Below are 144,179 nucleotides of genomic sequence, written 5' to 3'. Positions count from 1 at the left end.
AGAGGAATCCCAAACAGAAAGTACTGCCCTATAATGTAGGTCATGGGTATCTCATATTTCTGCATCTCAGGACCTTTGCACTAAACTGTGCCACATTACAAGCAATTTGTCTCCCTGCCTTGTAAAGAAAAAACAAACAAGAAATGCAAAGTTACTGATGACCTATGTCTTGATATTTCTCCCCCCTCAGTCAATATTTGAGAATGTCTTTAGGCTTTATCAGAGGACATTTAAAAACTGAACAACTCATTGTGAGAACCCTCTCAATTCATCTTAAAGTTTAATAGTAAAGGTTTTACTGTCATAGATCATGTTTTTCTTCACACAGTGCATACATCATGACTTGGCATTTCTCACAGAGCATCTAGTATTGCCTCTGGAAAACTAAATACCTTCTATTCATTTCAGCAAAGTTCTAGGCTTTTAGTGATATAAAATAATCCAGTGACACACAACAGAACTATATTAGGCACTGTGAAGTGTATTCTGTTTGAGCTATATCATGACATGAAAATGGCCTCTGGAGGCATTTCTCCTAATGAATGCAAGATGCTTGCTGAAGCTGAAAAAAATATCAACAACTGTTTGTGGAAGATATTGTTCAGCTGCTACCCTGACAACAAAGCGAAGCATATCACTGACCTAAGGGACTGCAGAGTCATCCATTGTTACTTAGCACCTAAAGTAACTAAAAGGTACCAAGCATCATGCAAATGAGAAGAGAGCAACCATTGTTCTTTTGTTAGCATGAATTTAGATTGGGAATCCAGCTCTCTGAACAGGTGTGTGATACCTAAGACAAGATAATAATATACAGTCTTTCTAATTATATGCTAAAAGTCCAACAGAGGAGAAACTCAGACATGAAAATATAGGAAAAAGACCTCTGTATTATATATAGTTTATTCTTATTGTTTTAATATTACTAGGGCTCAAACCCAGAGCCTTGCCCATTCCAGTCAAACATTCTATGCCTGGGCTACACACTCTAGTCCATATATAATAGTTTTGATACAAAACTTTTCACTTTCACGTTAGGTAGAAATCTGCTTGCCAGAAAAACTGAGTATTTTAAATTGAAAATTAAGTAAGGAATGTTAAGTAAGACGGAGTCATTCATGTGTCTTGTTACTTTTCTTCTCACTAATGTGTTGTTATTTGCATGGCACACTTTACAAAGCTTGCATGATTATGCTAAATTGAGAACATGAAATGTTTTACTACTGCTAAATAATCTAATTTTCAGGTAGTGTTCTTCCCCACATTTCTAACTCTTGATACATACCCAGACCCCCTTCTTTAATACCCCCCAGGATCTTGCATTTTTAGTTTTCTGTAGTTTCCATATATACTTCCAACCTTTGGTTCAAAATAAAATACTTATTCAAATCAAGCAACTCCTTTAAAACACAGATGAGAGCAATGTTATGCTATTGTGCTATTTGCAAGGATTCATGAATAATTACTCTCAGAAAGCCTTTGACATCCAAAGACAGACTTTTTCAAGCAGGCAATCATTCTATGTCCTGGAGTCTAGGAGGCCCATCACAAGTTTCTCCTGGTTTGTTAAACTGCTGTGTAGGATGCCCCCTGTTGAGAAGAACATCATTGAGTTCTGTGTGATTTAAAATCTCTCCCTCTCAACTGTTTCATAATCAACTAATTAATGGTGAAAGCATACCTTTGGCACTATTGATAGTATTCCATCACTTTTTCAGAGTTATAAACATTAAGGCTTTATGTGAAGTAATCAATGTGTTACAATGCTAAAAATAAATCCAGGAGTCAGTGTTTGAAGTACCTGAATTGACTGATGGGTGGTCCTTCTCTAGACCTATCCTTCATATGCTACAGATTGAAGGGGCCAGATGCAGCCTGATTCAGTGCAAGGATAATGGAGTCACAAGGACATGGAAAAGGATGAACATTTTAAAAACTTAGGTAAGGTATTCAAACAGAATCCCTGGCCTCCAGCTAACCCAAATCTCATAATTTGAATCTATATAGCGAATTCATAACTTTTCACAAACATTCAACATGGACTAAGCCTTCCACTTCATCAAGTTGATGGGGACATAACCTAAGCACAAACTCATAGACAAGATACTTCTAACTTCTAAACTGGTCGTCTGTGACTCTCAGGAAGCATGACAAGGAGTAATCAATCATGAGGCACAGTAAGTGAGCAATATCTCACCTTTTTCTGTGTGTAATTGTTTATTGATTGCCATATGGATTGTTTCCTACAAACCAATAATGAAAAGACATTCAATATGTACACGTGAAAAGTAGCTGCTTAATAGCTTATATGTGCCCTTCAAGCTCAGCAAGATATAATTTTTTATCTATTTTACCACCCTGATTGTCAATAGTTAGTGTTAGAAATGGTAAATACCATCCATTTCTTGGAGACTCAAAGATTCAGTTACCATCTTTAAATAGTCCTATGGCTTGTTCTCTAAATCATCACAGAGATATTCATTTTGGTTCTTTATTAGTCCATCTCTTTTCTGAACTGTCATTGCTGTTTCCCAGTCTCTAGATTTCCAATCACATTTTCTTATGGACATTGGATATACTTTGCCGTCAGAGTGGCAGCTAAAAATGTCAACCATGACACTTCTGTATTTAAAAGTCAGCAGTGGTGTTCTCAGAGAGTATGGGACTAACTACAAAGGACTTACATTTGTGAACTTGGCCTAATTCCCAGCTATGCACTCCCACCAGCCTATCCAAAACCCTGGATCCTGAATTGTAGGCTTTTCCCCAGAGGGGATTCATGGTTATCTTTCAAGATATCATCCATGATTTCTTCATTTTAAGTCTCCAAAGGAATTTCTCTCACAACAACTCTGGCAGTTTCTCAAAAAACTGGAAATTAATCTACATCAAGACCCAACTATGGCACACCTGGGCATATACCCAAACACTCCATCTTACCATAAGGACACTTTCTCAAGCATGTTCATAGTAGCTTTATTCATAATATCCAGAAACCAGAAACAACCTAAATGTCCCTCAATCAAAGAATGGATGAAGAAAGTATGGTGCATTTACACAATGGAGTATTATTCAGCTTAAAAAAAATAACATCATGAAATTTGCAGGCAAATGCAAGGAACTAGAAAAAAACCCTGAGTGAGATAACCCAGGCTCATAAAGACAGACATGATGTGTACTCACAAGTATATATTAACTGCAAAGTAAAGGATAATCATACTACAATCTACAGACCTAGAGAGGCTAAGGCTCATGGGAGAGATGCATAAATCTCTCTGGGAAGGGAAAATAGAATAGATTTCACTGGTGGACTAGGGATGGATGGAGATGGGAACAGGAGGGATTGTGTGTGGGGTGGAGGGAGTACTGAGAGAGATAACTAGATCTGGGGGCATTTCAGAGGCAAGATAGAAACACAGTGCAATGGAAACTTCCAAGAATCCATGGGGGTGACTCTAGCAGAGACTCCTAGTAATGGAGGATATGGAGCCTGAACTGGTCATCTCCCATGACTAGACAAGACTTCCAGTGGAGGGACTGGGACACCAACCCAGCCACACAACCTTTGACCTATAGTCTGTCCTGCCTGCAAGATGTGCTGAGGTAAAGGTGACTCAGAACTTATAGGGATGGTCAATCAATGACTGGTCTAACTTGAGACCCATGCTCCAGAGGAAGCCCACACCTGATATTGCCTGGATGGCCAGGAATCAGAGGCTCAATAGCCCAGAGGCCTAGGGGCAGAACAAAATATGACTGAAAAAAAGAAGTCAATGAAATGATTCCTAAAGATATTTTGTTATATTCATAAACTGGAGCCTAGCATAATTATCATCAGGAAGGCTTCATCCAGCAATTGAGGAGCCAAACATTAGGTGGAGCTCCAGGAATCCTGCAGAAGAAGTTGAGGAAGGATTGTAGGAGCCAGAGGGGTCAAGGACACCATATGTACATGGGTCACAGAATCTCTAATTAGGGCTCATAAGAGATCACAGATACTGAACTCAGGGAGTCTTCCTGGGACTGACCTAGGTCCTCTGCATATATGTTATGGTTGCTGTTTTTGTAGGATTCCTAACAGTGGGAGCAGGGTCTGTATCTGCTTCTGCCTGCTTTGGGACCCCTTTCCTCCTACTGGGTTGCTTCATCCATCCTTAATATGAGTGGTTGTTCCTAGCCTTATTATAACTTGATATGCAATTTTGATTGATATCCCTGGGAGGTCTGCCCTTTTCTGAAAGGAAAGGACGAGTGGATCTGGGACAGAGCAGGGTTAGGATGGAGGGAATGGGAGGAAAGGAGAGGAGAGCAGAGCAGAGGAGAGGAGGGAGGGGAAACTGTGGCTGGGATGTTACATATGAGAGAAGAATAAAAAACAAGAGGAAAAAAGAGGAAACCAGAATAACAATAACAACAACAAAAAAACCCAACCCTGCCTTCTCTTCATCCTGTAGGCATCTCATGCAACCTTAAATTACATGATGACATGACACAAAATGCCTGGTCAATACACTCCTATTAGTTTATCTCTCTCTCTAGTTCTTATTTCATAAAGAAAGGAATATAAAAATGAGAAGTAATCCAATGCAAAAGCCCCTAATGAAAGGAAGAAGTCACACAATTCAGAAATTCCTCTTTACTTTTTATTTTTAATTATTTTCTATATAATTTCAATTTGCTGCAATTTCTGCATTGAGTCAGCTATTTTATTTGTGTTCTGAGAAAATTCTCACCATCTCCTAACTTAAGAATATTAAAAAAGTTACTTCTAATATCAGAAAAAGTTAGATGTTACCAATAGTTCAGAGTAGAACACCATCTGTATATGACAAATTAGGACTTAATATTATGAAAAACTGTGCAGACAACTGGGACAGTACAATGTTTAAGCCAATGGTGGCCATATTTATGGAATATTTAAAGGCTGACATGGTAGGACATGACAATAATCCCAGCTCTTGGGAAGCTGATATGGGGAACAGAAGGTTTGAGGTTAGTTTGTGTTGCATATATATGAGTATATATATGAAAGAGAAACTTTTAAATGACATGACAAGTCTGCTTTGCCTCTCAGTCAAGAGCTTTTCTATTCTCAGATTTTGGCTTTTCATCTGCTCCATAAACTAAACCATCACTGCTTATAAAACCCTTTAACAAATCATAGTTTCACCTGCAGCACTTGTAAGTTCCTTTGCAGTATAAAGTATGATGCATTCTATCTCTTTTCTAGATATAAAATGCAAGGGAATGAGTTGATATTGTTATATAAACAGATTAGCAGGTAGGCTTTCCTCTGGCTATATCACTTCAATCATCAGGGCTATCAGATTTACCAGCCTCCTGCCACTGTGCTCTGCTTGGTCCTAGGAAAGGAAGCATTGCTGCAGCTGACTCAGAAGACACAGTAAAGGCAGATTTCAGTCTACACCTCCATGCCTGATACACTCAGAATATATACATTAGATCATATAGGGAGGTGTTTTGTTTAGAAGAAAGGGATAGCTGTGTATGAGGGTATGCCTTAGGAAATCACAAATAAAACAGTTTAAATGACAGTTACTTTCAGCAATTTATTCATCATCTTCTGTGATGTCAAACTGAGCTGTCCGGAACTTGTCTTAAATGAAGGCATACAACTATATTTTATGAGTACACTTTTTAACATGCTGGGGTTGTCTATTATTCCAAATTGGCAAACATATTCTCTGTTAGTCATTTTCCAAGCGTTTGTTGATGGGCACTGGGAGGGAAAAATAAAAGGTTATACATTCCAGAAAGAAACTGTAAGTGCCTGTGTTACCTCTCCAGGGGGTTAGCATCAAGTACACTAACATGAGAAGACTAAATATTTTTTAATAGTGACATTTCTTTATAGCTAAAAAAATTGAAACATTATTTTTAAGGAGTTTGGAATTAGTTGGAATGCTAACTAATTTGTATTTGACACACTTCTATTTTATAATTAAATATTTAAGATATGCATTTCTAGCTTTTAAAAAGTCTAATTTTTTGGACACAAAGGTTTTCAGGGTAAGCACTTAACAAAATGACTTGGAATATGCAGTGTTGAAAACATTAAGAGCAATAAAGCAGATCTTAGTGTGGTGGTATGCCCTTAGTGTTCTAGCACATGGGAGACAAAAGCAAGAGGACCAGTAGTTTAATATCAGCCTCAGCTACATAATGTTTGAGGGCAACCCAGGCTATGTGAGGCCCTATCTTAGAACACAACACAAAACAAAATAAAGAAATAATTCAAAGCAAAAGTCCACGTTAGCATGGGGATGAACAAGTTGGAAGCTTTTCCTTTGTGATTTTTTTTTTAAATCAAGACACAAATGCTTTTACTTTAGAGTTCACAGAAAACCATCAACTGTATGATTTTTCATGACAATCAGCTTTCAGAAGCTGAACTGAGGTACTGAAAAAAAATGATACACATCAGAGGCAAAAACATGTTCCTTTTAGATGGAGCACATGGCCTGCACTGCTGCGATATCTGATATCTGCATGACTCTCTTCCAAAGGGCTGATGCATATTTCATCACTTTGTCTAATGGATGTGATTTCTCAAGTCATAGCTCCCCATTAGGAATGCTCTTGCCCTGCTTCAGCTGAGCACTCTCATTACATTTCCTGACCCGGTGGTTTCAGAGAAGCTGCCCCGGTGGAGAATTCCCTGGCTGATCCATCTATCTCTGCTACGGACAAGAGAAGACGAGATGATGGGACGTTTTAGGATTGGGGCTTGGCTAGGAATATTCTGTGAATTCACCGTGTCTAAACCTTCAAAGGTGCCCTTATGCAAAATTTAATTACCAAAGAACAGACATTTAATGGCTTATCATTCTTGATTAGAGCTCAACACACATAGGGATGTAAATATCTTTCCAATACATTGTTTCCCATGGATGTGTAACTGCAGTGGATTTGCTGCCTCACATGTGCAAGGTATGATTTAACTACTAAGTGAGTTTCAAAAAAAAATCAAACTTGGTGACAAATTAATGGTGGTAATTATTTGAGAGCAATGTGAGCCTACTTAAAAACAGATTGCAGGGCTTGGTAGGATTACCCAATGGTTAAGAGCACAGGTTAAATTCCCATAACCCATATAGAGGCTAACTGTCCATAACTCCACCTCCAAGAGATCTAATGCCCTGTTCTGTCCTCATCTGGTACTGCACATATATTGTACATAGACATACATGCAGATAAAATACAAATACACATAATAAAATAATTTATAAAAGCATGTTTTTGTGAGTGAGACTGGGATCTTTTCATAACTTTAGATGCTGTTTATGTTTCTCTATTTGTGCACTATGTGTAACTTTATATATTTACTATAAGGTTTAGAAAGCTTGCCATAGTAATAAAATTACCATCCCTCTGTTATAAAAGAACCACATTTTTACATCTGTTCTTGTTTCTTTTGGTTAATGGTGAATTTTGCTTGTATAATGTATTCCATTAGTTAAACTGCTGAAACAAAAATTTCCCCATGGCTACTGGGCTTTGCACCACCACCACTGGAATCATTATTATTTTTAGATTCTGAAAACATCTTGACATATCTTCTTTTAGTATTTTTATGGTTTATATTTTATCTTAAAATTTTCAGAAGAACAAACATAAGGATATCAATTTTTTCTGAGCCAGGACCTTAATGTGTATGCTATAGCATGGAAGTATCTTTAGGAATACATATATGTGTATATGGATTTTAAATGAGAAAAATGTATCATACTTTAATTAAATGTATTTTCATTAAAAGTTCACTAGCTAATTAAATCCCCTCATTTAATCTTGTTAATTTTTTATCTATTTACAACATACTCTAGAATATCTCCTTTAAAGTGGGTCTAGGTACTGTTCTTCATACCTGGAATATCTTGAACAATTACAATAGGACATTGAGTCATACTAATTCAACTATTTTTAATGATAATGATGAATTCCAGATCACAGGTTGTTTCAGGAATAAGGGCACTTCCCAAGAAAACACTGTGGCTTCCTCTCTCCTGCACTCTGTACTTTCAATTGAATTTTCCTCCTTTAGCTACTCTTGCAGAAAATATGCATTTCAGTGGCTCACATCAGCTGTTACTCCAGTTCCAGAGGATCTGACATCCTCTTTTGGCTTCCATGGGCATCAACACACATATGGTACACAAATAAACATTAACAAAAGCCTCATATACATAAAATAAAGGATATAACAGATCTTTGAAACCAATGATAACCTGGAAATACCTCTGTATTAATAAGTACAGGACCATTTCTTATTACAGAAGCATCATATCCTTTTGCTGTGTAAATATATTGAAAGTTGGTAGCTTGTCTTTCACTATAGAACACTTAAGCTTCTTCCCATTACTGCATTGCCTTCTCTTGAATATTTTTTACTACATGGTATGGCATTTGTAAGACAAAAGACCAAGGATGGAACTGTGGAGTCAAAATTGTATTTGAATTTTAATTTTGACAAAGCAAACATTACCAGATCTCATCTACCAATTAATGCCTTCCAGGAACAACCTGTTTGTGCACGCCTTTAGCAGAGTGGCATATAGCTTTTGCTATTTTGAAATACACATTGGAATAACTAGTGAGGTAGTGAACAGAATGGATTTGTAATCACATGCCACCAGTATGTCTCAATAATAATATTAGCTAATATTCCATCCTACATTATGAATTACTATCTTTGTAATTGCCATATATGTTGACTTCTTGACATTGTAATTTTTAATGAGATACCTACTAGATAAGTCTTATCCACTATTATGCTGTTTCATCAAGTGATTGAATATTCAATGGGATTATTTATATCAGATGTTGTCATTGCTCTGTGTATCTTTTCTAGCTAGTTAGTGTCTTGAATTATAAAAATACCTTATCATAATATGAAAATTGAGTTTAGTTAGCTACCAAGATAGAGACTGTAATGTCAAGAACCATCTATAAGTTAAACATAATAATCACCTTTTAAGTAATTAATAATTTTATTTGAATATGTTCCCAATTATTGACATTTTTCTTCATAATTATTAATGCATGCACTTATCTATCAAATAAACTCTTTAAATGAGTACTATTTATCAGAAATGGTTAATTTCAGGGATGACAAACATCACCTTTTATAGTTTAAAGTAAGTTTTTAAGGTTCAGGGAACATTGTGGAGGAGGGGGTGGGAAGATTGTAGGAGCCAGTGGATCAGGGAGTTTACTGTGAGACATTATCCTCTTAGTAACATCAGAATCTACACCCATAAACTCTCACCAGCATATCTGCTGGAATGTGAGCTGAACAAAGATGACATCAATAGACATGCCAAAGTGGAGGTCAAAGGTCCAGGAGAAGAAAACATCTTATCCTCCTCACACATTATGATTTTATTGAACTATAAACTTTAATTTAGTGACTAACTTTTCTTTAGCTACCTTTTTTTTTTCATTTACTAATAGTCCCCAAATGTGAAGTTGATGGCTGCAGAATTTAAGCTCCACAAAGACCAGCAGGTAAGAAATATGTGGGTGTAAATTCTAACCTTCAGGTTTTAGTTCTTAGTAAGAATTTTTTTCTGAAAGTTATTTTGAAGTTAATGGAAGGGAAATAGTGACTACCCACAAGATCTTCAAGATTTGGGCAGCCACAGGATACCCCAGAGGAGCTCTGGTGAGGATCCAGTGAGGATGGTGTACCAAAAACCAGAGGCCTTGAAGCAGACCAGTGACTCAAGGCAATGAATATTTGCCAGTCAAGCTCACAGGGCAAAGGGGTATACTGAAGACTCCAATGTCACCAGAACAGATGAAGTGATGGAGAGGCACAAGAGAAGGAGACGCAGAGATTTTTCAGTTCCTGGTGTGGTTTTGTTCTGTTTTGGTTTACTGGGTTTTTTTTGTTGTTGTTCTTGCTTTTGTTTGTTTGCTTGCTTACCTTGTTTTGTTTTCTTTCATGTGGGGCATGCAGTAGGGATGAGAAGGGATATTGGGGACCGGGAATGTGAGCAGAATTGGGGTGCATGATGTGAAACTCCCAAAGATTCAATAAAGAAGTTAAACAAATAAAATAATTAAGAGAACCACAGAAAGAAATAATTTGATTTGATTTTCTTAAAATGAACATAATATTAGGTCCTCCAATATCAACTAAAAATGAAGAAAATGCCTGAATAGACATGATTACGTACCTATAAAGTCTGATCAAGGCAATGCTTCAATAGAAGTTCTCTCTTCCCAATGTATCTGGGCAACAATCAAGAGTGTCTATCACATAATGAATTGCTGAAGATTCTACATGGTAGACATCTCTGACTTTCTTCCCATTTAAAGAACAAGACAGTATTTCTTTTGCATTGATTTGCTATGCATGTATAAATGAAAGTCAATTTTTTTGCAAAGCCTTTTGCTATGGTTCATGGAGATTATAATTATAGTGAGACAGAACACAGGCTTCATTATTATTTATCATAACCCTTCTTGGTTTAGAGTAGAAAATAGATTGTCTGCCATTTAACTACTTAGACAAAGGATGATGAACTTTTGTCTTACTTAGGAAAGGACCACAATAATCCTAAGCAAATACAACAAAGCTAGAGGGACTATCATTCCAGATATCAAGACACATTATAGAGCGATAATAATAAAAACAGTATGGCACTGGCACAAAAATAGAGATGTAGACAAATGGAACAAAATTGAGGAAACAAACAATCTAATATTCTACAAAGACATACACCACGGAAAACAAAATCTTCAGCAAATGGTGCTGGGAGAACTAGATGTCCACATTATAGAAGAATGAAATTAGACATGCATCTATCATCTTGCACATAAAGGAACTGCAATTGGATCAAAAACCTAAATGTGAAACTTGAAACATTGAAACTGCTAGGGGGGACATTAGAAGTATCCTACAGGTTGTAGGTGTGAAAAAGGACTTTCTGACTAAGACTCCATTTGCCTAGGAATTGAGGCCAACAATTGACAAATGGATCATCATAAAACTGGAAAGCTTCTGCACAGCTACAGACACAATCAATTAAATGAAGAGGAACCACAGTACAGGGAAGAATCTTTGCCAGCTATACATCTGAAAGAGGATTAATATACAGATTATGTAAAGAACTCAATAATGAGTCAAATCACACACACACACACACACACACACACACACACACACCATCACCACCACCACCACTACCAACAACAACAAAAACTGATCAATTCAGAAAATGGGCTCAGGATCCAATCAGAGAGTTCTCAAAAGAAGAAATAAAAATGTGCAAGATATATCTCAAAAAAAGAGCCACCATTCCTAGCAAATAGGGAAATGCAAATCAGTATTTGTTTTCCTGTATGAAACCTGTCCTAATATTTGTAAAGAAGAGAAGTCATTAGGATTCTAAAGGCACTCCTGGGGAGACAGCAGGGCATTTTCTTGGTTTATTTCTTGGAAGCATTCTTTCATGGGAATATTGAACAATAGACATAAAAATCACTCAAAAGATGCAAAGCATTACCTTACTCTCATATTGTTTTAGGGTCTGCAATATGAAACTCAAAGCTACCCACAATGCCCTTCCCTTTTCTCACATTAACTTATTTCTCCCCAAACAGAAAACAGAACCTTTTTTTTTTCTTTTTTTGGTTTTCGAGACAGGGTTTCTCTGTGTAGCTTTGGAGCCTATCCTGGCACTCGCTCTGGAGACCAGGCTGGCCTCAAACTCACAGAGATCCGCCTGCCTCTGCCTCCTGAGTGCTGGGATTAAAGGCATGTGCCACCAACGCCCGGTTTAGAAAACAGAACTTTCATGAACTCAATTCATTACAGGTAGGAAGAGAATATGAAATATTTTTTGTACAATGGACCAAGTGGCAAAGGACAACTTTTCATGAGAATTAAGGGTTTCTCAGCATTTATTCTCATTGTGTTATGTATCTCTAGAAAATGATTGAGTTAAAATGAGGCACAGTCCCTCTGTTCCTCAAGTTTGTCCCTTGAAGGTCACTGTCACATTGACTTGCCACACAGACCTTTAGGCATGGGTAATAATCTCAAACCAAAAAAGCTATTGAGTACTATTTTTGGCATGGCTTTCTGACCAACTTAGCAATTGCTTCCTTCCTTCACATCTCCCTGTCCTGTGTTACATTTCTCTATATTATTTCTTATAATACGATGTTGGGGAATGGGGGTATTTATTATATTTCTCACAACTAACATTACACCTTCATGTTCTGCTCAGGCAGTCTACAGTGTTTGCAGTAATACCAGAGTAGCTTCTCAACACAGACATCCTCAAGGAAGAAATGGGAGTTAAAAATGGAAGAGAGCAAAGGACTACCTCAAACTCCAAATGCTGAGAACAGATATGAGGCTTCTGAAAGCTAGCCAGAGGCGCCTGGGCATACCCTCTTTAGCCCTTTGGGATCCTGCCAGGGCTTCTCTTCCCACAAACCTCAGTGGCACCAGCACCAGCCTGGATGCCAAGTCCTGTCCTGCACATTCGGGAGACTTGCCAAATGGTCATTAATGATTGATCACTAGCCCTAAGAGATTTCAGCTGTCTCTCTCATCCAAAGCTCATCTTTTCAGTGTCTTTTGGCCTGTGTTTCACTTTTAGGAAAAGATTGGCATTTTAGCATTTTTAAATTTTTTTAATGTATCAACTTTATTATATGTTAAAATATGTGCACTCAGTCATCCAATGAAGGCTGAATACTAGGGTGCTGGACTGGGGACTACAATTGTAGATAAACGGAGCAGAAAGTCCTATGCTTTCTTGAGTGTGGAGCAGTCACTGGGTAGTAGAGCTAATTTCAAAATACAGCTTACAGAAGAAGAGTTTGAATGCAATTGCCTTGCTTGGGTGGATAATCTCACTCCCAACAGACACGGGTTATTAAATGAAAACCACAGTACAAGTTAAGGACACCTATCCCCCTGTGAGTTTTTGGGAGGGATCTAGAGAGCTCCTAAACAACACAGGGTATTGCCATTGGCCTTTGTTACCCACCATAACTATAGTAAGTTTCTAATTGTTTTTTTTTGTGGCTGTGATAAACACCATGATTAAAAGCAAACTGGTGAGGAAAGGATTTGTTTCACTTTACAAAGTACAGTCTATTACTGAAGAAAGCCACCATAGGAGCTCAAACAGAAATATGGAGGTAGGAACTGAAGCAGAGACCTTGCAAGAACACAAATTCCTGGCTTGCTTCCAGGCTCATGTCAGCGACCTTTATTATATAGACCAGGCCTAACTGCCTAGGATTGGTACTGTCCTCCATGAGCTAGGCCCTACTACATCAATTAGCAATCAAGAAAATGCCCTATAAACATGCTTACAGGTCAAAGTGATTAAGGCAATTCATTAATAGAGGTTTCATCTTCCCAGGTATGTTAGGCAAGGACTAGCCATCACATTCTAAATTCCTGAAGACATCACACACCTTGGCTGCTGAACATAAAGAAGTTAATCTCAAAACAGTTAGGAAAGTTCCTTGCTGTGGGCTAGATTCCATAGCATAGGGAGATGTGATGAGGGCTGCTAGGGTGGAGGTTGGGCGGGGGGAGACATCAGTGATCTTATTTGGCACTGATCCTACATACTGCAACACCAACGTGCCATACAAGATGTGCCTACTAGCAAAAGAGTAACACTACTGCTATGGGGTAACTAGCTTCTTTTTTGTTGAATCTGAAGCCAACTCCCCTGGCCTACTAATCCTAATCAAAAGCCCATGGTAGAGGTCTTAGGCCTCAGGGTAGACCCTGTATTTACTTACAGATTTACATACACTTGACATCTTTTTAACCTTGGTCAATAAAATTTTTGTTTTTCAGTGAATGACAATCCATGCAAAGATGTGTAGTTGGACAAACTAGTGAGAATAAAGGGCTGATATCTGTGTTAAAACCCTCTCCACCAAGGCTCAGGGAACATTGAAGAAGAAGGGTCGGGGGCAACAAAAGTGTCAGAGTATGAGGATTACTTCTGTAAAATGCTGTCTCCTGGATATTGAGGTCATGATCTCATAACAGCTGTGGTTATCTACACAAGTCTATAAAAGATAAAGTGTGATAAAAATCCTAACATCAGTGATGTAGATGATCTTTGGGTTCCACCAGTTACTGAGGAGATATTGACAATGAATTGCTGTTGGGCAGGGGAGAGTTGTTCTTTCCTAAGGATATGGCACTGGTAAATTTCCCACAATCTAGCTGATGGCTCCACACCCCATGAAAAAAGGGTACTTCTAACTGGATGTAATGGATTGTCAAAAAATAGAATTGTGAGCAGACAGGTTAGGGGAGATTTAGAGGGAGTTTGGAGAGGAAAAAGGGTTAGATATCATATATTGCATTGTACACAAGTATGAAATTCTCAAGAAAGAGCTTACAAGAAACATGACTCTGTTTGAGGAGACACAGGCCACAGTTTACTTGCAGAGGCCAGAGTAAGACTGTCATGGGAGTCAGTTCTATGCTTCCAACACATGGGTCCAGGGGATCTAGCTGAGGTCTATACTTCAGGCCTGGTGGTAAGCCCCTTTACCTCTTGAACAATTGCCTGTCCTATGACTTAATTTTTCAGAAAGTTAAAACAAAAATAATCTAAGAATGGGTACCAAGTTGTCAACTTATTCTCTCATTCTTAATAATTTTTATTGGAAAAAAACACATTTTAAATGAAAGTTGAATATATTGCTGTATAACGAATATTTATCACTTATTTAACACACCTTTGAGGAACAACCACCATATATATGACCTAATGAGTAACATTTTTAGGAATAAAATTTGATCTAATTTTTATAGATAAATTAAATTGCATTTTTGGTGTTTCAAGACAGGGTTTCTCTGCATTGTTTTGGAGGCTGTCCCAGAACTTGCTCTGTAGACCAGGCTGGCCTCAGACTCACAGAGATTTGCCTGCCTCTATGTCCTGAGTGCTGGGATTAAAGGCGTGTGCCTTTTCTTTTCATTTCCTTGATTTTCCATTCTTCTTTCTTTTTCTGGTGTGAATCTAACTTCTCAATGATTATATTATATTATATTATATTGTATTGTATTGTATTTTATTTGTGTGTGTGTGGTAGAATCTTACTGTGATCTTCAATCTGTTCTCCTATTCAGAATCATAAGCCATCCTCCTACCTTAGACTCCTTAACAGCTTATCATATGTGTTCTAGCATAATCTTCTGGAAGTATTTTCAGGGTGTGCTTGTTGTTTGTTTCAGAACTGTAGAACAAATTCAAGGACTTACAGATGTTACATAAGAACTACTGCCACATTCCGTTGCAGAACCTGTAGCCATTCTTAAGTGTGTAACACTATATTGTTAAATACACATACTGCATTGTGTGGCAGATAATCAGATAGTTAGAACTTATCCAGCATGTAGAAGTATCTTCAAACCTACAGAAAACAGCTCACAATTTCCCCTCCACTCACACTCACTCTACCACTCCCTAGTTTATTTCCTACTAAGTCTAATCATTCAGATAAGTCCTGTGAATGGAGTGATGCAGAGTTAACCCCTCCCAGCTTATTTTAGTTAACATGTCTTCAAGGTTTATCCATGCCGACAGAAGTGGGAGGATTTCTTTCCTCTAGGCTAAATATACCAAATTTCCTTTATGAAATCATGCGGATGACTTTTCCAGCACTTCACTACTTAAATAATCTCCATGAATATAGGGAAGTGATATCTCCCTATATTGAGGTTCCAATTTCAATTCCTTTGATAGAAATCCAGTATTGGACTGATACATAATGGTAACTATATTTTTATTGAAAAGTATTTTTCTCTCATAAAAAAGATCCCAGCACATTTATTTCCCATTCTTCTACTACTTCCAATTCTGCCCCTACCTCAGCTCTCCTACAGACCTACTTCCACCATTTCCCTTCAGAAAAAAGCAGGCCTCCGGAGACAACAGCCAAACACAACAAGACAAGGCAAAAACCCTCACATCTCGACTGGATGAGGAGACCCAAGAGGAGGAAAAGAGTCCTAAGAGCAGGCAAAAGAGTCAAAGACATATTTTAAGGAGGCCATATTATTTTCAATAGTTGTTACACCATTTCAACATTCCTGCAAAGATCATACAAGCCATTTTAACAACATTGAAGTGATATCTTATTACAGTTTTGATAAACTTTAGCAATCTAGTGAACAAGGTACAAGTCCATGGTCATTTTAGAGGTCAAGCTATGTCACAGAATTAAGAGGTCAGACTCTCTTTTGTCTTTTGAGACAAGTTCTCACTATGTGGCCCAGCCTGGCTCGAATGCTATTAATAAGAAATGCTAAAAAATAACTTGCAAACACAATTATTAGGACCACAAAGTAAAATGAATTCATCGTTTAAAAATATTTTTAAATATCATAAGGGTAATCTTCTTGAATTACTAATGCTAAAGAAACTAACTTACCAGGGTCATTGACTATGACTGTAAGAATACGTACTATAATTTAGGCAACATTTGAGTATTGCAATTTTTAGTGTTAGAAATATTCATATTCCATTAAATAAAAATATCTTCTCAAGCTACAAAATTTCTTCAAATAAACACTATCCTCATCTTTCTTTGTCCTTTATAAGGTCATTTTATTTCCTCTACTTTCTGATCTCCTAACATCCAGAATATCACACGTTTCATTAAAGTTCTTTTATTTTTAGATAAACTTTGCCAGACATTTCAAGATACAATGGTTCTTAATTCAACTCATGCCTACCTTGGAAAGACTCCTTTTTCTCTTGCACATTAAACAACATATTACAATAGTAATTCGATCACTCCACACCAACAGTTGCTTGACTTCTAAAGTAACATGGCATTTCATATATAGCTACTCTTTCCAAATTTCAACCCAAGTTTCAACTTCAGTTTAAGTCAAAGGCATTCCCCCGGCCTAGGCCCTGCCCAGGATGATATGACCTACTTTGGGGAACCTCCATAGAGGGCCTTACCCTCCCTGGGGAGCAGAGAGGGGATGAGGTAGAGGGCTGGTTGGGGAGGAGGAGGGGAGGAGACGGGATTGCCATGTGAAACAGTCTTGATTCTAATTTGAACTAATAAAAAATAATCTCCTGGAAAAAGGCACTCCCCAAGTGTAAGATGAACATTACACATTTTCCATCTCCGCATTTATCCTTTTTGTTTAATATTGTAGTTATGTGGTTTGATCTATTTAATTACAGATGTAGATTATTTTAGCCACATTATGTGTTTAAAAGCTTTTATTCAATAATTAGTTTAACTACCAGATGTTTCTATGTTTTTGTGTTGAATAAATCCAAATATATATATATATGACTATCCATTATATATAAATATATATATCCCACATATATATATATATATATATATATATATATATATATATACACATGCATATGGGGAAGAGTGTTTATGTGTTGATGTGTGTGAGCAGCATTTGTGTGTGTATATATGTCCATATGTACAAATGTATGTCAATGTGTTTGTAAGTGTGTTTGTGCATAGGATAAAGACTAGGATAAAACTTTGGGTGTTGTTTATTAGGTGCTCTGTATCTTTTACAAGATTGGGTTTTTTCTTTATTTAATTTATTTTTTTTATTTGTGACAGAGTCTTTCACTGGACTGGAACTTACCACATAGTTGGATTTTCAGTATACCCCAGGATCCTCATGTTTCTAACAATGAAATTTAAAATACAGGCCGATACTGCCATATCACTTTAAATAGGGTCTAGGGGTCAAATTCAGGTCATCATGGAAAACAACTTTTCATCTACTGAATTACCTTTCTAGACACACACATATTTTTTAACATTAAAAATGTTCCCATCACTAAAATTTAGAAGTCACTGAACTGTTGGAAACATGAATAATTTCTACATCTTAATATCCTTACCTGAAAGAGTGACTAAGGCCATTCAAAGGGGACAACTGCAAATTCTTGATGTTCTGCTCAGTATAAATGATATCTTCATAAGTAAGACTACTAAACTAATACACTTACTATCAGTAATTCCAGCCACATGTAAATATTGTCACCCATGTTGTCCCTAACAGCTAAGTTCCTATTATCTATTTGCTTTCTAATATCTTTATAGTAGTGTTAGCCAATTTCCTGCAGCATATGGATCATCATTTTGTGTAACTGAAGAATTGTGGGTTTCTGTGGAAAACACTAAATAAAATCTGTTAAACTATTAACCTTATTTAATGATTACATTACAAAGTTCTGAATTTTATTAGTATGTCACAAGAACGGAGATTGTGACAAATGTTTATCTCCATGTTCAGAAATTTTGTTTGCTTCTTTGAAAGCTCCGAGTTACATTTTGGGGAGAAATTATTAGAGTAAGTTGAATAGCATCTATAGGTGAGAAATTTCCATGCATATACTTTCCAAAATTTTACTTAGAAGTATTATAGGTAGAGAGATGTCTCAGCAGATATAGGCACTTGTCATACAAGCCTAATGACATGAGTTCAATCCCTGCAACCCATGGTGGATGGAGAAAATTGGCTTCTGAAATTTGTTCTTTGACTTCCATATATACACAATGATACACCTATAACTACACACAAACTTATACATCATAACATATGTTTCTTTTTGATTAAAATGTAGTTATAACAGTTTGGGAGATGGCTCAATCTATAAAGTGTCTGCTATGTAAACATGAGGACATGAGTTCAGATACCGCGTAACCATATAAAAGCCTGGTGTGGTGACAGTCTACAACCTCAGGATGAACAGGACAGAAGCAAGCAGATTCTTAGAGCTTGTTGACCAGCCAGCTCACCTGAAACCATAAGTTCTAGGTTCAGTGAGATAAACTGTTGTAAATAAATAAGCCAAGAGTGTTGAAAGAAGACACCCAAAGTGAGCTCTGACCTCTGCAGACATGTGAACACATGTTCAATACATTCACACTGACAATTATATACAGTACACACACACACACACACACACACACACACACACACACACACACACACACACACACTTTAACACTCACACAAACAGAGACAAGTGAGCCCATGGGGGGCAGATTATGAGTTACACAGTGAGACCATATTGTGACAAACAACAGCAATACCAATAGGTAACTGTTGATTACAGGTACACTATCAGAACATCTGGCAGATAATTTCCTTCATTGCATGTTCTAAAGTAATGAAATAAAAAGAGGCACTTATCAAGTTATTTTAAATATTCACCCACATTTTCCCATTTAAATTTGGATACTTGATATAATGTTAGCAATGACCTTTACCCAAACATTTAACTAACTGAATGTTAAACATGTTCAAAATGAAATGGCACTAACTTAGAAATGAAAAGTGGCAATTGCCTTTAAAAATGGCTAGAGAAAAACCTCATCAATAATCATGGGAATCTATTTAAAAGTAAAATTATTTGCTGTATTATCATTTATATTTAAAATACAGTCATACATTCTTATCATAAGACACTAGCTTACCAAATCCATAACCATTGTTATTGAATGCCCACTTATCATGTGTGCACAGCAAAGTCTATATACTTTAGCCATAAACATACATATACAACCAGTTTCTTTAGCAGTCCTTAAAAATAGATACTGATTACTTATCAGAGATTGAAACTGAATTTGAGACACCAGATTTAACTGCAACGCAAAGAAAGTAACACAAAAATCTAGAAAAAAAAGCCTGTCACTTAAGTAAACACAAATATATGTTGTGTGATTTTAGCATAGTATAAAATAATTTACAATGACTCTGGAATATAATATGGATATAATAGGAATTTTCAGAGTCACTTTGCATAGCCATTCCATTAAATTTTATTTTTGAAATTCTGTTAAATGATACGACAAGATCATAAGGACTTTGATCCCAATTGATCCCTGAAAATGCCACTTCCCTTCTCTCTACATGAACTACCAGGAGCTGAGAAGTTTACACAGAGTAACAAGGCAAAGTTTATGTATCTAGGTGTGGTAGCATATGCTAGTTTCCCGCCAACCAGGAAGTGCAGGTAAGAGAGGAGGGTCTTGAGGTCTAGGTCCCTCGGGGCTTTCAAAGCAATACCCTGTTGTTAAAATATGAATTATGCTGAGTGGAAAACAAATTTTTTACTTTGAAATATTTTATTCTTTACAAGGATTGTTTGTAGAAACTGGAAATTCATTATATTTATCTAGAAGGAATGTTAAATTGTATTACCAGAGAAAGTAAAAGCATAATTTGTCAGCAAAGCATTGTATTTATCCTATTTACAAAATATTTTTATGCCATGTTCTTTAGTAAGTTGTATCCAGTAGTCTTGAAAGGATAATTACTTAATAGGATTTAAATCAAAGCATGAAATATGGTAAACATTTATCAGATTTACTTGTTGATATTTAATTGAATATGTACATTTATTTCATTTTGACTCCCCAAAATATTGACCCTCAAAACACAATATATCTTATCACAATTACTTTGGGTTTAATAATGTATGTTTTATGAGCAACTAGAAATATTGTTAAGAAATATAATGAGTAAAATTATCCCAGGTTTTCAAAAGCTACTAAGTAGCCACCATGGAGTCTAGTTTGGCATGTGATAAAGACAAAATTTTATCAAAATGTCGTAGTGGAAATGCCCTGGTATGTATATATTACGGCACCTGTCTCCTATTACTAATCTTCATTTGAAAACTCAATTTTCTTTTTGTTTATATTATTTGACCTGAAAGTGCAGTATGTAGTGGCATGTATGTCAAATGTTCACAAAAGAGATATGTGGAGGACAGAGGACAAAAGAGGAAAAAGAATTAGATGAGACATTGCCTTACTGCAGAGTGGGGTGCTAGAAAATGCACTATTTCTTCTAAATATATAAGTGAAAAATGATAGGTACATTTGATTTTTATTGTATTTTTGATGGATGAGTCAGAAAGCTTTGTTCAAAAAAACAGTTATTTTAAAGGGATTTATGAGCAATCACAGAGCTCTCAACCTTGACACATAAAGTAACTAGCAATGAACCTGCAATGATAGATTTTTAACAATATATGGCAGTTTGTCTCTGTTACATCACTTTTAAAATCCAAAAAGTTCAATTTTCTGCACTAAATAAGCAATGACAGTGTGTTTAATTTATCATAAATTATTATTTATTTATTTTAAATAAAAAACAAGAAAGGGCCATTTTCTCAATGGGACTAAACGATCAGAAAGGAACTCCACTCTATATATTATGCCAATCCACATTTATCTGTCAGAGTGTTTTTTGGCACTACTCAAGGTCTTCCCTTTCCTTCCCTCTTTATTATGGTCTGGCATTTCTCCTTTCCACCCACAAGGATTTCAACCATCCAAATTTCATTACATTTTTTAGCCGCCAAGGGCTGATGGCTTTCCTTGTTGCTGAAGGCCATTTCCTCACAGTAATGCAAAGAGCAAAGAGTACATAAAATCCTCAATGAAGAACTTCCATTCTGTAGGCTAGCAACACATCAAAATTGATGTCTGAGATACCATAAAAGCATTTTGTACATATTTTGAAGCTCTCTCACGAATCTTTATATATATTTTATGATATTATATAAAGTCCATTTTCTGGTAGCCTTGCCATGTCCATTGTTGATCTGACTGTATGTAGTTCTGATAATGCCAGGCATTCCTATATAAGAATGAGCTCCCTCATTTGTGGTCTATAAGTTGGAAGCCCTTCTTCAGTTAGTACACAGATACACTATAACCCTCAACTACGACAGTGTGTCTCCTTAATGACAAATTTCACAACATACCTGGTGAAAATTCACAGATCGCTTTAATATAAAACATTGCCAAAATTTTAACAGAGTAAAAGAAAATGCAAACCAAATGGACTTGCACCACTCACATGTGCACACACACACACACACACACACACACACACACACACACACACACACACCAAAGCTCATCAGTCAACCAAAACTTAAATTCACAACAAAGTACTAACACCAAAATTACCTGTTTATTATAAAAAAGGTTTACTTTTGTTTTCTATATAAGAGTGTTTTACCTGTAAAGTGTGCTTTCAGTACCCTCAAATGCCAGAACAGGGCATCAGATCCTCTAGAACTGGAGTTATGGAATTCTGGGAGCCATCTATGTTCTAGGAACTGTGCAAGAACAGCAAGTGGTCATAAGCACTGAGCAATCTCGCCAGTCCTTATTTACTTAATGCTTTTTGTATTTGTTTATTTTTGTTTTTATATCCTGACTGAAGTTTCCCCTCTCTCCTCTACTTCCAGTACTAGATTAGTCCCTTGCAGGCTCCCTGGTTATCTGTTCACTCTCCATGATCCTCTATTAGCGCATGTTAGTTGATTCTGTGAGTTTTCTTGAGGTGTCCTTGACTCCTCTGGTTCTTACAATCCTTCCTCCCCCTCTTCTTCATGATTCACCAAGCTCTTCCTAATGTTTGACTGTGGGTCTTAAGGGGAGTCTTGAGTTTGAAAATGAAGGCAATAGAGAGGCCTTGTTTATATTCAGAATGTTGGGATAGGGATAAAATTTTCTATATATGATATTACCATTAACCAGGTTCAGTATTGAAGTCCCTATCTTCATCCCGGTATTACTGATGCATCTTCATGGACCCTCACCTGCTAAATAACAACTTTATAATTGTAATATAATTTCATCAGTTACCTAGAGCAAACACTAAGATCATAAGGAACCTTCAGGGTCATTCCAGCCAGCAGACTTCCATGCCCTGAGTTCACTCAGGTCTCTGAACTTATTAAAACTGGTGTTTTAATACCTTAAATAGTGATTTCAGTGATTATCAAATCTTTAATACTTAGTCTAACAGTGTCATGAGACTGTTGATTTGTGTCCACTCAAAGATAAATTATATTAGTTCACATATTCCAAATTTTCTCTAATATATATTTTAATACATTTATTGTCACTGCCTTCCTAAACATACATTATAATCTACCTATCTTTGAACACGCTATTGCATGTACTGATGAAAATGGGATTGTACCTCAGAATATTTTAATTTTACCTCTTCAAAGTCATAATACATCATTTGTCTTAGATATTGCTTTCAGAGTTCCAGGTATTAAAATACCAGCATGAAAGGAACAACACACAGACAGACCCCCCCCCATACACACACACATGCACCATCGAATGAAGGGGGCAGAGGGAGGGAGACAGGGAAGAAGGGAGGAAGGGAGAAGCTGGGTTCTGTAGAGGTCTGTAGAGGTTAGACAGTAGAAACTAATCAGATTGGTTAGAAAGTAAGCAGGATGCTAGAAGGCGTTTGCTTTTGCTGTTACTAGTCTTGGTGTTTCCATAATTTTAATTTTTTCTTGGCAGATACGAAGCAGTGAAAAATTTAAAGAATAAACATGGTGATATTGCTTTGAATGAAGAATGCATTAAAGAGAAACAAATCATTGAATTGAAGAGAGAAGTGTTCAGTCTGAAGTATGATTCCATGTAACCTATAAGGCTGAACTGAACTAATTTGTAGACAGAAATTCAGGGGGATGAGATCCATTGGAGAAGTACTTTGGAATAGAGATATGTTTGGGAGGGAAGACTGGTAGATCTTTCTAGAGGTGGTCAGGAGCAAATGGGGTCATGAGGGAGAGTGGACAATCAAAGACAACTTTGACACTGAGTGAAATGTGAGTTACCTACTCAGATTATAAACATTTGGAAATACATTAGCAATCTAAGACAGAGATTTAGGCAAAATCAAATATTAGCATTGGGATACCTAGCCTGGTTCATTTACATTAATAAACTTTAGCTCCTTTATAAGAGTAACAAGTTATAGAAAAATACCACATAAACCTTTCTCATACTTTGTAGCCATGTGCACATATAATGCAGATCAATCATTGTGTTTATTGTCTATGAAAACACTCAGAATTATTTTCCCTTGCTATAGACAAAGTGAGCGAATGTGTTAAACAAAGGGAGTAAAATGCACTGATTCCTCCTCTGAAGTTCTTTGCAGCCAAATCACCTCAGCAACAAGTAGCAGAAACCACAGAAGCCTTATGACTAGATGGCTCCCATGATTACCTGCGGCTCCCCCAGGGGCTGGGGGGAGGATAAGGAGGTGCAGGATGCTTTTGGCAGACATCCAAACCTGACTCAGCTCTCTCCAGGACCAGCATCAGGTATACACTGAAAGCTCAGCTCTAAAACACCAGACGTCCAGTGATAATGTGCCACCCAACCTGTGCCAGCTACACAATGGTTCCCTAATAAACGGAAACCCTCTTTTAAACAACTGTAGTTGGGTTTTGTTTTTTTAGTACCATAAACAAAATTGGCATCCATGATCTAAACAGCTGGTAATATCTTCCATTACATCAAACATCATATTTTGTCTGGCATCTTGTAGTGAATGAGTTACTATAACAATCTTGATAATGTCTTATGTGGAAATCAGATAAAAGTGGCTTTTAAACTATATTTTTAAAGAGAAACCCTGTTTACTTTATATTGTAAAAATTAAAACCCTGGTTTAAACATGTGAAAATGACCAAAACAGAAAGAAAAGGATGTCTTTTTCCAGTGCCCAGGGAAAGGAGTTAGAAAAGAATATGTTTCTAGGCAGAAGAGACCCTGCAACACCCACTCACATTCAGAAATTCCCACCATTTGTGTAAAAGCACATCTTAATTTGATCATTATCTTCTCTAAATTGGCTTTGAGAAAAAATTCCCAAGCTTTGTTCTGAAGAAAATTGCCTTGCCTTTGAGTTCAGATCATTTACTATGTATGCAAAAATCTTCAAAATAAAACAAAACAAAATACCCAGTAAAACTTTGTTATCACAAAAGCTGGCATTAGTTTTCTTGTTTGATAATCTTGTTTGGACTTCACATAATAGGCAGAGAAAAAACTCACCCTGTTTTCACAACATTCAGTTGTACTACATACATAGTCAAAATGAAATGTAACATATCTATCTAAGTTTCACTATACAGTGCGCATTGTCCTGAAAAACTAAGCTGCTGAGAGAAGGACTGGTTCATTATCTGTGTGCGAGTGCTTTTCCAGGATCCATAGGTCTTCTAATCTTTCCCAGGTAAATCAGCTTATCTGCTTCTTCGTGCTCATCTTTGCAGATACAGCTATAAGGCACATGCTTTTTTTTTTTTGTTGTTGCAAGTCAAGAAGTGTGAGCTGGCCCTGGTCCTGAGACCCATGTAACAACTCTGCTGGAGTAGTAGCCGGACAGAAAAGATTTTAAGCATCTCTACCTTTTCTTTGCACATTGCCGGAACCAGTAGGATGAGAAACCACAGAGGTGTGCTTGTGTACGTGTGTGTGTGTGTGTGTGTGTGTGTGTGTGTGTGTGTGTGTGTGTGTGTGTGTGTTGGGGAGGACAGCTTTCCGGTTGAAATAGTTGAATCTCTTTCTCCGCGGACTACCCACCCTCTTTCAAACCCTCTGTGCTCCTTAGCGCAATAATTGGTGGCCAAATCCTAGTTATGTGAAAATGGACACAGGTGGGTGTGGCAGTTGAAGGGAGCACTGGGAAGACCCGTAGGTCCCCTTTCTGCCACACCCGAGGGAGGATCAAGAGGGAAAAGAAAATCAAGAGTTTCACTGACCTGCGACCTGGCCCCACGGATCATGCCCACCCGATGTGTGCACCTGCAGAATCTGATCCAAAGGGAACTCTTCCTCTCTCCCCAGACTTCTTTCTTTCCACTGCTTCTTTCTTTGAAATCCTGTTGCTCAGAGCGCCTGCTACTACCAGCCACGGATAACGGGGCTAGCCCAGGCCAGCCTGCGCCGCCAGGATTGGAAAGCCTTCAGTTGAAACTGGAGCGTGGGGGAGGCCTGCATCGAGTCTGCTCTCAAACTGCCCTAGATGAAGAGACCCCGCCCTCGGGCAGCCAGCTGCGTCGCCGGGCCTCTTCAAAGCTCCCTGGGCTCTCAGGTCCCCACCCCTCGCTCCCTCCTCCCAGCCCTGCAGACAGCGCAGGGCGGAGACCTAGCGATTGGGCGCGGTGCGGTGATGCTGGGAATGAAGCAGCCTCTGTACTGTGCGCTAGAAGAAGGGGCAGGAAGGGGTAGCACAGTCTAGCATCCACGGCCACCTCGCTGGCTGGGGTGTGTGCCAGTGTGGGCCTGTGTGGCCCACAGCTAAAAGAGCCCTTCCCTACCCTCGTCCCTCCTACTCCCAGGCCTTTCCTTCCTACAGTTCACCGCAATCTGCTAATGTTTCTGAGAAGCCACTTTGTGTGGCTTGATGGCTGAGCCTGAAGGGCTGGAGCTCATCTCAACCTTGGAGAGGATACAAGGAAGCATGGTCCTCCAGGTGCTTCCCTGACTCCAGGGTGAGGGCAGGAACTTTTTCTTCCTATGGGGCTTGGCTTAGGTAGAGCTAGGTAGTGGTTTTGTCCTTTACCTGCTTCTTTACCCATCTAGACAACGCATGAGGTCTTCTAGATAGGTAAAGAATGTATATCTCTTTTTGAAGGTGGACTGCAAAATATTGGATATTGGTCTAGGTAGGGAGGAAAACGAGTCAAGGAAATTTAACCCAGATTTCAGAACCCTCATTTGGATACACAATCTACCCCAAGGACTGTGAATTTCAGCGACTCTCTCTCTCTCTCTCTCTCTCTCTCTCTCTCTCTCTCTCTCTCTGTGTGTGTGTGTGTGTGTGTGTGTGTGTGTGTGTGCATGTGCTTGTGTTCCACAGAAACTTGACAGGGAAAGCAATGAATTATATCCCTTAAAGAGTTGCAATGAGAAATCCCCCAAGGGAAGTAATCAGAGGATGGTAGGTTCTGGGATGTGGTGGATCCAGGTTTAAGAAAGTGCAGGGTAGGTTAGATGAGCTAATGTAGGTAAGCTTTTTTTTTTTTTTTCTGGAGTACCTTGCTTTGCTCTTACACCTCCTTCTGCAGAAGTGAAGCTGAAGTTCCATACCCACATTTTGAAGCTCCAGAGGTACATGGCCTTCTGCTTTGGAAGAGGGTTGAAGGTGGGAGGGGGCTTGAACACTCCATTCTTGAAAGGCAAATTTTGAGTTTGTTCTCTGGAGAAGTAATTCATTTGTCGGTGATTATCAGAACCATATGTTGGACAAGTCAGCTCTTCCTTAGTTGATTTTAGATGTAGGAAGAGTTTGATTATAATAGAAATGACAACGTCACCCTCCTAGACTTTTGCAATCTAATTGTAGAGCAATTTTAGGTCCACAGCGACACTGATCAGAACTCACAGAGATTTCCTATGGATCTCTTGTTTCCAAACATGCACAGAATCATTTCATTATCAACATATTTGCCAATGTGCTGCACCTGTGAAAATGGATGAAGCTACATCTCTTAAAGGATCACTTCTTTAGAGCTCTGAAGAGCATTCCATATGACTCCATCAAAGCTTATTAATTCACCTCTCCATTGCTGCCAAGAGTTGGCAATTTTGAGTAAAGCATCTATAAATACAAGAAAACTATTTTTGAGTGTGGAGAGACATAAGATTTCAAGTCCTTTCAGTAAATACCAAAGAATACTATCACTAAATTTTATGGTAAGAGAGATTAATTTGGCAAAAAGGACAAACATTTCCAATGCTGCCATATCTTTTGTAATCCTACCAGCCAAGTTTGAGAGTTCCTGCCAACATCCTGCTGGTGTTGGTGGTGTCACTGTTTCAGATTTCAGCCATCCCAACATATGTGCAGTTTCCTCTTACACATACTGTTGACAACAGAGATATTATTTGATTTGCATCTCCCAAGTTATGGTGCTATGCATCTTTTCTTATGCTTACGTGTAATTACTATATCCTTGGAGTGGTGTCTGCAAATTTCCTGACCCATTTGGAAATCAGCTTGCTGTGTTCTTGTACATTGTAGCTAATGTTCCCTTATCAGATATGTCTTTTGCAAGTATTTTGTTCAGGCTGTTGTTTTGTTTTATTGTATATACTAACATTTGCTTTTGCAGAGTAAGAAAAACCTAGGAAAACAAGATGTAATTTATCAATTCCTTCTTTCATGTTTTTATGTCTTTTTCTTATAGCTAAAATATGGTCACATAGGTTGGCTTACCTATTCTTTCTCTTGTTTTGTATTTAAAGCATCCATTCCCAGCAGATATTCTTCCCAGGACACCTCAGGTCTCTGAGAATTCTTTGAACACAAAATCTTCTTTTGTTTGTCTAATGGATATTTGATGGAGTTTTGTTGTTGAGTTCCCTGAAAAGGCATGATGAATGTAATTCATTATTTTTCTTAATTATTTTCATCTTTCAACTGCTTATATCCATTATAATTATTTAATTTAACATTTTCTGTTTCTCAAATAGTCTGTAATATGTTGCTATTACACTATATTTTGTGCTTCTTACTTTTTTGTCATAAGATTTTTGTCTGTTTAAACATATAGACCATCTCTCCTCCTTGAGTATATTTTGAATATTACAGCATTTGCTGAGAATTCACCCCATTTTAAGGGGTGGTGCCACATGCAAACACTGTGGAGAGCACCTTGGAGAAATTCTGGGTTAAGTTTGAATTTTTAAAGGGAGAGAATACCAATGACCATTACTTTCCTAAGAATTCTAGAAACTGATCTTCTGTAATTCTGTCAGAAAAGTGATATATTTATGTATATATATTAATAGTTATATGCATATATATTAGCCCTTGCAAAAATTAGAAAGCAAATGTACTTTTATAATAATACTGTTGTGTTTTATATAGAAATTACAGACAGTACTATTAAAATTAAAACAGCAGTATTGAGTTTTCTTCTAATTAAAGGTCCATCTTAATATTTGTACATGGCTCTGTGTGTGTGTGTGTGTGTGTGTGTGTGTGTGTGTGTGTGTGAGAGAGAGAGAGAGAGAGAGAGAGAGAGAGAGAGAGAGAGGGATGATGATGATGATGATGATGATGATGATGATGATGATGATGATGCACTAAGATTGAACATAGGGGAGTCATGCAGATGCTAGACAAGTACTCTAACACTAACTATTCCAGACTGGCAACATTCCTAATTAACAATACAGGTAAGAGGGGCATTTGATACTATGGAAGTAAAAAAACTGCAATTACTCTTTTGTTGCTGAGTGTACATATGCAAAGCAAAAGCCAGTGTTCTAAAGTAGAACATGGTGATTTCACCCAGTAGTTTATACGGAATTCATTGATGAATATCAAGCATAAATTGAGGTGTTATATCAGACAAATAATACAAAATGAAATAACTGAGAAAAGTAGGCTCCCAGTTGTGTCAGCATCTAATTCTTCTGGTCTAGTTGGGTGTGCTGTACATTTTGTGCCAGAACACTCCTGTGAGTAAAATAAACATGCTTTTGATTTTCATGCAGTTGATGTTTAGACAGTATAAAAAATGTTTAATTGTTCAGGAAGAATTCTTCCTTATTGCCAACCAGTCATGGATGGGTTCTTCCTGCATGCTTTTGTTAACCATGATGTGCTTCCAGTAGAGTATCTTTGGATGAAAAATGCTATTATTGATGCCCAATTTTGCTGAAAGAAGACTTAAGGTAAATAATAAGAGGAATTATATGAACCATTAGTTTTCAGACATCATAAAACATGACACTTTAGATTGATCCCTGTAGAAGAGAACTAAGGTGAGTCTGTGGTTGGATCCACTCATTCCATGAAGGTAGTTTCTAAACCACACCTCAGAACTATGGAACCATCAATTGAATGAGGCAGGTAGCAAGCTGAGCTTGTCTTAACAACAGAATAGAAGTGGTGTTTCAGAATACCAGTGAGGAGGAAGTCTACAGGGCACACCAGAGATCAGGAGTCCAATACCCCTGAGGTTCTGGTTGGTATAGAATTACATGAGAACAAAAAACTCAAGGCAAGAGATAGAACTATCATCAAGCAGCAAGTTAAAAGCTGGGAAGTGGTGGCACACACCTTTAATTCCAGCACTTAGGAGGAAGAGAAAGGAGAATATCTGAGTTCAATGGCAGCCTGGTCTACAGAGTGGAGTTCTAAGGCAGTCAGGGTTACACATAAACAAATTGCCTTAAAGAACAGCAAAACAAAACAACCAAACAAAAATTCAGAAGGTTAATAAAGTCCTATACCTAACAAAGCTCTCTCTGGTGATGTTTTATGTTCTTCCTCTCCAAAGGAGAAAGAAAGGTCTCTTTACAAGAGAAAGGCTGGGCCAAATCCCAAAAAGGGTCTTACCTTAGTAGTGAAACTAGATACAAGGTAGTGTTCAGACCTCTAAAACCAAGCCTTAAATGGAACCAACTCATTTTATTTGCTTACATGGTAGTTAGGATAATATCCAACAATGAAAATTCATCTAACAACATACTATTCATATTGAATAGCATCCAATAATGTACAAAATAGTCATGTGTGCAGAGAAGTAAATATGAGCTCAGGACATTACAAACTTCAATTGCTAGGAGTATACTATTTAGAAATAACAAAAAAATGATTACCAAACTAAGGACAAAAAATTCTGTAATAAGTTGCCTTTCTGTGATAAAATAAAATATGAACATGGGAATAGGAGAACAAGAAAACGGGAAAAACAAAAGCAGAACAATGGTATAGGCCAGGTAGTAAATTGTTTGCTATGCATGTACAAAACTGTGGGTTCAACCCTTAACGTAACAGAATTTAGGCATGGTAGAACACATCCATAATTCCAGTATTTGGCAGATAGAAGTAGGAAGATCAGAAGTTTAAGGTTATCATTAGGTTATGTAATGAGCTTCAGGCCAATCTCCGATCTCCATGATACTATCTAAAAACAAAGGATGTTTGAGAAGAAGATACAATTTTCTCAATATTTCTATGTTTCCAGTATATGTTTCAAGAGTTTTAGGAGCTTTGGGACTTAAGTGAAGCTGAGGATACTAATACAAACCCACTGATACAATTTTTAGATGTATAAATGTTGGCTTATTTGAGAATTCTTAGTAAGTTTTAAATTTACTTATTTTATTTTTAAATATCATATTTTGAGCATGTTCTCTCCTATTCTCCAATACCTCACAGATCACTCCCATCCGCCTACCCATCCAACCATATGTTTTTTACTGTCTTTCTCTCTTTCAAAAAACAAATATAAACAATATAAAAGAAAACCAAAGCAAATAACCACAAAAAAACAATAACACAAAACAAACAACATCAGCAAAATGAAGCAAAAGTCCACCGGAAAGGAATACATGGAGTTTTTTTTTTGGTCAATCACACCTATATGTGGGGCCTGCTCTGAAGTAGTTGGTATATCCAGTGATTTTTCTCTTTGCCATTGGGTATCAGTTGCAAATGGCTTCTTGGTTAGGTGTGGGACCCCAAGTCCAATTCCAATTTTCAGTACTGGTACCTCATCTGGCTTGCACCTATACAGACATTGTGCATGCTGTCATATTCTCTGTGAGTTCATATGTGTATCAGTCTCTTGTCTGGAAGGCACTGTTTTCTGGGAGTCATCCATCACTTCTGGCTCTTATAATATTTCTACATCCTCTTCCAGGTGGCTCACTGAGTCTTGAGGGGAGGAGTTTTATGACAATATTCCATCTAGGATAGAGTGTTCCAATGTCTGTCATACTCTGCACATTTTCTAGTAACGGGTCTTTGAGTTAATTACCATCTACTGCAAGCAGATATTGCTCTGATGTAGGTTGAGTGAGTTGCTGATTTATGGGTATAGAAGAATGTAATTAGGAGTAATTTTATTGGTAAATATTAAGTTTATCATTATAAAGATCCTTACACCACAGTTTTCTATGATGTAAATAGCAACTGTGACATTCCTAATATCATGGATTTTTCAAATTCTTAGGTCTTTGTGATTGTAGCTTTTGATTTAGGTATGTATTTACTTTTGATGGATCTTTAAAAATATTATTTACTTTCAGTCCTGCATTTTCAGTCCTTACTTAAAAAGCTGTAAGAAAGAATTAAAAATAAGCACAGTCTCTCTCTCTCTCTCTCTCTCTCTCTCTCTCTCTCTCTCTCTCTCTCTCTCTCTCTCTCCCCATCCATCTCTCTTCAGTACTCCCTACAGGACTGGGATCAAATCCAGGAGTAAATACTCTATCACCATATCAGGTTTCTTTAAAGCAGAGTGTACTTATAATTTTGTATAGAGTGCCACACATGGGTGATGTTTAAATAAACTTATTTGCCATTAAACTATTCTATATGATTTTCATATGACATAATAGAGGTTAGGATGTTTTCAGAAAAATGGGGTTGTTGAGATGGATCAGCACATACAGCTGGTTTCTGCCGAGCCTGGGTACTTGAGTTATGTCCCCTCCAACTTGCGGCAAAGGAAAGAACTGAGTCCCAAACTTTGTCCTCTGACCTTCACATACACACTGTGAAACATATGTGTTTGCACTCAGGCACACACTATTGTATGCACACAATAAATAAGTACAAAGTACTGTTTATTTCAGAAAATGAAGCATTTAGCTTTTTAAATTGCTCTTAGGTTTGTTCACTGAGATTAATGATAAAAGCACTGGACTTTATGATCCTAAAGGATCCCTTGTGAGCTTAAGCTGATGCTGTTGTTTTTGTATCCTGAAAAGGTAATTACTATATCATATGTGGGATATTCCACATGATAGCCTTTATGTACACCTTACAGGTGAGCTAAAAGTTCCATCAAAATATCCTTCTGTTGGTGAATTCTATCAGATAGCTGCTAGTCAGGAAGATCCAACATTTCTTCCAAGACTCTAGTGCCCTAGCTAGAAGCACAAATATGTCTTCTTCTTTGAACTGTGATTTCCTATCACATATTTTTTTTATTAGAGACATACTACAAATTGTCACAGTCAAGGTATATCTGAATTACAAATTAGGAAACAACTGCACTTTTCAAAATTTCTTATACTAAACTGATTGAAATAAAATCCTTCATTAGGCTCCTCACTGACATTCGGTCCTGTCCCCTTTTGAGACTCAACCCTTCTGTCAAAGAAGGTGGAACATGACGCCCAACAGAACATGGATTGGTTGAAACAGTTTCAGCAAAGGTCAAAGAGAAGTGAGGTACCCAGAGAGTGAACCATGACCACCAGGTAATTTCCTAAGCAGAAAAGCATAGAGAAAGAGAGAAGTAGATGACTCTAATGAGAAGTTAAATCTGGGGAGATTCATGGGGGAGGGGGAATAAAATACCCTTCATATTCTTTTTGAACCTTTCATATCCACAGAAACCATCAACTGAAAAATCAGTTTGAGGCCTGAAGAAAAGAAAGAGTTTATTTGCAACAAAGGGAAGTGGCCACCTGAAAATCACAGATTCTGTTTATGTATGTAGAATACATCCTTTGGACTGAAGTGATCATGTAGTTATATGAACAAGGCATGGAAGAAGATGGGAAGGAGAAGGGCAATGGGGGTTAACAGCTGTAAAATAGTAGTCAAAATTGCATTGATCAACACAAGTGACATGGCTGTTTGGATCATTTTTGTTCCAGAGTTATGAGGAGGAAGAAGGCATTCTCTAAGATATTTATTCTCTAATGGCATTGGTATATTTTATAGGGAACTAAGCTGAAGCAATTGAAGGTTCAATTAACCAAATAATGAGACACTGGTATCTAGGAAGCCAGAACCACTATGTGGCAACTGAAGTGCATCAGGTATGACAGGAGTCATAGCCCCTCTATGATTCTATCCCCCAGTGTTGTAACAGTTTAGTTTAACACTGTAGTGTCAGTTAACGTAAGTGATCTCATTTTCCTCATAAGGCAATGCCAGAGAGCAGAATGATGGACAAAACGAGACAAATACACCAAGGATTGGTTAAAATATTGCTATTTCATGATCCATTCAGAGTGAAATTAACTATTGTGCCATTTGAAATTGGTCTGTTTGGCAATTTTGATAGTTCTTTCTCAGAAGTCACACAAACAGCAGAGCTTCTCCTGGGAAAACTTCACTGTAGCTAACTTCATTTTGATTCTCAGTATCTGGAATTATATTGTAAATGTTGTTCAACTCATTTCTTCCACACAGTAGATCTTGCTGACACCTCCTACCTATCCTCACCCCCTCTCTACCCCAGGTAGAACTCTTAAGACTGAAGAGGCTAGATTTTCAATCTCTCTTGAAGGCACAGTTAAGAAGGAACAGAGCTATTGATTTAGATTTCTTGACTCAAGAGTATGCACTTAGTACAAGGCTATGTTTTTCCTATAGAGAAGTTTGGTACAATATATTCAGTCAGAAAATATTATCTGAGTTGAAAATAAAATTTGATATCTGTAGAAGAGCAAAATAAACCCTAAGTACATAAAACTGTCTTCAGCTCATTTATTCACAAATAAACCTGAGAAGGAAGTCAAATATGTAAAGAAGATAACACATAGCAGTGTGGTGAACAGAGTATTAAAACCATTTCCTGGTTGGTCAATTGTCTTCAACAGGTCATCTAATGTCCATTTATTTTAGTTCTTTCCTATATACATAGGAACTTGTGTTAAATTATATCAAGGCATTTTATTTGTTAGCCCTTTTATTTCCTTTTATTAATTTAGGCAACACTCAGAAGTAGAGTAAAACAAAGTATAATTTCAGTGAATCATGTGACTTGATAGAAGTTAAAAGACACCATCAAAGGATACTTAGTTGGATGGAGGCATAGAAATGAATATTACCTTGACCTTAGAGCACGCAAGCAGAAATATTTTTTCCTGATGTAAATTCTAGCATTCTGTAGATTATATATATATTTTGAATTCAAGATGTTCAAACTTCCTCATTTGATGAATGTTGCGCTTACTGCCACCTGGTGTTCAAAAGAAGTAGACTAGTGTAGGTTGAATTTGCAGCCTAGATAGAAATGCTTGGCTATTTCCCTGACGGCTAAAGATGATGAATACTTTCTTATGTGTCTTTCAGCCACTTTAGATTCATCTATTGAGAATTGTCTATTTAGTTCTGTATACCACTCTTTAGTTGGATTATTTGGTGTTTTGGAAACTAGCTTCTGGAGTTCTTTGTAATTTTTGGAGATCAGCCCTCTGTTGAATGTGGGCTTGGTAAATATCTTTTCCCATTCTGTGGACTGCCATTTTGTCTTGCTGACTGTGTTCTATGCCTTACAGAAGCTTTTTAGTTTCGGAAGGTCCCATTTATTAATTGTCGATCTCAGTGTCTGTGCTACTGGTGTAATTTTCAGGAAGTGGTTTCCTGTACCAATTTGTTCAAGGGTATTTCCCACTTTCTCTTCTAAGAGGTTCAGTGTGTCTGGATTTATTTGAGGTCTTTGATCCATTTGGACTTAAGTTTTGTGCATGGCGATAGACATGGATCTATCTGCAGTCAAATCAAAACAACTCTGAGATACAATCTTACTCCTGTCAGAATGGCTAAAATCAAAACACCAAAGACAGTTTATGCTGGAGAGGATGTGGAAAAAGGAGGGAACACTCCTCTACTGCTGGTGGGAGTGCTAACTCATACAGCCACTTTGGAAATAAGTATGGTGATTCCTCAGGAAAATGGAAATCAGTCTACCACAAGATTCAGCAATTCCACTCCTAGGCATATACTCAAAAGGAGCAACGATGTTCATAGCAGCATTATTTGTAATAGTCAGAACCTAGAAGCAACCTAGATGCACCTAAACCAAAGAATGGTTAGAGAAAATATGGTACATTTACACAATGGACTACTACTCAGCAGAAAAAAACAAAACAATGGAATCTTGAAATTCACAGGCAAATTGATGGAACTAGAAGAAACCATCCTGAGCGAGGTAACCTAGTTATAAAAAAGACAAATATGGTATGCACTCACTCATATATGGATTCTAGACATAGAGCAAAGGATTGCCAGCCTACAATCACACTGCCAGAGAAGCAGGAAACAAGGAGGACTTGAAGAGAGACATACATGGTCCCCTGGAGAAGGGGATAGAGACAAGCTTTCCTTGGCAAATTGGGAGTATAGGCAGAGAGGGTGTTAGGAGAATGAGAAGGGGAGAAGAGGAGGGGTGAGGAGGACACTAGGGAACAGGAAGGTTGAATTGGGGGAAGAATAGAGGAGAGCATGATAAGAGATTCCATAATAGAGGGAGCCCATATAAGTTTAAAGACATATAGGGAAATGTCTGGAGATCTACAAGGATGACACCAACTAACTATCTAGGCAAAAGAGGAGAGGCTACCTTAAATGCCCTCCCCTGATAATGACATTGCTGCCTAAGTTATATGCCAACCTATAGCCTTTATCCAGCAGCTGATGGAAGTAGAAGCAGATACCCACAGTTAAACACTGAACCGAACTGGAATCCAGTTGCAGAGATGAAGGACTGATGAGCAAAGGGGTCAAGACCAGGCTGGTGAAACCAAAAGAAACAGCTGACCTGAACAAGGGGGAGCTCTTGGTCCCCAGACTGATAGCTGGGAAACCAACATGGGACTAGTCCAGAAACTATGAACGTTAGTGTCAGTGAGGAGACTTGGGAAATCTGTGGCGCCTCTTGTAGTAGATCAGTACATATGCCTAGCATAGGAATGGACTTTGGGAACCCATTCCACATGGAGGAGTACTCCATGAGCCTATACACACGGAGGTTGGCCTAGGCCCTATCCCAAAGGATATGACAGAATCTGAAGATCCCCATGGAAGGACTCATCCTCCATTGGGCGCAGAAAGGGCATGGGATAGCTAGGGTGTTAGTTGGGGAGTGCAGAGGAGGAGGGGAGAGAGAGAGGAAACTGGGATTGACATGTAAAACAATCCTGTTTCTAATTTAAATAAAAATGGGGAAAATGCTTGGCTATTCAGACTTAGATGAGTCCTTACCAAACCGAAGACAAGAACATATAAAACAAGAAGTCCTTTTTCTGTTGGTCATTACTCCTGTCATGGGGTCTGTTCTGGAGTGTGGTTGATATATCTAGCATCATTCCATTAGGGAAAACTGTTTTTCTCTTTCCCAACACTGTGGGAAGGGGAATGAGAAAATGTGGGAGGAGGTAAAGAAAGGGAACAATTATCATCAAAATAAATTGCACAAAAAAATTAATCAAAAAATACAAAAATCCATCCTCAATTACATAAAAGCAATATTTCTGATTGTATATAAGAGCAATGTTTCAAGATGTTAGTTTCAGCTTATATATTTCATATATCTGATTTGAATACCAATTTCTCCCTTTTAAACAGGTTTTAAATAGTTTGTGATTATTGTATATTTATTATATAGAATCTTTTAGCACTGTCAAACTTTTTCTAATCATTTCCATATAATCAGGGGTGAGACACACAGGAGACACAGAAAAACCTTCCTTGAGTTGTAAAGTCACTAATCGCAGGATTATCTTTGTCTCTCTCTATTTAAGAGAAAACAAGGAACATACAAAACTTAACAATATATACAAGTACAAAAGAGAATGAGAACAGGGGGAAGCATTAGAATAAACCTAGGGATTTGATATGTTTCTTTTGAAATATTCATTCACTGGAAGTTCTTGTCATACAGTACTTGTGAAGCTCTAAATGCAGTTGAAAATTCCAAGAAGTATCAATTAGTTTTCTAGTAACGAAGCTCACATAAAAATTCTTAATTCCTGGAGACTTCTTTCCTTCCTCTGCTACAACAAAAGAGTAGAGAAAACTAAAAATTATGTTGGGCAGGCATGAGGTAGAATCAGCGGGCAGATAGGTTGATACAGAACACAGTGGATGCCCAGGATAGAATCACTGTTGGAGGAGTGTGAGATGAGGATGGCAGGCAGCATCCATGGGGGAGGATCATTCTTTGGAGAGGTGCCCTCACTCTCTGAGATAGGCTGCCTAAGGGAGGCCTTTGCAACTTTCTGAGCCAGTCTTTGAAGATTATTGCCAAGTGTGACAACATTTAAACTGTTAATTCCTCTGCTTCAAACTATCGCTAAGTTTGCACATGCTGGATATTGCTCTTGTATGACAGGGGAAAACAACAAAGAAGCTAAGTCCAAAGTAAAGGCAGAGAAGTGAGGAACATTTGAGGAGAATCTCCTTGTCTTTGATGAACTATATAAGTTAGCAATGAGTGCTGGAGCAAAGATTTGTATCTTCCATTTTTGCTCAACTTTAGTTATCATTACAAGGAAATGAAAAAATAACATGCATGGCACACACAGACAAAAGTAAAATGCATGGATGGATGGAATGATGTATGTATGTACGTATGTATGTATGTATGTATGTATGTATGTATGTATGTATGGCAAACAACTGAAGTCAGTGGTTTCTATTTAAGCAAACAGAAAGGAAAGCTGCTCAGAAATTTTTTCTGAAATTTTAATCTCTCTCCTCCTCTTTCCTTCTATTCATCTCCCTCCTTTTCTCCCTCTTTCATTCTGTTGAAATATTTACACTAAAGTCTATCTCATATATTACTCATATATCCCTTTTCTATTGTCTTAGTCCCAGTGGTTTAGATTTTTGTCAGGGCCATAGTAACAGCTTCCACATTGGTCAGTTTGCTCTTGCACATTCCAGGGATGGTGCACTTTGCCTTATGATCCACATATGACCATTTCATCCTCAAGATCTTATATACCACACTTTCTAAATCTTCCTTCACCTAGAGAGGATGTCCGAGATTTCTATCCTTCGAGTTTCCATTATGCCTGAACTTCCCCTTATTGAACAGTGTGTCATAATTTATTGTAATTGCAAATTGAGTGCCAACAAAGATTTCTCAGAAAAAGTGATGCTTAATCTGGACCGGAGAGGTTGTTTAAGAATTTGTTGGATGGACTGGAGAGGAAATTCCAGGCAGAGAGAATATAGTGCACAATGACAAAGTCTTTTGTCAATTTTCAGAACACTTTAGTTCTGTGCATAAGGCAGGATGCACTTAGAAATATGAGACAGGATGAAGCAGTATTGTAACAAAAGGTTTTGAATATTCCCAGATTTTTAGTATTTTTTCAAAAAGGCAGATAAGTTAAATGTTTCAAAAGCGTACCTTGTCATGGTCAGATTTTAGTTTCAGAAGCATTATTCCCATAAGAAAAGAAAACACAGACATGCATGGTAGGTTGTGCATGCTATTGTAATCCTCAGGAAGTGGGGGTAGGAAAGTCTATGAGTTTTAAGACTCGTCTTAGTTGCATTGTTTCCCAGTCCTCACTCAATTGAGACTTTGCCTAAAATAAAATGAAACTAGTTTGTGAGAATACTGTGAAGGAAACCAAAGACAAAGAAATTAATGATGTGAAGATTAAACAGGATAATAAGATCCATAGGTTGTTTAAGCATACTCAAGAGGAAAACGGTAGACTTCACATAGGAGAGTGCACAGTGGTAACTAGTATAAGCTGGTGTCCAAGTGGTGATGAGAGTTTCAGTAACAAATCTTCCCTTATCCAAAATAAAGTAAGATTGTCAGGGAATCAGGCTTATTGGAGGAAAATGGCATAAGTTTTGTACATAATGAGTTTGAGTTGCTATTTGACAGCCAAGTTAAAAAAATGTATATGTTGCACTGAAGTTAGTGCAAATTATATTTTAAGTTTGAATTGCATACTATACAATATAAAATTTTAACACAAATGAGTATGCAGAAGACAGTCTCAGAATAAAATGACTATATATATATTCCTTGATCTGAAATTGTTAGTTTGGAGACTTCCATTTAATAGATTCATAGAGCGGAAAGAAAACATCCAGTATATGCTGGGATCTGGTACATCTCAGTGACAGAGAGAAAACAGCTATTCTGTACTTCCCCATGAGGAACAATGGAATAATTAAGTTAGAAGCATGGCTATTGAAGGCTTGTACAAGGGATCCTGTTTGGGAAGTACCCTAGATTGAAGGTAGCTGTCACAATAAGATTGTAGTCCCTCAGCAGAGGCAGCCCACCTCTAGTGAACAATTAACACAAGCGGTGAATGTCCTAATGTTTTCTTGGACCTTATGAGTTCCTGAAGGAAGGTATTCAACTTCTCTACTATTCAGGCTAGAGAGTATTTCCCAGTGAAATACTACAGCAACCCTTTGGCTTGACATCTCTGTAACAGAAGCAAGTCTGCACTGCAAAGCAATGCTGAGTAAATGGGGTCAATTTCCTTATGTTAAATCATTACGGGAAAACTGCAGGCATTTTGTGGAAAACAGTCTTCAAGTCTCTAGAGTTTGGCATTATTTCTGACTCTTCAATTAAAGGAAGAAAATAAAGGAGTGGAAGCCAAAGAATGAAGTGGCTAATTGATAGAATCCTAGGAGCCACAGGAAGGAGACAGAAGAGCTGTCCAAGCAATGGAGCTGGTTGTTTGTAGTAAAGCTCTAGACTATTGATCTCCACTGAAGGGAAGTCTGAAGTTGAGAACCAGAGAAAACACCTCATCAGAATGGTACACATCCTGGGCCAGCACTGGCAGCCCAATATCTGGAGGCCAAGTTTCTGTTTATGCTATACTTCAATTCATCATGTGATTAAAATTTGGGGTGTATTATAAGTTAATACAGATCATCAGAGACATGGAGAATGAGACCTAATAGACACAATTGTTTTTACTAACCTCTTTCAGCTGTTGCCACATGTTAAAGGGTCAATACCCTGCTTGGGGACCTGAGGAGGAGTGGAGAAATGAGAGAATAGTGATGGAAGGCAGAAATGAAGAACACTGGCTCACCAAACTTTTGCTGACCTACATCGAAGACTTTCATATCGTACATTTCCAGGAAATGAGCCACATTATCACTATGTTGAGAAGGATATTTAGGTGTCAAATCAAAATGTCTCAATTTTGACTATTTATGTTCTTTAGCATTTTTCTCAGTCATTTAGCTTTCTTAGTAAATTGATGTATGTAACTGATAACAAACCTCAAAATAATGTGATATTATTTTGTTTCTTCTCAGCACATAATTCCAAATCATATGTACACAAAGGGAAATACATTTATAGTTGATACTGAAGAATGTTTTTCATTATTTGTTATTATTATTATAGAAATATTAGGAACCAAAGTTGGGGCCCTTAAATAAAAGGTAAATGCTATACCGCTGAGGCAAATCCCAGCCCAAGTAATGCAAATCTCAAAAGTACAGTGAATGAAGTGGTCTCTGTTCTAGAGTCATGGAAAGCTTATCAAAAGTATGCTCAGGAGACTTATTTAAATATTCTGGGCTCTAGTTCTCTCATAATGAGAACAGTGACTCTGTCTTGTAAAAGTCTATGAGGTTTAAGTATAACCACATCTATGTAAGTACCTGGGAATGTCAAGTAGAACCAATAATTAATGGTAAATACACACAAATATGTAGCTATGTCCTTTTGAATGTTTATAGCTTGCCAGACATTGGCACACAATCTCTTTAATCCTCATTACAATGTAGTTGATATGGATTTGTATCATCCTTTGAACATCTTAGATAAGGGCTTATCTTAAATAAATGCAAAATGTGTGAAAGGTTGAAAAATACTGTGCTGCACAAATCATAGGTCTTAGAGCTGAGGTTTTAATGTGGGCTATTACTTCTGAGACTATATTCTTAGAAGATGCTTTGTATCACTTTTGAGCAGAAGGTAACCAAAGTTAACCATAGAGAAAGAAAGTGGGTGAGAAATAGGATAGAAGGGAGGGAGAATTAAAGGCCAGGGAAGAATATAGAAAAGAGGCACAGAAATAAACAAATAAACAAACACCAAACCAACCAACCAACAAAGCAGTTATACAACATGAAGAAAATTTGTCTAAGAAATATTTCTTTTCATTTCTAGGACTTTGCCCACACAATGAATCCCACTTAGAAAGCCACTCCTCTCTTTGTCTACATGGTCTTTTCATCAGCTATTTCTCAGTTTAAGCACTCTTAGCTCAAAAGACCAGGACCAGCTTTTTCCACTTGACATTATCCTAACATTTTGAACTTTGCTTCTATCACACTTGACATACTTTAAGATTAATTGTCTGTATAATTATCTTTTAGCAAAGACAGATAAACTTAATTTCTGTAAAAAGATAAGCTGTCTACTTTGTTTATACTCTTCCCTAGTGTTAAAGACATCTTGAAAGTTTTTTGGATTAATACAAACAAAAGGTTAAATATTAGATCTAAAAACAATCTGCTTCAAGACATTCCAATATTTTCAGTGATAACATACACACTTTTTGATCCTAGGAACTAAATCTAATAAAGGACCATGAGAAAATATTTTTTACTGGCCGTTATTCAATGGGTGCATGGATTCAGAAATCTTGATCAGATTTCTAGCCAATGAAATCTACACTAAATTCAACAGCATGTTAAAAGGATCATGTGTCATGATCAAACATAATCTATCCTGAGGATGTGAGGATGTTCTACGTACATCAATAACTTACTGTGATACTCTAATAGAATGAATGATGTAAACTGTAAGAACCTCTCTGTAGAAGCAGGAAAAAAAACAATTCACAAAATACAAACTACTTTAATGACAGATTCTCAGTGGTAAAGAGGGAATGCATCTAACTGTAACTCAGCTGCCTCTCAATACCCAATCTAACATTATCTTTGGTGGCAGTGACCATGAGCCTTTACAGTAATATTTATGACAGTAGGAGTGCAAGTTTTTGTCATTTCTACTTGGTAATGGGATTCTAAATCACAATATGTATCACTAGGAACTATAATTATACACATAAGAAAAGAAAAATTCTGTTTGCAGATGACATGAATAAAGAAAATCATTTAAGGAAACATTTAATTAATTTCAGTCTTTTCAAAAATGTGTCCATACTTGTTTTGTGATGTTACACACTGCATTTCAGTGCCGACTTCAACTAGGTTTGGAAAGGACACTGTTCTAACCCCAATTTAGTTCTCACATTCAGTGTCATTTCTTTTCTTTGTGCGTCTATGATACATTGTACTTATTTTGTTTTTGTGTGTGTTGGGCAGATTCTTTTTTCCAAAAGAATATGTTTATTTTTAGTTTTTTATTGATTCATTGTGGATTTCACATCATGCATCCTGATTACATTCATTTCTCTGTCCCTTTGCCTCTGTTGTCTGTCCCTGCAACCTCTTTCCTCAAAAAAAAAAAATGATAAAATTTAAAAGAAAAAACAAACTTTATCAAGGAAGCCTCAATGTGACCAAGTGAGTCACACACAGTGTACTCCTCAGTCCTCACTTCTTTACTTGCAAGTGTTCACTGCAATGAGTCATCCGTCTGGTTGGAGGCCTCTGAGCTCTGCTGCTACCTTATTGACTGGGACACCTCTTGGACATTCTGCGGTTGCCCTGAGTCATGGAGACTCGGAAGCTTTGGATCTTCAGGGCCGGGCCTTTCATGTCCTCCAGCATATCATGGGGAGGATGTTGGGGCTGGGTAACTCCTAACTCTGGTTCTGGGCCTGGGTGGTAGCTGAGTTGGTCAGCACACCAGCTCTTCCTCATCGTCATCACCAGGGGGAGCCCTCCAGCCTGAGCTGGCTACCTCAGCCTATGCAGTAAACTGCAAGGGGCAGGGCAGGCTTACCTGTTCCCAGGCCATTAGGCCCCTCACCCACATCTAAATTACCAGGGCCAGATCTACTGTGTTGCCCAGGTGAGCTGCAGAGGATGCTCAGCTCTCAACAGCTGCAACTGGTGAGGGGCGGGGCCAGCTCTCTACTCTTCTAAACAGGGCAGATCTCCCACCATGCACAGGTGGTGAGCGGTAGAGAGAGATATGGTACTCCCCTTATCACATCCTTGGGTGGCTCATCTGACCCTCCCTCAACAAGGTCAGCTAAATAGGTGAGGTGAAGGACCTGTTCTTCCAAGTGTTGCAGCTGGTGAGGGGCTAGGAATGCTCTCCCACTCTTTTGATGCAGGCTCCAACTTTCCCGAGTACATTAGGTGGTGTGAGGCAAGGAGCAAGGGAGGGGCATTGGAGTAACCCAATTGGGGAGGGGGGGCTTTTGTCTAGTCCTGCCAGATAGTCTGTTCAGTCTGTGCTTGGAATGAGTGTAGAAAAATTAAAGATACAAAAGAAAAGACAGAGGCACAGGATAGAGTCAGGAGGACATTCAGTGAATACTGAATGGCCCATGTTTATTGTTTAAAGCCTTGTTATACCCCCATTGAAAGAGGGGGAGAAGGCAAAAGACTTTTTTTTAGCAAGATACAAAGGACAAGCAAGTGTAATTACCTTATTAATATCCAAAACACCAAGTAACTGTATCCTGAGTAAAGCATTCTGTTGTTTAGGAAAGACATGCGGTGACCATACCTTAGGCCAAGTATTCTGTTGTATTTACATTTTAGGCCAGACATCCTTGCTTTTTCACCTTGGAAAAGTAATAATAGGGTAGAAAGCTCTGACCTTATGTTAAGATAGAATGGAATCAATTCTGTGGATTCCCACAGGGCATCTCTTCCCTTCCCCATGTCACTGCATGACAGAAGAATAATAGTGGGTCCAGCTCTCCCATGCTCAATGTTCTTGGGGCTGGCTCACCAGAGCACCTGCATCCCATAGACAGGGTCAGATCTACAGTGCTGCCCAGGCAAGTTTCAAGGCCAGTTCTCCCTAGTGCTGTAGCCAGTGAGGGGTGGACCAACTCTGTAGTCCTATCCTCTGGCCTTCTGTGGTACCAGGAGGCAAGTGCATTAACACAGAATGAGGTCATGAGACCATTTTTGAAAGCATCTTCCCATAAGACACACTGCAAAATCTTTTTGATGTTTCACAGATACTGCTTGCTTCCCTCTGTGTACCCCCTACTCCCCGTGTTAGGAATACAGCACAAGGTGGGATCCCATGACAGCAGAAAAACATGCCATCAGGCAGAACTTACATGGGAAGGAAGTTTTATTGGGAAGGAGAGTGGGGGAGAGAGAGAGAGAGAGAGAGAGAGAGAGAGAGAGAGAGAGAGAGAGAGAGAGAGAGGAAGAGAGAAAGACACAGAGAGGGCAAGACAGAGAACAAAGATCTATCTGGCTCCTCAAAGAGATGGGAGAAAGAAAGAGAGATGTGGGAGGAGTTTGTCTTTTAAAGAAACCTTTGAACCTGCATGCAGACTAAGTAGTGACTTAGTAGCTATAGGACCCTGGGCTGGCCAAGACACTGCCTGAGTGCATCCTGCCAGGTGACAGGGGACAGGGCAGCATAATGCCTGAATCCTAATACTTCGCATCGGCTCCATGGTCCTGAGGGTGCTGGCCTTGCCACCATCTTGGATCCTTCTTCATTTTGGATTGTTCTTCTAGTCTTGTTCAGTAGTGGAGGAGGAGTGTAAAGACTGATAGGACTGGAATATATATATATATATATATATATATATATATATATATATATATATGAAATATATATATATATATGAAATATATATCTAAATATAGACATATATTTCTTGTTATTTTTTTTTTCAAATAGTGACTAGCCCTGTAGTTCCAGGATGGTCTTAAACTCACAATATTCTTGTATCTTCCTTCCAAGTGTAGGGATTACAGGCATTTAACCCCACATTACCATACCTGCCTATATCATTGTATTTTAAATATAAGATTTGGATCACTTGCACTTAATTTAATTATTGTTCTTTTAAATTAATGTATAATATGCCATTAAATCTACATCTTGCTATTTTTTCATTTCTCATGTTAATGTTGTCAAGTGTCTTCTTTTTAAAAATTAGTTTATTGACAGGAGTCTATCATATCCATTATGTTGGCATATCTAATATATTTTTAGTTGCTATGCTACAAATCCATATATTTCTTTGATTTGTGACAGGTTGACATTAAATGATATTGTGCTACTTCAAGTACAATGTATAAATCTTATTTTAATAGTTCCCATGTCATCCATCTCTCTTTGTGCTATCCTGTGAACATCTCCATACATGTATGTGCCTTACAAACATAAGCAGCACTGTCCAATGATATATTTTCAGTTTGAGATGTATTTTTATTTTTATATGATTGTTTTCTTTCTTTTATGTGTGTGCACCACCTGCACACCTGGTACTTGTGGAGGCCAGAGAGATTATTAGATCCCATGGAACTGGAGTTACAGATTGTTTTAAGCTGCCACATGGGTGCTGGGAACCAAATTTAGGTCCTCTGCAAAAATCATCAAGTGCACTTACCTACTGTACTGTCTGTCTAGTCCCCAATGATAAATTTTAAAATTATTACTTTCTACATATCTACAAAAGAAGTCTTTTGTATGTATACATGTGCTCATAATTTTAGCACTCCTGTCATTGGTTTACATTCAGTTTCAGTCTGGCATCTTGTGCTTTCCATTTGAAGAACGTTCTCTGACCCACCCTGTAACACAGCACTGCTGGGAATTAATTCAGTTACTGTTTGTTTGTGTGTAAAGTTATTATCCTCATTTTGATAATGTCATCACATTGTTTAATATTGGTGAAGAGGTCACTGAGGGGTTTTTTGTTGTTTATTGTCTTTCTCTGTTAAATTTCTATGTTTTCCTCTCTTCAGTAGCATCTAACTTTGAAAGCTATGCAGTACACTTCCCATGTTGAATAAAATTTATCTCTAAGATGTTTCAGGGCTTGAAAAATATTTTCTATTTTTCTTCTTATATCCCAGCGTCCTCTAATTCATGCCCATAATTATATAATATTTAGTATTTAATTTTATGTTATAATTGGCTTATTCTGTCATTTATGTTTTGACTGAAATTGTTATGGGTAAGCGCCACATTACTGAATCTTTTCTACTTTGAAGACAGTTTTAATAATAATGCTGGACCCAGGCTTGTGAGATCACTCTGCTGGTAGATTGCTTGCCATGCAAGCTCGAGGACCTGAATTTGATCTCTATCTCACAAATAAAAAGAAACCTGCATGTGGTTGTCTGAAAGAAAATGGCCCCCAAAGGGAGTGGCACTATTAGGAGGGGTGGCATCACTGGAGTAGGTGTGGTCTTGTTGGAGGAAGTGTGTCACTTTAGAGGTGGGCTTTGAGGTTTCCTATATGCTCAAGCCGTGTTCAGTGAGATAGACAACTTCCTGTTGCCTGTGAGTAAAGATGTAAGAAATCTCAGCTCCTTCTCTAGCATCATGTCTGCCTGCATGATGCCTTAATTACTGCCTGGATAATAATAGACTAAAGTTCTGAACTGTAAGCAAACCACTTCAATTAAATATTTTTCTTTATAAAGGTTGCTGTGCTCATGGTGTCTCTTCACAGCAACAGAAACCCCAACTAAAGTTGGTACCAGGGACTGGGGAATGGCTATGACAGCATGACCATGCTTTCATCTGAAGGAATATAGACCTTGGTTCTGTGTGTTAGAAAAGCAGTTGAACACTTTTAGTGATGCTTAATGGGCTATACTAGTAGGGGGATGGAAGACAGTGGTACTGAGTGTGATTTGAACTGTGGGTGCTTGTATTAAGAGATTTTAGAGGAGAAGAATGTTAATACATGGACTAGAGACCAGTCACAATATTTTGATGCAGAATATGGCTGCTTTTTGTCCTTGTCCAGAGAGTCGGCCTGGGGCTGCTAAAGTGAACAGTTTTGGATTAAATCTATTGACAGAGGAACTCTCAAAGCAGCCTAGTATTGACTTTTGTGTGGTTACTAGTCATCTTATACAGATTTATAATGAAAAGGATCAACAAAATATACAATTTGAGGAAAATAGAGCACTAGTAAGTGGGATGGAGCTAAATCCTATGTTCAAGGAGATAAACAGATTAAGAAATGGAATAATCAGACGGGTGACCTCAGGGCAATATCCCATGCAACTAAATTTCAAATTTGTGTAAAAGAATAAAAGGAAAGCTTAGAGCCTGGTGTGGTGGTGCATGCCTTTAATTTCAGCACTCTAAAAGTAGAGGCTGGCAGATTTCTGAGTTTGAGGCCAGCCTGCTCCAGAAAACAAGTTCCAGAACAGAAAAGTTTAAGAAGTGAAAGTAACCATGAAAAATAGAAAGCTTGTGAAGAGGTATTTGAAAGATCTTTGAGTTCAAGGCCAGCTTGGTCTACAGATCCAGTCTAGGACAACCAAGCTTAGGTACTGAAGGAAACTATTAAAAACAGAAAGTTGATGAAGATGTGATTGAACTAAGGGACCATGCATCAGTGCCAGTAAGCAGCAAAACCTGGCATCTTTGGCCATGTGGCTCTGGCTTTGGAATTAAGGTTAGAAGAAAGGGGTTGTAGAGTATTTCTCTGAGAATAAGGAAAGCCATCGAGGTCAGGTATATATCATGTATATTGCTGACTGGACAACTAGTCTACAAAAACTGTTGATCTCCATTTCAAACATAAGAGGGAAGTCCCTTGATGTGGCCCAGTGGGTAAAGGCACTAACAAGTTGCCAAACTGGACAATCTGAGTTCAATCCTCAGGACCCACATGGTGGAAGGAGAGAACTGACTCCTGCAATGTATCTTCAGACAGCCACATGTGTGCTGCCGTATGTGTGTGTCCCTATATGTATGCACACATATGCAAATATAAATAAATATAATTTAAAAGTAAAACAAAAATGAAAAGCAATTCAGGAAGACACTATCTTGACAACTCCACCAACCATTCTCAAAAATGTGTTTGTGCACACATATGCATATACACACATACAAAAACATAGTACACTGAATGCTGGACTATGTGAAATATATATATATATATATGTATATTTCATATACATATACATATATATACATATATATATATATATTTTATTTCATCCTTAAATATTGTATGCTATTGTGATTTGAAGAGCCTTCTTTTGGAACATGGTATAGAGATATATTTAAGTAAAATCAATAGTACTTTTTAATGCAGGGCTGAGAATCTTTGCTTTCTCTAGCTTGCTTTTCCCATTTAATATTTTTGTGTGGTCTACTATTTAATGTCTAAATAAAATTTCTTCTATTCATTTTTATTCTCTCTTCTGCTGAGATAGCAATGCCAATTTTAGTTAATCCTTCATAAATTGTCTCCAAGTCTCAGACTCTATCACTAAGTAAACCAATCCATTGTGATTATTCCCCGCACTATGACAGTTGAGCGTTTGGGATTTTTTGTCTTTTCACATTAGCATATTTATTGTTTAAGCAAAAAACCAAAAAATTGAGCAGTAAATATTGGAGAATACAAATCTAACAGTAATTATAGAAAATTCTTCAGCAAGGTAGGAACAGAGTTTCTAAATGAAGCATTTTCTCTGAAAGAGAAAATAATAAGCACAGAGTTAATATTGTATAGGAAACATTAACAAAAATTGTTATCAAATACAGTCGTTATTAAAATACAAAAGTAAACAACAAAATGAAAAACACAGACAACAGTGAAATCAGACAAATACCTGTAAGTACTATTTAATAATTCATAGTATGGTTAAGACACTATGTCACATTTCCATTTCTTGTTGAATATTCTTGGAAAGGGTCAAGAACTTTGTGCCTGCTGTGTGTGACCTAATCACAGGAGCATCTGCTTTCATCCTAATGAATAGTAGCAAAAGTTTAGATAATGATGCTGACAAGCTGATTGGGCTGATGGGTGTGTACCCACAAAAGATGTGATATTTAAAATCCAGTACACATTTTCTGATTGGAAAAGTAATGCTCTCTATTTTCATTTTCAATAATTTCAATTCAATAATAAAAAGATAATATAATTATACTGAAGGCTAATGATAGTTATTCCAGGAAGGTGTTTAGAGTCATTTGATGCTTCTTGTCATTGGTGTTAAGAAAATAAATGAGAAAGGATTGACAGTCTCCAAAGCTGTTTCATTAGACACACATCAGGATTGAATCTAGCTTCAGAATCTCTTACCCAGTTATAAAGTAGGTTCATTTTAGCTGCCTTGTCTTCTCATATTCTCTGGAGAATTACCCTGCATTTTGATTCCTGCAACTTCAAATGTTTCCATATCTTGGTTTAGTGTTGCATTTTTGATCATTGCTCCAATATACAGCAGCTTTCTGAAGAATACAATGCAGGTCAACGCAAACTAATGCACATGCCATCAATGCTTTCCTTGCAAAGCTTTTAATCACACCTTCTTCCTGTGTAGATCAAAGCTAATGAAGGTATCCAGTTACTTTCCCCAGAATGTATTTGGGAATAGCATTAAGTGAAGAGAGCATGAAATGGCCACCTGTTTATAACTATACATTATTTATGAGACAATTTCTGTGTGCATCAATGCTGCTGCAGTGGAAAGCCACACAGATGCTTGCTTAATGTACTTGGGGGCACATTTCAATAAAATCTTTGCATGAATTTACTAAACCCAGAGCTTTCTTCAGCAGAAAGTGAAGTGAGAACATTGCAATATGTTTAACAATTAAGTAGAGAAGAAAAACAGAATCTTAGAGACAAATCTTTGCAACTTCTGGTGACTTAAAACAACAAACCTCCTTTAACTAATCTATCATTCCTGTTAAGGAATCTTACTTGTCCTAAATAGTTCAGAGTTTGCCTTAATTTGAATACATATCACTCAGTTGAAAGAACAAATACTTTTCTTGACTTGAACTACCAAATATTATTAAAAGAACAACTAAAAAATGATTATTTGCCAAATCCTAGTAGTTCTTTCACATATGGACATGATGTTGTGTATTCAGGGATCAAGAGATACTATTGCAGGGGTAGACAGGGATTCGTATGCCTTTAATCCCGGCACTTGGAAAGCAGACATAGGAAAACAACCTTGAGTTCAAGGCCTTTCTTGGCTGGGTACTATATTCTATGCCACTCTAAACTGCAAAGGAAGAACATATCTTAAACATAACAAACAAAATAAATTGAACACCAACAAAGCCAACTATGGGGTAGGATGTCCACTCCTTTGGGCATATTACAATCAGTGATATACCTTTGTAGATTTATTTTTGGCTTAAAAAATCTACACTAATTTTCAAAGTTGCCATAGCAGTTTGTATTGCAACTAGCTGTGAACTGGAGTCCTCACCAGCCAGAATTTGATTCTCCTTGTTTTGTTGGACTTGGTCATTTTGTGATGAAATATAAAAGTTGTTTTAATTGCATTTCCCTAATAGTTAAGGGTGATGAAAACTTTAAGATATTTCTTAGCCATATTATCTTCAAATGAGAATTCTGTTCAGTCCCATAGCCCATTTTTTAACTTTAAGGTTATATTTTATTTATTCTCTAAATTTTAATTAAAATGTACTCACATCACTTCTTCCCTCCTTTTCATCCCTTCAACTTCTCCCATTTCACTCTCAACTCCCTCTCAAATTATTTTTTAGTTAGTATTGTTACATACATATGTAGCAATAATAATAATTATACAAATAAATGTATTAATACAACCTACTGAGTCCACTTAGTCTTGCTTGAATTTACATGTTTTTAGAACTGACCACTTGGTACTGGACAACAGTTAGTAGGATCATCTCTGTGGAAGGTTAATTTCCCTCCCTCAGTAATTGTTAATTGCCTATGGGTCTTTATATAAGGTTGAGACCTTGTGGGATTTCCCCCATTTATGTTGACATGTCAGTTGATGTTGCAATTGTGCAGCCAGATTGTTGAGATTTCATGGGTATAGTTTTTCTATCATATCTGGAAAACACAATCTCACAGAAGACTTCTAGTCTTCTGCCTCTTACAGCCATTCCATCCCTTCTTCTGCAATGTTCCCTAAGCCTTAAGTGTAGAGGTTGTTAGACATATCAACTGGGTCTGTGAACCCCACAGTCTTTTGCATTTTGTTCACTTGTAATTTCTGTAAACTATTTGACATAGAAAGAAGAGATTTTGTCTGGGTTGATTTTGCATAGGACTTGTGCATTCCATGCCATCACTGTGAGTTCATATGTGCAACTAGCCTGTGTATCTGAAAATAGTTTTCTTGTAGTCTTGCTCTATATCTGGCTCTTACAGGCTTTATGTTCCTCTATCTTCCTAAATGACCCCTGAGCCTTTTGAGGAAAGATTTGATGTAGATGTTTTGCTTAGGGTGGAGTGCTCTGAAGTTTCTTATTCTGTGTAGGTTGACCAATTGTGAGTATTTGTGTTAATAGTCATCTACTGCAAGAAGCAGCTTCTTTAATGAGGGTTGAGAAACACATTGACCTATGAATATAATGTTATGCCATTAGGATTCTGTTCAATCTTATTTTCATTTGGGAGAATAATAGTAGCAGATTTTCCCTAGGGCGTATGCTCTATCTAGGCATGCATTCTTAGTACCAATAAGAATGTCCATTTCTCAGAGAGGTCCATACATCCAGTGAGAAAGCATTTGGTTACCTCTATAACATTCACATCATCCTTATTGCAGCAGAAGGCATATCTTGCCAAGAGAGTCATTATTGTAGTTTGAAAGGGTTTGTTGCTTCTAGCATCATGAAAGCTATCTTGTAGAAATGAAGTACTCATTTGGTTAATAATGTTGCATGACTCAAGTGTGTGGTGTCATCAGTGATTTTATGGGCAAGGACCAGAGGGTAACCAAAAGCAATGGCAATAATGAACTATGTTTGGAGATCTATGGATCTCTACTGGTCAACAAAATAAAAAATTGGAATAGGTGCCTACCTCAGTTTTCAATTATTTCCCTTTTAATTTTTACCTAGATTTCATCATGGTCAGATAAAATGACCTATGTGACACCCATACTCTGAAATTCATGAAGATATATCTTATGGACCATAAGAAGGTCAGTTTTGGTAAATTATGCACAGTTTCAAAAAGAAAGCATGTTCCAAACTTATTGGATGATATCATATGAAACACAAAATCAAACTTGTTTTTTACATTTTTGTATGTCTCTAAAAAGAAGATATAAAATTGAATGAAAACAAACACACAACACATTAGAATGATAGGGAGTAGCTAAATATAGATTTTTTTGGTTAAGGCATATTAGTCATGAAAAAGTATGCAAATAAACAACTTACTCTTCTACTGAACAAAAATAATTTAAAGTGAGCAGGAAGAAGAAAATCCCAGTAATAGCAGAAATCAATAAAACTGAGAAAAGGAAACAGAAAAATCAATAAGATAAAAATTATTTTCTAGGAAGGCCTTACTTTTGATAATCCTCTAGCTAAAACTAAAATACACCCTGTATTAGTGGAACAGAAGTCTAAATGCAGAAATTATACCAAATGAATCTGAAATTCAATGTGAGTCTTATTAATATCCTAGCTTGCTCTTTCACAGATTTGATAGCTGATCATACATACATAATATGTCAAGCATCAGATCCACAGGCAGCCTAGGGCGTTTCATTCTTAGTTATGGGAATGAACAAATGAATAAGTCATGTTGTAAATATTATTGTTAGATAATATTTACTAATAAATAAATTTAATAATCAAATTTGCCAATCTCCCAATCTCGCTTCCAAAATCATAATATAAAAACCAACAAATCTGAGTGTGCTTAACAGAGGACGTTTATTATTTTCTGCAGTAGCTCAAAAGTAAAACATATGGAAGCAGTCTTTCAGAAATGAAACTTCCAGACATTTGGGATGGTTATTGCTTACAATTCTTTATAAGTAATGGCAAAATGATCTTCAAACTCATATCAGTGTGTTGTCTTCATGAGATTTATAGAAGCAAATTACAATTCAGTTTTAGTATCTGGAACAATTTCTATATTAAGGCATTCCCAGGAATTGGAAAACTGAGAAGTTGAGGTAACCCAGAAGGCTGTTACCATGTCACCAGTTAAAACTCCCATGCCTCTTCTGTCTCCATCACATGACAGAGAGTGAACAGTGAAAGAGAAATAATTTCATAATAATAATAATAAAAACAACTCACCAGACACTAATTTACTTAGGTGATTTTTCAAGGCATGTTGGTAAAGTTACAAAGTTTTTGAGGAGCAGAAGTAGATACAGGAGTTAAGGCTCAAGATCATGCATTCATTACAAAATACAATCTCTAGGACATAAGGGCATTGAGTGTCATAAAACACACTTAAACTTGTTATGTAAGTCAACAGAATATGCATTGTTTTCTAATTCTGGAGGACTTCATAGGCACAGTGAAATCAGTTTTCATACAAATGGAGTAAATTATCAGACTCTCAAATTACATGGAGGCAAGTAAACAATCTTATGAATAAACCATAATCAACTATGTATATTAGTAATAATGTCAGTAGTGAAAAATTAATGTCAGTTATTTTACAGATTCCCAAATATAAAACATTTACATGAGCATTTATATGCATTGCAAGCTATAAGACAAATAAGAAGGGAAAAGATAAATGAGCAACTAAAATTAATTTGCATATAATGATGCTATAAAATAGCAATTTACTTTTGCCTGTTAATTCATAGTCCTTATTGTTTTAAGGATTCCTTTACTTTTTAAGACAAAAGAAATACAAAGTGCAAAGAAAACTTTCAAGTGACCAGTTTCCTAATTAAGGGTCAGGGCACTGAAAATCCTTACACATGCTAGTTGCCTTCAATTCTTCTAATTTATATGATAACATGCATCCGCTATGGATAAATGGTAAAAAATACATCAGCTTTTTATAATAAGTTGAAGCTTTAGCCCATTAACATTTATTTCTACTATATCCATTTAGTAAATATGTACTTTTAAAAAAGTATAAATGTGAAGAAAATACAGAAAATGTAGGCTCAAAGTGTGGTTTTTCTATGCTTTCTTGCTCTCTGGTTCTAATCTGCTGCTGAGCTGGACCTCATGCAGAGCTTGCTAGAGTGATGAGAAGCCAGGAACCTAGGAGCAAGGAAGCAAAGTCGACATCCACTATCCAAAACTAAATAATGTCAACATCCATTATCCTAAATTAAGCAATGGCTGTGAAAACCACCACCACCACCACCACCACCACCACCACCACCACCACCACCACCACCAAACAAACAAGCATATAAAAGTCAAGAAGAAAAAAAAACAAAAAAAGTGTTCAGCCAAACCATTTAAGAAATATATGTCATAAATTAGCCCTAAAGTCTCTATGACTGATCTCAAAGGCACTTTCCGAAGAACTGTATTTTCCCCTAACTGGCAGCAGCATTTATTTATGCATATTTGTGATTTAATCCAGTGCTTCCCTCCTTCTGAAGACAGTCTCACGTTAAGGAAATATCACATTTACAACTAAGCCCCAGGAATGGTGACCTAGTCTGTAATATTACATATAAACTACAAAAGGAAAAGCATTTTAGCTGCTGAAATTTTACTGCCGTCTCTTCCCATCTCCTCCCACTCATCTTTCACTAGAGGCAACACTAGACAAGCCATGTAGGAAAAACTAAATAGCCAAGTGACAATAGTAACCTACTTTAGATGCATTGGGCAGACTGAACATGAACATGAGTTTGGCATGGAGATGTGTGGACAAACATACAAACATGTAACCATTTTCTCCACTCTCTGATCAGTGCTCAAACCTAGTTAAATTTTGTGTTTGGGTGATAGGTGAAGAAAGAAGAAGTGTGAAGTGAAATTAGATCTGGGTTTGAACAGATGTCTTTTGCTCTATTTTGTCAGAGAGGACAAAGTGGGATCATCTCTGTCATCATCTATTATAGGGATATCTGACGTGTTTTTGTCACTCTGCCTTAAGCGGTAACTCTTGTAAGCCCGCTGGATGATGGTTGCTGAAACTGCCTCTTGTTTGCGTTTCAAAGTGGTTGTAATTGGTTCATACGTGATTTTGAAAGGGTTTGCCAAAATAAACCCAGATTCTATCTCTGAAAGGATTTTCTCCACTCTCTCATCTTTTCCCATCACTCTTTTAGTAAAGGCAAGTAAGATGTCAAGGCAATGAATCCTGTCTCCCGCAGCCATGGGGAGATCCATGGCCACAAGCTGGCCCTTGTTCGGTTTTGCCATGAAAAGAGGAGGATCAAGAGCAGCTGCAAAATCTGAAAGCTTGCTAGAGTCTATGTACTGGGTCCTATCAGGGTCAAACCTGTTCCATACCTGGAAGAATTTCTTAAAGTCATCTTCACTCAAGGACCTGTTTTTTTTCTTAAAAGGGATGCTAAGAAACTCCGTGATCAACACAATGTACATGTTAACAATGATCAGCCATGTTATGAGGATATAACTGACAAAATAAAAAATCCCAACAGAAGGGCTCCCACAATCTCCCCTGACCTGAGTGCCAGGATTAATTTTATCAGGATCACAGTCAGACCATTGACTGATGAAAATTGCATTTAGCATGCCATCCCAACCAGAAAATATTGTAACTTGAAAGAGACAGAGCATACTGCTTCCAAAGGTCTCAAAGTTGGATACATCATTAATTCCAGCTTCTTTCTTAACGTAGGCAAAGTTGTACATTCCAAAGATGGCGTAGATGAACATGACCAGGAAGATGAGAAGACCAATGTTCAGCAATGCAGGAAGGGACAACATCAAAGGAAGCATCAGATCATGGAACACTTTCGGTCCTTTCCCAGGACGCAGAATGTGGATGACCCGAGACAGAAGTATCAGTTGCACAAGTGAAGTAGGCACAAAGTATTGTCCTATTGTCATAGGCAGCAACAATCCTTAGTGTAAAAAGAGATAAAAGTATGCAACAAATTTACCCAAATGCAACCATATAGAGAAAACCTAATTTATTTTGCAAGTAATCTAGTTTTCTATGGCTCATGAATCTGCTGTCAGTCCATCATTTAAGCTACATCATATAACATCATATTTAACACTGGGTTAGCTGAATATTAACTGTGACAATGACTAGTCTACGTAGCAAATTCAGAAGACTTTTTTTTTTTTTTTTTTTGGTTTTTCGAGACAGGGTTTCTCTGTGTAGCTTTGGAGCTATCCTGGAACTCGCTCTTGTAGATCAGGCTGGTCTCGAACTCACAGAGATCCGCCTGCCTCTGCCTCTGCCTCCCAAGTGCTGGGATTAAAGGCGTGCACCACCAACGCCCGGCCAGAAGACATTTCTTTAGACTGCCATCATAAGATACTTCTGAAATAACAGATGGCCAGATGTCAGTAGTCAAAAATTTTCTCAACATTGTTGGATTAAAGAATTTTCCTCAGTCTCATATCAAAGTCCTTAAAATATAGCATGTAAATATGGGGATATGTATAATATAATTTCTCTGAAAGATTTTCTAATCCATTAATTTATGATAGTTACTGAAGTTATGTAGAATGCAAGTTAGGAAGACATTATTGATAATTACAGGTATAAAATTGTATAACATTCAGTGAATCATAGATTGCAATCTAATTTGTTTCTTTTGTAAGTAGTATTTCAAGACAAAGAACTTTAAATGTGAATAGAAGCTGTACGTATTTCCTTATAACTTCCTGTTAGATTTTGATTGAGAAGTGTCATGAGGATTTGCTCACACTTTTGTTAACATACCCACTCCATACATAGCATGACATTTTTGGTGGGATTCTGCTATGTCTATATTCCCTCTGAAGTATGTTAATGAGTCTTTCACTCTAGCCAATGTCCCATCTCTCCCCAGTCTCCTGGGCTCTTCCATTATTCAGGAGGCATCCTCATTTTCAGTGCATAAGTTTATCAACATGCTCACTACCAGGAAATGAAAACCCATATCTAAAATCTGTTCTCCTGATGACATTATGTTCCACAAAACACTGTCAAGTGTAGAAAGCATATTCTCCTCCACTCTATATTTCCCATGCAAAGAGAGAGAAATAAGAATCTTTATACTTTCCCAGTGTTACTTCTGAGCATATTTTGTCCAATCATTTTTATTAAGAGGCAAGATAGATTTCTGACTCTCTGTGGATAATGCTGTTCCACTCAGTCCTTTCTTATCATACCCTGGCTGTGTGAACCATGTAGACCTCACCACTTACACTCAGCTGAAGGTTTTATTAAATGATTCATGGCCTCCCTGTTTACCTCAGCCTCTTGCTCAATAAGGATTCTCTTCAGTCTTCCACCATCTCAACTCAATAATATTCATTATTTGACTTCGGTTACCAACATCAGCGCTTGGGTCAGAAGACTGATCCAGAAGAGTGCAGCTTCAAGGTTAGATACTTTCTCTATTGCTGATTTCCCCTTCCTGCTCATTCTTTAACTCCTACCTCAGTCACTGTCATTCTGTAATTCATTTGTTTTCTTCCTGTTGCCTCCCCAACTTTATGTATTTTTCTATCATTCTTCTTATATTTTTCTCTCAGTAGTTAGTGGCATGGATTCAGTATTCTACTGAAAGAACTGAAAATTCTGGAAGCACTATTTTGCTTTCAGGCTAGTAGTTTATTTATATTTTCTTTATGGATGTCTTGGTTAGTATAATTATTCCTTTAATTTTTTGTTTTTACTTTTTGAGATTATAAGAGAATTACACCAGTTTCCATTCTGTTCCCATCCCTTCATCTAAACCCTCCCATATAGCTTTCAACCCTCTCTTTCAAATCCATGGCCTCTTTTTACACTAATTGTTGCTAAAAACACACACCCACCCCACATGCTTCTGAATAATACATAAATATAACATTCTCAGTCTGTTTAATGTTACCTTATATACATTTATGGGGCTGACTATTTGGTATTGGGTAACCTTTGGTGTGCTCTTCCCTGGGGAAAACTATTTTTCCTACTCTCAGCAGTCATTTGTTTTCTGTAGTTTTTTTTATTGTAGGATAAAGATCTTCCTGCCTTTTTCACATAGTGTGTCTATCATCCTTGTTCAGCTCATGCTTAGGCAGTCACAGTGGTAAGACTTTATGTGCGTAGATTCTGACAATCCTTGGATACACAGTCTCACAGCAAACTCCTTGATTCTCTGGCTCTTAGAACCTTCCTGCTCTTCTTGTGCAATGATCCCTGAGCCTTAGGTATAAGAATTCATGTCATTCAATCTAAGCAACAGAGTAGAGGTTACCTTAAATGCCCTCCCCTGATAATGAGATTGATGACTGACTTATATGCTACCTGATATCCCTCATCCAGCATCTGGTGGAAGTAGCAGCAGACACCCACAACTAATCACTGAACTGAACTGGAATCCAGATGCAGAGAAGGATGAGTGAAGAGCAAAGGGGTCCATACCAGGCTGGTGAAACCCACAGAAATAGGTGACCTAAACAAGGAGAACTCTTGGTTCACAGACTGATTGCTGGGAAACCAGCATGGGACTGATCCAGAACCCCTGAGTGTGGGTGTCAGTGAGGAGACCTTGGAAATCTATGGGGCCCTTGTAGTGGATCAGTACTTATTCCTAGCATAGGAATGGACTTTGGGAACCCATCCCACATGGAGGAATACTCCCTGAGCCAAGACACACAGGGGTGGGCCTAGGCCCTATCCCAAAAGATACGATAGACTCTGATGACACCCTATGGAAGGCTTCACCATCCAGGTGGAGCAGAAAGGATATGTGATAGGTAGAGTTTTAGTTGGGGGTGGTGGTGGTAGGGAAGGACGGGAGGGACAAGGGAACAGGGATCATCATGTAAAACAATCTTGTTTCTAATTCAAATTAAAAAATGTAAAAAAAAAAGAATTCAGGTCATTAACTCTTAAACACTACCTGCTATCATGGAGATCACATTCTGGTTATGCAGAAGCAAACAGTAAATATCTATTCCTGAAATAACGTTTTCTTAAACTCAGTGCCTCTCTATGCCCTTACTCACTATGTCTTTGTTTAAATTTGATTCTTACATAACGTTTCTCTGACCACCAGTTACTGACAATGTACCCTCCACTCACTCTCTTGTATGCTTTACTACTCTCTGCTTCTTACATAACAGCACAATGTGAGAAGAATGTACTGCACCTGTATTCTCTGAGAGTCTGTAAATTATATATATATATATATATATATATATATATATATATATAAATTATTCCTACCTCTTCAGAGGCCTGTCTGTTTAGCAAGAGGATTAATGAAATGTATTTATCAACAAAGAGAAAGATTACCCACATAAGAGAAAACTGGAAACAAATTCATTAAACTTAAAACTTTGAGACTAGTGGCAAAATCCTTTAAATCCTAAAATTCTAATGCTGTAAAGATTGGGGAAAGTTTTTAAAACTTAAAAGCAAGTTTAGATATCATGCCATTTTAATACACAGAGCTCCCTTCCCTGGCAGCCTAGAATGTCACAATTTACAGATTAAAAGCAGGTATCACGCATTTGTGACAGAAACTTTAAGATTTTTAACACATGAAATAAATTGTCTCATCAAGAAAACAATTATTGTACATATATATTGCAAATAGTAATTCATTCTTTTGGGTAAGAAAAATGGTCTCATCATTTTGCTTCTCAAGGGTTACTATCTTGGTAGATATTGTGATAGACAGAATAAATACTATAAAGGGAAATCTAACAAGAACAAACCTTACCTGTAATGGAGAAAATGACCACCATAAAATCATGAACATTCCACACACTGGTGAAATAGTGGCAGTGGAAGGCAGTGAGCTTCAGTATGCATTCTAGAGTGTACAGTGTGACAAAAAGGGAGTCCATCCAGTAGAGAGCCGTTTCCATTTGTGGACTCTGCTCATCATTTCGTATCATAATGGTTGTTGCTTGGAAACAGATAAGAACTATGATGATAATATTAAAGACACGATGTGTTACTAGGTCAAAAGTGAAGCCTTGGAACTTGTTCTGTAGGTGAAGAAAAGTACAATATCTATTAACAAGCTACTTATGTACATATTTACATAGATTCTGAATTCTGCAAGTTCCCTCTAAAGATAATACAAAAAGTAACACTTGAATCCTTTGTTAAAGAATGTAATTTACACAGTGTCAAAAGACTATACCCCCCTCTCTCATTCTTTATTTTTAAACAGGATAATGTAACCCATGCTGGTTTTAGACTTACAATGTTGTGGAGACTGGCCAAGACATCCTGATACTCCTACCTTTAACTCACAAGCACTGGGATTATAGGCAAGCTCCAATACACCTAACCTATTTGTTAATAATTTTTTTAAAAACACATTTTTAACTTTGAAAAAGACAATGAATAAATTTACTTATTTATTTATATTTTTGAGAAATAATTTTACTTATTCATGGTGCCAGGGATTGAACCTGGCATTAGTTAGGAAAGCACTCTACCATTAAGCTATATTCCAAGCCTGAATATAATGAATATTTTAAAATTTATTTATTTAATTCAAAATAGTATTTTCTTACTTTGGGATGGGGTAATGGTCTCTGAGAATCTTCATATAAGAGTTTCTTCAGTGCCCGGTACTGTTTTTTCTGTTTTACTGTTATAAAGATATTTGATCCCCCTTGGTAAAAAATAAATAAATGAAAGATATGAAAATCAAGTTGTATTTCCTCCACTTCTTTCCTGTACTGGTGTGCACTTCAGAGACCAGATGTCATTCCTTACACAGTCAACACTTGGCATTTCTGTATGAAGATTCATATGAAAAACATAGGGTTTGTGATGTTCAACCATCTGTATTGCACTTTTCTATTTTCAGTTAGAGAGACAAGAAAGGTCCACTGTAAAGAACTGACTTTAATAGCTAGCATTTGTGTCTTTAACAAGAAGGGGTAAATAAAATTAGAATTGGATCAATTTTCAATTTTGTAAGTTCAGTTATTGTCATATTTTACAAATGCAACTGAAAGATTCTTAATAATTGTGAAAGTATATAACTCTCCTTACCAAACAGTTGATTCATTTTTGTTTCTCCTGTCAATTTCAGTCTCTCTCTCTTTCTCTCTCTCTCTCATATATATATATATATATATATATATATATATATATATATATATGTATAATATATGGTTATGTGCATATCAGTACACACACACACACACACACACACACAATATTCTTTTGACAGAGTTTATTATGACTGTAAGTGGAGACAGAATTATCTTGAATTTGAGACCAGTTTGGGCCAAGTGGAACTCAATAATTTATGCATTTCCAGAAAATTTTTATTGTCTGTGCAATATGAAATCTGAAATACATTTAATCACTGTATGTCATCATTTGTGTCCTGTACTTGACTGTAAAATGACTTCACTCTCACTTTAACAAGGCCTTGAAGATTATCATCTACTTACACCAAAAATAGTCTCTATTTCAAAAATAGGACTTTTTTCCTGAACAATGCATTTATTTGTGTATAGACACATTAAGGTCATATATGTGATGTTTCATTATACTATTATTTATGAACACATACACCTAAGGACAGAAACTTCTTAACTTTAACTGTTGTCTGAGTATATTTTGAATATTGCACATACAATAAGGTTTGGCATTTGTATAATGTTTATAATATACAAGAGCATTTATTATTGTTCTATTATATTTAATGTCATGTAAAATGACATTAAAATGACTCAGGAGGCAGAGGCAGGCATATCTCTGTGAGTTCGAGGCCAGCCTGGTCTCTAGAGCGAGTGCCAGGATAGGCTCCAAAGCTACACAAAGAAACCCTGTCTCAAAAACCAAATATAAAAAAAATGACATTAAACCAATAAAACAGTTCTTGAAGTATTTTTTAAAGTTTTAAATTTTAAGCATATATAAAGAATATTTATATGCCATCCTATAGCCTTCATCCAGCACCTGGTGGAAGTAGAAGCAGACACCCACAGCTACACCTTGAACTGAACTGAAATCTAGTTGCAGAGAAGGAGGACTGATGAGCAAAGGGATCCATACCAGGCTGGTGAAACCCACAGAAACAGCTGACTGGAACAAGGGAGAACTCTTGGTTTGCAGACTGATTGCTGGGAAACCAGCATGGGACTGACCCAGACCCCCTGAATGTGGGTGTCAGTGAGGAGACCTTGGAAATCTATGGGGCCCTTGTAGTGGATCAGTACTTATTCCTAGCATAGGAATGGACTTTGGGAGCCCATCCGACATGGAGGGATACTCCCTGAGCCTAGACACAAGGGGTTGGGCCTAGACCCTATCCCAAAGGATATGACAGACTCTGAAGCCCCCTACGGAAGGCCTCACCCTCCATGGGGAGCATAAAGAGATGGGATAGATAGGGTGTTAGTTGTGGGAGAGGGCAGGGGAGGAGGTGAGGGAGAGGGACCTGGGATTGACATGTAAAATAATCTTCTTTCTAATTAAAATAAAAAATAAAAAAGAATATTTATACTTATCTTAATTTTCTGATTGTTGAAATTACTAACAATAACACCAATCAGCACACTCAGAGGGAGAAATAATCCAAAGATAACAAAGATGATAAAATAAATGTACATGTGGAGGTTGTGTTCGTATTTAGGCTGCATATTTACCTAAAATTGAATGTGAAAAAATTAGTAAAACATGGATAGTAGCTTTCTAAGACATGACACTCATAAGACAACTGATGCCAAGAAAACCCAACTCAATGAATTAAGTAAATGCTTTCCCGGCTTCTTGGTGCAAGGGTATCATGGCTTTGTTCATTTGGGTTTTTTAATGTGTTTATTTGGTCTTGCTACTGTGTAAAAAAGATGGTAATTCCTCAAGGTCAGATTGCTGGGTGTCAGGTGTTGCATAAGTTATTGGAAGGATATTCAGTGTCTATGAAATACCAAATCTGAGACACATTTAATCTTTTTAAATATCTCTTGTGGCCTGTGCTGAGGTTACTATCTTGATAATGACATTGAGAATGTCAGATACTTACACCAACAGAATCAACTGCTGAAATCATAATACTGAGCCATCCATTAAATGTTGCCTGTTGAAAGTAAGATAAATATATATGAATCTCATAGAAAACTTCATGGTAAATAAATAAGGGATTAGTTTGTAAAATTGGAAAAGATTGTTTTAAAATAAAAACATGATGAAAAGTACTCTAAAATATTGGAAGCTGAGACTTGCCATACTTCCATACACTGTATACTTAAGATATTTAATGCCCATCATCAGATTATGTGATTTTTACATAATTTATTTAATATTAATAAACTATTATTATGGTTTCAGTAGAACAAGAGAGGCATATGGAACTAATATTAAAATTTTAAAAACCTGCCAATAAGTATTCAAGTTTTGCTTGTGGTCTTAATTATGTGACTTGTGAATAGTGGACCCTTCACCTTTGTTGGATATCAGACTACTAAGTACCCATGCCTCAGCATACTAATTAATATAAAGACAGTAGCAAACCTAGATAAGACTGAAGGGTTGTGACCCTGTTACCAAATGAGCAATGCTGGAAATTTTCAAGTCCTGCAATTCCTTTCCTTTGTCTGCCCTCATTACCACTTGCTTCTCCCACAAGAAAAGAGACTGTGTTTTATTGGATCTTCAAAAAAAGGCAAGAACATTGTGTATCTCATAATTGTTATCTATCAATTTACTAATTGCTCAGCTGTTTTATAATGAAATCTATTCTTTATCCATATTCTATTCAAAATCCAAGTTTGAATTCTAGCCTGAAAATAAATTTTATTTCAAATAGTTCAGAAGACGGGTGTTGGTGGCGCATGCCTTTTATCCCAGCACTTAGGAGGCAGTGGCAGGTGGATTTCTGTGAGTTCGAGACCAGCCTGGTTTACAAGAGAAACCCTGTCTCAAAACCACCTCCCACCAAAAAAAAAAAGAGTCAAATAGTTCAAAAAATATACTCACTACTTGGAACAAAGAAAGAAAACCATTTCCAACATTATCAAAGTTCAGCTTTGTATTTTCCCATGGCATTGATTCATTAAATATCAGGTTTTCACATTGACTCTTATTCATAACTTCAAACTCAGGGAATCTTTCTCCACTTGTTGGGTCAATGCATTGGTAGAACTTGCCAGCAAATAAGTGTACTCCCATAATACTGAAAAGTAGCCAGGTCATTAGGCAGACCAGAAACACGCTCAAAGCAGGTAATGTTGTTTCCATCAAAGCTATCAGAACCACCTGAAATTTAAGAAAATGAACATTTTAGATAAGGAAGGAAAACCATTTGAATTTCTGATCACATTAAAATACTCATTAATATAGTATCATATTGAATCAAATAAATTGTATATCCAGAGCTTGAATAATTCATATGCTAGTAATGGAATTACCCAAATAGTTATTCAGTTTTAAAAGTCCATATACTTAAAAAATTGGTACATCATTGATAAGCAATGGTGGCAAAGGAAAAGAAAGATCTTAAGCAAATGGGGGAAACTAGCATGTAGGTGATAGAAATGACAAAAGAGGAATAATAAAGTGTGAGTTTTAAGAGGGGTGGGATAGAGATAGGACCTGGGGGAGGGACATTTAACACATAGGATGTTTCTAAAGTCATATGGAAACCTACTATGTTATAAACTATATATTCATACACATATAATATATATTCATATAAAGTTTAATTGCAGATACTGTGCATAAAGGATTATGCTTATTTCAGAAGCCATGGGTTGCTAGGGCAGGTGTGGAATACTTCCTCTTGAGTTGTTGGACCCTGAGGTCCCCAGTCTTGTCATTACTATTTGTCTTTCCCAAGGATTTAATGATGAGACCCTATTGCTGAAGAAACCATACACATTGGTCACAGTATCAAGAGAAATCAAGTTCGTACTGAAAGCTGCCTCCATACTGGCTTTCATAAATCAGAAGGTGCTATGCAGACTGCTTGGGAAGGAAAGTCTTGAAACATATTCCCCAACTGTGAGTGCTGTGAACAGCAGAAGTCTTGAAACATATTCCCCAACCGTGATTGCTGTGAAGAGCAGTAATGACTGGTGAGACAAGATATGGCTAAAGTGCAATAGCTGTGAATGTTACCGGTATAATTGATTTCTGGTTGGATATAAGTTGTCCTCCTCAGGAGGAAACAGATGCTTAGTGCTGCAAAACTGGCCAAGAACCCGTGGTTGGGCATTGAAAGGTCCGAGATGTAATCTACTACTAGTATCTTCAAAATGGACATAGTATCAAACTATCTTAAAAATCCGTATTTCTCTACCTGTAGATTACTCCAATTCTTAGACATGGTCAGAAAAGTCTCTTCCTGCACTGGATAATAGTTAATGAAGAAACAACAGGTGAAAGTGAAGAGACTGAATACGTGACTGTGGAGTGTTCAGCCACAAATCACTCTTTAAATCATTCTTTCTCCTCAATGTTCAGGAACCACAGCAGAATAAGTGCAGAGGAATTCTAAAAGCCACAGGTCAGGAATGACCAGGGTGAAACTGAGTTTTAGGCATGACAGGAACCTTGTACTCATGAACAGATAACAGCTGTGTTTGCCTCCACATATTAAAACTAGTCGGCATTCCAGTGTGTAGTAGAAGGAGGTTTAAGAGGTTCCTGAGCCCTTATTCCTAACTGAAGAGCCATGGACAGTGATGGTGTCTGGTGAGCCAGGGTCAGTTTTCTTTAAGGGGGTGGCTCCTGGTGGGTCAGCTGTACTCCAGTGGATTTCTCACACTCAGAAGTATATTGCCAGCACCAATTAGAGTCAGTGATTTACTAAATAAAATACAGGAAGAAGACATGATATTGGTGGGAGATATAAGGAGATAGAGGCAGATCTAGGAGAAGTTAAATGGAATAGTTGTGGATGAATATGATCAAAAATGCATTTATAAAACAATATTAATTGAAATACTAGAATAGTTAACAAACTGACTGAAGTTGCATTTCCTGTTATCCATATCTCTATATACACATATATGCATATATGGTTTATAAATATATTATTTCTGAAACTATTTGATTTGTCAACTGCCAACTTTTAGCTTGTCTTTACTATTTTGTAAGTTGTCATGTCTTATGAACAATTACTAGAATCTGTAAAAGTATCACTAACACAGCTTATCTATTTGTACGCACTGAGACATAAGCTGTTTGTTTCAAAAGAACCATTAAAAGCAACAATAAAGCCTGTTAATTCATGGAAATGTAGCAGCCCCACATGAGCCCTCACAGCTGAGTTTTAACCCTTCTGTCATACCTTCATTCTCTCAAACTGAGAGAGAACCCTAAGTGCTCGGAGGAATTTGATGGAAGTGAGTGGGTTCAGGTCTTCTCGAGTTTTGCCTATTAAGCTAAGACAAAACACCTGCACATATGTGAAAAAAAGAGTTAATGTGATAATAAACTTTGTGCTTATAATAAGAAGACACATATTGAAACTTACTAGTCAATCTTTTTAAATACAATTTCATGTCTTAATAATGAACATCATTTTTGGTAAAATCTTTTTTACAAAAAGATAAAACAGCAATCATTTCCAGAAATTAATACATTACTTATGTAAATATTTAGAAATTTGAAATTATATATGATCAAGATTAATATTTACATTGTTTTTTAGTTTGAAATAAGATCATTTTCAATACAGTGTTGAAAATATATTCATTAAAACAAGACATAGAATATACTCACATATTCACCTCTGGATTACTATGATTAAAGCAACATATTAAATAATTCAGAAAACAGATATAAAGAAAGATATTAATTTAATTAAACAGGAGCATAGATTGTAAAATTATAGTTATGAAGTTCCATGATTTGTAAAGTAAATTTGTATTCATAAAATCATCAGGAATTAATATATGCTACTTAGAATTAAATAAGTCAATATAGATATGATTAAACTTTTATCATATCTATATGATTCTTACGTTTTCAAATCAACATAGAAAAATACCACCTAATCTTTGTTCTTAATCCTGTACTGTAAAGATGGTGTTGAAGTAGCCTTGGAAGCTTGGGGTTCTCTACATAATCATACAGGGATGTAGACACAAAGATCATTGAGTAGAGATGGAATGTCCTTTTGTGCTGTTTTATGGAGTAGAAGCCTAATGATAAGAACTGACTTGGATGGCACAGGTGACCTATTGCAATTCATTAATTATAAGCAGAAAAGCCTCCATAGTTGTTCATAATATGGACATCTGTTTGTAGACAATATCTATAGACATTGGGTAAACATTATTAGCTACATGGTATGCCTAGAAGGGATAGGGGATAAAGGAAGGAAGAATAACATCCCTGAAAATTCTGCTCTGATAACACTTCTTTTGTAAAATCCCACATGGAGGGCTGAGGACCAAGGCAATAGGATGGGAATCACATTGGCTAATTTGAAGTGTTTCAAAAGCCAGTGCTGGCAGGTCACCCACTGAAAGGGCAGGGTGAAGAATAGAGGTGGATGAGAAGATAGAATATAGGGGGTGGATGGGATAGTGTAGAAGGTGATCTCGTCACATTGTGTAGGGTGTTGGAGAACATTTTGCTCTGTGGAGGACAGACTGTTCTTTATTGGATTCCACAAAGAGAAGTACATTAGTCAACATCCACCTTATAGTTTTCACTTTGATTTCTGTGCAGAAAAACGACAGAAGCTACACTTCAGCCAAAGCAGGAATGTCAGCATAGAATCTACTCCATGGTTGACATGAGATACCCTGAAACCTTGAAGGATGGTGAGGATGACAAAAAAGTCAAAGTATGGATATATTATTTAAAAATCAGTTCAGTAGAATTTCAAGGCTTTTAGTGATATTTTCAAGATATTGTTCAATAAAACCATTCTCTTATCAATAATTTCAAAGGTGAATTATTAAAATGATCTAGAATTATAATTTTGAATATTTCAAGTTGTACAGTGACAGGATGTGAATAGACATTAAATGTTAACAGATGTGGAAATATAGAAAATTGTTGAGACTGTATGGAGAAAGAAGGAGACAGGGTGACAGTGAAAAAAGAAATCGTGCTTAAACGTGTTCTTTTAAATACATACGATGATGACCATGAAGTCCAGCTTGTACCAGCCATTAGAAAAATAGGCTTTAAAGCCATAAGCCACCCACTTGAGAAGCATCTCCAAAATGAAGATGTAAGCAAAGATCATGTCTGCATATTCCAGTAAGATTTTAATGGTTTTTCGCTGATCAATGTATATATCTTCAAGAGCCTATAATTAAAAATTTAAACGTTAATATACAAAAATTCTAGAAACTGTTTATATGGAATTAAATTCAATTATAAATTCATTGAGTTATAAAACTGAAGACATTTAATAATGAAAAATGCATGAATTTCACAAATCTCTATCTGTAGGTAATAGCAGGTTGTGAAAATATACTTTGAAAAATGGAACTAAAGTATCTAGAAAAATGAGCTGTATCAGGGCAATTTTACACATCATTTATTTGGGGGCAGGAGGGGCTCAAGATAGGATTTCTTTGTGTAGTCCTGGCTGTCCTGGAACTCACTCTGTAGACCAGGCTGACCTGAACTCAGAATTCTGCATGGAGCTGCCTCCTGAATGCTAGAATTAAAGGCATGTACTACCACCACCCAGCTTACACATTGATTTTTGTACCTGGTACCCCAACAGGGAAAATGTCTCCAATTCAAGTACTAATGAAGACTGATCCTGTTTAGCTTCTGAGATCACTAGAGACAGGCATGCCCAGCTTGGTAAAGTCAAACCCAAAAATCTACCTGTGCTCCATCAGCAAGGACATAACAGATGGAGCCAAATAAATAAATAAAATAATCATGCCCATCATACCACATACACCTACTTTTTAAGTACATATTGAATAGTGAAGTTGATTCTACAACTGTCACCCAAAACTCATATATAAAGACATGTAGATATAAAAGACAACCATTTTCCACTCAAGGTAGAATTCTGGGGCATTTTTTGACTTCAGAGTATCCTTGGAATATCCAGCAAATCTGGTCTCACTTGAAGACCATGATAAAGTTTTCAGTAAGTATTTTGAAAAATAATTTAAAAAGATCTACTTTCACCTGCTTCCCTAGCTCCCAGAAGTACAAACAGAGTCAAACATCTTTATATTGAGTGGCTAGAGGACTACTGATGCTGCTATGGAAGGGAACAGTCTTCATTCTGATAGCATGGATCATGTGTCAGATATTGTAAAATGTACTTGGAGGAATGGAGAGAATAGGATTGGGAATCTGTTCTGAGGGGCATGTTTATTGAATTTTCACAGTTTCTATAATAATCACTGCAAACTGGCATCTGAGAAGCAGTAAATTTTGTGTTCTTGCAATGCTTGAAGTGTAACACAAAATTAGTTTCATTGTGTGAAAATCAGTGTCTGAAGGGTGATTTCCCTTTTTCTTTGGTCTTGTGACATCTTCCTTCATCATGAAGGCATGCCATTCCAATCTCTACCTCTATCTTCATTTTAACAGCACTCCTGTTCTCTTATAAGAATAGTATGTTTTCATAAGGACCACTGTGACTACTTCTGATTCATGTGGAGAATCTAAGTTCATCTGCTTTGCTCACGATCCTGGATTTAGTCTTATCTTCAGCCATCTAAATGAGGATAGACATATTTTGTGTCTTACAATATGGACACAATTAGAAGCCCATTATTCAGATGGCAATAGGCAATCAGAGCACTAGCCTGGGTAAAAGGATAGACACACTGCTGTGGAGTCAATTTCAGTGACATAGAAATGCACCAACTTAACTCATTACATTATGATGTCCTGTGAACTGGGGCTCTTAAATAAACAAGGAATGGAAAGATCACTAGATGCTAAGGGGTGGGCATGGGGATGCACTTACTACTACTAAGAGAGAAGGCAATGTTCGCTGGACCACTTCAGACCCAAAGGCAAAGTTCCATGCTTGAGAATACTGGACCAATATACTTATTGCTTTTTGTTGTTGCTGTTGTTAGTTTGTTTTGGGCTTTTTGAGACAGAGTTTCTCTGTGGCTTTGGAGGCTGTCCTGGAACTAGCTCTTGTAGACCAGTCTGGTCTCATACTCACAGAAATCATCCTGCCTCTGCCTCCCGGGAGCTGGGATTAAAGGTGTGCGCCACCACCACCTGGCTATACTTTTTGTTGTTGTTTGTTTGTTTTTTCTGGTCCAACTTATTTATGAGATCACTCATAAATAAGATGACTTATTTCTTTTCAGTTGCACCTGGCAAAAGTGAAGTCCTCTGAAACTGTTTAGCTACATTCCTTGTAGCCTGTCCATTTGAGTCATATGAAGATATGCTTCAAGGGGAACCCGTGATGGAGAAAGAACCCAAAAGGTGCATGTGGACATCCTACTTGGGAGTGTCTGAGCTTTCCAGTTCCTTGCTATAAGATAAGTGGTTTTGCAGGTATTTGTCCATGGACTGGATAGAGCATTAAGAGTCATAGTATGGGTTTACCAAAATTCAGACTAAGATGTCCCCTGATCAATTTTGGAATGCTGTACCAATCAATTGTTTTTTTTTTAAATAACAGGTAAGTAGAAATTCATATCATCATGGCAAAGTGATATGCTACACACAACAAAAAGAATGGTGATAAAATAAATATGTACATGCTGTTTGAATTGATTTCAATGAAGATCAAAAATGTATAAAGTGAACAGGAAATCCACAAATGGATGGCTACCCATGGAGAAAGTTTCTGTGCAGAGTGAGAACACAGTTCTAGATTTAGGCTATTCTGTTATCAATCAACTCACAGACACCTGGACTTGTTAATTTGTTTCTTCCCAGATACCAGTTCCCAGTGGCCTTTACAGTAACTTCAGGAGAGCACAATATGCCAATTTGGGGTGTTTAAAATTTTTAATTTATTAATGTATAAAACATTAAAATCAGTGTATCTATTCTCACTTCCTTTTCCCATTACAGTGTGTAATTTTGAGATTATTGTTTACTTAATTTTTGAACTTAAATTTAACATCAATGCTAAGTATTTGTATATATTATAAAGTTTACCATAGATACACTAATGAGGAAAAATTCACATGTCATAAAACAGTATTGATATTAAGCTTAATATTGATTCATCTATACACAATGTTTCTAATAACGTTTGAAACAGTTTCTAATGCTAAAAAATGCAGAACATGAATTCTGGAGCTATATTAAATATTCTGGGCAAAATCATCTGGCACTGTGACAATCTTGAATTGAAAGTTCTTATAGAGTATTTTCACATGACATTTACTGTGGCTGTGTGCTCACCAGTGTGCCGGTGCTCAGTAGGGTAACTATGCCAATGAAACACTTGAACCAGCTGTTTTCTACTATCTTGCAGCAAGTTTTCCTCATGTTCTTCCAAATATTTCCATTCCTAGATTCTCTACTGACTTGAGCAGGTGAAGATTTTCTTTCATAACCTGCCAAGAAGGAAATTGTTAGAGGTAAACTTCTAGAAAACTCACAGTGGATAAACATCTCAAACTTTATATGGTTTATCAATGACTTATTTACTGAATCTGATATAGGTGGCCCCATGTTTTTCACACATTTGACTGCTTACCACTGCTCAGTGGTTTATAATCAGTGAGGAACAGAGAAGAAATGAACTTGTGGGTTTGGAAGAGGAAGAAATAACCCAGAATGTAGATATAATAGAACGTCCTTTTATCCAATGGAGAAGAGAATTAATACAAATAGCACCAGTTTCCACATCGTACCCCAAATGTGCACACATTTGATAGCTTGTAAACCACATTGTGAATACTCAGTGTAATGACTCAAGACAGTGATTCTTAGGCAGCATGGAAATGGAAAACTTGAGTGAGACAATCTGCAGAGGTAGTCAGGAATGCCGAGTACTTCATGTGTTGAGTAAATGTAGCTGCAGGAATCCCCTCTTCTTGTCAGAGAGAGTTAACACAGGCAAATCTGTGGCTTCACAAGGGGAAAATGTGTGAATATATGTTTGTGAGTGGAATGTAAAGTTAAAAATATTTTAGCTTTTATTTAGTGTCAGATTATGTTTTTCTCTTTCTAAAGATGGGTTATACTTACAACTTTGTCTTAGATGATTAATGTCCTTGAATTTAAGTTGCTGAAATATTCATGTGTATGTTTGGGGAAGGGCATTTGCCCATGTGGACGTGTAGTTGATGCTGATATGTTTCCCTTAATTGCATCTGAGTCTGTGTTTTGAGACAGGGTCTCTCATTGGACCTAGAACTTGCCACTTCAACTAGATTGACTGTTTCCCTGTTTTCATTGTTGCCTGCTTCCCCAACACTAGAATTATGGACATGGGCTTCTAGGCTTGACTTTTTTTTCTCTTCATTTTTTTTAATTAAACTAGAAACAAGATTATTTTACATGCCAATCCCAGTTACCTCTGCCTCCCCTCCTCCCCTACCCCCCACCCCTTAACTAACACCCTACCTATCCCATACCCCTTCTGCTTCCCAGGGAGGGTGAGGCCTTCCATAGGCTTGACTTTTATGTTGATGCTTGGGATACAAATTCTGATTGTCATGTAATGTATAGCATGCATTTTATGCTCTGAGTCATCTGTCCAGCCAAATTACATTCTTAATTTAAAGCTATTAACTGAGAATTTTTGGCAATTTTGACTTTGATGACTTTTCATTGATGTCAAATGTCAAAATCTGTAGCAACTTATTAATCTTGCTAGGAAACACATTTGAATTATAAATCACTGAGGAGTATATGTTATATATTTCATGTGCTGAAGAGCTCACTGAAATTGTGCAATGTAGATCTACCAATCTCTACGTAAAATATCTAAACATATCATTTGCTTTTATTTTTCTATGAAATTTATAGATGCTTTGTCTAAAATTATTTTACTTTGATTTAAAATATATGTGATATATATAAAAATATTTTATGTAATCTATATATTTTAGTTTTGATTGAGCTATACTTGCTGTTTTTCATGTGCTAGTATAATACACTGTTTCCTAACTACAATATGTAATTAAATATGAACATTAGATATATTCTTAACATTATATATAGCATGAATACTGCACTTGAGTAAACAGTATCAATATTATTCTGCTAACAAACAAGTGCTCACAGTTCCTTTCTCTATCAACTATCAGTCATTATATCTATAGGCAGAATTAGTGAGCTAGGTTAATGATGATGTTTTGACACAATTAAGTTTTGCTAATGTTTGGAAAAGATTATCTTCTAGACTTGCACACACAAATGCATACACTAATCTTTTTAACCTTCCTAATAGGTTATCATTATTTAGACTAGGAGACAGAGAGGAGAAGAGAAAACAGACAGTAGATAGAGAGGCGATATCAAACTGTTGATGCCAGAGACAGCTTTGTAACTGCCATATTAGATTGTCCAAAGATGACTTTTTTCTTCATATTTATTGATGTCTTATGTTATAGGTGGATGAATGAGTACACATTTCAATACGCATGCAATCTTTATCAATTAAGGTTAAATGTAAAAATATTGTGTCATTATTTAGATTTAGATGCACATAATTAATTTTGAATAAAATTACCAAAGAAACTTCTACTTGCCATTTTTGTGAAGCTTTGGCTTTTCATGTTCGTAGACCATTTCTTCTTCTTCAGAGATAGCAATGTCAACTGTGCTGCATTCAGATGAACTAGATTGCTTCACTTTCTAGAAAAAAAATATAGCCCCAACAAAAAGTTATAGCCAAAGCCTAACTTGATTATTGCAGTTTTATTTCATTTTCAGAAATAAGTATGACATACAGAAAGAATATTATCAAAGTTGAAAGACTTCCAGATTTGGGGGGCTGATAATGAAGTTCACTGTGTAAATAAAAATTGGCTTTTTAAATTGGTTTCTCATACTTAAGTGAAAATAACATTAGATACAATCAAAGATTAGTTAAAAAGCACTTTAATTGTAGTTTAAAGACAATTATATTTTGAATTTTAAGGTTTTCACAGTGGCCACATAGGTAAGTTTTAATTAGACAGACAACACCACAATAAGTCATGCTGATATTAAGTAGTCAAGAAGGTTTTTCCATCTAACTGTTAAATTCATTCCAAATATTCTTGTGTTCATCAACTTTGGATGTGAGGTTATCATGTGAAACAAGAAAACTACACAATAAACAGTACCCAGGACAGAATGGGGCAAATGGACGAGTAATGTAGAAAGATCCTGGGAAAGAGAGGGTCCTTACTTCCCCCTCTACCTTGACTGAAGCACAAGGCTGCTGGGTAAAGGTGTTTTTTGCTTTATACATGAGGCAAATGCTTCAGTTTACCTTATTTTAATATGGTCACAAACATATCATCCTTTAAACTTGCCAGGATCCTACAAGTGAGTAGCACCAAATAATATGTCTTAATTAAGATAAATAGAACAAAAGTAAATAAAAATAAATATAGTGATTTAGGATTATTTAGGTAGTTTTTTGGAAAAGCCTCTTAACAATGATTGGCCATTCCTGTTGATCCTGTGCACAGTAAATATAATGGAAAACTTTCTTTGCTTTAGTCTTTACATGGTCAGTTGTCATCTCAGCAAAGTGTGACACTTGAGCAAAGTTGGCAGAGAAATATATATATATATATATATATATTATATATAATTTGAACATTTCAAAAACACTTGTAATAGACTTTAGAAATGATCTTTCATCAGGTTTACTTTATTATATTACAAATAGAACAAAATATATATTACAGTAATTATTTTTGTAGATTATTAATATCATGAAAATTGTAACATAACCCTATACTATAAAAAGTTTTACAGTTTGATAGGTCATTTGTTCATTCTTTTAATATGTACATACATAAACATTTTAATGGGAAGATAGATGTACACAAATAAAAATGTTATGTTTTTAATTAGTGTATTTTACATGATTCATTTGTTGTATTTTTTAGATAAATGTACATTAATATTCTTGGACTACATAATTGACAAAATACCTGGCTAAATACATAGCTAAACAGGTGCATAACCTAATAAATCTTTGAGAAGTTATTTAACTAAATAAAGGCACAGGTTGGAGAGATGGCTCAGAGGTTAAGAGCACTGGCTGCTCTTCCAGAGGTCCTGAGTTCAATTCCCAGTAACCACATTGGGGCTTACAACCATCTATAAATAAAGGCACAAATAAGGATACAATGTTACGAACAGATTATGAAATCCTAATATTTACAGTTATTTTACATAATTGTTTTACTCTATATTTTGTGCTCTAGACATTCTAATGATGTTCTCAAGAGTTTCCAAGGAACCACCAAATATATGTACTATGCTAAATAACAATTTTATCTAGAGATGCATGGAAGCCATGTCTTCCAGGAAGATAGAGATGTGTGATGAATAGGGATTACCATCAGCTTGTAATTAATTCAGGGTAAATAAAATCAATAATGTTGATACCCTGAAAGGAAGTGGAGGCTCTACTGATTACCAATCCTGAACTTGTGTCAGATGACAAATTTGATGTGTTATAGTAGATAGCATGTCCCAAACCAACAGAGTTCTGAGGGAAGAGATAGCAGACAAAATGGAGACATAGAAAAGACACAAAACTTCTTCTTTTCTGAGGCCTTGGAGTGACCTGAGATGATGCCCAATGAGACTCAGAGCAATAAGCCTATACCAGGGAATGCTTTTTGTAAGCATAGCTTTTTACTACACTGTACCTTTTGTTAAATCATTAAATTGTTTGCAAATGCAAAGGATGCAACATAAGCATTTTAGAAGCAAAGTGAACAGTATCTAGTGTACTATTATGTGCCTGTAAGTCTTTAAGTTATGACATTATAAAGCCATTGCCTGTTCACAGTTTAAACTATTGACTTTCCTTTATTCTTTTTGTCTAAATTCATTGTATATTTTATATACAGCAGGCATGAATGGGCTAGAATTGAAGTCTTAGCACATAAGAATCATTGCCTCTTCTAAGGTCCTCTCACATCTGTAAAGCAGGAATTTAAATGAATTTAAATCTCCCAATTATACACATTGACTTCCCAAACTTAGGTACCTTAAAGGGATTTTTTTGTCACCACAAATTGTCTTGCTTATCAGTTTATAGAATTTCACAGTTATACCAACTAACATCTCCAGTATGATCAATCCATACTATACAAATTATCTGTGCTACTATAATAATTTTCTTGCTTCTTCCCTCCATAGGAAATATATCTTCATTTCCTGATAAGGAAACAAAAACTTGGACATTTAAGTAGTTTGGTCAAAACCACGAAATCAGTAGTTAGGGAAAGTGGAGTTAGGATCTAACGTTCAATCTGCCTCTGTAGTGTCAATATTGAGTTAATTTTTGAACAGAATCACAAATCCATACTGAATTACAAATATAAAAGAACCGCTTACCTCTTTACTGTCTCCATTCCCAGACTTGCTTCTAGTGTCCTTGTTATCCAGATTTTCTATATCAGATTCTCCTGAAGCAATTGGCACTGTTTCTGAGGCACTGGGGCTAGCAATCAGTGATTGACTCTCAGATTCAGTCACCGGGGTTTTCTCTGTGCCACTGCTCTTTTCCTTGTATCTCAGAAATGTTTGGGTGCCACTCAGTTCAGAAAGAGTGTGGCCAGAAATATTGTCTTTAACACTTGTATCACATATTTGGTCTTTTGCTTCCGTAGGAACAGTTCTTTTTGTGCACAATATTTTAAGAAGCACACAGTTTATTCCTTTCTTTATCCTGGCCATGGCAAGCTGAAAGTTTTTGGCTTCTTTGTTCACTTCTCGTGTTGTAGCATCATAAGAACTGACTGAGCACACCAATGCCACAAACAGGTAAAGTATCTGTAAAAAAAAGGAAATGCAGCTAAATGTATATTGACTGTTTCCTTTTAAACAATAAAACATGCCTTTCAGAATTCTGATATGAGATATGAAAAGAGAAATGCATCACAGTGCTCAGTGTCAGGTGTGGTGCGAGCAGGCTGTGTGTACAGACTTCTTATTTTGTGGGTTGTTAATGCTGTCCTGGTTGTTTTGGCACTAGAGATTAAACATGGTGCCTTGTGATTGCTACTAGGCATTTTACCACTTCACCAAATAGAAGTAATTTTAAGTTTGTAATTTATGTAATTTAATGGTTTCTTTCTCCCAGGGGGAAACGATGAGGCTTATAGATTTCAAATCTAAAGGCCACTCTAGTTTGTCTTATTCCAAAACTTGTTACATCACGGAGCCAGGGTTTCTCACAGTGAGAGAATGAATACTGTCTTAGAAACAGCTAATGTCACAAGTGTTATAGCCCAGTCCCAGAAAAACACACAAAGTCGCTGAGAAGCAAAGGGTAAGCTCCAGAGAGTTAGCCATGAGGCTGTGTTCCACATCTAACACTTTTTCAATATTTATTTATTTATTTATTTATTTACTTATTTTTAATTTCATTTAACATTCCAACCACTGTTCTTTCTCCCTCTCCTCCCCCCTTTCCTCCCTCTCCAGTCCATCCCATATTCATTTCTCTCAACAGGGTAAGGGCTCCCATGAGGAGTCAAGAAAGTCTGGCACATTAAGTTGGGGCAGGACCAAGCCCCTCCCTTGTGCATTAAGGCTGAGTATGGCATGGGGGGTGGAGTGGGAGAGCAATGAAAGAGATATATTGATAGAGAGAGCCACTATTGGGTTAGAGAGGAACCTGGTGCTAGGGAAGTTCCTAGGAATCCACAAGGATGACTCCACCTAAGACTCCTAGCAATAGTGGAGACGATACCTGAACTGATCTCCCCTATAATTAGATTGGTGGATACCCCAACTACCATGATAGAGCCTTCAGCCAATACTTTTTTTTAAACTACAGATAAAGAGTCAATATGCTGTGGGTGCCAGCTAGGAGGTCAAGACAGTCTATGAGACCTCTAACAGTGGAGCCAGTCTTTATCCCTAGAGCACAAATGGACTTTGGGAGCCCATTCCCTATGGAGGAATACTATTACAGCCCAGATACAGCTTAGGAGGCCTAGGCCCTCCTCCAAATGATACAACAGACTTTGAAGGTCGCTGGTGGAGGGCCTCACTATCCCTGGGGAGAAGTTGTGGGATGGGTTGGGAGGGGTTGTAGGGAACATGGGAGGATGGGAGGGTGAGGAAATGGGAGGATGGATATGTAAATATGTGTAGTAATTAAAGAATTTAAATAAAAATGGTCAATATGTAAAACATTGTCTCATAGGAAATGGATATAGGTAAGTTATAGAAAAATAATTTAAGAGTCATTGTATATTAATTATTACGACAAAATAGCATATATTTTTACTTTACTATCACTGAGAAATATAATCAACGCCTGTTTACTATAGAGGGACACATGGATCCCCCTGGGAAGGGAACTTAGATGAGATCTACTGTGTAAATTGGGCATAGGGGTGGTGATGGAGAGGGGTATGCAAATATGAGGGAACAGGATTATTAAGTGGGGGAGGGATGCATTGGAAGAGCAATGAAATAGAGAGCCACTATGGGGTTAGGGAGAAACCTGGTATAAGGGTAATTCCCAAGAATCCACAAGGATGAACCCAGCTAAGACTCCTAGCAACAGTGGGGAGGGTACCTGAACTGGCCTTCTCCTCTAATAAGATTGGTGAATACCACAACTATCATCATAGAGCCTCATCCAGCAATTGATAGAACCAGACACAGGGATCCACAACTAAGAACCAGGCCTAGCTCTGGGAATCCAGTCAAAGAGAGGGAGGAGGGAATATATGAGCAAAGAGATCAAGATCATGACAGAGAAATCTACAGAGACAGCTGAATCAAGCTAGTAGAAACTCATGAACTGTAGACTGACAGCAGTAGAGATTTCAGGGGATGTAACCAGGCACTCCATTTGTGGGAGACAGTTGTGAAGCTTGGTCTATCAGAGGGGTCCCTGGCAGTAGGACAATGATACAAACCTGGTACATGAGCTACCTTGTTGGAGCCCATTCCCTATGGTGGGGAGCCATGCTCTGCCTGAATGCATGGGATATGGGCTTAGCCCTGCTCCAACCTATTGTGCCAGATTTTGTTGACCCCTCATGAGATCTGTTACCTGTGAGGAGGAGTGGACTGGGGATGGGCTGGAGAGGAGGCAAGGAGGGGTTGGGGAGAGAACTGTGGTTGGAATATAAAATGAAATTTAAAAGAATAAATAAATTATAAAAAATTTGAGGACTATCATTTTCTTAGAAGCAGTGAAGACTTCTTATTCAATTAATTTGACATCAGTTCAATGGTAAAGAAATTAAAAATGCATGCTTTCTCCCTTATACAATGCAACCTGTATATCCATTGGTTTGCAATCATTGCTGTACTGTTTGGTCAAAGTGTTAATAAAAAATAATTCTAATGATTAGGACAATACTACATATCAATAGCATCAGAATCTCTGGGTGTGGATTCAAGGCACAAGCACAGCATTAACAATTCCCTAGGTAATTCCAGTGTGCAGGTAGGTTTTACAGCCAGTGTTACATTTAAGTGCTTCTTAAAACTTAATGGGCAAGCAAATCTTTGGGAATAGTGTTACAAGGGGGTTATGCTTCCATATGTCTGCATGGTATTAGAGACTGCAGGTCTAACCCATTTCCACATGATGTCAAAACTACTTTAACTAACAAGATTATGAACTATTTCAAGTCAATAGAAATATGATGGCAATCACACATGCAATTATAAAGAAAGGATTTACTGGTGAGTTTTATTAAACTATATGTACTTTAATATTATTGTGACATAAATACTAAACTGCTAATAACATAAATTCTTTTGGGATAAGCCCAATATATATTTCTCAGTACTACATATCTCAAATTGCTCTAATTGTATTTCAATTGATAATCACCAACTATCTACTATATTAGACAATCGAGCCATAAATTGCAGGATTACATCAATCCAGCACATACAAATGCATACAGTATACCAGCTGTTTTGTTAACAAAACTATAAAGGCATACAGCACTTACCAAAAAATTTCCAATTAAAATGACCATCATGTAAAAAGGAACACACCAAGACTGGCTTGCGACCATCATACAGTCCCATAATGTCTCTATCCACTCTCCACAGAGAATTCGAAACACAATCATATAAGCGTGGAAGAAGTCAGTCATATGCCAACGGGGGAGTAGACAGTCTTCGTCTATGCGGCAGACACATTCTTTGTAACTTCGACCAAACAGTGTCATGCCAAACACAGCAGAGAAGTACACGAATAAGAACAGCAAGAGGACCAAGTCTTTCAGGGCCATCAATGTGTTACCAAGGATACGCACCAAATTCTCAAATGGTGGACCATATTTCCCCAATTTAATAAATATCAACTAATAAACAAATGTAAAATAAAAGAAAAACAACAAAAGATCAGTGTTGATTAAAATACATACTTGCATACTTCAGTGTTTCATCAGAATTGTGTAGTCATGAATATATAGCCTTTAAATTTATACCAATTTCAACATTAATAATAAAAGTGACTATTTTATATTCATAATTCATCTTACACATTTTATAATTTTATGTACTAAATCTATGCATATGTTTTAACATACTTGTTAAATCCCACTAAATACAGCAATTGTTATTGTTATAGATTTAAAAATTAACATCTGGTAGGGTAAATATACACTCTTCATTTTTGTTTTTCTTTATAACATATTGGGTTTGAAGAATAGATTTCTCCCACATTAATAGAGACAGAAACATTAAACACTAATTTCATTATGGAATGAATTTCACAGAGGATCCTAATATTTACCTCTTAAAATGTTTTCAACAGTGCCATTTTATGTTCAAGAACACGAGACATACTACAATAAAGTAAAAAAAAATAGTTCTTAAATTCTACTTACCGGGAATAAAATAAAAACAGCTATCTCTTCAATACCTGCTAGAAAGGTTTCTGTTAATCCAAAACAGACAATTATACTGTCAAAAATGTTCCAGGTTACTTGGAAATACCCATATGGATGCAAAGCAATTATCTTCAAAATCATTTCTATTGTATAGATTCCAATAAAAACCTAAAAGGAAACCAAACATATGGGTAATAAGGGTTCCCACAGCTGCATCTGTACCATGCATATAGACCTGTAAAGTGGAGGAAGCTCCATACTCTTGCCTGCTGCACAGTTCTTTTCAGACCCTGGTTGGTTTCGGGGTCAATATAATAATAAATTCATATATTTATTTAATTTTCCATTTCAGGACCTATTTTATGGAATATCATTATATAATAAAAGCTCTTGAAAAAATGGAGTATTGAAATAAAAGTGATTCCATTTTAAATATCTCCTTTGGAGATATCGAGTATATATGAAGACACTTAACCATTTATTATTGAGAGAGTATAAGAAGTACATTTATGTGCATTTATGTATATGCATACAGTAAAGATTTCCAAAAAGAGAAGAGGCTTTGAAACTGATGGAGAGTAGGGAGGCATACATAGGAAGATTTGAAGGGAGGAAAGGGAAGATGCTGCAATTATAATCTAAAACGGTACATATGTGATCTAGAAAATCTCCAGAATATATGTATGGAAATGACCTTCCAAAGATTATACTATTTTTTTTAACAATTTTACTTATTTATTGGTGTGTGTGTGTGTGTGTGTGTGTGTGTGTGTGTGTGTGTGTGTGTGCGCGTGCGCGCGTGCAAGTGTGCACAAGCATGCAGGTAGATGCAGAGACCAGAATAGTCTCTGAAAAGCTGGAGTTACAGGCAGTTGTGAGTTCCCTGGTGTGGGTACTAGGAAGTCTAGGAACTGAACTTGGTCCTCTAAAAGAATAGTATGCACTCTTAATCACTGAACCATCTGCCTACATCCTCTTATTGCTTTAGTATCAAGGAAATGTACAGTTTGAAATGGTCTACCATTTTGTTTTGTGCATAGTACTTAGTGACTACATAACAAAAGGAGTTAAGAAATTTAGGCAACATACACTTGCTTGATGTTAACATGTTCATAAATCCATAAAAATCTATTTTATTGTTTTGCATGAGTATATGAAAAGTTATACATGATTCTCAAAATACATTTCTAGGTGATAAACTCCAACGTAAGTTAAAGAGAGTCTTTGGAATGATGGGGCCTGGTACTGCTGTGGTCAGGGTTCAGATTTCAGAAGAAAGCTAACCGTGTTATTACCACACCCCTGGTGTATTCTCATTATAGGATAGTCATACCTAGAATGCATGCTTGAGAATGAAGAAACAATAAAACAATGAAACCCATTTAATTTCATTGCCAGAGGCATGCCAAGATTCCAAATTTAAATGATAGAATTTTGAACTCTAATTGTAAAAATGTTGATGAAAACTATATTTACAATGTATGGGATGGAGTGAACATGGTATGAACATAACATCCCATTAAACAGCAATACAATCCATACTTAGAGCAACAGAGTAGGGTTATAAAATAAAAAATGATGTTAGCAATTAAACAAAACCCTGAAACTATGAATGAAAACAATGTATGATGAGGTCTTACCAAATTTCCAATGCTAAGAAGAGACATGATCTCTTCACTCATTGGAAAATGTTCAATGGCCAGGAAACATATGTTTAAAATGATGCATATGACAAGGAAAAGATCAGCAAATGGATGTGTTATAATTCTATCAGCAAAGTCGCTCAGTTTTATCCAACAGGGGGAGCAATCCCAGATGAAGCAGGTTTTAGCAAACTTAAGCCAATATAGAGGACATTTCTTCCTGGATGTTTCTGATTCTGAAATGAGAGAGGAAAATAGGCAATTATTCAAAAATTGTTCTGATTCTTCACTTGATCTTAGCCAAAAGGCCTAGAAGAGATTGTTCTAATTCTTGATAGTAGACAAATTAAATATGTTCATGCAAAGGGTGCTACAGATCTTGATTTTATATCTGGAATTAGCAAATACCAATAGTCTATACTAACATATAGCAAAGTAAAACTCATGTCCTGTATTTTGTTTATGATTATTGAGCTAAAATGTAATGTAAATAAAGCAAAAAATATATTAGTAGGAAAACATAAATTTCTCATAAATCAAGTGTAGGTGAGAATAACATGATTTTCAATTTCTATATTTATATGGTTTACATCGTAGTAGCTTCTAAAATTATCTGTGATAAAGAACCATTTGTTAGATGTAAAAACAAAAACGCCGATGAATCTAAAGCATCCTGAGATATCATGAATTTATAAGTACCTTTGAAAAACATGGGATTAGGGCAAAGACCTCTACAGTTAAAGTCCAGATATAACTTCCCATTCCAACAGTAGTACTAATAGTCTGAAGCTGCACAGATTTACTAACTTAACATAACCATTCAGTTGCACACTCTTTATGTTTATTTGTGATGAAAATCTATGAACCATGGGAAACTGCAGCATGCAATTAATTGAAAGGACAAACTGCTTCAATGGATGTAATTAACAATGCGTGCACTTTCAGAAGATATTCAGACTTCGCCCATTGCAACAGCAGCAGGAGGTGGCTGCAAATTGATTATGCTAAATACTGAAGATAATGATATACAGCTGTGATTTATTCTACCTCTTTACATTTGTGTCTGTTTCTCTCAGCTTCAATGCTACTTCAATAATCGGTCTCTGATTATTTCTTGGTACTTTTTAATGACACTTTCTAATGTTTCTATATTGCTCATCCTAATATCCTCATGTTATTACTTATGGTTTGCTTGTTCCCACCTAGATTTTAAAGAAACTGCATAATTACGTTTTGCAATTAGATCATTCATTACTGAGTAGACTCCAAATAGTTTTTCACTTTACCTTCTTCCTGTCTGAGAGTAGTCTCTTCCAGGATATCCAACGTAGTGTTTGCAGAAGTTGGTGATCTTTTCTTCATTTCTATTTCTGTAGTTTTCATCTAAAAAAAAAAGGTTCAATGTGTTTTGTGGTAACTAGTTCTCACCCACCCCACATTTACAATCTGAATTTAACAGAATATAGAATTTGATCTTTCTACAAGCTTCTTGACTCTAGGGGCTTTCTGTGTTCAATTTCTAGTCACTTCCTATGGCATTGGCTGTATTAGAATTATTTCGAATTAATGGGACAATCAATGCTAAAATTTGAAGTCAATCAAATTTTCTACTCTGAGCCTAACAATAAATAGAGCAGAGTAGTAAATACTAGCAGTGCTGTTTATAGTTGAAAAAATAATTTAATAAGGATTATAAGATGATTCTGGAATATCTAGTTGCCCAATGTTCTAGTGAATAATGGGAATATTTCCCTAATACCATAATCCTTTTGCTCAGGGATATACTAATTTAAAAGTTGGCCAATTTTCTCAATATAACTAAATTTTTTGAAAATATGATTAAATAAATCTTAAAGAATCTAAGATAGCAGAATGGATTTGAAGGTTTTTTTAGATAGTATTTGGTTTTTTGGGGGGGTTTCAAAGCAGGGTTTCTCTGTGGCTATGGAGGTTTGGATAGTATGTGTATGACAGTAAATCAGTGGAAATTATCTAACTTCGTAAATGTATGATTTCTACCATATCTTCAGTGTTATTTTCAACATATTCTCTGCCTCATTTATTTTTGTATTTTTCATTTGCTTATTATTTATTTATTTTTTTGTGTGTGTGTGCTCACATATGAAGTCAGAAGACATTTTTTTTTGCAGTCAGATCTCTTTTATACATGTGGTTCCCTGGGATGGAACTCAGGCCATCAACCTTGCTTGTGTTTTCCCAATCTTGAAACAATTTTAGAAGAGTTCTTGCATTGAAAGCTACTCTAAAATTCCTAGGCTTTGGTATTAATTGTTCAGTTTTATCCAATTGTAATAATCTCAGAAAGATCCAAAGAAATCTCCTGTGATGGTAAGTTGAAGTGTTGCACATGTCTAGAGATGACCAGCAATCACAGTCTATCAATATACCAGAGTCTGGTTGGCATAGTCTGCTATTTGACAATTTCTGATATTGTAATCTGATATAGCTAAATAGAGATTAAAGATATCACTGCATTTATCTCAGTGTCAATTAGGTTTCCTCAGGTTTCATAGTGAACAGAGGCAGAGGACATTAAGAGCAACTATATAACATACCAAATTATCAGGAAAGTGAGACCCTTCAGATCTACAGCATGTCATCCCTCATTTTATAACTAGGTTAAAATGTAAAATAAAATTTAGGATGTAAGTTTAATTGTTTACTGAAACTACAAATATTCAAGAAAATATTTAACTGAATACAAGAGTATATAAAACTGATGCTATAACTCATACAAATTCTAGGAGACAAAATTCAACAAGTGAAATTTCTTTTTGCCTGGAGATAACTCCGGTCTTCTGACAGATTCATTGTTTTTTTTTTCTCCCCAATAGACCAAGAGATTTTTAGGAAACAAAATACTGTAATTACATATATCAAATCTTATCTTCAATATTTAGGAAACTGTAAATACTATTTTGATTAATTGCATAAATATCATGAGGATGCCGGTTTATAGGTACCTCACACTTTTCAAATCACTTGCATTATTCTGGTTTTTAAATATTGCATTCTTTCCCTGAAGTTTTACCAGTGGCTAATGGTGTATAGGAGAATCGCCCTTGTAAACTGTCATTTTAGAATCATATTGCCTTGCCTTGGCACTGGGCCACAAGAACTGTTAGCAGGCTGCAGCAGAATAGAGATAATTTAAGGTGAACTACTCTGACATAGAGGTCTTTGGACCACACCCCCAGTTCTCCTGGTGATACTAGAAAAAGAAGCTTCACAAATGCCCTGTAGGTATTTAAAATACCAGATAGGAAGGTAGATCAGTTTCTCTGAGGCCCATCAATGAAACCTACTTCTACCTGGTCAAAAGAATGGAATCTGAGTTCAACCTCCACCCCAGGATGGAGACAGGACATTCTGATTGGCCTCCAAAATTAGAACATTTCATACCTTTGTCTTCTCCATTAAGAGTTATGTTTCATAAAATTAACATTTTATTCTTATGAACTAATTTACATATATAATGTGAATTTTTTCTTGTAGATGTCATATTTTCTATCTGGATGTGATGGTTAATGTCTATAATCCCTGAAGAATGGAGCCTGATGAAGGAGGCCTGAGGAGGAGATCTAGGCCAGTCTCAACTACATTGGGAGACTTTATATCAACAAACAAAGAAAAAACAAAGATCAAGTGTTATTAGTCAGCAATGCTGATTGTGATAAATCGAAGCTATCTTTTATGTGCTCTATGATACTGATGATGAACTTACTAACATTTCTTCTCATAACATGTTTTGCTGTCTAAAAAAATATTAAAACACCACACAGTGTTTTGCATGTGTTTCATTTGGGCTTTTATACCACCTGCATATCAGGTAACTCATATGATACTTAATTTATTGATAAAGAAGCTGAAGTTTCCCAGGATTGATATAGTTGGTGAATATCACATATCTATTGTGTGGCAAAAGTGAACTGAAGCCCTCATTTATCTGACTGTACCTGTGTCAACAAAATTCTCAGATTACCTACAGTATAAGAATTTGTCTCATGTATGCCACCTCTTTGTAAACCTTTCCTTAGTATTGGAACTTGACCCATTTCAAAAGGTCATTTAGCAAATGAATTCTCTCCTGGCATGTTACGATGTATAAATACAAAGGGAAAAGAAAAGATCTTATGAAAATGGATCTTATTTTCAGTTTCCAGAAAACTCTATGTGGGAAATGTCCTCAAATCTTTCCAGAAAATAAAGGCTTCATAACTCAAAGATTTTAATAAAAACCAGGAAAGCTTTATTACAAACAAATTTTATCAAAGTGAAAGAAAAAAATCCAGGAAATGCCGAAGTCCTTTCATAATCAGAGCTATTTCATAATCAGAGCTAATAGAACACTTCATCTAGGAATAAGAGAAGTATTGTTAAGCTGTTGGGTACACTGAGATGTAGTGGCAAGCTTTTGAGATTCTGAATTTCCACTTTAAAACATTACACAGTCAACATTTCCTTCGGACCCTACGAGTTCAATCTGAAATCTTGGGACTTGTAGAGACAGAAAGCTTTTTGTAATTTCCTGCCTTACAACTTATTTATGAGTGATAATAGCTTCTTTTTGCACATGTTTTGTTCATACAGTCCATAATTGCTTCTTGTTCAATGGCATGCATGTTATGGATGCAAGAGCCTATGAAGTCACTGGGTACATTCCTACATCTTGTTATTCAAGTCCTATTTCGGGTATAGTTATTTCCCAGAGATTGTTCAGTGTTGATCATTACATGTATAGAGGGTTTGTTCATTCTTACCAAATTATATTAAGAAAGAAGAAGTATATAAAGGACAGTGAAGTAAGATGACAAAAGAGAGTCATTTTTAGTGAAACCAACCACATTGTGAAATATTTATTTTATTTTAATGAAGCATTTATGTGGCTGGGTGTACATGTATGCGTGAGGGCTTGTGTGTGTGCTGTTTATCTACACTGGATACATGTGCTTTTGGAATTCAGAAGAGAGTGACAAAGTCCCTTGAAGCTGTAGTTTCAGGTAGTTGTGGTGACTGATATGGGTACTGGGCATCATATTCACATCTGCAAGAGTAGTACATACTCTTAACTGATCAGCCATCTTTCCAGCCCCAACAAGAGCAATTTTTTCCTGATATTGTACTATGCACAGATATCATCATCTGTCACAAGGACATACACTCCAAGTTTTTGAGAAGTTCTTATGATATTATCATGAATCTTAAAATGACAAATTTGTACCTTGGTTGCTTCATTTCCTTCCTCATTTTCTTTCATAGTCTGTTGAAGTTTAAGTTCCACATCTCTGGGTTTTTGAGAAACTCTCTGCTTTTCCTTTTCATAGGTCATAGCAAGTATTCCCAAGAACAAACTTGCCATATAAAAAGCAAACCAGAAACTGATCACAACAAAAAATATCATGTAGACCTTTCCTGAAGCATAAAGGATCTGCGAAGAGGTGGGACACAGAAGAAGAGAGAGCTACTATTTATCTTTATCTTTCTGTATCTTACTCATTTAAGATGAAAAATTAAATTATGCTATAAAAGTAATTTAGTCATGAATTCAATATATTCAAAACACAATTTATGTCTTTAGGCACTACCTGAAGAAAGAAATGAAAATTGTTTCAACTTTAAATATACACATATGGTATAAAACATATGCTATCAAATCAAGAGACCAAATTATGGATTCCCCTAATTTAGGGTGTCTATTTAATCCATGTCTTCATTACCAGAGTAAACACAGCAAACAAAAATTATTCACCATGTGCAATAAAGAAGATGCAAAATACCGATACAGAAAATTCTTTCTCTCTTGGAATAATTTCAAAATGTGTTGCAAAGATCATTTTCTCTGATCATTAATTTATGGGGAAGTCACAATGTGCAAACCTTGGCTGATAGAAGAGATGTTTCTCATCCTATCAGAACTATGTCTGATGAAGTCTTTAGAAAAATGCATGAGACTTATGCAACATAATTATAAGAAGAAATATTTATGGACAGTTGAATACAGATGATGGTTTCTGTGATGAACATGATTGTTTTTGATTTTATAATAATTATATATGCTAGGTCAAAACAAATTTAGAAAAATGTAAGTAGAAAATAAAATTGATTTATGTCCAATGACTAAATATATATGAATACATCTAACTGAATTTTTTTTATTTTTAAACAAAGAGAAAAATATTATCTAAAGAAAACATTTTGTGGCTAAACAAAGTTTAGGATGGCTTTTGAATAGTAAGACGTTCCAAATTTATTCTGAAACAATGTCTTATTTCCACAGAACATGTTAGTTTTTAAAAAGTGATTTTAGTAACCTATTAGTACATTAAGACAATTATTCATGATTTTATCAAATATTTATGGCACTTAAGTAAGTAGCTGCTATTAACACTAATCCATTCTGTAGACAGGAGTGAGAAGTCTAGAATTTGCTACTGGTCATGAAAAAAAGGATCATATATTTCATATCCTATCCAGTAACTCTTGTATATGATATTCAATACTATTTTCAATAAGCATATCATGGTCATACTGTGGAAATGCTCTTCACAATCTTAGATCTAGGATAGATTAGATTTTACATATGATTATAATATAGACTAAAAGTACACACACGCACACACACACACATACACACACACACACACACACACACACACACACACAAGGGGTTGTTTAACATGGGGTTGTTATACAGCTCAGGCCAGCCAGCATCAAATTTACAATTCTCCTGCCTCAGTGGCTGGCATTACAGGTGTGTACCATCTACCTATACTCAAAATATGTGTCCTTGTTAGAGTAAGGGGGAAATTTTTTTGTTTTGTTAGGTCTCAGTATAAAAATAACTAATTATAGAACTGATTCCACAGAGTTTATATGAGGATAAAATGATGCAAGTTCTTAGCAAATGGCAGATCCACAATAAACTTTAACTATTCTGTTGAACTCATTTCTATGTATGGGGGCTGGAAAAAGCTTTGCTCATGTTTGTACTAATGTGTTTCAAGGAATACCTGGATCAAACATAATATTGCCTAAAATTTTTGCCTATACTACTTGGGAACACTACAAAATTTCCTGAGTCTTGAACAATTGAGATTAGAAGATGATAAGCAAAATCTACCATCAAATAAAAGTGATTATTATACAATAAAGATGCTGGAATAAGAAATTAAAGTAATGAGCAGATTCCAAGCCTGAGTGCTTCCAAGATTCTGTTCCCTTTTCACTTGAAGAACATGAGCCTGACTTTAAAATCATGCTACCTACACAGTTTTATAACATGCATTTGGATGATTTTTTTTTAAAGCAAAGGCTTCACTACTATACAGATTGACATAGTTCACAACATTGCACTTATTGTTTCTTTTAATTAAAATAAGACAGAATCCTTTTTGGGAAGTTTGCTTCCTAATGAGGGACATATCTACACAAACACTTACAATGGTACATCATGAGGTTGACTACATTGCATTCTCTCTGAAAGGAGCCCCAAATGCAATTTGACTCTTAATCATGACAGAAGAAAACTTTAGTTTCTTGGAGTTTAAAATATACATGGGGACAATTTTAAGAAAAGGCCATTCAGGAAATGTCTTACTTCATCATCGAATACAGCAGGTATCGTAAAGGACACTATATCATACATATGGGCTTTGAACAAAAGTCCAAAGATCAAAACAAAAATTAGAAAGGATTTTGAGGGAGGATAATTTAGCAAAATATCTAGGCACTTTCAGGAATAAGAAGCTTTGAGTGCTATGGTAGAAGCAGACACTTGTCATAAATGGCAGAAAATAAAAATGTAAACACTACCATAAAGAAATTAGAAATCAGTTTACACAACAAGATATGTTACTTGTGGCATTTTAATAACTTTCTTTTTGCACACGCCTTTAATATCAGCTCTCAGGAGGCAGGCAAAGGTAGATTTCCATGAGTTCAAGTCCAATTTGTTTACACAAAGAGCTCCCAATCAGCCAGTTACACACACACACACACACAGACCATGTCTCAAAAAAAAAAAAAAAAACCCAAATAACAACAATAGGAAAATCAAAACCAAGACACAAACAAGTAAATAAAAATCCAGAATACAATTCTACTTTACAAATGTGTAGTATGCTTGATTTTGATTTCCACTTAGGAATACATTATCATCCGTTGATTATGTTTAAAAAACATTACATTCTGCAATCATTTTAAAGACTTATTTTAGTTTTCCTCTCTCTCTCTCTTTCTCTCTCTCTCTCTCTCTCTCTCTCTCTCTCTCTCTCTCTGTGTGTGTGTGTGTGTGTGTGTGTGTGTGTGTGTGTGTGTGTGTGTGTGTGTGTGTGTGTTTCTGCATGTGTGTTTTTACACATGCTTGGGGGTGCATACAGAAATAAGAAGAAGGCCCCAAATTCCCTGAAGCTGGAAATACAGGGGTGTGTGAGCCACCTAATAAAGGTCTAGGAAAGAAATTCAGGTCCTTTGGAATACAAGAAAGTTCTCTAATCTACTGAGAGGTCTCTGTAGACTGTTTCCTATCATTTTTAAGGACCACATGTGCACACATAGATATATTATAACAATTTAGATATAATAGAAGAATATTTTGGTATGTGACTTTTTTTTGGTGGTGGAAGTGCCAACTTGTATAGCCACTGTGGAAATCAGTATGGTGACTCCTCAAGAAAATGGGAATGAGTCTACCACAAAATCCAGCAATTCCACTCCTAGGCATATACCCAAAAGAAGCACATTCATATAACAAGGACATATGTTCAACCATGTTCATAGCAGCATTATTTGTAATAACAAGAAACTGGAAGCAGCCTAGATGCCCCTCAACCGAAGAATGGATAGAAAAATTGTGGTACATTTACACAATGGAGTACTACTCAGCAGAAAAAACAATGGAATCTTGAAATTTGCAGGAAAATGGATGGAACTCGAAGAAACCATTCTGAGCGAGATATTCCAATCACAAAAAGACAAACATGATATGTACTCATTTATATGTGGACCTGCTTTATGATACATAGTAGTGACCATGCTTTATCAGAGCTGTTTTTAATGATGTTGCTCAGAATGGATTCCTCCCAGATGATAACTGAGAAGCTAATTTTTAAAAAAATGGTGCCAAGTACCACAAGAGTAACAGAACTGTGCTGTTTTCGGGGATTTTGTTTTTTCCTTTTTTTGTTGTTGTTTGTTTGTTCTGTTTTAAATGGAGTGTGCTGAATGTCTCTACAATTTTGTTCAAATGACTGCAGAACCTGGAAAAGCTGTTGCTGCTATTGATGCATAACATATTGCCATTATTGCTCTCTCTATATATATATCTATATCTATCTATATATCTATGTATCTATCTATATATCTATATATCTATATATATATAGATATATATTTGAAACTCAAATATATGATGAATCCAAGCTGTTTCAGTGAGTGCTCACCTGTGCATGCAAATTTGATTTCATATTTTGTAAGTGGTATGTGACTTTTTATAGGATCCTATTCTTCAATCATAATTACTGTCATTTTCACCAAAGCTTAAGTGACTATCTGCAAAAGACCCTCACGGTCAGACCTATTGACTGTTGACATTGTAGATAGGAGTTGTCATTGGAACCTCACCAAAGACTCTAGCCATTGTCTATTGTATTGTATACTAGCAATCTGTAAATAATTCTGCCCTAATTGTATGTGTGGCCTAGTAGACTCTAGAGGTTCTATAGTATATGAACTGTGGATTTTGGTATATCATTGGCACCATCTCTAAGGGGAACAAGACATTTGTTTATATTGACCAAGTGAAACAGCTCTCTTAACACAACACATCTTTAAAAGAAGAATACTCTCAACTCTAAAAAACTTTTGGAATTCGGCATAATCACTCTGTTCCTTTATCTTTGGATATTAACTATGCTGTTTCTATCATAACATCATATAGTTCACAGTAATAGAAATATTCTTTAATGGAACTCTGAATGTCTATTGTAACAAGTGACATCCCTTCCTGAGATGCTGTTGTACAAAAGTATCTATGAAGGCAAATTCTTAAAATTTGGATATTGTGTTCATAACACTAAGACTTCTATCATCACATCAGGAGCACTCTTTAATATTTAAGCAGAAAGCATAAAATAGGATAGAAAGAAATGGAAAATTCACTTACTAAAATATTTAATGCATGCCTATCTCACAGGCCCACAATATTTTCATTCAATAATTATTACCTAGAAATGTTCTTTGTATATATCACATATAATAAACAGGTCAGCATTATGGCTTTTGGAGCAAGAAAGTGAGCTCCAGTGGTTACCTTTGGAAATTTGAAGACATTATTCAATCCACTCAACTTTTACTTTCTTATCTAAAAAAATAAGTAAACGGATGTTCTCAATGAATTCATGTTGGGCTGAAAGTGTATATGTTTCACATGTGCTTACTGTGTCTGACCAAACAAATAACACAGCTCAACATTATGCACCCACCACAGCAGATGGCTGCTTCCACTCGGACCATGTGGTGGGTAGTTCTGAAGCAGCTGTCAGAAGAAAAAGTATTAGAATGCATGGGGCAAGTTCAGAGCCTGAAATCTGAGTGTGACTACTATGGAATTATATCACTTTGGAACCTCAGTGAAATGCTTGCAAACCTAAATGATTCCAACCTAAAGGTGGAATGTCCTAAGTGAAATGCTTGCAAACCAGGGTCTGTGTTTTGACCCTGGAGTATGGCTGTGAAGATGAATTATTAAAGACCAAACACAGACTGGGCACAGGCATTAATTGAGAGTTTCACATTCACCAGCTGTGAGTCTTTGCTTTTGTCCCTGAATTCTTCTTCACACAAATATCCCCTAACAAATACACTTTCTGTCTCTCTCTCTCTCACTCTCTTTCTCTGTGTCAGTCTCTGGGTGAGCATGTGTAGTCACATGTTTCTTTTTAACAACTTGACTTACATTTTGGGCCGTATTTTGCAATGGCGGAGAAAAAGGCTTTAACATCTTTGGATTGTGTAATCTGCAGATTATTTTAGATTATCTTCTTACCTGGTGATAGAGTAATTCAGGGTAATCCTGGGTCATCAATCGAAACAAAGCAAAGAAGGCCCAACCAAAATTGTCAAAACTCGTGAAACCATTGTCAGGATTTGTGCCCTCTTTTACACACACATAACCTTCAGGACACTGGCTAAAGAATAGAAAAAAGGAAGACATGTTCACTATAAAGCAACTTTCAGGCAATAGACCAATCATAAATACTATCTAGCCTTTGCCTAGGAGCACAGAACTATCTCCTTGCCAAAGGTAAACAATTTTCTTTTTACAGAAAACACTAAACATGAGATATATTCCAGGTTGATTCACTTGAAAAGTGTTGAACACAAATTATAAGTACTCTCGTTAGTTTTCAAAAAGATCATTCTTTAATGATTTAATTGATAAAAGGTATATATTTATCACATATATGTTTTTAATAATCATACAATGTTGAATCGCTAAATTATGCTAATATATGCATAGTTCACATATCTACAAAAACCGTGACAAAGATATTTACCAACTTCAAGAACATAATGTACTGTTATTATTCATCATTTTGATGTTCAAAATCAAATTGGAGAAGCTGAAACTGTGACTCAATGGTAAACTCTCTAGTATTTTGAGTCCTTCAGTTCAAGCCATAACAGAAAAGCACAGGAGAGAAGGGAGAGGGAGGGAGGGTGGGAGGGAGAGAGAGAGAGACAGAGAGAGAGAGGGAGAAGAGAGAGAGAGAGAGAGAGAGAGAGAGAGAGAGAGAGAGGAAGAGAGACAGTGGGAGAGCGAGAGGGGGGAAGGGAGAGAGTCAGAGACAGAGAGGAAAGGGAGGGTGGAAGGATTGGAAAATCTGTGAATATCATAGAAAAAGTATAATAAATGTTAGAAAATAGCACTGATAAAAATAAAATACAATATTTGAGAGCTTAATTTTCAAGTGATCTCACCTCAGACCCTTAGTTCCCATTATTTAAGGGTGAGAAAACATTTGTCACATTAATAATTGAAAAGCAGAGATAGAACTTGTGGGGAAAAAAGCACATTAAATATTTACTTCCTTCCCTTTCAGGGAGTTCTCAAACTTTTATCTATGTAAGGATGGAGTAATGTGGCTCCTTATGGTATTGGCTCAATAAATGCTATTTTTTTTTCTATACAAGCCTTTGCGTAGTTTCTCCCTGACATTATTTGGGGGTTAGCCAAGTTGTGTGCATTAGACATATAATGGAAGACACAGTGGTTTAAAACACCTGTGTACCAAGGCTTGCTGGACTGCAGTCCCAAGAATTAGAGCAAAGGCATGCTTATTGTTATAGTCATCTAATAACTTGGGTTACCTTACCATGCTTGAAACTACAGTGTTAGAGAGGAAACACAATATGGCTTTTGTTCATTGCCTTGAAATATAACACTGTGTCCTTAATATTCACAGCCAGATGCCTTCCCAAGGAATATGGATTATATTTGAAGAAGAGGGTTACTGAATATGATGTTATAAAGAGAAGGGATCAAAAGCTGGATTTGAGGATAGAATGGAAACTACGTGATAAAGCTTCTACATCATCCAGATTTATATAAACTATACATGTGTGCTTTCTTCTCCTTAGTGCTTTAGGCATCCCAGAATGTAAGGGGAAAACAATAAAAAAGCATCCTATGGATGGATGGACAGCAGATTGCAACTGAGAGCAAAGCAATAAGTACCACATCTAAGTTCATATGGCTAGTAGTGGCTTGTTGTTATTTTCTTATTTGTTTCCTTATATTCTACAGGATGCAACCAGTAAGATGGCTAAGGGGGCTAAGTCACTTGTCACCTGGCTTGATAACCTAAGTTCAATTCTTTGAACTCACACTGTGGAAGAGAGAATCAACTCATGCAAAGTTGTCCTCTGATCTCCATGTGTGCCATGACACACACCCTCATATATAGGTAATAAATAGGAGTTCGTGTTAGCAACACATGAAAATTATGTTGCCCTGCTGAATAATTATTTACAAATATTTTAAGTAATTTTATTAACGTAAAAACACATATAAAATACATTTAGACACAACATAAGTAAAATTACAGTACATCTTAAATGTTTCTCTTCTTTAAAAATTCACAAACATATATGTTGAGGGCCTAGGTCAGTCATATGCAAGCTCGCTCATTGTCGGTTCAATCTTTGTGAGCCCCTATGAGCCCAGGTTAGTTGATTCTGTGGGTTTTCTTGAGGTGCCCTTGACAACTCTGGCTCCTAGAGTCCTTTCTGCTCTGCTTCTGTAGGATTCCCTGAACTCTGTCTAATGTTTGGCTGTGGATCTGCATCTGTTTCCATCAGTTATTGGATGAAGCCACTCTGATGACAATATGCTACAGTTGTGTAGCTTGGTCCTCTTGTAGTACTCCTAACAATGGGAACAGAGACTGTCTCCAACTCTTTTACTGACTTTTGGGATGCTACTCGTCATACTGGGTTGTCTTGCCCAGCCTTAATATATGGAGAGGTGCTTAGTCTTACTGCAACTTGATAAGCCATGTTTTGTTGATAGTCATGGAAGACCTGCCCTTTCCTACATGATAAAGAAAGAGGAGTGGATTGGAAGGTGGACCAGATGAGGAGGTGGGGTTGGGACTGAGAGGAGAGGAGGGAAGGGGAACTACAGCAAGGATGTAAAATAGAGCAAGCATCATAGCCAACTGTTGGACACTTACGCAAAGGTAGAAATTTAAGCCTGCCTGAATGAGGAATGCATTTCTTTTATTTATAAGATTTGGGGTCTGTGGCATTTTGTTATAAACTTCTTAAACAGAATAAGACAACTCTTTGGCACAGCTTTGTTAAAGTAAGAAAATATAAGTCAACTGAGAATTGTAGTAAATCACACATTCATTTGAAGAGTAAGTGTTAATGATTAGTTAGAAGAAAGCCTTACCCCTACCTACCCAGCATCTGTCCTATTGCCGCAAAGGAGAGCATCTCTCTCTCCTTCCAAATAGTAGAAGTTTGCTCTTTCTGAAAAAAATAAGAAAGAAATGAGATTCTGTGTTTAATCTTGAGTCAGCCACACGAAGCCCATACGGATTTCCATAGGAGTTGCACATCTGTCTATGCCTAATACTTTATAAATACAACATTTCCTGTAATTTTTAATATGCCATTGACAAAATGGAGATTATCAAGATTTACAGTAGTATGCATCAAGAAAGACTCAGAAAAATTACAATATTATGCTTCAACAAAATACAAAGATTCAGATTTCTGTTTTGTTTGGTTGCTTGTTTATGTTTTTAGTAACCAATAAAGTAGCAATAATTGCTTATTTTAAATAATTAGCATATTTTAGTGATTGCATTGGGAAGACCAGTGGGTACTTCAGTTGGGAACAGGATTTAATGTGCACCTCCCTTGATTTCCACGCTAGATTTAGTACTGGGATGTATATGGAAAAGAAATGAAATATTAAGCATGTTCATGTGCTCTTACAAGTCCCTGTTGCAGCACTATCACACTATGAGTTGGTCAAGGAGCTCAACTGTAATGATTTCTTCTAGTGTTTATGAAACACAATAAAAATGGAATTAACACAGGGGGCTGCATAAGACTATATTTTTAATAGAAGAACACAGACACATTCCCTAAATATTGCCAATGGAAGCCTAATCTGAGACAAGAGTCCAATGTAAGTTTCTTGCCTGGTGAAAAGGTTTTCAAGTTAGTCTTTGCCTGAATAGAATCCCATTTTTCCCTGCCTAGGAGTTATAAAACCCTGGAATATAATTAAATTCCTTTCTTTTCCTATTCTGTTGCTGATGATAGCAGGGCTATTACTATGTCTCCTCTGAAAATATCATGATGAATATACATGTATTTACTGATGTCCAAAAGCTAAGAAATTATATTTCATTTGTTATTTTATACTTAAAACATTTTTCTTTCTATAAAAAGCAGAACTAAAATATTTTAAAAGTACACTAGTAACTGAAATCTTACCATTGTAAGAATTTACATATTAAGGTGATACTCTAACATTTAGAGCAATCACAAACATTATAACAGATAAACTAAATATTTGCACTTTAATAAACAATTCTTTAAATAGTGGCAAAAATAAACTTTAAGCTCCCTGGAATGAATTTAAAAATAAAATCTTTATGATTTTATGAAATTTAGGTTCTCCTGATTAACTCTGAAAATTGGGTAATTTATTATTGTGATTAAAACAAAAAGAAAAACAGATTTGAATTAGTTCTTTTTTTTTTTTGGTTTGTGATTATACTTAATTTTTTCCCTTTTTTATTTGAATTAGTTCTTGGGTATACTTAGAACATTTATAATTTGCTCAGAAACAGAGTCTTCATTTCTCTAAAGACTTTTTATCATTAGATGGAGTCATTCTTACCTGTAGTATAATACTGGCTTCCAGTTCTGTTGTGCACAGTTTCAGTTTCATTTTCTTGTGGCCAACGCAGACATTTGTGCTTTAGATTGCCCATGAAGAGGCCCATCCCCAATAGTGAAAATACAGTCAGAAAAAACAGAGTTAGGACAATGGCACCAAACAATTTCTTAAAACACTGGGTAAGTGTTGCCACAATTGACAGCAGGCCTGGGAAAAAAAAAAGGCACATATTTTTAATCTAAGAAAGAGAAACGTATTTCTAACAAAGCAGTTACAGCAAACCTCTCCTGTGGAAAAATACCTGTCCCTTTGAAATCAGTTAGTTTGTCCTTCATTCTAATTCCTATTGCCTGTGCCTAACAAATATTGGGAGCCAAAGTCACAGCTAGAGGGTTCTATGTCATTGCTGGTTATGACACTTGATGAGATAGTTCGGATACACCATTTTAGTGGGTGCTTGCTTGAATAGCTGGCTTGTTGTGTCAATACCCAGGCTGTTCATACAGTAAAGAAACACAAATAGGCTTTGATTTAAAATATTGTGTCTGAATTATCTAGTAAAGCTACCTTTCTATTTTTAAGGATTTCTTTCATTAACAACCCAAAATAAACAAGTTCTAATACATTTTGGGAAAGCTCATATTTTACATTTGCTCAGGTGTCTTTTCAGGATCACCAATAATGCAGAATACAAAATGTGGTTTTCTCTACTTTGTTACTTTACCCGACTATCAGCCGAAACAGAATCTCTTTAGACGTCCTTCATACTATGCCTTAGTTTGGTGCATTGATAATAACACATTTTACTTATATGGCTACTTATCAAGCATCTTATAATTGATGTCAATATTCACCTTAAAATGTGAGGCTAGATCTCTTTTATCTAATTTTCATTTTCTGCCAGAGAGATATAGGTTTTCTTATGTTGAAATCCTCAAAATCAGATGACTGATTCTGTGGGGGATATATCTTGTATTGGTAACCACAGCTTTGGGGAGTTGATGTGTGCAACAGCCAGGTTGTGTCCCAGTGAAGAGCCACACTCATATATTATGGGCAGCACTAATTAGATTCAAGGGTGAATTAATATCTCAAAATTATGTTGGGCATTGGGATAGAGATGGAGTGGGGTTCTAGAGTGTGCTGGAGGAAGGTGGCAGAGGATGAGTATGATCAGTAAACAATTGTAAAGACTAAAAACATTCTAAAATTGAATAAAATACCACATGCTTTTTTCTTGTTTTTATTTAATGCACAGATGAAATTACTTTCTTCTGAATGATGCATTTCTCTTCCTGTCTTGTACTATCTGTTCAGGTAGGGTATATTGTAGGCAGGTGCCCTACTCTGCTTTTGTTGGACAAGGAAGAGCCACAAACAACATATCCACTCCTAACTCTAGTGGCATATCTTTTTTTTAATTGACTAAAATTTGCTCATATTTCTTAAAAATCCCTCTGGTGAAGATGAAAATGCTGCCATTTTATGTTCTTATTGTTCTCAATGTACAAAGAAAGTTAAAGGTATCATGTTCCCTCCAGAACAAAACTATTTGGTTTATTCCCTGGTTTTGATTGGATGGCTATACCACAAGCTACTTTTGTCAAATATATTTACTGGGTTGTAATTTAGAGGTCCTAAAATATCCATGCTTAATATACTCAACTTGATGTTTTAAAATATGTATAAGTTGTTTCTAAAGATGTGCCTTAGTCCCAAGAGACTCCATTTTTATAAACAGCTTTTGACCACAATGTGAGGGTCGAGATGATTGTGGTCCTCATGGGACTTGCAAACAGTCCATCTACCTTGCACTCACAGAAAGACAGATGGTATTCCAGGAAGTATAAAGTGTGTTTCCTTTTAAATTTACCTGAGTAAACTGAGACTGTAGGGGTGCATGAGCATATTAAAATCATCTCAGGCAATCTAGGCCCAAGATTTTTTGGACAGGCTGGGTTGAAGAAAGGGTGTGACTTATTTTTATCACCTGAACCCAACAAGATGATAGAAAGTTAACAAGGCAGAGTAAAGTCATGGATACATGGTGTGTGGTAAGGATCCTGTGTATGATCCTGTTTGCTTCAGTTCTTCCATTACTGATGCAGCATACACTCCTGGCATCTGCTTGTCTCCAGACTCACCTGCTGATGCTGAGTCTGCAGTCTCTAAACTGACCTGATTTCTGACCTTTACCTTACAGCAGGACTTAATTCTTCATTTTCATTCTCAATCGTGAACCTTCCGGTGGCCTCAACATAAACTTGTTCCCTAAATCTGATTTAGGTTCACTGTTATTAACACACAGTCTACACACATTTTTCTCAGTCTATTCCAAAACCTCTTAAACTCTGCTGTATTCTCTCAAACTTGTATGTATTCTGTAAACCATATTGATAGAGGCTATAGCTACATTTATTGTGTGTTCTATGTTGTATGATATGAGCATTAATATGAGCGACTAAGATTGAAATAAAACAGTCTATATTGATCTTGGTCAGACTACCAAGATTGACAGGATTTTCCGGCAAACTTCTGAAATTGAAACATTTCACCTGCTGAATTCATTGCATTTTGCTGAATTCTGTCACTGTGTAAAGTCACAAACTTGTTCATCTGTTTCTTACAAAGCATGCTGATAACAATATTAGTCTATGTTCACTCATTTCAACTGGTTTCTTGATAAAAAGAAGAAAAGAAGGAGTCACAGCAGCATTTTAGAATCTCTGTTTTTTTGGAATTTAAGGAATCTAAGGAATATTTATAATTTCTCTTTCAATATGTAAAGATAATTGAAAGTGAAATCATGATTGATTTTTAATCCATATTTTTCCATCACAAGTATTAAAGTCCCACAACATAAGAGTCAAATGTATTGTTTTTCTTGCCTTTCCTGGTTGACTAGTAAATTTAAGGTTTATATGACTTAAGATGATTTTCAAAGTGGAAATATTGTTCAACTTCCCATATTTTCTGAGTAATAAGACAGTTCAAACATATCCACAGATGTACAAAAAATGCAATGAAAATAAAGAATCAAATATAACTTCTTACCTTGGATCAAAGGAATAAGCTTCAAAATTCTCAAGGTTCTAATAGTTTTAAGCAATAGAAGGAAGTTTAGAGGCGAAAACCTTGTGATAAGCCTGTGGGAGTAATTGGAGTTATTTAGAAGTCATTGAATCTATGGCTTTTGAAAGGTACTATAAAAATTATGTTTCCAAGAATTTCCCCTGCTCCCATTATTGCATTCTAGAAATAGTTTTATTGTTGATTGGAAGCCAAATTTGCTCTGAACAAGGTAGCTACTATGTAGTAGTAGTTCACAAATACAAACTTTGAGATTATAACTCTTTTACTCTATGCTAGATTAGATGTGGAACCACAGTCTATAATAAATGTATAAAATGTTGTTGCCTTCTTATAAAAATGACAGTGAAAATTAAACCTGTGAGCTGGTTCTAAAAATAGGAATACGATTCATCTTAAGTATTTAAACTCCTGCTGATGAAGAACATAATGGTGACTAGTGATAAGAGCAAAAGGCAGGATGGATACTGTGTAAGAGAATCTATACTGCAGCCAGAATGCCTGGGTAGAATTGACACTACTGTTTTCTAGTTGCCAGACAGGAAATATGGTTAATATTTTGTTCCACAATTACCTCAGTATTAAAGTGGTTATATTTCTTTATTCAGAGGACTTTGTGGGGATTTAAAGTAATAATGTATTCAAATTTCATAGATGTGAACATATAAACAATTCATACTATCTGTACCAAGTTTAGATAAGTCTTAGCTAGCAACAAAGTGAACAGAAATGGGAATAGAAATGACAATAATTATAATGATATTGGTGATTACCTTTAATTTTTACCATATGGTAGACACTGTATTTCATGTTCATAAAAATCATTTTTAAGAAAAAGTGAAATCTGTTTTAAAATTATTTTAACAGAAATTTGCCTCTACTAATCATTTTCACATCCACAAAAGAGGATACAGTCAATACAAGCAATGGAAAATTAGAAAAGAAATAACATTATACCTAACACTGGAGAAATGTGAGTATTTAAACACTTTATTCAGACATTTAGCATACTTACTTGTCTCAGACCATGGGCTAACAGTTCAGTATTGAGTCTCAAGTAAGCTAGAGACTTCCCCTAAATCTTAAGGATGTCCTGAACTCAACAACAAAAATTAAAAAACTGTTACAGTGAATTATTATAAGACATTTTACTTTTCCACAAGACAGCAACCAAGCCCATTCCTTTCAAATATAATGGCCACCTAGAGAGGGTTGCCTGAGGAACTCATGATAACTGAAATCCTTAAAATGTTTGCAATGTGAAAAGCTACTCACTCAAACAAAGTTACACTGAAATCAAGCCAGTTCCATAGATCCCCAAGGAAGGAAAACGACCCTGCCCAGACACCTCTTGCAATGACTTTTACAATTATTTCAAATGTGTAAATTCCAAGAAAAGTATTCCTGCAAGAAAAAAAATCACACAAATGTTTACTCTTGAGGATAGTACATTGTCAACTCTGAAATTTTATGTCTGTGACAGATATCCACTATGAAAAACAAATCATCTGGAAAGTAAAGTTTTATCTGTTGGTAAGGCAGAAACAGTCAATCACACAAGGAACCAAGATCCTGTTCCCCTTGAACTTTAACTGTATAGAGGCCCTCAGTGATACCCTGTGGTGGCCTTGCTTAACTTGATGACCTCTTCTCAATAGTTCTGATTCAGAGGTTATATATAATGTTTATAGTATGTAGGTAAATTATGAAAATATCAAATATATCCTATATAGAGATTTTAACATAATTAATTATGGTACTATTCAAATCCCAATTCAATACAAATGTTTTCAAGAATGCACACACACACACACACACACACACAGAGTTGTTTTGAATAGAGTTAAAGCTCAAAGTTATTGTCTAGAAGCCTTATTTTCTAAAAAAAAATGTAATTAGGTTTTTCTTTAGTCTACTGAAAATCAGACTCTTTAGATTTCCAAGAACAGTGAAAAATATAAAACTGACAATTATTAATGAGTGGAAATAATAAAACTTTGAAGAAGAAAGAAATCAACCTGAAGTGAAACCTCATACATTTGATACCATGGTATGTATAGACAGCAAACGACTTAAACATTCCAACTAATATAATTAAACCCTCAGTCTATTTAGAGCTGTAGATATTTAAACTGATAATACACACTTATAATGCCATGACTCAAGAGTCTGAGATAGGAGGTTCTGTGTAAAGGCAAATAAGAGCTCAACAGTAAGCATGGGTCAAAACAACACTAACAAAAAAGTAAGAATAATGAAAGGACAGGAAAATCCTCAAATTGATGAATTAACATATGCTTATGTATAGTTTTTATTTAGCAAATTCAATAACAGTGTTCATATCAGTATGCCCCACAAATATACCAGTATATGAAAATAGAAATATTAAATTGTGGATTGTCATCCAAGTGTCTACATATTGGGAACTTGGTTCCATTGTGGTGATGTAAGATTAAATGGATTCTTTAAGACACGGGGCCTATTTGGAGTTCCTTGTGTTACTGATATACCTACTCACTTGTTTCTACAAGACTCATGAGAGGAGTAGTAGAAAAACTGAGGCTGGCTTCCTGTAATTCATTGGCTTAAGGTCAAATTACTGCTTCTAACAGAACTCCTGCTCTTTCCATGGGGCACAGTTTAATGTAGCAGAAATGACCTAATTGGAATTGAAACCTAACAACGGGTGCTGTATCCTTGAACCTTTAAAGTTGTGGGACAAATAAACCTCTTGTCTTCATGTTTTTTTTTAAATTAAAAGTTTTAAAAAGTTAAAGTGTATTATGTTTCAATACATAACATATTTCATAATTAATATAATAAATAAATTAAAAATGTTAAAAACTATAATATAATTACAGATTATTTTACATATAATAAAACTAAGTAACTTACTGTACTGTTATTGTCCATTGTGGTGGATTGCTCATGGACATAAAAAAGCTGTCAGTGAGGACACTAATTAAAATCAGAAGGCGAAAGAGAGTAAGCCATGGTCAAGGAATAATGGATAATGAATTACATTAGAAAGGGCCTAATATATAAATTGTATTTATATATACAAGGGATAAGATCATTTTATAAATATTGAAAACACATGTTATTTGTATTGAAAATTAAGGATTAACATTTGTTAAACTATTTTCACTATTTTATTAAGCTCTATTTTCCATGTGTTTTCAAATGCTGAAAAATTATCCCCAAATATCCAGTATTTAATATGATGACATAAAGTACCAATTAGAAAGCAGAGTTCTACAGCACAGGTTGAATAACAGAACATTTGGACTTGTTACTAAGGTACTGAAGGCAAAGCCTGGTCAAATAACAGCATCTGGACTTGTTATTAGTGCATTGAAGACACAACCAACTCCCCTTAGAAAGGATATGGATTCACCAAAATCTTGATAGCCACTCTTCTGAGAGAGCTGAAAGGAGACAATGTGCAGAAGATAGAAACTGCATTGAACCTGAATATTACTCTGTTTCTGTTTAAAACCATGAAAGTCTGTAAGAAACCACAGAAAATACAGTTAACTAGGAAGGCACAACTTAAGCAACACACTGCTAATGCTCAGGAGCCTGAAATTTGGTCATCTTTTCCAGGGCTTTGACATCTAATTATAGTCAAAGTAAAAAGAAGTGGTTTTCATTTATGTTTAGACTTAGCTTTGCTTTGTTTTGCTGGTTATATACTGGGGAAAGTCATTTACCATGCTATCACAGTCCTGTCTTCCAATCGATCTACTGTAACAGAAAACACTCCAGATGGTGCATGGATTTGCACTTAAAGGTATAGGAGGGGCTATATTTCAACTACATGAATGGGGGATTTTTAATTTTATACCAGGGAAAATCAATGTATATTATTATTAAAGCAAAGAAGAGCCAACATTTTGAAATATCACATTAATCACTTAAATTATTTATGAGGGAGGGGCTGGAGGAAGGACAAGTAGAGGAAATGCAATGCAATTCTATTTTAATTAAAATGTATTAAAAATAAAACAAGTAAAAAATAAATCCTACAAATTAATGCTTGAAAAATCTAATTTATTGGTATGATTGGTATGAACCCATCTAAAAATAGTAATTCATATAGCATAGACACAAGGACTTTGGATATTAAAGCATTAAATTTAAGAATAGAAATATTCTAATATTGAAATTGATCCATATATATGTGGATGTGTGTTTCTGTATGTGTATATGCATGTGGGCTTGTATACATTGGTATTTTGTGCATTTTAAATTTATATAATATATATATATATACATATATATTATATATATATATATATATATATATATATATATATATGGTAACTGAAAGTATAAGTGCATGTGTATTCACTATATATGTCCCTTTAGTGAAACTATTAGTTGTGGGATGTGCATAAACATATTCTTTCTGGTGATGTATCTCGGTGACAGACAGACCTTAGCCTTCAGCAAGCTCTGTTTGATCTCCTTAACCTTGAAAAAAAATTGTTGTAAGTAGTGTATATTATAAAATCTTTGAGATAAGATGGCAAACTTTATAATATAACATACAGTGCAAAATACAGTAAAAGGTATTATTATAATCAAAATTGGGTATTAATTCTTTTTCTTCCTAGGGATTCACATACAATAGGCAAAATCTCTTTCATTATTTATACTGAGACTCTAAGTTCTTTTTTCTTCTGATACATAGTTTCATTAAGTTGTGTAGGCTTGCCTTGAACTGACACTTTAGAACACACAGGACTTGAATGTGCAATATTTTTGTCTAGTGAAAATTACCGACCTGGCCACCAGGCCTGGGTTAAAAATAATCTTATATACTAAAACAGTCTACTCTATAGTCAATGATAATAAAACAGGGAATATGACTTGTTTCTATCTATATTGACAGATACATATAAAAATACAGGAATGTATAACTGCTGAAACGTCAGCATGCATTACGGCTCCAACTGGAAACCACTCTGTGCCTCAATTCTTAGGAAAGAGAAGTTCAACATGTAGCTATGGGGGCTTTGTTCTTACATTAAAAGAATTCTTCCATCTACACTAAAATAAACTAAATGGTGAGAAAAATATATATTATTATTTAAACTCTACTTTCCATGGTACCTTGCAGAACAATTGCAAACTTCATGGGAAGTACAATGTGTGTGTGTGGGTGGGTGTGTGCGTGTGCGTGTGCGTGTGATTATTAAGGGATAAGTAATTTTGGGTTGTGCTGCAATTATTTTCTTAATTTTATGATTAACTCTATGCTCTCTTGAGAATAAGTCAAAGATATCCCAGCTATTCAAAATAATTGATTTTAGTGAAAACAGCACTTACTGTATGAAGTCATCATTGCAGGTTTTACCCAAGGTACTTCATAACAGCTAGGGCCATGATTAACTCTGTATCTTGTTTTATTTTTATTTATTTTCTTTATATGAGTTTTTAGATATATTTAATATTTAATTATTCAAATAATAAGTTTTGATTATATTCTTTCCCCTTTCTCAGCTCCTCCCACTTGTCCACACCTCCCTAATTATGCATGTTCTCTCTTTCTCAAAAAAGAACAAAAGGCAATAGCAAACAAATTAGAAGAGAAAAAAAACACAAAAAATCAGGACAATATATACATATAAAAATTAAAAATACATGGAGTCTGTTTTGTGTTGGCCAACTACTCCTGGGAATATGATCTGTCATGAAGTATTTGTTTTATTTTTTAAGACCGTGGTTCTGTATTCAACAAGGAAGCTGATGCTTCCAGCATACATTACACAGTTCTCAGACTGCAGCTTCAGGAGTAGCCATCACCATTGTGACCTAAACACACAAAAAACTAAGTGCTGAAATATTTCAGATGAGGACTCAATTTACATTTTAACTGAAATGTGCTCAAAATACCTCAAGTGATACTTGTACCATGAGAGTATTACAGAGATGTAGCTGTGAACTGTGTGTATGTGTGCATGTGTGTATTCATAGATTTTCATTCAACTTGATTTCTCTCATTAGATAACAGTAGTGAATTTTATATATGGCTACCAAAATACTAGCAGAAAATCCCATATTCCCCCAATTTAATACACTACTTTTGCCAGTGGCATTTCACTCTTCCATGCTGTAAACACTGGCAATATCTATCAGCCATATCCTGTTGTTTCTTTTCCTGATATTACATAGGACAGTGGACAGCAGGGTTCTCCCCCTCATCTCTCTTTTCCTCTATCTCTGTCCTCCCCTTTCTTCTTCTCCCATAATACAAACATTTTATGATGGCTTTAAAATTGATAATCAGAAGACAGCAGTCATCATATTTCCACAAAAGCCATTTATATTGATGCATATCAGTGCATACACTATTTTAACCAAAAATAACATACTTATCCCTCCCCCTCTCATTTCTCTATCTCTTCCTCTCTTTTCCCCATTTCACCCTTCCTTCTCTCCCCCATCAACTTCTCTTTCTTCTCTCCCTACCCCTTTAACCCTCTCCTTTGCTTTATCTTCTATCATTGTTTGATCCTTTCTTTCTAATTTAGAAAGCTGCTAGGTAAGTTTTAGTGAACTGCCACTGCCATGACATATGTCCTTTGATCGCTACATCAAGTCCATCTGGAGCTCTCCATTATCTCATCTTTTCCACCATCGAAAACATAACAGAATTTCCAGTAATAGCATTTCTCTTTCTACACTCCCCTCACAGAATCAACCTTTGCTGTTGCCTCTCCACTTGTCCATAAAAGGTTCTCTCTTGCCCTTATCAGAATTCCAAGTATGCTGCACAATGTAACTGAACTTTTACCTTACTTCATTTTATTATTTCATGTGTATAATTGTTTTTGCCTTCATGTACCCATGATCCATGTGTGTGCCTAGTGCCCAGCATGACCAAAAGAGGGCTTCAAATTCTCTGGAACTACAATTACAAAAAGTTGTGAGCTGCTGGGCAGGTTCTGGGACTCAAAGTCGTGACCTCTTACAGACCAGCCAGTTCTTAACCAGAGAGACATTTCTCTAACCCCTGAATTGTGCTTTTAAGATGGAAACTCTTCTAGCTGAATCAATCTACATAGATTTCTGTATTTTCTAACAAAAGCCATTTCATACTTAGCATTTTGTTCTTGTTCTGGAGAGAGAGAGAGAGAGAGAGAGAGAGAGAGAGAGAGAGAGAGAGAGAGAATCCATAATTAATTTTTAGGTCTTTCTGCAAATGAGACAGATTTTAATTTGTGAATATATGAATTAGTGAATACATATATATAGATGTATATTATGACCAGTGAATAAATTTCGGCCCATAGCCCATATTCTAATTATTTTATGATTATTTTAAAATTGATAATCAGAAAAAGGCCATTAGCATAGTCCCACAAAAGCAATTTATATTAAGGAATACAGTACATATGCTAAATTCATTAACCTTAACATAATACTCAGATGTTATATGAGATTTATTAGTTATCATGAATACGTTAACCTCACATACAATATATTATGAAAGAGCTCTTTCTCTATTATTTTTAAGTCTTATCTGGATTATATTTTAAGCAGCAGAAAATAAACTAAAATATAGTTTCAATAATGATGATTTAATCCTTACATTTCTTTTAACATAGTAATATGGATCCATATCTTCCAAAGGCTCCGACACCATTCCTTGGGGAAGGGTTCCATAGGTAAATGGAAGTTGTTTGCCAGCTTCCAAATAAGGGCTTGGCTTTAAATCTTCTTCTTCATGCTCTTCATTGCATTTTTTAGCAACATGATTTTCTATGAGTTCTAGTGACTCTGCTGTAAAGGGAACAAGGCCCTTTGGCTCTGGGGATGTCAACATTTTCAATTTGTACCTGTAAAAAATATATATGTAAAAATTGGGCATGTGTAAAGTCATTATATCAGGAAATTGTCACTGCTCCTTGAACTCAGTGAGAAGCTCTGGAAGTGGGGCTGTCCACTGCCACTTCAGACCCAAACTTGGCTGTTAAACTCTAGGGTCTCAGCTGATTGCCTCAATTACCACAGTTGGTTTCTGATGGATGTTGTAAGCCTTTTCTGTCATGTGATTTCTCTCTATTGCTATATTTTATTTTAATTGAATGTTTTACTTGAGTAAAACATTCTCGTTCCACCCAGGACTATCAATCTATAACTCCAGCTGGCAACCTCAGTGGGGCTTCTCCAGTTGACTCTCCTTTCTCTTTTAAGCATTTGATTTAATGATCCTTCCCTCCTCTACTATAACCTAATATTCCTATAGATCCCTCCCTCGCTTTTATTTTTATTTTATTTTGCCTTCTTATATACCTACTAGACTCAAATAAAAATCAAAAGTAAGAATATTATGGATCATTCTCTGGACTACACAGGACTTTATTGTCTCAAAATTTAAACTTACATTTCAAGATATGAAAAATAGATCCCCCAAACTCAGTAGGTGTATTTAAAGAGATCATACCTCAGTTTCATAGAGCTATAAGAGTTTGTCATTTTATTATACTTACTATTAGTCTCTTTTGGAATTTCATTTAGTCTTTTCTTGAATTCTTCTGTCTTGATTTATTTCTGCCTCTCCACTGTAATTGAAGACTTTTAACGGTACAAAAGGTCTTTTTAATGGTCAAATCTAACTATTTCCTATGTGCTACATATAACCACCAACTATTTGTATGGTCTCCAATGACACTGGGACCCACTGTTCTTGTGTTTAGATTTGGACTGACCTTAATCCATGAACATGAGTTATTATTTCATGGATGCCTTTTTGTGGTGCAAGGATGAAGCCAGAGGCTTGCTTGCACTTGGAAAGTGCTCTTCTACTGAGATATGTCTCCAGGAATAATGATCAAATTTTGATCACATTTTAACTCTGATACCCTTAAGATTCTGCCTTTCTCCTATGTTATAGAAATATTTCAGATGATTGCAAAGGAGTTGCATCATTCCCTGTATATGGATATCTACCAACTACAGTTCTAAAATACTTTCTTCTCTTGCGTGTTTTTGTGGCATTTTCACCACTAAAGCAACATACAAAAGGTTTTTCTTTAAGTTTTTCTTTAACAATTATGACGAATAGTCATTATACCATGGTCATTTTTTTAAGAGAAAGAAAAAGGAAGGTTATATAATTGGGGAAGTGTGGAGGATCTGGGAGGAGTAGGGCGAGGGGAAACCAGAGTATATCATATGAAAAAAATTATTAAAAATACAGACAAAAGAAAAGGCAAAAAACCACACCAAATCACAAATTCATGACTAGAAAGTTACTCAGGACATTTATCTCTGTCATAAACCTCTGTTTGCATGACACAATTTTGTGATACTTTTTCATTATGATTGTGAATACTGTCCAGTTACACAACTACATGAAGACATCTATATTTACAGTACTTTTTTGACATATTTGAGTAATTGTCAGGTTTCAATTCTGCTTTTCACCTATGTGAACAGACCCTGTCCTTCATTGTACACCATCAGTTCACCGAATATTCAGTGTTCCACCAATGAGTCTTTTTCCATTTTAACACATAGAAATGTGATTGTTTTTAAAGATACATTTTGTTATTGTTAAATTGTTACAATATACAATAACATATATATTGTGAATATATAATGTATATATAAATATAATATGTAAATATATAAATAAAGCCTGATAAGTGAGTTTAGTTTTAGTTAAATATTTATGCCATAATTTTATTATATAGTAAGTTTAGATAATGGTTGCCTAAATCAAACACCCTTAGTGATGTTTCTCATTTTCCCTCCCTCCCTCTCTTTCTGTATTGTACTCTCCATTTCCAGTTAAAGCTACCCTTCCTTTTTTTTCAGTTTTTCTCATTCACCCTTCATATCTCCTGTACTCTGCTATTTCCCTCTATATAGCCTGTCCCCTACACCTCATCACGGTCCCTTTTTTTACTTTCTTGTTTTCTGTTGGTTTTCCAGATTATAGACTGATATCTGAAGGTTTGGTGCTAGGGACCAGCTGAGATGAGAAAGAGCATATGGCAACTTTTCTTTCTAGGTTTGGGTGATTATCACTCAATACAATTTTTAGTCCCATCCACTTACCTGAAGATTTTCTTTTCCTTGCAAACAAGTAGTATTCTATTGTATATGTAACAGATTTCCATTACCTATTTATCAGTTGGAGGACATTTAGGAAGTTTCCCTTGCCCAGGTATTGTGAATATAACTTTCCAGTATTTATTCATATCTCAAAAATGTTGTGAATGAAAAGATGCTCTATTGTCCATCTTATGGATTCCTTTTCCCTTGAAGTAGTTTCTTGTGACCATAAAGAGATATTTTCACCTTAGTGATTGTCAACATCAGAGTCCTTAAAACATGGTCATGGCCTAGATGTGAAGCAACTCCAAAGAGAGAACCCTGGCAAGAAGTTCAGCATACGGCTATGTGGCACTCACATCCCATAGGTATGCTATAAAATGAAAAACCTCCCACCATAACATAAGGTTATTTTCTAAATGTCTTGTTTGATATATACATAAACCTGAAACTTCTTAAAAAGTTTGCTAAGAGCTACCAACATGCATAACATGCACAAACTCAGACTAATGCTATACAAATAATAACACTTCATAATTTTGTGGATTGTCAAAGTGCTTTGAATAAGTGCGATTTATGTTACAGGTAATAATTTTCTCATGAAAATTTTATTATGCAATGTTTGATGAGTTCTATAAAATTATACTCAGCATAGGCATCTTTGTGTATAAACTGGTTTATTAATGGCTGATGTTTAAAATTCTAAATGTTAATTGCTATTACTGTGTCATGGTATAATACACCTTGAGGCCAAAAGGAATTACTGAATCTTCTGTTTGTGCTTTTAGTGTTCATCTGTTTTCTTCTGCAGCCAAGTGTTATCAGATGTTGTCTTGCTATTTCTTAGTCGCTTGTTTTATTTATAAAATTAAGAAGTAAATTTGAAGGGTGATTGCCTATAGCTAGTTCAATAAATAAGAAACAGGTCAAGAACTTCCTTTTACATTCACATAATATTTGTGCTCTAGATTTTTACCATGGGTCTTGCTTCCTTAACAATGAAAAAATAATAAAATGTATAATAAAAATTATAACATGGTTCAACATTTAAAAACATGCATGATAGGAGAATATTGTAATACCATAGGCTTATAAGTATTTCCACCAAAGCCACTTTGACCAAGGACTATAACCTATCCAATCCCTTATTATCTTATGTGACTTTTAAACTGATAAATTAAATTTAGGTTGTGGTGCGGAATAGCCAATGGAAATAAATGAAACAAATAAAATCACAAATACTGAAATTGGGTAGATTCACATTCAGATTTGAAATTGCTCTTATTTTTTACAGAAATGAAGTCAAGTTAATTATATATTTAACTTGATTTTTCAGTCATACAACTGAGATTACTTTTGAGTTCAAGATGCAATAATATACATTGGCCAAAAGTCTGGTACAGTAATCACATAATAGATACAAGGTCAATATAAATTTTTCTAAGATTTACTTTTTATTTTTATTTCTTGTTCATGAGGGTTTTGCCTGCCTGTGTGTCCATGCACCATAAGCATGTAGTGCGTGGGGAGTCCAGAAGAGGGCACTGGAACCCCTAGAACTGGCTTTATGCATGGTTGTTAGCCACATGATTCTAGGGTGTCAAATCTGTGTCCTCTGGAAATGCAGTTGGTGAGCCTAACAACTGGGCCATTTCTCCAGTCCCTTAAAAATAATTTTATTTGTGATAACATTTGGTTTGTGGATCAAATGTAAAAAAACCACATATAATGACAGTGCATATAGATACAAAAGTCTGTACTAGATATATCCATCTGCACCAGGACAACAGGGAAGAGATATGCTTTGTAACAGAGAAAACAGTCAATGTGTCTTGCTTAATATCAATATCAAGTCAGTACCAATTTCTCTTGCCAAGAAAGATAATATAACCTAAGCCTGTGTTGACATAAGATGGAGAGGGAATCCTTCTCTTTTCAGTATCAGTAAACTGGAACAAAATCTTTTTGATAAAAATAAAAGACACTGTGGAAAGTTTGACTAAAAGAATAGAGGGTGTGTCCTAGTGACACAGAAAGGGCACATGGTGGAAATTCACTGCTTCATAGTTTCTGAAGGATTTCATGTGGGAGAGAACTAGGTACCTATCATGGAGGAAGAACTAGAATCAATGAGCTGATAGCAGAACAGATTTGCTTTTAAGATAGTGTTTTCTAAAATTGAATGAGTTGATGTGGGCAACATGCCTCACCTTAATAGTTGGGTGGGATGTTTGCAATAGATACAAACATTGATTGATAATGTCAATATTATGTAATCTTAGAACAATCAAATGTTAACATATTATTATTGATTTTTTTTTGCACAGCATCACAGGATATAAAGGTTAGCTGAGGCTGAAGGATTAAGAATTCAGAATAGGGGGACTTACAGCACCATCACACCCATCCTAAAATAATTCTTATATTTATTGCTTTTAGAAGCACTTACATGGCTAGCTCACAAATTAAACTCTTGTGTATTAAAATTACATTTATTAGCACTAGACATGAAGGAGATGTTTCAATCTCATTATACAATGCTGTCATTAATTGAAATAGTCTAGACATACTTCACTGAACTTCAAGATTCAATTTAACAGTCTACTTTCTCATCTTAAAGTCCAAATATACCACTTTTCTGTACCACATCTTGGTGAAATATCCAATGATTCTTTCTTTTAGGATAGGGAACATTAGTAAAATTCTCAGAATTTGAGACCCTTCATATATATGCAATGTAAACTGTTATTGGATTAAATCAAACGACATAGAAACCCTGAGCCACCTTATAGCCTTTATGAGGACTCATTGTCTCCCTCATTGCAGCAACTTATCACCGATGACACTTTCAGTAGTTAATCTGACATTGAAAAGAAACTATACCAAATTGTTGACTGGAAGAATGAATGGGCCACAGAAATGTATCTTCCATGCACTGCAAAGCAATGCAAACATTTATCAAATGGAACTGGCAGGCCTCTGACTTTTAGATGCTAGAGTGCAGACTGAATTATTAATCATTTAAACATAACTCAATAAAAGCATTTTTGTGGGAAATTTATATAATATACTCCAAGCACTATGCTTTCTGTTGAGCTATCTTAATACAGCATCAATGCCTAAGAAAACAAAGATTAATAGTTAATCTGTCCATTAGATAGCCTTTCTAAAAAATTGAATAGCTACAGTCAGCTTTTGGCAAGAATAAAATCACATTCAACTCACAGTTACACTCTTGACAAGTTGAAGTTGTATAACATTTTAGACTGTTCATTAAAATGGAATCCCTTCCTCTTAAGGATCAGAAAGGGTATGGAGTGTATTCTTATAGAAAAAAAATGGTCTTGAATTTAAAATTTAATAAGGGCAAATTTATCAAAATATTGCAGTGAACTTAATTATGGACACTCATGCTGAATGCCATTTCTGAGATGAAAATTTCAAATTATCTCATTGTCTTTCATATTGTCCTTGAAAGTACCATTTTACAGAAGAGTGGCTGTGTCTTGGTCTCTTACATGACTGCTCTATTATAGTATAGAAGGGTACTTGAAGACTAATGCTAATCAGTTACGCTTTGATCTTCACTGGGATGGTAGCAGACTCCCTGAACAATGAGCAAAAACAAAGAGCTAGATAATTGGGAGAACAGCTTGTTCATACAGATAAAACTAGGTGGGGAAAATGTATAGCTCAATAAAAACAAGTTAATACTATATGCTTGCGGAAATCAATGAAATGCACCAGTTCAAGATTTTGAACTTGGATCAAAAGACATAAAGTAGAGTTTGGGTGGCCATAGCAGCAACAGCACTGTGTGTTGGTGTCTTGGGGCTAAAGCATCATGGATGCTTACTGAAGTGGCTTTGCCATTTGATTCTGACTGTGAACTTGGTTGTGACTTACTTATTTATTTCATGGATGTAAGTAAGAATATTTAAAGGTGATTTTGAATTTAGTATGTAATTTTATCATTCTCAGTACTACTATTCTTATTATTATCATTAAGCATAATTTGAAACATTGGCAGGTTATATATATACATAAAGACATAGAGAGAGAGAGAGAGAGAGAGAGAGAGAGAGAGAGAGAGAGAGAGGAGAGGGAGAGAGAGAGAGAGAGAGAGAAAGAGAGAGAGAGAGAGAGAAATGCCTTTCAAATTGGAGTGGAAAATTGAAGTTATTCAAGAATGATTATGGAAAATGCTTTTTCCTCCAGCATTTTTGAAGAGAGGTCATATTCCCTGTCAGCCATTTACATCAGTTTTATTCCTCCAAGAGCCATATTTTCATTTTTCTTTGCCATTCACAATCACATTAATATTTGGGACTGTGAAATACACTTCATGTGGCCCAGGCATTTCTGTTTTGTACAACATTGTGACGTTTGTATATTTTCTATGTTTTCTATGCCAACAGGGAGGGTTCTGTGTAGTTTTGGTGTCCTTTCCTTTCTTGTGCTTTCCATGTTTGCAGAAGTACATGTGGAATTGAGAAACTCCCATTAACCTTGCTTGGTTTTGGTTCCTGAACATTTGCAACCAAATCCATTTCTAGATGGCTTAATTATTTGAATATAAAACTAAGGCTTTTATATTTTATATATCTTTATTTATATTTGAATATAAAACTAATATAAAATGTAGTTTTTAAACTACATTTAAAAACGAAAGGATTCTGAAAATAAGCATATGTGCATTTTTTAAAAATTTATAATAGACACGCTGGAAAAATGTCTCAGCATATAAAGTGTTTATTAATTAAGTGCCAAGAGAGTTCAGATTCCCACAGGAATGATGGCTGTCCTATAATCTCAGTGCTTGGAAACTACAGAAGGGGTGTTCTGTGAACAAACTGACTATCTGGACTAAACATATATACAATCTCTAGGTTCAATGAGAGTACATCTCTTGATAAAAAATGTGGGGAGAGAAATCTAGGAAGTTACTCAGTGTCAATCTCTGGCACACACACCTATAAATGACCCATACACATGTGTACTCACACACATGCAAACACATAAACACATGTATACATTCACATACATATATGTATATGTATACACACACTATATATAGTATATTTACATACATATATGTATATGTATGCACACACACACTATATATATTATATATATATATATATATATATATATATTCTGTATGATAAACAAATGTAATTGAAATCCTGGTTTAATAAAGGGTTGACTAATATGCAGAAAAACTTCCTAAGAAACTTTGGGTAGCATAAGTTGTTAGAATATTTCTATGTAGGACTCTAAGTTGGGTCATCTCAGATGTAGCCCCCCAAACCATAAATTGCATGCTTAGATTTATAGGGATCTTCCTATAAATTATTTATGCTTTCCAAATCATGACAGTGTTTTTTTTAATTCATTAAAATGAAAATAGGTGGTAGCTAAGAGATAATATCCTAGCTCTCTCTAATATCCTTTAAAATTTTTGGATCCTAATAGTTGATGTCTGGGTACATGTCAGAGGCTGGGACAGGTGGTTATAAAATTTGGCTGAAAGTGATTATCAGATAGCTCTTCATAAAGATTGTGGAATATGGGAAACATTACTTCAAATATTAGAAAAGAGAAATAATGTTTTTTTGAAATTTCGGCCTCTTTGACTTTGAGATACATCTAAAAACTTCCAAAAGTTGAAACTCAGTTAGAAATTGTAAATAAGGAACTAAATGTGGATAAATATAAGTTCTATTTATGTGCATGTGTTTTATGTACAAATCTGTGTATGTATACATTAGCATGAATGCATGTATATGATTATACAGAGATGTCACTGAAACCAGGTTATAACAAAGGATTAGGTTTTGGCAAAGTGGCTGAAATTCTTTTTATGTTTTAAAAGTGTGTGTGTGTGTGTGTGTGTGTGTGTGTGTGTGTGATGTATGCCTGTGTGTGCACATGTGTGTGAAAATGCTTGTGCTTGTGTGGATGTGTATGGACAGAAGATGTTAGGATGTCTTGTTTCCCACCTTTAAAAATGAAGGTTTCCCACCTTCATTTTTAAAATCAAGAAAGTCTCTATTTCAGCTACAGTGATGGCTAGGGATCCCAAGTTCCTTCCAAGTTCTGCAACCATAAATGTATGTCACAAAGCCTGGCTTTTACAGGGGCCTTGACCTTATGCTTGCTTGGAAAGCAAAATACTCATCAAGCCATCCTTCCAACACCTCTGAATTTTGTGAGAAACTGATTTAAAATACAATCCATTGGGAAAAAAACACCTAGTTTAAAACATCTGTGATTTTAAAAGGAATCTAGAGGTAAAGGAGCAGCATTAAAGTACATTTTAAGTCATATGGGTTAAACGTTAACATCATGGAAAATAGTCAAAGCAATTGGGGAATGATGACATACGTTAAGAAACAACAATAATGATTACTGACATTTCCTTAAAAAGTGGAAACCAAAGCAAAGTAAAAAAATACTATTGATGTATATAAAGAGAAAAATTGTAAAACTAAAATTCTGCCTTCAGAAACAATGTTCTTCGATCATGAACATATGATAAAGACAATATCATATTGGATAGATATTTAGACATTTAACATGAAATGAATAAAATGGATCTGGTATATAAATGTAAAAATAGTATATATACATATATATTAATTTTAATATATTAATATATTATATGAATTAATTACCAAAATAAGGAAATAGTCTATAAAAATAGCTGAAAATAAAAATACTTGTGGTAATTTTATAGAATAAAATTTACACAATAGAATGCAATTTAGTAACACAAATGGTGAACTACCAATAGATATATATACCAAAGATTGTACACTGCACAATTAAACTTATAAGAGAGGGGTAGATATGGCCCAGTATGGCACCCTACATGGAGAGTCAGTACTGGTTGCAATGTGAAAAGTCTGGTAGGAATTTGGAAAACACAGGTGGATACACTTACCAAAATGATGATCAATGACTCTTAAGATTTGTGCATTTTACCTCTGGGAAGCCATAAAAATGTGATTTTCATTTATTATTGCACCAATAAGTAAGTCTTATGATTCAGATATATGGCCATTTACAAATTGTTTTGAAATGAATGGAACAATAATTGAAACCTGGATTTAGAAATGTACACATGGAAAGAAATGTGGCGAATCCACAGAAAATGATCATTTGCAAGTTCTATGCACTATTTATATAGGTATTCATGCATTCTCACAAACACTTTATGTATCTGAAATTGTTTATTATAAATGTGTATGGAAGATTTTATTTGTATAGCTAGGTTCCTAGGTAGGTTTTAAAAATTAGTTCATTAGTTAATTGACTTTTATGTGTACAAAAATGTGTTTTGTCTGAATGTATATCTGTGTACCACACATGTACAGTAGCACAGAGGCAGAAGAGGGCATTGATTCCCCTCGGCTTGTAGTTACAGACTACTGTGAACTGCCATGTAGTGCTGGAAATCAAACCATGATCCTCTGGAAGAGCAGCCTGTGCTCTTAACCACTGACCCATTTCTCCAGCCATGTGTTATTTTTTTAAATAGCATTTTGCTTTTGCAGATGATTATGCAATTTATAAAACACACTTATTTCATCTTTGATCTTAGACAAGTTAGTTCACCTCTTCATATATTTCTTTTCTCAGCTACAAAGTGGAAATGTAAGAGTAGTATTAGCAATGGTAAGAAATGTGAAGCACTTAGAACAATGCCTTATAGATACTATACACTACCCTTATTATTATGTCCTTTATTATTACTTTAAATCCTTTAAAGCATAGTCTTTTGTGCTTACTAATTTTTTCAATGAAACAATGATCTAACATATTGGAATTTATAAAGACAATATGCAGAAGGCAGTGTAAGTCCTTACTGGTAACCAATAATAGTAATAGTAAATTGTGGTGATCAACTACAATACAATGACATTCTTGAAGTGTTTCCAAATTGTAGTGAGGTTTATTCTACTTTATTTATATCTCTTTTGTGATTGGACTTTCAACTTGTTACTATTTTCATAGTGTATGCTTCTGTTTCCTCTTCAAACAATTGTTTCTAACTCATTGCAATTGAACATGATAATGGAAATAACAGGCTATAAAAAGCAACCTAAGATAGCCGATGAAAGAATCAACCATTTCATCAGTGTTTTGATTTTTTAGATTCCCTTACTTCCTGTGTCCAACCGCACCCAAATGCACTATTTTTTTCTTGTACCGACATGAGCTTGAAGGCTTCAAATTGATGGAGGATGAGCCTGGTCTATAAATCACTACATACATTTCTGTAGGTTTGAAGTTCCTGGTCAGATTTAGAAGGAGCAGATGGCTTAGCAAACATAATCTCAATTTGTCACATATGCTTTAATGGCTCTGAGTTTCAAGAGTAGAAAAACTCTCATGTGGGAATACTGAAAGAAGCCAGATGTTCAGATCTATGTCTAACAGGAAATGGTCATGTACCTCTGTATGGACAGACTCTCTGGCTTCAAAAGTTGGCTGGTGCTCATTCCATCACTGCACACTTAGTTGGCAGTCTTGTATTCTTGTGGTTTCATCTCCTTAATGCATCTTTAACTTTACTTATTCCAATTCTTCTACTTGCTCCTGAGAGCAAGTATTTTATTTTTGTTTTATTCTGTTCTAACATAAGTCACTGCTGATTTACTTACAACTCTTATTTTTTAGGGTTCCTTGAAATGGTGTTTTCTCATAGTTAAGCAAATGTTGGCTAATGCTTCCAATTTAACTCCCTGGAAAACAATTAACCTAATCACACTGGGACCAAATGTGGTTCACATTTCCTGGATTCATGTTTCCAGACTGCTTATAATTGTTGTTCTTTATTTCTCTTCCCTTATTTTACTCTAACTTTTTGGAAGACATTATAGAAATAAGACATCTTATTGAAAAGAAACGAAGGTGTCTACAATAGGATCTCACTTACTTTAAAGACACAATGATTTTTGCCAAAGTGCTCACTAAGTAGCCTAGAAGGGCCTTGAAATATTTCTATTTTAGGCTTCATAGGGCTGCAACTACATGTGTTTGCTACCATGCTTGCCCCTTATCTTTTACTATAATACTGTAACATTTTTGGATACATCAAAGTGGTTTCTGGCCTTTTCAAAAGACTGTTCATCCATTTAATAGTCTTAAGTGACACAAAAATTAGCCATAGTGTCAAATCTTTATATGTTTTATTTTTAATTATACCCAATATTTGTACATACTTAAGAAATGCAATACAGTGTTTTGATTTGTGTACACTGGATACTTTGCCTTGGATCTTCATTCATGGAACATGTACATATAAGGTGCTAAATAGAATATCATGCACCAGTGTTGCTAATATAGAATAAAGAAAGTCAATAATTTAAGGAGAATAGGATACAGATTCTTAAACAAATTAGAAACAATTTTTATCTTGTTCATTCTTAAAAATGATTAAGACTTCAAGAAGAGATCAAAATTATTCCAAAAACTGTGTTTCCCACAGGAAAACAAATGTGTCTCAATCAGGCAACCAGACCCTCTGATTTGGCTCTTGTAATCTTGGTACAACTGAGTGCTCTGAGATAGATGGCCCAGTTGATGTCTTTGGGAAAAGAAATCTCCAGAACTAGAAATGTCTCTAGATATTTCTTCTGAGTTTGTGAATCTTTCTGGTGTCTCTATTCTGCTAGATTTCCTTGCCCCCTCACTGTTGCTTAGCTTCTCAGCAGAGAACGTAATTACATAGGGTCTAAAGCCATATTCTGAATCAATGACCAGACTGATGAGTTTGCAATAGTTTTCCTATGAGCCCGTCCCTAAACCTCTAATATCTGCTGTGCCAATGTTAGTTTGACATGAACACAAACTCTTCAACAATGTGCTAGACCCTGAGAGGGTAAGTTGATGTAAGTGTTCTGATTGGCATTTCAGGAACCCTGTAGTGTCTGAGAGGATAAAATGGAAGTTTCGACAACTGACTTGTTTGCTGTGGAGTGACACAGTCCTATCAACATTGCTGAAGAGAGTATTACTTCTTGAATGTACATCAGAATTCTCCATGACCTAACTATCAAGGATGAAGAAAAAGTGGTCCAAACCAGACAGCTCCAGTATATTTGGGTTGCAGCCCAATGATATGAATCTGATGCATACGGGGGACAAAGATACATTGATAATCATGCTCTACTGAAAAATCTTCACACTTGTCCATGGCACATGTATCATTATATTTCTTTCTTGTCTTCTGTCTTAATCTCAATAAGAATACCAAATAAGAGAGATCAATTATAAATCAATGTCAGTGAAAAAAATAACTGCTCAAGAATGCCAGCTTACATATCTTTTCTGCTCACCCTAGATGGTGAGGCCTTCCATAGGGTGTCATCAGAGTCTTTTCGTATCCTTTGGGATAGGGCCTAGGCCCACTCCTGTGTGTCTTGACAGATAAGGTTTTAGTTGGAGGCGGGTAGGGGAGGATGGGTGGGAGAAGGGAACTGGGATTGTCATGTAAAACAATCCTGTTTCTAATTCAAATAAAAAAAAGTTGGGAAAAAAAAGAATTCCAGCTTATACAGAAGATTCACATTCTTTTGTCTTCTTGAGGCATCCACCTTCCCTCAACTGCAGTTTCTCCTCCTTCTCTAAGTACTGGTTTGATGATGACCTAGTCAGGGTGGTACTCAGCTAACAGAAGATCTTGGACACTAAAGCCCCAGTGTTTGAAATTAAGCACATGGGGACCTCCATAATATCCCATAACTAATATTTGCATAGTCTGCAACAACTTAATCCTTTTCCTTCTACTTTCTCCTCTTCTTTCTAGTGTGTCCTAGCTTACTTTCAAATAGCACATCCAAAAGTACTCAGTAGATTGAGATAGTTTGAGTATACACCAATTGTGGAAAAAGTTATCAACAACACCCTCTTTCATTTCCAAAAGATCCAGATTTAGACGACGAATTACATGGCTACTCAATCACTGAGCCAATGACAGGGTTCTCTAAGCCACTCACTAGGTTAAACCAACTTCTATAGCATTTGCTGCCCACAACTGCTGTTCTATCCTCTTAGAAATAATTAAGGGCATGAAAAAAATGTGACATCATAGTCATTAATTTCCTTATTTCCCAATTTCATCCCCAATTTTCAGTTTGATTCGAGAGCAGAATCTGCAATGATGAAGCCAAGAAGAATAGCCAAATTCTCCAGAGATTTTAGGTTACCACCCAATGCCTTTTCATGCCCATTCCTATTTGGGAGAATCTAATACACTGAATGTAAATAATTAATCAGCAATCTTTATGGGCACTGAGGGAATTTATCAGGAAACAAAATTTTAGATTAGTTTTGACAGAGAACTGTAATAGATACCAGTGGTGCACATCTGCATATGGATGTACATATGAACATTTCCAGTAAACTTCCACAAAGTTTTAGATTAGCAAATAAGGATATAGAGCCCAGAAAACCATCACATAAATGAAGACTAAGGAAAAAGAAAGCCAAAAACTTAGTACAGTAGATCCATCAACTAAAGCTAGCAGCTCAGATGCCAATTTCATACAGACATGATAGTATGAAACTATTTCTCATTTATGAGTTGTCAAAATACTTTGAATGAGTAGTGTTTGACATCAGATCTGGCCAATGTAGCAAGCTAATATACCAGTGCCATTCAAATAATTGCTTTTAAAACAATGAGAATTATAAGTCTACCCTAATATCTTAAATTAGATTTACTTCAGACACCAGCATAGGTGAAAGGCAGGGGGAAGCGCACAGTGAACAGGATATGAATTTTTGAGAATATAGCAAGCTAACGGCTAATCAATTTAGCCATTTAATGGTCAATTTATCCTGGCATCTTCTTTGGCTGTGGCGGCTTCAGTGCACTTAGTGGATGTATCTATCGTAGCTTATATTTCATCTTTGCTGCATTCTAGGATGACTCACAGCTGAACCCTCTGATACATTCTTTCCTTTCCCATCTCTCTGACTAGAATCTATTTTCTCCACAGAGTATAGCCAAGTGATCTTATTCAGTGTGATGTTTTCTTTTGTCTTTTTAAATGGAACTCTATGAAATATATAACCATTGATTTTTGAAAGCAGATGCTTACAAGGAAAAATGATTGAAGCTAATAAGATTCCGAGGAGCCTGAATAAAATTAACATAATCAATAATTTTAATAGTGAAATTCTATAGAGACACAATGGAGGCTTATCCCAGTGAACAGTCTTTGACTGACAAGCATATGGAGGCAGGAAATGTACACTCCAACACACTTGAGATCTGAGTGTAAACTTATTATTTTTCTTTAGGTTAACATAACTTTCGCTCAGTATGGATCGCCAAAATTCAGACACTGAAATGTCATACAGTGAAATTGTATAACTAATAGGTAACTTGACCGTGACAGCACCAGTCCACCTTGAATTTGGAAGCCATCTGAAATTCTCCCTTTCTTTAATCTCTTTGGTGCTCTCCTTCACATTGATTCTGGATTGGTTATAGCAGGTGTCAGATGCCCACTCTGTAATTTGTCCTTACAGGAAATCTAGCCTGACCTATGGACTTTGCCACATTGCCTTTGGACTTACGCTTTTTTTGTAGCTGCAATGTAACCAGGTCAATTAATTTTAGCTTTAGAATCTGTTATTCAGTATAACCATTAATTCTAGCTCAAGTCTCAAACTGTGACATTCTCAGCAAACATTTTTTTTAATTTTTATTGATTTTTTAGGAATTTCACATTATGCTTCCTGATTGCATTCACCTCCCAGGGTTCCCATCCCTCTTTCTCCATCCACCCCTCCAAAGTCCATGTTGAGTGGTCCATATATGCCCTGAAGCATTATTCTGAGTGGCCAGTGCCCCAAGGGAGGGTGAGTCTTTCTCCCCCTGCATCCACCCCAGAAGCCATTAGTTGAGGAGATCCATGCAGTGACCAGAGCAAGACAGGGTTAGTTTTCCTGTACCTATGTCACCACCAACATGGCAGTGCTGTGGGCCCACGAGGTGCAGGTCCAATGCCCAGCACCCATGTCACCATTGGTGTTGCCATGGGGCTACCACCTATGGGCAAGACCAGTTCTCCTGTGCTGGGTGGCAGGTGGGGGGGCAGCTCTCCTACAACCCGCAGGACCAGCGCGCCCACCAGCCAACACACTCTTAGGAAGTGTCATCTTGGGAAATCAAAATATAAATAAACAACTTTCTGAAAATGTAAGCACACAGTAATATTTTTTAAAGTTTATCTTAGGTTGTATTAACAATTATTTTAGGAGCATAATGCAATGCTTGTCACATTCTTTAGTGATATCCACCTTTTATAGATGCTATTAGTAGGGAGAATATTTACCATATAATCTTTTAGCAATCTTGAAAAACATATACACAGACACACTGGTGATTACTGTACCAATGGCACAAGCCTTTGCAGCATTCTTCCTACCTTACTGAAATTTTGAATGCTTTGACCAACAGCATCTCCTGCAATCCACAATCCCATCTTCAGGTAATTATCATGTTCCACTCTATTTCTAAGAGTCAGACTATTAAAATTCTACATTAGTTTATTATATTTTATTTTATTACTATCCCTTGGAATCCAGTTTGTTTTCTAGTGAGAGACAGAAAGGGGCCAGATATGTATGGGAATGGATGTAGGAAGGAACTGGGAGGAGTAGAGGAAGGGAAAACAGTAGTCATTAGATACTGTGTGAGAAAAAATACATTTTCAATAAAAAGAAAAATTTCTACAGTATAAGTGATCCTGAAATACGGCTGGCCTTTAATATCCATTGTGTTACACAATTAGGGATCCAACCAAGAACAGAGAAAAATAACTCATAATAATCATTATATAGTTCCTGAATATATATAAATATTTTCTTTTCATTATTCTGTGAACAGTAAAACATTCTATTACATGTTTTATATGTGCATGTAGTGGCATTATATTCTATGAGAGAGAGAGAGAGATAGTGAGAGGAAAAGAGAGAAAGAGAGAGAGAGAGGTGGGAGAGAGTGCCATTCTATTATGTGTTGTACATACACAGTGGCATCCTATTAAATATTGTAGGTAGTCTAGGGATGACTTGATATAGATGCATAGGTAAATGGAAACATGACATGACTTCATATAAGAAACATGAAATTCTACAGATTTTGGCATCTACAAGGGAGTCCTGGAACCAATCTTCTATAAATGGCAAGGCAACTAGATTTATTTTCTATTAGTTATCAGTTAATATTGCATAATATATTCCACATTCATCCACACTGCAATGAATACATGCATGTAGGAACTGTTAAAGAGATTCTCAGCATGAACATATTAATTATAATATTATTTACCACAGTAATAATACACAAGCAAACTCTGTATCTATCAACAGAAGTATGGATAAAGCAAATTTATAAATTTCAGCCTACAGAGGAAAAGAAGTCAGTTATGTTTACTTCCTTTTTGTTTGATTATAATTCAATTTTTCCGATGAATTATAAACTACCAATAATTGTCTAGTATGTGAAGGAGTGTTAGCAAAATTTAAAGTACAGATTCCATCACATTTTTAAGAGACAAATCTCACCTTGAGTCTAGCAAATGTAGATTTTATAACCCCTCATTTTAATTTTATTTATTTATTTATTTATTTATTTATTTATTTATTTTGGTTTTTCGATACAGGGTTTCTCTGTGTAGCTTTGGAGCCTATCCTGGCACTCGCTCTGTAGACCACACTGGCCTTAACTCAGAGATCCACTTGCCTTTGCCTCATCAATGCTGGCATGAAAGGTGTATGCCACCACTGCCCAGCTAAAATGCCTCAATTGTATAACAAGAATGGATCATCTTTGAATATGTCTTATGCTGAGGGAGGAGGGATTAATGTCACCCACATTCTGAGTGGTAGGATCTAGTGAGTTATAAGAGTAGACACAGGACAAAGTCTTGAGATCACTTCCAGTACCAGGTGTGGCATACTACCCTAAGAACAATTGTTCAGAATGGCCCCAGAAACCCCCAAAGTAACACAGACTGTAGCTATTCCCCATTGGCTGTCCATGAGACTACATGATAGGAGCCTATTTTAAAACAAACATGCTTTGGTTGTAGGACACACAAAAGTCAAGCTCACAATGTACTGGTAGCTTCCTCTCTGCTAGATGGCTGGCAGAGAAAGTCACTGGGACTTGTGATGGTTTGAAAGAAAATGGCCCCCAAAGGAGTGGCACTATTGAGAGGTGGGCTCTGGTTGGATTAGGTGTGATCATATTGGAGGAAGTGTGTCACTATGGAGGCAGGCTTTGAGGTCTCTTATATGCGCAAGTCATGCGTAGTGCCTCAGCCCACTTGCTGTTGACTGCCTATCAAGATATAGGATTCTAAACTCCAATACAATGTCTACCTGCATGTCACCATGACACACCATAATAATAATGGACTGATCCACTGAAAATGTGAGTCACCCGAATGTTTTTTTTTAAGAAGAGTTTTTTTTTTTGTTTTTGTTTTTGTTTTTTTTTAAGAGTCATGTTATGTCTCCATAGCAATTGATACTATAACTAAGACAAGACTTTTTCCCAGTGGTAGACTTTGAATGCTGTAATACTGCCCTAACTGGCAAGATTGACCTACTGATGCACTATTGGAAACTATTACAGAGTAACCATCCCTTTATGATTAGATTGGAGACTTGTCCCCCTGGAGAGAATGCATGTCTGATACTAGAAATCCCCAAGGCTACCGAGGAGATTATATACCCTAGAAGGACACTTACTCCTGCAACAACTCCTGTTGTTTGTTAAATAGACATAATGTAAAACTTTATAAATATTGATTTTTGTGACTATAGATAGGTGCTACTCATCTTTGATCAGAGAACTGGCTTGCTTTTCCAGCAAGTAACAATGAATGAAGAGACTCATGGTTGCTCGAGGTTCAGAAAATAAGTAAATAAATTATAACTGTCTATAGCCATATTTCCCTGAATACAGCCTGTGTCACTTGAGAATAAAAGACTAAATAAAACATCTACATCACCCTGTAGAAAGCACAGGGAACATCCTAGAAGGGACAAAAAATTTAAGAGCCTGACAATGTAGATCTGTACTGTAAGACACTCCATGGTTATGAGTCACTCAAATCATGAACTCACAGCAGCTATGGTTTCCTCCACTGGGACTGACAAGATGGGGTCTATCAATATCCAGTCTGGGATGTTTCATCTACCAGGTGAAAATATTCTCTTCAACCTCAAAGAAGCCATCATTCACTGTTGGGGATGTGAGATTTTTCTTAGCTGATATTGTATCAACTAAGAAATACAGAAGAGGACCAAGACAGAGAAAATGAGAATTATTTCTACAAATTAATTCCATATAAAGATACTATTATAGCTGGGAAACTGTTGGGTGCTGCCAGATGCTGGGTAATGTGGAAGTCTTTTTCTTTTTCCACAGTAGTGTAGTTACTGGTGAGTTCACCATGCTCCGGCAGATTGCGTTACCCCTTCCTTATAGACAGAGCCTTGGTTAAATTTGTGAGTCACAACACACACACACACACACACACACACACACACACACACACACACACACTAGTTATATGACAATGGGAAGAAGACTTTCATGGAAAAGGAAGAATTCATAAGGAAATGAGGGGATTTAGAGAGTGTAAAGGACCTGGGTATTATAATGCACTGGGTATATTTATGAAATTGTCAAAGATTAATTTTATTTTTAAAAAAGAAAAAAATCCAAAGAAAATTCAATATGAATTTGAATGCCTAGAATGATACATAGGGTATCAAGTCTGTGGAAGAGGGTGGGTTTCAACAGGGTGAACTTTCATAACTATCCAGAGAGTGAAATTAAGAGAAGACTCTGGGTACCAGAGTGAATTCTGCTTCACTTGACCAATGGCCACATGAACTTTTCTATGCCAATTTCCAGGCTCCCTAGGAAGGTCTCCTATTGAGATGGTGAAAACACTCATACTATGCTTGTCTCCTCTACAAAACAAGCATGCTGGGGGAAAGCCAAAAGCTTTCAAAACCAAATATTCTTACAAGCCTAGTCTGTCAGACCCTTGACTAGAAGAAGCTGGCCAGGGGCCATTTACGACCTCAAAGAGGAGGAATGCATTCTTGTCTCTATTAGAGAAATACAAAGGGAATCCAGTAATGAATGTAGCTTGCACAGTCCCCAGCAACCTTAAGACCTTTTGGACAGCAGTGTTAGATGCCACTAGATCTGAGAAATGTTCTTAAACCCCAAATTGGGACATTTCCTGAAGGCCTGAAGGCCTTTTGGAACTACCCCTTTACTTCTTTTTACAAACTCAAGTCCATATGATTTTCTAGGATCCTTGAGTCTAGGATATCAAACATGAAAAACTAAATACAATATGTACCCACCCATTCTCAATTGGAGAGCAATGACAGAGAAACTTTTAAAACAACTTTAGCAAATGAATTAGTTTTTAATCCACTTTGCATTGGGCAAAACCATGATCAACAAAGAAGTATATGGTCGAGAGAAGATAGAAGCTATGGACCAGAGCCAACCTATAATCAGTGTTCCTATAGTTGTAACCTATAATCAGTGGTTCAGGCCATTTGGACTCCGAGAGGACTGAGAGGAAGAGGGTGATATATTAGAAGCTTCACTCTCCACATTTAAAGTACAAAGGAGGAAATATTCCACTGGACACAATTTATTCTCTCTGAGACTATGGTCCCTAAAGATTAAGCATCTGATGTTTTAGGCTAAGAAAAAAATGTCCTAATTATAGACATTCCAAGTTTGAATTTCGATGAGCAAGACCCTGTCTTTTGCTCTTCTTTCAAGCAAAAGCTTTAATACCTACATAGAGAGGTTGATGCCTATCCCTCTGCTCTGGAGCTACTCTCCAGCTATTCTGAGCCATCTTCAGCACTCTAAGTTCAGTCAGACAAGCTACATCAATAACAGTGAGACCTAGTTGCTTGACATAGAGGGGTAGAGTACCATAAAGTGTATCCTCGTTAATAAGGAAGGAAGCAATGACCACATAAATATAGAGATCAGAATTTTAATGGGCTCAAGAGATATAGCAAAACTGAGAAATATCGACATCAACCCTCATATGAAAACATTCTCTTCAAAGCCAAAGTCTCCATCTTTCAGTGCTTGGGAGGTTAGACTCTTCTTAGCTGAAATGGTATCACTGAGGATATACGGGAGAGAATAAGGTAATGATATCTCATGTGAGTAAAGATGGCATTTTTGTGGAAGCCAGTGGAGGTGGGTAGGGGCTGTAGATAGTCTCAAATTGATCAGAGTTGATATTGGCTCGTGGAAATAAAGGGTCAGACTCCCAGATATATAACAATAATTAAAGAAATAGAACCTGTGAATTTGTGAGAGAGCAACAGAGTGGTGGTTGGGGAAAGGTTATTCTGTGAAAACTGGGGTAAGAAAAAGGGTAAAATGATGTAATTGTATTATAATTTCAAAAATTAAAACATGTTTTTTAAAAGAAAGTCTCTTTTGGATTAATGTTTCTACCATAGACTTTGAGGACAGAATTTTAAATAGTGGCCAGAGTCTTGTGGGTGAATGTCTGAGCTGAGTACTGCTCTGCCATGCAGAGCTTATTCCATCGAGGTATAGACTTGGGAACATCAGCATTATTCTTATCCAAGGAAAGGTTGAGCAAAGCACTGACTACATTTGTAGTCTGATGACACAGGACTTGGCCTCATTTTGGCAAATTCAGTCACAACATATATCTATTATCTTGCCCATATCTTTATCACATGAGAATCAGGAGAGATAGTATCTGGTTGTCAAGTGTTTCTTATTCCAGTTCTCCAGGAGAGACTGGTAAGTGGCAATAATGGACAGGTCCTTACCATGCTATCCAAAGATAGCTAGCCTCTTTTACAGAGCCATATGACCAATTTCAGTTAATTCTATTATTTTGAACACATCCATAGGAAGGCTCATGGTATTCCTTGGTGTTCAGCAAGACTTAATGGATTTCTGTAGCTGAGGGTTTTTGTTCCTAAACTTGATTATACCAGTGTTAATAACTACAGCAAATAAATTTCCAACCATCTATGTGCTTTTCTTGATGGTTTTAACTCAGAAAGCAAAGCTACACAGCAAAACAAAGTTTTAAACTAAAGAAATAAAAAGTGTAGGACATATTTACAGAATTTTCAAGGGTGTTACATTATTAATGGCACACATTTTATAAAAGGTTCGACTCACACTGGTTATAATGCACCTTCAAGTGTACCCTTGATGAGAAACATATTTGACTTTCACTCACTCTCATCATTCTAGAAAGGTCAGTCTAAAGACTCCTTTTGCCCATAGTACTAAACTTCAAATGAGAACCACCCTGGGGAAGTAGAGAAAAACACAGATAAATTCCTTTTGTAATCAACAGTTTCACAAACAACTCCTTTCCTAAAAGAATCCATATTGTCTTTTTAGTCCTTAGCAGGAATTTGTATCATTTACAAATCAGGAGAACAAATTGCAATCAGACTAAATATTAATAATCCATTTTGTTATGCAAAATGAAAATAAAGTTTTATAATTCTAAATCCCCATTTTTATTATTGTGATCTTAGCTCAATTATGTGGTGGCCCAATAACTCAGGTAATTATTATTTGTACTATGAAAGTAAGATGTCAACCATAAAGTGAGTGGAAGAAGCCGAAGGAAAAGGAAGAGGACCAGTAAGTACTCCTCCTGGGCCTTGGGTGTGTTAGTTGCAAAAGTAACAGCTGATTATAGCTCCTTAGGGCTAGCCATGACAGGCAAGGAGCCAGGACTCGCATCATGCCACAGCAGGTCCCTTCTACTGTGCTCTAAGTTCTCCCCAAATGCCCACCAAAATACTGCCACACTTCTATTTCAGATTTTTTCAGCCAATATCTACATGACACATCGACAGGGTCCATAAACTGAGTATTCTCCATGGATTCAGTGTCAGTTCCTGTCTGACAATGCCCTAAGTCTCAGAGGTAACAGGACCAGAATAGCATCATCAATTTTAAAAGTAAAACAGACACTAGAAAGAATATGTTTGGGAGACTAAACAATACAACAAACAAAAATAAAATATGTTGGACCAAATGCTGCCAAACTCCAAGCTGTTCAAAATAAAGACATCATTTCCAATACCATTCTTCTGCTGCTTTAATACTGATGTTGTCATATCAAAAGTTCTACTCTTGAGTGTATAAAATTAGACAAAATCAGAGACTGAATTCCTTAACAGTATAGTCCAACTCACACAACCTCCTGCTCCATCCATTATAACCATCAGCATTTAGGGGGTTCTAGAAATTTTACAGAACATAGCATCTCTTGGCTTCTCCTTACCTGGTTGGGTAAGATAACTAACCACACATGCGGAGCAAACATCCACCTTGCAGCCATTAGTTCAGGTCTAGATCTTAATGTTCTTTCTGGTTCTCAAACATTTCCCAAAGATTGATCAGAGGGTGGGGCAGGTGGAGTGGGAAGCAAACGCTGGGCACAGCCATGAGCTATCCCCATCATGGGATTGTCACTACAAGGAAAAATATGCACTTACTTGCTGCCAAATGATATTCTTCACTGAAACCCCACCAAGAGCCCCAGAAGCAAGGCTTCTAGGAGCCCTTTGCTCTCCTGGGCTTATCTCTCTTCTCAGCTCTCTTCTCAGGAGGTTGCTTGCTGTGCTTGCTGTTCCCAGCTGCTGCCAGCTAGACACTCAGCCACCTGGGAGGTTCCACAGTCACAGACCCAGAGACCACCTACAGACAGATGCCCAGCAAGCCTGGTAGCTGTTTTTGTTTCCTTTGCCTTCCTCCCTCCCTTCTCGTGGCCACTCCCCCACTCTCATCTCCAGGCTAGCCTGTGACTCCTGAAGCCAGATAAGCGTGGGCGGGTGATATTGACAGACACCCAGCTGCAGAGGCAATAACAGCTTCAGCAGTGGTTTTTCATCCTCCTGCTGCCTGGGAACGAGCCAGTCAGACAAGTGGGACTGGGATTTAATAAAGAGAAAGAAATAGAAAAGAAGCTGGGAAGGAGTGAAGAGTCCACAGCTGGGAGAAAAGCAAAAGCAGTGTGTGGCTGACTTGTGTTTGTGTGCCACTGGAGTGTGTGGAAAAGGAGAGGAGAGTAAGAGAGGATGGGGACAGCAAACTCAGGGTCCTGATTTTCAGGAAGATTTCCCTACCCTGCTCTGATTGCCTAATAGAATATATGGGGTAAATGTCAGCCTATGGCACACTGGCAGCCCCCAGCATTGCTGTGGCCACAGTTCTGGGCAGGTGTGCGGCTGCTTAAGAAAGACTTGACTAGAAGACTGTAAATGCATTGTGGGTTTGTGTCCCACCCTGGCGAGTGGAGTTTGAGGTCCAGTGGGAACTTTTGTCTGTGTTTTTAAAAACTGGCATGCCCTACATCTTGGTTTGAGGGCTGTAGGGAAGATGTACTATACATTTTAACCAAGATGGAGATGGGAAGATTTTGACATAACCAACATAGGCCATTCATTGTTTAACCCTCTTTTGTCCAGATTTATCAGAGCATTTTATTCAAAACTTCATCAACATACCTTTATGAATAAAACCATTTTAAATAATTTAACCCAGGACCATTGTCATACCGGATAATAAAAGTAAGTTTTGCAATGCTGAACATCCATTTGACCTTACTTCTTAAAGCAGGCATATGGATGTGTTTCAAGCTTTTCTTGCCCAAGTTTTCTGGTGTCAATGCAAGCACATCTTCTAGTGTAGACAGTTCACCTTTGGAGAAATCTTCCATGCTCACCAAAGGGAGCCTGTGTGTCTGTCAGTATATTCAAACATCAGGTGAATATAGCAACAATGATGTAAAACATTCTCAAATCTAGAAAAATGCCATATGGAAAATTAGAAGCACATGTGTGTTCGTGTGAGCATGCAGGTATGTGTGTGTGTGTGTGTGTGTGTGTGTGTGTGTGTGTGTGTGTGTGTATGTGTGTGTGTAAAAGAAGTTTGAATGGATTCATCCTATAAAGGAGGTAAATTGAAATTGTCTTCCCCAGTTCCATAGACTTTCATAGTGCACACTGTCAGCTATGGGATGCCAATATTTAAGTTGTCCATCAGGTCCCATAAACACCATTCTCAACATTATAGACTATTGCTATTCCTCTTGGTTGCCCTCCAGAAATTGCTTGTAGACCATATTGCTAGAAGACACCATATACTCAAGTCATGGGATGTAGGGAATTAAATCTGGTATTGACTTGAAATTTTTTCCCTACTGATAAGCTTTAATAGTGCTAACGGGTCCTTTGGCAAACCCCCAAAGCTACAATAATAACTGTCCTGGAGAGAAATACCCACTTTGCACAGTGGCAGAAATGTTACTGGAATATCCAGCCACCGTTTGATTGGACTAAAAGCCCACTTGAAAAGACAGAACTTACCCCTGGAATTGTTCATTGGGTCCCAGACCAGTGTCCAGTTACATCATAGATGCCTAGGAGAGAACCTTTATTATACCAAATGGATATATTAATAGACTTCACCCTAATGTCTTATCTTTATGAACATAGATCAGTGTCTTTCTCAACCATCATCAAAGAAACAGCATTTTGTAGTAGATAGATAAACAATGACTTACAATTGGTCAACACACTGAGTATAAGAGGATGTGGAGTAGTTAGCTTCAAAGAGGGTATCATAGCCCATCCTACCATGGCTTAGGAATCACTATGAAAAAGGGGGCAGGGATAAAGAACAGGAGGTGTACATCTTCAGTGAAATACTACTTGCCAATATATGACAGCACTGTGGCACACATGAATGCATAGGATTATAACTTTCATGAACAAGACTTTTATAAGATCAAGGCAACCAAACCCAAGCCCAGTTCATGGAGGAGCTCAGGAAATCTACCAAAATCTGAGGAATGATGAAGGATTGATGGCAATTTGGAGAAATGTCTCTGAAAGATTTTCTCATACCTATACAAATAGAAGGCATCACAGAATGGACATAGAGGATTAACAAAAAGAAAAAAGAGGAAAGAAGGAAAGGAAGAAAGAAAGAAAGAAGAAAGAAAGGGGGAAGGAAGGAAGGAAAGAAGAATGAAGAAAGAATAAGAAAAAGAAAGAATGAAATTGTGAAGGGAAATTGGTTGGAGGAGGAAATAAATTGGAGGGGGGCAGTGACGGGAGAACATGGTCAAAATAGTGTATGAAATTCTCAAACATTATGAACCAGTCAATAATTATCACATAGCTTAAATATGTTATTTGAAAGGAGTATAAACCAGGACCATTTTACATATTGTATGAAAATCAGACAGCTGCAAATGTATAATCTGAAAAGCCAAATAATGTAGAAACAATTGTACTGGATTTATATTGTAAGGGAGAAACTTGTATTTATTCTGAAACAAATACCCTGCTAATACTGTTAAATAATGACATTATCTGAGATATTCCTGCACTCATTGTATTCTTAGGGCTACACTAAGCCATCTTTCTGTTTTTCTCATCAGAGAGAAGTATGGAAAACGGACCTTTATACACATCTTGGACCTTGTTTTGTTATAAGAGGAGCCATCTTACTATATTTTCTAAGTTATTTTGTCTTTAGCATATATTATGGAAGCTGTGGACCTATATGCTCTGCCTTATTAAGAAAAAATACTACTATAAACAACCCCCTGACATGTGAGCAGTACTTTTCTTCTATCCTATGTAAACAGCAGATGTTTGTCATAATATAAATATGTCAGCATCAGAAATGCAGATGGATCCAGACTTCTTTTTGATCTATATTACCATACCAGAGTTACATAGCCCTGTGTAAAAATAACACAACAAAATATCAAGCATTTCTACCAATTGCAAGTATATTCTTTGAAAACTAAACCTTGGGCTTCACTAATCTAATCTTCTGATGACTTCATCTTAATTTATGGCTTTAAAAGTAATAAGGAGCCAGACAGTGGTGGCACACATCTTTAATCCCAGCACTTGGGAGGCAGAGGCAAGCAGATCTCTGTGAGTTCTAGGCCACTGTGGTCTACTGAGTGAGTTCCTGGACAGCCTCTAAAGCTACAGAGACACCCCATCTCAAACAACAAAACCAAAAAGTCACAATGAATCATATTATTATATGTTTCCCAAAAATTACATATAACACAGATAAATGTGTAGACATATGCAGTGTATATGGAAACTTCCCATCTGTGCTGACAGTTATTCTCTGAAAAGACATAGGTTATCTAATAAGAATACCAATACCAGGCATGAAAATTTCCCTTTTGAGTTGTTGGTCAGGGCTGTTTAAGAAATTCCCCAAACAGTATCGGCTATTTTTGTTGCCATTGGTTGTCTCTCAGAAGTGGAAGGCAAGTCCCTAATGCTGAGGGTATCATGTACTTCAGAAACAAGAGCTGGGGGAGTTCCATGCTAGATCTGGCATGAAAGATTTCTTCCTGTGGACTAGCTTTCACAGTACCAGAAGGTGCCATGCAGGCTTCTAATGGAGGGAAACAGTCAACAGTCCTTCACAGGTGTGATGCCTATGAACTATAATAAAGCCCATGATTGCAAGATAAACCGAAGTATGCAATAGTGGCACGCATACCCTAGTGATAAATAACAGCTCTTTTATTGTACTTCAGGCACATTCCACAAGACGTAAAGCATGCCTGGTACTTGAAACATAGCTAAATACACAGGACTAATACAGTCATGTATCTTGGAGGACAATCTACAAATACCACTTTACTAAATGAGCATAGTTCCTAACTACATTATAAAAGTGGATCCTTACATCCATAGGTAAGTATACATCTCACCTGTTATCAAAGAAATACCTCTTCTCAACAGACAGAGACCATCAGAGATAGTAATAACCAATCAACCTAAATAGAACAAATGACTTTGTGGTGCCTAACCACAACTGATAGAACTACAGCACAACTCCTGAACTGAAATGTCAGGAATCATAACAGAAGATGTGGTGGAATAATTGTAAAAGCCAGAACAGGAAGTTTGCTCTAAGATTTTTGTCTCCTAGACATGCCAGAGAAATTACATCCAGGAAATTTCTACTACATGACTTCTTAAACAAGACAGGAATCCTGTCCACATCAATAGACATGCTTACAAGGAAGAGAGTCTAACCTCAGACAAAGAACTATAGGTAACTAAGGAAAGTTGGGACTGGGAGAAACAGTCTTGTCCATGGAATAATTTCCAATTTGTTAATCCAATACCAAAGGCTCAACCCTGAAATAACTTATAAACAAGGACATTATATGAACTGAGCAGATTGTATATATATATATATATATATATATATATATATATTATATCACAATTAAAAATAGAGACCATAAATTTGAGATACAGAGAGAGAGAGAGAGAGAGAGAGAGAGAGAGAGAGAGAATGGGGGTTGTATATGGGAAGGCCTGGAGGGAAAAAAGGAGGAAGAATATGTAATTATGTTTTAATTAAAAATACATTTAAAAAGGATTCAGTTTGTGATAGATGGTTTCTTCCCCATCTAAACTCTTGTTGCCACTCTTAACAACCTTTACATCATGTGTAGGAGAGATCCAACAGAAGAATTCTGATTTCTGTCCCTAATAGAGCATTCCTTTCTCCATACCACATCAGCTAATGAGTCTTAAAACCATTCTGTTGCTACCCTTGTTTTGCTTTGGTGACACTGGTGACAACATGCATTTTGGACATAGGACTTGAAGGATTTAAGCTGGATCTCACCTGAACGTGTCCTTCCTGAAGACTAGTTTTCATAGTTTTGGAAGATCCTACACAAGCTGCCAAAGGGGTGGGGAATACCCAATAGTCCTACCCAGCTGTGACTCCTATGAATCACAATGGTGCCATTCATATCTTGGTGGTAACCATCTTCACTCCAAACACTAATCCTTGTACCCACGGATAATTATGTCTCAGTCATCACCAAAAAAGCTTCACTTTGCAGCAGACAGAAACCATTACAGAAAAGAAAAAACCGTTCAATAAATGCAGAGATCAACTGTTTGTGGGGTTCCAAGACCTGTTGGATGCACCCACAACACAGCTCTTGCCCGTGAGGCTGAGGGAATATCCTAGAAAGGGCCTGGGGAAGATTGAAAGAGCCAGAGGACCAGAAGTTATCCTACAAGGCCAAATCTTCTAGAAGCAACATAGAAGCTATACCTATGATACCTCAATAGTATATCTGCCTTAACAGGTCCTGAACAATACCGGTTCCAACAGATATACTATTCTGAGGAAGGAACCCTTTAACAGGGGAGTCCCCAAAATTAGAAATCTCTGAAAGCAGGTTATATGGCCTTCCAGGGGAGGGAACCTCCTAATTGGTTATCAAATATGAAGTGGTCAGTCCTTTCTGCAATCATATACATACTCGTTAAGATTATATGATCTTAGCAAGTTGAAAGTGTATTTATCCATTTATACAAACATACAAAAACATAACAATAGCAGAGAAGAAGAGCACATGAATCTGAGAGAGAGTAGGGTGGAGGGCATATATGGAAGGGGTTGGAGGAAGGAAAGGGATAGGGAAAATGATGCAACTATATTTTATTAAAATTAAAATGTATATAATTATTAAAAATAATGATGAAAATGTTGACAAAGATGCAGAAAGTAGAACTTACCTATATAGTTGATAGGCATGTAGATTAGTGCAGTTATTGTGAAAAGGAGTGTGGAAGTTCTCAGAAAATTCAAAATGGTGTTATAGTATGATCTAACATTATTATTTCTGGATAAACATCCAAAGGAATTGAAATTGATACATCAAAAAGATGGCTGAACTCTCATGTATAATTAAATTTGAGTATAACTACTCAAATTTTATTTTCATTTCTTAGGGGCAGATGCCCAACTATTCACCAATGGACAAAAAAAAATAAGGAGTGTGTACACACTAGAAAACTACAGTGCCATAAGAGAAGGAAATTCTATGATTTGTAGAGCATGAACCATTGCTTGCAATTCTATAGGATCTATGCCACATCCAGAAAGATAATCACAGAAGTGATCTCATCCATATGTGGAAGCATCAAAATGAACCTTAGAAATAGGATTTGCAGAGGCTAGAGTGTGAGAGGAGGGAAAATGAAGACCCAACCAGTGTGTTCAGGCATTTCAATATGCTAAAGCAATAAGCTTTAGTGACACCCTGTACTACACACTAACCAATTAAATGAAATACTATTTTGCATTATAAAATTTCCTAGGGCATATTTTTAAAGTTCTCTCTGCACACACAATGACATGTTGATTAAAGAATGAATATATTAATTAGTTTGACTATTTTCACAATGCATTCAGATGTCAAAACACTAAAGTGTAACCTCACAAATGAACCAAATTATTGTCAACTTACAATACCAGAAAGAAGCTGTTTTCTCAACATGAATTGATAGGGGGCACACTCTGCCTAGTTAGCATCCTTTCTTTATCCTTGTTATGGGATAAAGAAAACATACTGGTTTTGGACTATTGTCAAAACCAGAACAATAGCTTTTAAGGATGAATAAATGATAAATTATGCTGCAGAAGCACGTCTTCCTGAGTGTTGGCCTTTTGTCTCTCTTATTTTGAAACATGGAATAAGGAATCCAGGTCCTAGATCATGCCAGCCAAGTGCCATACCACTGAGCTACATTGCTTACCCCAGAATTTATAATACTTCAGAATTCACATGATTTTTTTGCAAATTTCTATTGATTTTCAAGGCGAAATTTGAAATATTGCTAGGAAAGACTTCAATGGTTGAAGACCACACACACAGCCAGTGTTGGCTTCTTTGTTACATGTATAGACTTCTATAAACAATCCTATTTATAAGCTAGAGTTCTCTGGCATTGCTTCAAAAATACCTTATCACAATCTTCAGTCATGTCCTATGTTCCATATTTGTTGGAATGTGGACCTGCCTGGTGAATAAACTGGTAAAAGCTGTTTGACGGCCAGAGAGAACAAAGAAAACAGCTTGCATCCCAGAGTCTCAGATATGAAAGGACAGCCTGCTGGTAATTCCAACTACTTCAATATCCTTATAATAGTTAGAGTTAGGCAGAAGCTTTAACATTAACCATGACCTGAAAAAGATTTCAAAATGATTCCAATTTCGCAGAAACTTGTTAGTTATATAAACAATAATCATGTTATCTCAGAGTTTCTAAAAGTCTTCTAAATGATGACATAAGTGCTAAAGGCAATGAAAAGAAACATAAATTAAACATTTAATCTTAGGAAATACTTGAAGGGGAAAGTTCTGTTCATCTAGGATTTTTGAGTTTCAAGCCTTCCTCGATTTTATAGCATTGCTTTATCTTAAGAATCAGACTAACAGCCATCAGCCTGTCTGATGTTCATTTCAAAATGTCTCTAACCACAATACATTCCAGTTTCAATGACATGTTCCACAACCAGCTGCAAATACTTCCTAGACAGGCTTGGAAGAGGCCCACATGACTCCAAGTGATAAAAGTAGAATATAAAACATAATTGATAATTTGAATCTTATAACTTATTGAAAGTTCTATTTTCATTGCATGTAAATATGTCAAATAGTAAACATGTTCATGCCATGTACACAAATCATATTATATCACTATAATCTCCTAGCATAACAGTAGCTTAAAAACAACAGAGTTTTGTCTATCAAAGAATTAGGGTTTGAGAAGGGCTACAATGTTCCAAAGAATTTGACTTATTCAAAGCTTTTAACTCTCCTTTGGGACCTATCCCTGTTTCCAGAATATCTAATATTGAAAAAAATCCCAACGTATGATAAAACACTTCTTTTACATATTTTGGAATTATCAAATAGTATAGAAATAGGTTTTTATTAGTTTTGTAAAATCGTTGGTTTTCTAAATTATATATTTGTTTCAATTTACTTTTTATTTGCTTATTTGTCTCTGCATGGGTGTATTGAATGCACAAAGAAACACAAAGACTACACACACACACACACACACACACACACACACACACACACACACATACACACACACACACACACACACACACACACACACCTGCACACCGTGGGAGATCAGTAGACAGCCAGTGAGAGTCAGTTTTCTGTTTCTTGTTTCTTGCTTCAGGCAACAGAATTCTTGTCATCGGGTGTGGCAGCAAGTGGATTTTACCACTGAGCCATTTCACTGAACCAATTTATTTTTCTTCAACCACCTTATTTTTGGTTATATAAAGTAACAGCTGAAAACCATTGCTCTATAAAAGTTTTCAGGGTAACAAATAAAAATCTCCCAGCCACATCTTCAGTGAAAGGATGAAACAGCTGTAACACCAATGTCAGTTATATGGAGTAGATTCAGTCAAGAAAAGTGAAGGAACTCCAAGTTCTTTATCTTTAGAAAGTGATACTCGTGAGAATCAAGTTAGTTTTCCCTTTAGACAGCTATATTTCTCTATGTGAAGAAATTTCATCATAGTACAACTGGGCAAGGCAGGGTGAAACAAATAGAGCATTTTCTGAGAATCTTTTGGTCACCAGAAGTTCAGTTTTAACTTGTCCTTCTAACTTCTCCTGCATTCGATTTAAAAGGAGAGGTAAATTTTTTTCATCATATTTTTTTAAATCTTGGATTATAAACACGGTCAAAGATAATGGCTTGACTGAAAACAGCCTTTAGGAAACATTGGAAAGAAAAAGATCTTCCCTTTGCTGCAATTTTCTCAGTTCTGAAAATTCTAGTTGTCTTGAATTTTACAAGGGCAATTCTAAAGTCTTTCTCTCATGTACATAACCTATACCACAAGGTGAGCCTGGTGAGATTCACATTTGATGGCATTACTAAATTAGTTTAATTATCCAAATACATTGTATTAAATTATCAAATCATACAAATTTAGGAAAATGGAAGGTCAAGTGATTGCCAGATAAGCACAAACAAAGCCTTCTAATGTACAAGAATGGCTTCTCTAACCCTTACACTCATGCACAGAACACACAACTTTTTACTTCTTCATTGACAAATTATAGCCACCACTTATTTGAAGAAAGCCTTCAGGATCCCGGGGGACATGGAAGCAAATGCACTGAAAGATTTGAATCTGTGGGGGGGTAAAAACTGTAAAGTTCGTAAGCAAATTTAAATGACAGATGTCTCCTTTATGGAGGAGAAGTTTGAGTAACTATACTTCTGAAAAAGCCTCAAGAGTCAGGAGATGTGATGACTGTATACTCCCTTGATATAAGACATTAAGATACGGCATCTTTTCCCTTTTGTTGAAAATATATTTGTTTTTTACATAATATATATTGATTATGGTTTCCCCTACTTCTACTCTCCTCTGTCCCTTGACACATTCCCTCCCATTCTAATTTACTCCCTTTCTATCTTTTGTTTGCTTCTTTTTTTGGGGGGGGTTCTATTCTTTTTTCATTTTTATTTTTTATTTAAATCAGGAGCAATCTTGCTTCACATGTCAATCCCAGCTTCCTCCCTTCCTCCCCCGGCCCCACCAACCCACAGAAACCCTCTACCCCCCCATAGCCCCTATACTCCCCAGGGAGAGTAAGTCCCTCCATGGGGGATCTCCACGTCTGTCATATCATCCAGGGCAGGGCCTAGGCCCTCCCCCATGTGTCCAGGCTGATAGACTATCCCTCCATGTGGAATGGGCTGCCAAAGTCCATTTGTATGCCAGGGATAAGTACTCATCAACTATCCAATGCTCCATAGATTGCCGAGGCCTCCTCACTGACACCCGCTTTCAGGGGTTCTGGATCAGTCCCATGCTGGCCTCTCAGCCATCAGTCTGGGGTCCATGAGCTCCCCCTTGTTCAGGTCAGCTGTTTCTGTGGGTTTCACCAGATTGGTCTTGACCCCTTTGCTCATAACCCCTCCCTCTCTGCAACCGGGTTCCAGGAATTCAGCTAAGTGTTTATCTGTGGGTGTCTGCCTCTGCTTCCATCAACCACTGGATGAAGGCTCTAGGATGACATATAAGGTAGTCATCAATCTCATTATTGGGGAAGGGCATTTAAGGTAGTCTCTCCACCATTGCCTAGATTGTCAGTTCCTGTCATCCTTGTAGATCTCTGGAAATCTCACTACTGACAGATCTCTCCTCAAACCTATAATGGCTCCCTCTATTCCTCTATTCTTCCCCTGACTCAAACTTCCTGCTCCCCTATGTCCTCCTCGCCCCTCCTCTTCTCCCCCCTCTTTGTCTCAGCTCCCTTTTCCCTGACCCCATGATCCCAATCAGCTCAGGAGATCCTGTCCCATTCCCCTTCTCCGGGGGACCATGCATGTCTCTCTTGGGGTCCTCCCTGTTTCCCAGACTCTCTGGAGGTGGGATTGTAGGCTGGCAATCCCCTGCTCCATGACTAAAATCCATATATGAGTGAGTATATGCCATGTTTGTCTTTTGTGACTGGGTTACCTCATTCAGGATGGTTTCTTCTAGTGCCATCCATTTGGTTGTGAATTTCAAGATTCCATTGTTGTTGTTGTTGTTGTTTCCCTCTGAGTAGTACTCCATTGTGTAAATGTGCCCCATTTCCTCCATCCATTCTTAAATTGAGTGGAATCTAGGATGCTTCCAGTTTCTGGATATTAGAAATAATGCTGCTAAGAACATGGTTGAGCAGACATCCTTGTTGTAAGAATGTGCATCTTTTGGGTATATGCCTAAGAGTGGAATTGCTGGATCTTGTAGTAGACTCCCATTTTCCTGAGGAGTCATCATACTGATTTCCAAAGTGGCTATACTAGTTGGCACTCCCACCAGCCATGGGGGAATGTTCCCTTTTCTCCACATCCTCTCCAGCATAAACTATCATTGGTGTTTTTGACTTTAGCCATTCTGACAGGTGTAAAATGGTATCTCAGAATTTTTTTTGAGTTGCATTTCCCTGATGGCTAAGATGTTGAGCACTTTCTTAAGTGTCTATCAGCCATTTTAGTCTCCTCTATTGAGAATTCTCTATTTAGTTCTGTACCCCACTTTTTAATTGGATTATTTAGTGCTTTGGAGACTAGCTTTTTAAATTCTTTGTAAATTTTTGAGATCAGCCCTCTGTCAGATGTGGGGTTGGTGAATACCTTTCCCCATTCTGTAGGTTGCTGTTTTGTCCTGTTGACTGTGTCCTTTCCCTTACAGAAGCTTTTCGGTTTCAGTAGGTCCCATTTATTTCTCAGCGTCTGTGCTACTGGAGTTATGTTCAGGAAGCAGTGTCCTGTACCAATTCATTCAAGGGTACTTCCCACTTTCTCTTCTAAGAGGTTCAGTGTGGCTGGATTTATCTGGCTCTGATTCTACATTCCAGCATCCAGTTATGCCAGCACCATTTGTTGAATATGCTTTCTTTTTTCCAATGTATAATTTTAGCTTCTTTGTCAAAAATCAGGTGTTCACAGGTATGTGGGTTAATA

At 36.4% G+C, this 144,179-nt stretch overlaps 1 protein-coding gene across 1 annotated transcript; it reads right to left on the bottom strand.

Annotated features, from left to right (window-relative positions):
- Positions 1 to 54,825: 54,825 nt before the first annotated feature.
- Scn7a (sodium voltage-gated channel alpha subunit 7) lies at positions 54,826 to 132,559 on the bottom strand. The gene is made up of 25 exons (XM_027420261.2): positions 132,309 to 132,559; positions 109,240 to 109,486; positions 105,029 to 105,147; positions 104,535 to 104,624; positions 102,915 to 103,043; positions 101,604 to 101,695; positions 98,550 to 98,756; positions 97,093 to 97,162; positions 94,173 to 94,314; positions 88,350 to 88,556; positions 84,394 to 84,490; positions 83,105 to 83,343; positions 81,462 to 81,632; positions 80,577 to 80,933; positions 76,981 to 77,418; positions 74,160 to 74,265; positions 71,860 to 72,014; positions 68,633 to 68,806; positions 66,830 to 66,937; positions 64,516 to 64,794; positions 63,563 to 63,616; positions 63,048 to 63,185; positions 61,092 to 61,196; positions 60,284 to 60,554; positions 54,826 to 56,473 (listed from the first exon to the last, which is right to left on the bottom strand). Exons 2-25 carry the CDS (start codon positions 109,471 to 109,473, stop codon positions 55,449 to 55,451), a joined length of 5,007 nt encoding a protein of 1,668 aa, XP_027276062.1. The 5' UTR covers positions 109,474 to 109,486; positions 132,309 to 132,559; the 3' UTR covers positions 54,826 to 55,448.
- Positions 132,560 to 144,179: the final 11,620 nt, after the last annotated feature.

The sequence above is a fragment of the Cricetulus griseus genome, chromosome 6 (assembly GCF_003668045.3).
Source record: "Cricetulus griseus strain 17A/GY chromosome 6, alternate assembly CriGri-PICRH-1.0, whole genome shotgun sequence".
Taxonomy (NCBI): domain Eukaryota; kingdom Metazoa; phylum Chordata; class Mammalia; order Rodentia; family Cricetidae; genus Cricetulus; species Cricetulus griseus.
Note: the sequence above shows the minus strand (reverse complement) of the source record. Positions and strands in the feature narration are given on the sequence as shown.

Excerpts from the sequence above, each read along its gene's own strand:
- Scn7a (XM_027420261.2), bottom strand. The coding sequence starts at position 109,473 with ATGTTGACATCCCCAGAGCCAAAGGGCCTTGTTCCCTTTACAGCAGAG. Across the intron at positions 68,807-71,859 it reads TACTGAGCACCGGCACACTG|GCTCTTGAAGATATATACAT; the intron begins GTGAGCACACAG and ends TTTTAATTATAG. Across the intron at positions 61,197-63,047 it reads TCAACAATCAGAAAATTAAG|CAAGGGGGATCAAATATCTT; the intron begins ATAAGTATAAAT and ends TTTATTTTTTAC.